The sequence below is a fragment of the Motacilla alba genome, chromosome 4A (assembly GCF_015832195.1).
Source record: "Motacilla alba alba isolate MOTALB_02 chromosome 4A, Motacilla_alba_V1.0_pri, whole genome shotgun sequence".
In the NCBI taxonomy this organism is placed as follows: Eukaryota; Metazoa; Chordata; class Aves; order Passeriformes; family Motacillidae; genus Motacilla; species Motacilla alba.
Window position 1 is genome coordinate 17682899 of NC_052045.1, and position 117445 is coordinate 17800343.

The following is a 117445-nucleotide window of genomic DNA, read 5'->3' on the forward strand; positions in this document are numbered from 1 at the left end:
AAGGTGACAATGTTTGCACACCATATATAATGTCTAAAGGTAATTAACAAGCGAGCTAATGAAGCACTGCAGGAGGGTTTCATGATGTTTAGCGATCCGATGACAACATGGCAAGCGGCATCCAAAGAGAAGTGCCACAGGCAGAGGGGCTCGCAGGGCAGGCCGGTGGCGGCCCGAAACTGGCGGCTGCCCGGGGAAGGAGCCCCTGCCGCGGCCGGGCAGGCTGGGGAAGGCGCCCGTCCGCCGGGAAGGGGCGCGGGAGGTGCGGAGGTTTGCGGTGCCTGCCCGCCGGGCCGGCTCCAGCTGCGCGGGGCCGGAGCGGGGAGACACCGGAGAGACGCTGCGGCTGGGGCTGGGGCCGGGGCGCGACCGCGCGGGGCGTGCGGAGGTGGGCGAGGGGCTCCTGCGGCGACCGCCGCCGGCGTCCCGGCCCCCCGGTACCCACCGAGAGTGCCCGTCCGCGCGCAGCCGCCGGGGACCCGGGGGCGATGCCCGCGGAGGGGACCCGGGGGCGATGCCCGCCGCTCCTGGGCGGGGGCGGGAGGGCTCCGCAGCCCCCGGCCAGGGGGGGTCCGCCCGCCTCCGCCCGCCCCGCGCCCCGCCCCGCCGAGCCGCCGCCCGCCCTCGCCCCGCAGAGCCGCGCACCGCGCTCGCCGCCGCCGCGGGCTCGGGAGCAGCGGGCCGGGCCGGGCCGGGCCGGCATGGCGGGGGCGGGCGCTGCGGGGCGGCGGCAGCGGCGGCGGCGGGCCCCGTCCGAGCGCTGAGCGCGGCGGGCCATGGGGGCGGCGGCGGCGGGGGGCTGCGGGAGCCCTGCCCTGCCCGCCCGCCGCGCCGCCCGCCTCACCCGCGGCGCTTCCTGAGGGAGCGGCGGCGGCGGAGCCCAGGTGAGCCCTTGCCGGGGGCCAGCGGTGCCCGCGGACGCCCGTCGGTCCCGCGCGCCGCTCGGGGAGTTCGCCGGCTGCCCCGGGATGCTCCGGCGGCGCCGAGGGGACTGGCTGCGAGAGGCGGGAGCTGCCGCCCCCTGCCCGGCGCCTCCCGGCGTCCCGGTGCCCGGCCGCTCCGCTGCTCCCGCGGCGTGTCGCGAGGGATGCCCGCTCCCCGGGCGCGGAGTGCCGGCGTGCAGGAGCCGGAGCGGAGCTCTGCCTCGTCCTCCGCCGGGAGCTCAGCCCGCAGGGTCTGAGATGTGCTGGAGATGTGCCTGTGGCCTTCTGCTGGTGCCGGCTGGTGATGATGGGGTACCCCCGTCTTGCCCCGTGTCCCTGTCGCCGCCTCGGTGGCCCTCGCACGGTGCACCCGCGGAAGGTACGCGCCGTGATGCGCGGGAGGAGGAATCTGGCCGGAGGGGCTGGCGTGATGTGGATCGGATCGGTGCGGCTGGGCACCGCACGTACCTGAGATGGCTTTCCCCCGTGGCGGGGCCCTGGCTAGGGAAGGCTGAGCAGAGGAAGTGGGGCTCGGGGCAGGGAGCTCCACCACTTCCCCCTCGGGTCACCTTGGCGTGCTCCCGGGTGACAATGTTCTTGCTGTTAGTCTGGTATCATGGCAGTTGCCATCATGAAGTGTGGCTGATTGAGCTGAAGGAACAGAGACAAACGCACTTGGCTTCTGCCTTGAGGCTTGTTTGGGTTTGGTTGTTTTTCCTCATTTTCCTATTTTAGAGCAATTTGGACGGGATGAGTTTTCCTCCTTGTCAGCAGCAGAACTGGTAGAGAGACGTGGCTTGCTTTTGAGGAAGTGCAGTTTGAAAACATTCTCACCTATCCCTTCTCTGATGACAGCCAGAGAGGGCTGTGTGCCACCTTCAGCCTTCCAGTGCCTCAGTTTCCCCGCGTCCACAAGGGAAAGGTGGAGGAGAGAAAAGCTGGGGTGGGCTGGGATGTGTGTTCTTTTGTGTGAGAACCTCTGTTGGCATGAGACTGCCTCGAGGGTAGAGTGGCTCTGGGTCAAGCCCAAGGGAAGCTGAGCCTGCGGCCCACCTTTGGGAGGAGGCAGGTGCTGAGTGCAGGGGAGGGCTGGCTGTTGTGGGTGCACACCCTGGCAGCATGCTCCCCGGGTTTAGCAGCCCTCCACACCCATCCACGAGCTGCTGGCATCCATGTTGTCCTGCAGTGAGGAGTTTCTGCTGCACCTGAGCAGCAAACAAAACAGCATCCCGGTTTTCTTCATAACAAATTGGGGTTTTTTTGGCTCCGACATCCCCTGTGGTCATTTCCTGCCCAGGCAGTGCCCTGTCCCTGTGCCTTGGAGCACCAGCCTGTGCTGAGCCTGCAGCCTCCCACTCTGGCAGCTGGCTGAGGACCCCCATGATGCTGAACTTCCTCTTGCCTTTGCTGCCATGCTGCTGCCTCCTTGCACTGTGGCTGTCCCCTCGCGGCCACCAGGACGGCGGGGACCAGCCTTGGCTCATGTGTGTCAACAGCTCGTGGCTGGAGCTGGGCCGTGCCGGTGCAGGGCTGTGGAGTGCTGGGGACCGGCTCTGGGTGCTCTGCCTGCATGGAGGAGTGAGTGCCTGGTGCTGAGAGCAGCTGAGCTCCTCAGGCTCTGTGGTGCTGCTGCAGGAGCCTCTGGGGGAAATCAGCCCCCTGGGACACCCTGGCATGGGTTGGTAGCGTGGCTGCTCTCCTGGACTGACAGATCAGCGTGCCAGCTGCCCACTTGATTGGCATGGCAGCAGCCACTCTGCTGCAGCTCTGCTTGGAAGCCACAACTTCAGCCTTGCTGCAGGACCAGCCCATGAGGGAGGCACAGAGTGCTGCTGGTTGGGTGCTCCACCATGGATAGCACTGAGCCAGCAGTATCCCACAGCTGCAGCTGTCTGCCCCTTCCCAGGGCTTCGGCACTGCTGACACCAAGCACTGTCCCTGCAGCAGCCCCAGCTGATGTGGCTTGTCCTGGTGTGAGCTCCCAGTGCAGTCCCCGGGGCCCAGGGCTGCTGCCAGCAGCTCACTCAGCTGCCCAGGGAGCTTTAGCAGCTCAAGGGAATTGGGATGACTTGTTCAGGATGGACCCGTGGAGCAGATGCAAACCCACGTCCTCTTTGCACAGTGGCAGGTGTGGGGAGCACAGTGGGCATGCAACTGAAGTGGGCTCAGCCCTGGTGCCTCTCTGCAAACCAAGGGGTGCAGTGCTGGAGATGAGGCTGGGCAAGGGAAGAGGTGCCACATGTATTAGGGTGGACAGGGACCTCAATCTTCCTAAGGCAGGAGGGCAGCCACAGGCTTGCAGTTACCAACGGTGAGGTTGCAGTGAGCCTTGCAGCTCATTTCTGCCTCAGACCAAGGCAGTCTGAGCTTTGAACTGGAACTGAAGCCCTGTCTAGCACAGAAAAGGTCCCTGAGAGAGAGAAGATGCTGTTTGCACCAGCCACCTTCATGTTCACCACCTGAGCTCCTGGGAGCTGACCTGCAATGCTGGGGCTGAGCAGAGCTCTGGGACTTGCCCATGGTTCTGTAGAGCTGGGATTTTACCTCCAATGCCAGCCCCAGGATAGCAGGAAGATGCTTTTATCATTTGCTTGGTGGCTGCACCCTGACACTGAAGGACAAAGCCTCCAGTCCTCAGCTTTTCCTGGTCCTTCCTCCCTCCCACTGAAGTCAGCAGCAAGCCTCTCTCCTGATTCACGCCCATGAGTTCTGTGCCCTTTGCCAGGGCAGCTCCAGCACTCAGGCTCCATGATTTTGTTGTGAAAAAATGTTTAGATAAAGGTCAGGTTGGGTGCTGCCTTGAGGAGTCTCTAGCCTGGCTGGAGCAAGGCTCAGATCATCTGAGAGTCTTCTGCAGAATGGGTCCCCCCATCATCACAGGGGCAGCAAGGCTGCTCCCATCTCTCCTACCGTGGGGCAGAAAACAGCCCAAACCTCCCAGGGCTGAGATGCTTTTTGATGTCACCTTCCTCTGCCGGGACATCCCTGGGTGATGTCTCAGAGGCTGCAATGGCAGGAGGGAGAGGAGCTGCTATAAGGGGGCCTTTTGCTCCCTGACAGAGCAGGGCTCGTTCGGGTGTGCTCCTCCCCATCCACAGCACCCATGCTGTTGGGCTGCTCCAGCTTTGAAAGCAGGGACAGAGACATGGATCCACATGAGCCAGGGAGAAGCACTTAGGAGTGTGGAAGGAAAAATGGCCCCATCGAGTCGTGCAGCTCATCTAAGCGGTGGCCGTGGGCACTGTGAGCTGGAAGCTGCCTTTGGCTTGTTGAAGGACACACCTTTTTCCACTTGATCCACCTAAAACAGAGTGTTTCTTCTTCTGTGGCTCCTTCTGGATGTGTTTTCAGCTCCCTGCTTCTTGGAGGGCTGGAAATCTCTGATCTGCTGGATATTAATCCTTCTGGCTGGCTGTCCTCCACAGAGAACAGAGGGATACCTGCTTCACAGCCTTCAGTGAGGCTGAGTGAGCTCTGCTCATCCTCTGCTCCCACCTCTTACGACGGGAGTTGTCTTCCCTGAAAATGGAGAGCCAGGAGAGGGCTGGGGGAGGCCCTACATGTACCGGAGCAGAGACTTCTACAGCCCGGACAGACATCATGGCCAGGAGCCACCTTTGAGGACCTGACAGCAAGAAGCTCTTTCATGCCACTTGAAGAGATGATCAGAACACCGTGTCTGGGTGTGAGGTGGTAGAGGAGCCTCAAATCGGGTGCAGCCACAGCTGAGGGAACAGCATGCCCAGATTTAATTTTTGCTCGGTACTGTGAGTGCTCACATGCATTCACAGATGGGCCTTTTCTCCCTAAAAGTGCACAGATCCTCCACTGTGGAAAAACCACTGTGCTTCTGCCTTGCCATTCCTTCATCCCTGACCCCTCCATCCCTGCCTGCACAGCCTGAGCGTGCCTGGTGACATTGGGAACACTTCAGAGCTCCCTCGTCATTCTCCCTCTCTTTCAAATTAAGCAAGAGCTGGGCTCAACAGCCAGTCAATAGCAAGACTTATCTCTTAAATAGCATTATTGATTGCCCAGGAAGCCTGGGTTTGTATCAATAGATGCGTGCACATGCAGGCGAGTCCTGTGCCAGCTGGTGGTGAATGGCACAGAGGAACGTGCAGAGATGGTTTGCTGCAGGTAGGGACACACGTGGGAGTCCATGTGAGGAAGATGCAGCTCTCCATTGGAGAGCAAGGCGAGGCACCCCAGGGTTTTTGGTTATGGGCCTTTCACATTTGACCAGCATTATGGTGCTGCCTTGACCACTCTTGAACGTGTGTCCCTTTCTTCCTGACACGTGACATTGTGATGCAGGACCTCTGCCAGCTTGCTTTGCCTCTGCGGTTACAGGGAGGCTTCTGGACTCTGCCTTTGGAGAAGATGTGCAGGTGTCTGCCCACAAATTGTGTGGTCTCCTCAAAGGTCACTGACCCTGCAGGGATTCTTCACGTGGGAGACTTGGGATAGGTGTGCAAAATTCACTCTGCTGTAGCATCTCCCAGAAGGACTGGTTGGAGAAGAGGATGGATGAGACAGGCTGGATCCATCCTGCCAGAGAAGGCATTGCCTTGTGTCCATCTCTGGGCTGACAGTGCAGGTTGTGAGCCTGGGGAGTGTGGTGGCACCTGGCTGAGCTCCAAGCAGGTGGAGCCATGGGAGTGGGGCAGGGAAGGCAGCTCGCTGCCATGCCTGCTCGGGAAAGGCAAAGTGTGCTGCTGCTCTCGAGCTGTCTCCCTCCAGGTAACAAGCAGTGTGTGGAGGAGGGTTCCCATGGGCTGTGGGGCTTTGTCCCCTCAGGGCTCAGAGTGGCCCTTGTCCCTCGGAGGTGGCAGAGTGCTTGCAGCAGCCAGGTGGTGCGCGGCTCGCTGCTCAAGGCCCTGTTTGCCAAGGCTCCTGCACCGCACATGCCTTCATAGCATGGAGCCAGCCCCTCGAGTGGGGGCAGACAGGAGAGGGCCAGGGACTGGAGCTGGGTGTGATCAGAGCTGTGTGCAGCACCACTGCTCTCCCTGGAGCAGCTCAGGGCGCTGGAGCCCTGGTTGCTCTGTCCTCCAGGGTGGTGGAGCACAGCCAAGCTACAGTGACGCTCGTGAGAAGAATTGCAAAACCTCCTGCCGGCTTTGCTGTAGCAAAGTTCGGGCTGGGGCAGTTTTGCCCTGGTGCTGCAGAGCCCTGCCTTGCTCGGGGCTGGGAGCCCTGTGGCTGCCACAGAGGCAGCCTTGCTCTCCTCACCACGTCTGCTAACTCACACTCACTCTGTGACAGAGCACAGCCCCATGTCCCTTACCTGGCACCCAGCCTTGCTTTGGACCGTGCTGCCTGATGCTCTGCTCCCTCCTGGGATTAGCTAAGGCTGAGGGAAGTGTCAGCAGCGTTATCACAGGCAGCTGAAACAGCACGGATCATCTGTAGGGTCGGCTCGCCAAAGCCTGGCGGGTAGGGGCTTGTAAGACCTCTGGGTGTGTCACTTTAGCTGTTCAGTGAGCACGGGAAGTTCTTGCCTGTCATGCCTGTGTTTCCATGTGTATAAATGTGTGTGGATATGTAGCACTGTAAGATCTTGCTCCTGTTTGGACCCTCTCAGCATTTTTCTAGACGGTGCCTGCCCGCGGCGAGCGCCGGTTGCTTGATCTTAGCCTGCCAATCTATGCAGGGATCTCGGGAAAGAACAGTTGGGGTTTTATGAAGCTGGCATAATTTACAGCTAAAATAGCACACCAGATATATGTCCAATCCAATCTCCTTTGTAATCTTGTTTTCATTAATGCCTCCAGGGTGGTGATGGGGGGAGTAAGGAAAGCAAACTGCAAAGGGAGTTTATTACCCGTGCCAGGGAGATTTGCATGATGCTCTGCACCAAGTGACCTCAATTTGCAGAGGTTAGAGCTGGCTGTGGTGGTCCCTGGCTTGGAGGGGTGTCTCCTGCCTGTGCTGGGGACACTGAACACAAATCCTTCTGCAGATGGCTGTGGGTGTGTTCAGGACCATGCACACTGGAGCCATCCCGGAGCCTGCTCCAGTGAGCAGGAGGAAGAGCGATGGATGCATCCGTGTCACCCTGGCCAGCTCCACGGGAAAAGGAAGGAAATGATCTCGCAGCCGCTGCCTTTGCGGGTTGCATTTCTCTTTAGTGTTCAAACCACATATTGTCCCAGATCTCCTGCCAATAGCAGGGAGCAAACTGATAATGCAGCTGCTATTAATAAAGCAGCGTTGTTACATATTCATATCAATCAGACTTGTAATTCCACAGCATTTTTTCAAGAAGAAAAGGCAGTGCTTCGCTGGGGCGATGGAGGAAGCTGTCAGGTGGGATGGTGTTGGAGATGCCTTCCACCAGCACTGGCAGAATCTGCTCCCCTCACGTTTCTTCCTATGGGGATTCCTGCCCTGGGGTCCTCATCCACCTCCCCTTCAGCTTTCCTTCTCCCTGCGAGTGCTGAGCTGAAAGGTGGGATCCCCAAGGCAGCTCCAGGATCCTCAGGGTAATGTCACTGTGGGGAAACACGAGCAGCGTGAGACGGAGAAGTGCTGAATTCCAGCGGCTGCTTTGGCAGGAGCTGCTCCATGCTCTTCTCCATTTTACATAGAAATCTTCGCATATTATGCAAATTTCAAAGCAAAGTATGGAAAATCTGGGTATAAATCTGGGATGTATGCATGTTTGTGCAGCCATTAGATAGGGAAGTATACCACAGAATTCTGGCCAATGGATAAATATACTTACACTGCCATTCCTGCAGTAAAATATGCTTTTTGTCATTGCTATAGTATAAAAAAATACTATCACCAAAACTGTAGCAGCACTTTATGGTACACTATAAATTGGAAGAGATACCTGATTATTCATAGAGTATTATGGAGGTCTCAGTGACTTCACCATTAAGCCCACACCAATACTTTGTCCAAAAGCAAAACCCTCTCTCTGACTTCTTTATGATTGAATTCAATGTCCACATTTGGCCAAATAAATCTTGTGAGGCTGAGCACGTTTTTCCATGAATGTTTTTCTGGAAGCTCTCCCTTACCCTCGGGCTGGGAACATTTTGAAGCCTTAGCTGTGGGATCTCCAAGTCCTAAACCAAGCCTCGCAGCCCTCGAGCCGTTCCGGGCTCTCTCATCCCTGGCACGTGTCAGAGCTGCTCCCTGCTCATCCCTGCTTCCTCTGGCTCCTGGCACACGCCAGGCAATGGAGCATGGTTGTCCACCAGGTTCTGTGGTGGCAGCCCTGGGGAGTGGGCTGGCATTGAGCCCTCCTGGCAGCAGCTGTCAGTCGCTGCAGCAAACAGTTTCCAAGCAACTCGGAGGCTGGAAAGACTCCTGATAGAGGTTTGTGATATTAATTGGAGTTATGGAAAGGAGCAGTGCTGAAGGGCAGCTGGTGTGGTGTCACCAATATCCTCCTGCCTTCAGTCATGCCACAAGTGCTGGAGAGGCTGGCACAGCCACAGCTCTGGTTCCCCTCTGCTGCCATGGCACGCAGGGCATTGCTGTCCAGCCAGATCTTCAGCTGGGGCAGATGGAGAGGAGGCAAAAGGTGTAGTCCCTGCCTCAAAGAGCGTGTGTCTAGGGCCTCCATCCAGCTTTGGCACCTTCTCTGAGCATTGCTCACCTGTGTCAGAGCCTGTGGTGAGTGCTCTGCTCACCTGGGGACAGGAGGGAGAAGGGCACTGGGTGGATCAGGTGGGTCTGGTTGCCTGTGCAGATAACCAGCCTCAATCTATGCCATGCCATGTATTTTCTCTCTGAAGGTTTAACTGCTTCTTTCAGGTCCCATTTCCTTGCTCTGCCTCTCTTTATTTCCAATATTTCAACGCTCCCTTGAATCCTGTGCCCACTTCCACCATGGTCAGCAGCCACCTTTGAGCATCCATCCCCTTCTCTTCGCCTTTGCTGTTGCTTCCCCCACTGGGCTGTAATGGGGGCATTCCCACGTGGACTGGTCAGTGCTGGGAGTTACCAGCCAGTGCTGCCTTCAGCTGGAGAGAGCAGTGGGAAGGCAGCATCCACAGGCACCTGGAGCAATCTGTGCCTACCCACGGAGCGCTTTGGAGGCTGTTCCCTCCGTTCCTTGACAAGTACAAGCTGGAAATGCTCCTCCTGCTGCACAGAGCCCTGGGAGGCTGATGTGGTGCTGGTGGGGCGTGGACCAGGACACCATCAGTGTCACATCTGCCTTGGCTGTCACATCCCTCCCACCAGCTGCTGGGGTTGGACCCAGGTCTCTCTGGTGGAGGCTTGGAGTGGTGTCTGGGTGGTTCCTACCATGGTTGGTTGCTCTCCAGCCCCATGCAAGCATCTTCCATCTCAGGAGCAAACACAGATACCAGCACTACACTCTGGTTGGGCTCTGGGAGGAATCTAGTGGCTTCTTGTCATTTAGGTGGTGAGTGTCCCTAAGTGGACTGGCCGCAAAAATCCCTAAACATCTCCAGAGGACCATGATGGTGCCTGGAAAAGTTCCAGTACAACAGAGGGGGATTTTACTGCCTGGATGCCTGAGCTGTTTGTCCTGAGGGTAGTGAAAACACGGGCTGGGACTTGTTGGCCTGGGGAGATGGATGGTGTGTGGGCAGCTCAGGGGTTCAGGTGCAGAAAACTCTGTGGTCACTGGAGGAGGCAAGCAGGATCTCTGCCTTCATCTCCATCCGCAAAAGCATGGCAAGGAGTGCTGGGACACTGCCCTGTGGCCAGTGATATGGGTGGGAGAGGCCAGCAGTGCTCCTGCCAGGGTTTCTGAACTCTCAGAAACCTGAGCCCAAGGGAGGAGAGATGCCACGGCAGTGCTCACCAGGATTTGAGCTCTGATGCCCAAAGCTAAGCCCTTCCTTTGGCAGTGAGTGTGGCTGGGGTGTGACAGACAGCAGGGAACAAGTCCACTTTGTCCACAGTGGAGGCTGGACCTCCAGTGCCACCTGACAGATGTGCACGGTCTCCATAAGCAGTCTCTGGTGTGAAGCCGTGCAGTGGCAGCGTGCAGGAGCTGTCTGCCACCCTCCCTGCCTGTGTTGAGGTGCCATGTTAAGGTTCCACATCAGCTCCTTGGGCAGATGCAGGGTTGTCACAGCAGCAGGGCTGGAATTTTGGGGAGAAGGAGGGTGGAGGAGCAGCCTGTGGGGTGTTGGATGAGAGGGAGGAGAGAGCAGCACTGCCAGCTGGTCCCTTGGTCCCCAGCGTGGTGCAGCACTGGAGGCCAGGCTTGTTCCATGTGAAGTGGGTAGAAACTGAGGTTAGTCCTGCTGGGTGAACTGGCACCTCGAGCAAGCCCCTTGCCCCCAGCAGAGCTCAGGATGCTTGATTTTGAGAAGCAGTAAGATTGTTAGAGCTAACTGAGAGAAGCCAGGGGCTGTGCTGGCAGCAGGTGGATTACTGGTGTCACGGGGAGCTGCGAGGTGCCTGTGCTGTTTGCTGTGGCTCTGCAAGCAGGAGGCATCTGGCTTTTCTTACCTTGTCTGTGAATTTAACTTTCTGTCCCTTTCAGGTAGTGTCAGCTCAGGATGGCAAGGGACACAAGGAGGAATTGGGTTTTTTGCTGATCAAAAACAAATCCGACAGACACATCGTTGTGGGCAATTACTGACCTTGCAGGAGTGCAGAGGCCACAAAGAGCTTTCTGTGGAAGAGAAGACCAGCCAGGCAGGGGCTTGGGGATACTGGGGGGGAGATCCATCTCTCCCTGGGCATGGGAATAAACTGCTGGATGTGTCATTGGGACACACAAATCCAGAGATGGATTTCAATTTGCAACAGCTGTTGTAGACCAAATGGGCAAAAGTTTTTGGGCCAGCATTTCACCCTGGAAATGGAAAATGGGTGACTTGGCAGCTCCTCTGTGTTCTGGTGTGGGCTGAGCTCCTACCTGCTGCCAGGGCCCCCAGGGTGGCCACCTACCCCAGGGCAGCAGCCAGGGGAGCCATGTAACTCCTGGGTAAGGGATGCCCAGAGTATCTGTGGTGCTCCCAATGTGTGCCAGAGCTGCACAAGGCTGTTTGCAAACAGGCTGAGCTGGAAGGTGTCCAAAGAGGGGCTGTGACAGGAGGAGGGAGGACAGGGAGGACTGGGGCAGCCTTGCAGCGCAGGATCCCACGTGCAGGGACAGCCAGTCTGCCAGGAGCAGATGGGCTGTCTGTCTGTTCAGTCCAGCATCCCCTCTAGTGCTCCAGCAGGACAGAATAGGGGTCCCCACCCGCCCTGGAACACTGGAAAAGGTGCTGGGTGTCACCTGCCAGTGCTGGGTGAGCAGTGGCAGGGTGCTGCCCATGGAGACACTGGCACTGGACTGCTCCTGGCACAGGCTGTGGGAGGGGATGCTGGGAGCAGCACCGCGGTGCCTGTGCTGTCATAAATCTGCCTGGCATCAGTGCAAAGAGCATTCCTGCTGACTTATGGCTTCTGTGCTCCACCAGGATAGGAAACAGCATCTCATGGCTGGCTCTGCTGGCATCTACTGCGTCACGAGCTGTCCTTCCTCCCCGTGTGACATCACTGAGACACACAGAGAGTGGCTGCTGCTGAGGGCAAGGGTGCTGTGCTGGCAGCTCAGACCCACATCAGGGTCCCGTGGCTCCAGCAGCACGGTGAGGAGCAGCTGTTCCCACACAGGGAAGCTGTATGGTTTGATGGCAGAGCAGTGTCATATCAGCTGTCACTTTTAGTCCAACCATGCACTGAGGACAAGGTGGTGGCCAGGTGTGAAATGGTGCCACCCCTGCTGTGCTACCTGATGGCCCTTGTCTCTGTGTTACCCTCCATCCTTGCAAGTCAGTGCTTGATCCTCCCAAAGCTGCCTTGCTTGCAGAGCTGAAATGGCTGTCAGGGTCCTCTGCCACCACCAAGGATGGCACCACACCTGTGGCACTGCTCTCAGCAGTGGGGCAGCCACGCTCACCCTGTGACTCTGGCACCAGAAAGGACCTATGGTGGCAGTGGATAAGGCTGGGAGAAGCCCAGGGCAGCAGAGCACAGCCAGGCTGGGCAGGGTGGCACACTGAGCCCTGCTGCTCTCGAGCCAGTGGTGTCAGGCCTGGGAACGCCACTGTCCCCATCCCAAGGAGTATGTGCTGTGGCAGGACAGTCCTTGCTTGGTGAATTGAGACTCACAGGTTCCCCTTGAGCCTACTCGAACCAGCCTTGTGGCTGCTGCTGTCCCAACCCATTCTGGGTGTTCTACAAAGGCGTTTTTCCTCCAGTGTCATTCTCTGTTGTTGCCTCTCTCCACACTTCTGCTACAGCTCTGGGAGGTCTGACCTGTCCCACCCCAGGGCAGTAAGTGTGGGGCACTGGGCAGCAGTGGGGTACCCTGCTCTGTTCCTGGCAGCACCTCAGCCTCTTCTCTGCACTCTGGGTCCCATTGGCCAAGTGCCTTCTTCTTCTGTGCCTCAGTTTCCTCATCCTTGCAAGGGCAGTGATGGTAATGTTTCTGAAGGGTTTTGGGAAGGAAGGGAAATGCCACGCACCATTTGTGTCCCTGATGTGATGGTCACCAGGCTGTGGTCACCTCCTAAAGCCTCTTTGCCCAGGGAGGTCCCTCTCCACCTCTCGGCACTATAAATAGATGTGATGCAGCTCTTGGCTAAACAAATTTTCTCCACGGCTCTTTTCTTTCCTACTCAGAATTCAGGGAACATCGTTTTGGTAACCAAGGTATTTGCATAATCAGTATTTTGTGGTAATTGCTCCCTTTCAGAAGAGGTGCTTATCATCCCATCGGGTTTTGAGGAGCTTGTGCTATCTTTGAGGCCAGGCAGGGAGGTGGTTTCCAAAGGGGAGTGCCTGGGCTGCTGCCCTGTGGTTTGGGGGATGCCTCCCCAGGGATGAGCAGGATCAGAAGAGCCTTTTGCCTCTGGGCTTCAGTGATCTGCTGCAAGTCCTTTCCTCCCCTCGTGCCTCAGTTTCCCCTTAGTCCCAAAGTCTCTGAGCTGGAGGGAGGAGATGCCCCAGTGCACTGGGACACAGGGTGTCCCTCTCTGCAGGAGCTGCCTTCCCAGGGCCATTCCTTCTCTCCCAGATGTGGTGGCATGGAAAAGCAGCCTTTGGGAATGGCTTTGCAGTGCTTTCATAGCTACCAGCCCGGTGGAGCAGGGTGGGAGAGTGGGGCTGTCACCCAGCTGCAGGAGACGCCACTCCACGGGGAGAGCCTGGCTCTGTGCCCCGTGTCACTGTCACTGCAGCTCTGGGCGGGCGAGTGGTAGCCAGAGCCTGGTGCCAGCGAGCCACCCTCGCCCGCCTGGCAGCGTGACTCACTCCCTGAGTGGCAGCTCCCACTCGGCAGCGTTTCCAAGGAGCCCGGGAGACGTCTCCCAGTGGCAGCGGCTGGAATGGGGAGCCCGGCACCCCGACCTCGGGGCTGGGCAGGCCGGGAGCTCTCCTGTGCCAAGGAGAGCGGGCAAGCAGCCGGGGGCAGGTGGCAAAGCGGGCAGCCCGCTCCGGAACAAGAAGCAGCAAAGCCTGGTGTTTGCCAGCACTGGCAAAGGCTGGAAGAGCTGTGAGGAAGGGGCTGCTGGCTGGGATGTGCAGCGAGCGAGGGAAATGCCCAGCTCTGATGCGGTATTTTTGGAGTCCCCCGACGAAGGGAGGAATTGATGAATCTGACTCCATGTTCTTAGAGGGCTGATTTATTATTATATTATATTATAGAATGCTATATTAAACTATACTAAAGAATAGAGAAAGGATACAGACTGAAGGCTAAAAGATAATAATGAAAATCTCGTGACTCTTTCTTCAGAGTCCGACACAGCCTGGCCGTCATTGGTCATTAAGTCAAAAACAATTCACATGTTGGATAAACAATCTCTAACCACATTCCAAAGCAGCAAAACACAGGAGAAGCAAATGAGATAATATTGTTTTGCTTTTTCTCTGAGGCTTCTCAGCTTCCCAGGAGAAGAATCCTGGGCAAAGAGGATTTTTCAGAAAATAAGATGGTGACATTCTGAGGGCTCAGGCACCCCCAGTCCTGGAGGAGAGGCAGGCAGCCAGCTCTCTGCAGGCTGCTCTCAGGTTTGCTGCCATTCAGCCTCTTCTGGTCTTCACCCCTTCTGCCTTGCTCTTGCAAAGCCCAGGTGTGCTGTGCACAGCTCCTGGCATGCCTGTGGGCCTGGGACAGGCAGTGATTCAGGAGCCAGCCCGGCAGTGGTGCAGAGGTTAAAGCATCCCTGTGCTCCCTGGCTGCAGGATGGAAAACAGCGTGTCCTGTTCCTGCGCCCGGGCAGCGTCCGTGCTGCCTGACCTGACTGCTAAGCAGGGGCTGGGGCTCCTTGCAGCACTGATCTCAGTGCTCACCGAGCCATCCCTGCTTCCTTCTCTGCGGCTGTGCCCGGTCCCTGCACCGCTGTCATCCCCGGGGTGGCTCTGCCGTGCAAGGCCAGCTCCCCTCCTGCCTGCTCCATCCTCCGTGCCCTGCTTCTGTGCTGCCATCAGCCCGAGAGCAGAGGCTGCTCCTGCCCCAGCACCGACTGTTCCCCCAGCTGTATCAAGTCTCTATTTATCTATATAAAATTTCATGTCATTCACTGTCCTAAAAGGCTGGCAGGTAATTCTGTAATTACCATCCCTCCGACTGTGCTGGCCTCTCCTCTCTCCCTGCTAGTTGGATATCCTCTTCAAGTTTAATCCCCTGGGAATTCACATTGTCTTTGCCATCCCCAAGGGAATGGTGCTGCTAAATCCAGGTGCCAGTGCTGGCCTCTGGGAAGCCCTTAGTTCCCTTTCCCATCAGCAGAATGTCCAATTAACAACCCCTCGTGACTCCTCTGCTGGTCCCTCTCCCCACAGAAGTGGTCTGGGGCTGGCTGTGTAGGCTTGGATATGGTGGAGTCCATGCCCTCTTCCCAGACAATCCAGCCTGGGATGCTGGGATGTGCCAGCACTGTTTGTCCCACACCCTGCAGACCCCCTTTGATTCCTTCCAGGGGCAGGGAAGGTTTCAAACTGCTTTGCACCCACCACTTTGCCTCAGAGAGGCCACAGACCCCCCCAAACCCCATGGAGGTTTCTCATTCCAGCCCTCAAGACTATCTCATGAGCAGGGTGGGGGGTGGGAAGGGGGGAGGCTGCACTGGAGCATCTCCCAGGCTTGGGGTCTCAGTGGCAGAGAGCATTTGCAAGGGTCCTTTCTTCTGGTGAGGCAGAGGATGCTGTGAAGCACTTCAGTGCTCTGTTGGTTTTTGTGCTTTGCTTTTTTGTTCCCTTTAATGGGAATTGTATTCTGTGCATGGAGCAGCTGGTGATGCTTCTGGCTGCTGCTGCATCACCTTGGAGCAACGCTCATGAGACTCCTCTTTTCACTGCCTGTACAGAGAACTGGAGCTGAGGAGCCCTGGGTCTGTTCCTGCTGTAACCTTACTGATGAGAGAGACATTTCTGAGAAGACAGGAGACACCTGGTCCTGCCTGGGGTGGGGACACAGGGAAGAGACCTTGGGAGCTGTGGGGGTTCACACAGGGTCTCTATAATCACAGCCAGCAAAGCACTGTGTGTGCCCTGCTGATGGATAACAGCAGTAAAGGGCTGGGTTTTGGTTGTTATTTCTTCTTTAAAAAGGTGCTTTCCTCAGTCAGAATCCTCAAGTGGTAGAGAGGAACCAGGCCTGAGCTAGGGGAGGGAAGAGAGCATTCCCAGGGTGTGGGGGCCTTTGCAGAACTGTGGGTTCCTCCTGGAAGGAAGAAAGGCTGTGGGAGAGAAGCAGGATGCTCCAGTCTCAGCTCCCATCCCTTGGCTCTGTAAGAGGGAGATGCTGGGGTTTGCTTTGTACCAGCTCTTCAGAGGAGATCCCTTAAAAAGGGAACATCTTCCTTGCTGCCTGTTCCGGCAGGGTAAGAGCCCGGTGAGACACTCTCTGCTGATGTGACACTGACGACTCGCCTGTGTTTACCTGCCCCTGGCGGGACTGCTGCAGGTCAGGAGCCAGCAGGGATGCTGGCAGTGTGGGTTTTGCAGCACACTGGAGCAGGGCTCGGGCTGTGGTCAGGAACGGTGCTGGCACCCAGCCAGCGGCACGTGGGGAGCTTTGAGCTGACAGCAGCTCATCACTTGCTCATCCACCTGGCACCCCTCCAATACAGGGACCTTGAGGGAATGGCTGGAGCACCAGGTGTGCTAGGCACAGCTCCTGCAGGCCCCTCTGCTGAGGAGGTGGCATTTGTTACCCCAGCCCCAGCACAGGCTGCTTCCCCAGGAATCACCTGCTTGTCATCAAGAGCAAAGGCCACGTGGAACACCTGTGGGTCTCTCAGTCCTGTGTGATTTGGCTGCTCCTGCCTGCCCATGAAGGAGCAGAGGAGTCTCTGCTCTCCCTGTCCTGCACAGGGTGTCAGTGGTGCCCCCAGGCACAGCTCTGAGGGGAGTGGGGAGCACATCTCCATCACCAACACCGTGTCTCTGTTTCAGATTGATTTGCTTCAGTGTCTCTTGGTGAAGGCAAAGCCGTGGTGCTGTAGGCACGTCTGGTTGCTTCACTCTCCAGCAGCTCAAGGGCACAGGCCAGGCCTGGTAGCACAGGTCCAGGGGGAGGATGCAGGGCTGTGTCCCACAGGACTCAGCCAGCCCCACCAGGACTGACATGAGGAGATGTTTTGCCCCATGCCAAGCTCTCCATGCCACCACCAGGCATTATTTGGAAACCACCCCTAGACCCTGAGCTTCTTATTGCCTGTAGCCTCCAACATATCCTGACCACTCTGTCTGCAGCAGCAGGACTGATGGGGCTGTAAAAAGGTGACCAGAGACCTGGGAGCATCTCATCTCTGTCCTGCAGATTTGTGGCACCAAAATGCTGCTGGGTAATCCATCCCCAGTGTGTGCCCAGGCTGGCACAGAGCCATGGCTCCAGGAGATCTGCTCCTCCTTCCTCCACCACTGGCACTGGCGTCAGGATTTGCAGATGCTCTTGGCCGGAGGGCTTTGTCTCTCCTCCCTTTTAATTGCCACAAGGATAATTGGTTTTGTGGTTGAGCAGAGGGTGTCCGTGAGCTCTCGTTCCTCTGCAGCGCCCATGCAGCTCCCTGCCAGCAAGCTGAGTGCTGAGAGACTGCCAGAGCATCCCAAGGTGGGAGCTGGAATCCTTTCTGCTCCTTGCCTCAGCCCCGGCTCTCCCAGATGGATGTCCATCCTGGCCCCAGGATGGAGCTTGCAGCTCCTGTCTGCCCATGACAACGAGCTGCTGGCGGCCAGGAGGAGTGAAGGACCAACTGGCTCATCTGCCGAGAGCATTTGATTGTTGTTGTTATCGTTTTGGTTACCTCTTTTATAGGCTAACAGAAGGATTTTAATCTGAACAGTGAAGCAGGAAATGGGAGAAGCTGTGCCTGGAAGTTGACAAGGAGGCAGCGAGGGCTGGTGGCTCCTTGTCCACACCCCTGAGAGGTGATTTTGGTGCTGTTGGCCAAACTGAGAGTGTCAGGTAGAGGCATTCCTGATCTTACAGGAACTGCAGCTGCCTCTCGTGTTATTGACAGCGCAGCTGGTGCCCAGGCAGCTTAACCCCAGCCTCACAGCTGCCCAGAGCCTGGTACTGCCTCAAAGCATCGATCTGAGCCAGCAGAGGAAGGGACAGCGAGCTCTGAGGCCACGTTCAGCTCTCTCTGCCACTTCTTGTGACTCAGGACAAAGCCATCTGATGTCATGCCACCAGTGGCTAGGAACTGTCATTCTCCAGAAGTGCCAAGGTGACATCTGTGGGGACCACAGGCGGTGTTGGTCCTGGCTCTGCGGTGTCTCCGGAGGTGAATGCGGTGTGTGAACAGGCAGGCTGGATGAGAGAGCTGCTGCTGCTCTGCTAACTGGGCCACCTCTCCTCTGAGGCTTCTCTGAGGCTCTACCAGTGCCCTGCAGAGGGTTCAACCTGCCCCAAAATTGATTTGCTTCAGTGTCTCTTGGTGAAGGCAAAGCAGTGGTGCTGTAGGCATGTCTGGTTGCTTCACTCTCCAGCAGCTCGAGGGCACAGGCCAGGCCTGGTAGCACAGGGCCGGGGAGAGGATGCAGGGCTGTGTCCCACAGGACTCAGCCAGCCCCACCAGGACCGACATGAGGAGATGTTTTGCCCCATGCCAAGCTCTCCATGCCACCACCAGATGGTTCCTGGAGGGCTGCTGCAGTGTGGGTGTGAGGTGGGCTGGGCTGCAGCACGGCACCTCCATCTCCATCCTTCTCCCCTGTCACCGAAGGGGTGTCGGGGACAGACAAAGGTGATACAGAGGCTCCATCATCAGAAGGCATGAAAAGGCACTTTATTGTTAGAAATTCACAGTTCCTTTAAAAACAATGGTGGGCCTAAGATCTGATTGGCCTTTAGGAATCTTCTCTCACCTATTGGTCAAGAAAGGACAATTCCTTCTTGTGAACATCTTTGACAAACAGAGATTGAGATAATAATTGTTTTAATTCTTTCTCTGAGCTTTCTCACAGTTTCTCCCGGCTTCCCAGGAAAACCCTGGGAGAGCTGTGTCTCTCTGTTCAGAGGATCCGTGATTGCCACATCCCCGTGCCTGCCCCAGCTCCTGGTGCTTCAGTGGCAGCCAGGTGGTGATTTCAGCCTGATCCCATCAGCCTGCCGTGGTCTGCAAAGCCCGTGGCAGCAGGCCATGAGTGTCCTGCTGCAGGAGAAGATATGCAAGGAGCCAGGTGACAAAAGCACTGGCCGGCACCCCTTGGCCAGGGCACTGCCCAGAGAGGTGATGGGGTGGAGGCAGCACTCCCACACGCCAGGCTCTGAGTGCTGGGGGGCCACAGCCCCGTGGCAGCGTTGCTGCGGGGTGTTGTGCAGGAATGTGTTGCAGCTAATGCAGTGTGACAGTTTGACACGTCCTCCTGGGACAGGCAGAGCTGCCATGTCATCTCCAGAGCTGTCACTGGCTGCCACAGCACGGCGTTGGCTGTACACAGGCGGCCAGGGGAACGCTCTCCCCGTGTGTGAGAAGGGCTCTGGGCTTATTTGCATGTCCTCAGATGATCAGGAACATGTCACTTGGCACTGGGGTGTATCCTTCAGAGAGATGGAGCCAGCTGGGGCGAAGGCGGGGGGGGGTCTAACATCCCCCTAATCCAAGGAGGTGACGCTGAGCATCTCCCTTAGAAGATTCTGGCATGAGCAGAGCATTGCCTGCCAGCCCCAGCAAGGGGTTTCACAGCCACCCAGGCAAGCTGGGGCTGCCACAGTGCCTTGGCTGGGGAGCCAAGGGCATGGCACAGGCTCTTTGGGACTGGGGTAGCCATTGACCCCTGGGGGATGCTCACGTGGGGCCCAGAGAAGGCTCTTGAGGCAGCTCCTGCCCAGCCCCACAGTTAAACCTGGAGCTGGATGTGGCATTTCACAAAGACACAATGCTGCCTTTCCCAGCCCGCTGAACTTCACCCAGGATGTGCACAGTCTCCTGTATGGACCACTGTTCCCTGGCAGGAATTCTGGGCCACAAGGTGCCCCCGTGGACCAGCCCTGGGGGATGCTTGTGATCCTGTACCTCCCATTTCGCTGCTCTGCCTGCTGCTTTTGAGGCTCTTCAAGAGCACTGAGGCTCACAGTGCTGAAGCCCCTTCTCTCTGAGAGAGAAACAAACGTGGCACACGCTCAGGGGAGTAGAATTGCCCGTGTCTGGGGAGGCAGGGACTGGAACCAGACAGGCTCTGACAGCTGCTTCCAGGAGGTCTGCAGGGACCCGTGAGCGTGTCAGCCACGCACAGCTTGTCCTGCACGGCATCAGCCCCCATTTTGCCTGGCTGCTTTTGCCATGATCAGCCTGTCCAGCTCCCAGGAGCTGCCTGGTTTTACCTGTCCTGGCTGTGAAATGCACTTGGGGCGAGAGCTGGGGTGGCAGCCATGGGCTGCTTCCTTGTGGGATGAGCAGTGGGGCCGTGCCAATCCCGGCAGTGGCACTGGGAAGCAGCGTGTGTTTCCAGGCTGAGTCATGCTGAGGAGTGTGTCTTGTGCCTTGTTACTGGTCCAGTTGCAATATTCACTTGGCAGAATCAGCCCAGCCCATCCTCCCTCTCCCCAGCTGTGTGTCTGTCTGTCTGTCCCTCCCACCTCCTTCACACAGCAGCAGAGTAACACTTGTAGGGAGAAAAAAAAAAAAAAAAAATCTCTACCTGGAAGCTCTGCAGGGCTGTAAGGTCAGGACAGCAAACACTGGTGCATGCTATGCAGGGCACAGAACTGGTGTGCTGGGCAAGCAGGTACTCACCCAGCTGCAGCTGCAGGGCTGGCTTTGGGGTGGGGACTTGCATCCATGGGAGGGGGGAAATGATGCCACGAGGGCCAGAAAGGGGTGGCAGGGAGATTGAGACACACAGCTCTGAGAGGGACTTGCTGTCCTCTCTGCCAGCCAGGCAGTGGGAGCTGCAGACAGGGACAGGGCACCTGCACTGCTCTGTCCCCCCCCACTGAGCTGTCTCTGCTCAGCTGCTCTGTGTCTAGGTTATTTTAGCTTTGATTCAGCTCTGAAATTGCCTTGGCTGAAACTCTGTCTCTATTGTTTTCAGTCTGCAGAAGCATCATTGAACGTGTCAAAAAGATAAATTGGAGAAAAAGAGAGGAAGGGAAAAAAAAAAGAGGAGTGCAGTGCAGTTGGTGAGGAGGGCCGTGCTGGTTGTGGTTTCCCAGAGCAGCTGGCTGCTCCAAGCCCACGCTCCCTTTCCAGGGGCAGCTCCTTGCAGCCCTGTCCCCTTCTCTGCAGGACTGAGACACCCCTCCAGACATCCTCCTTTACCTTCTGCCAGAGGGCTTTTCCCCCTTGGCAAAGCTCATTTAGGCTCATTTAGGCTGAGCATCTGTCCTGCCTGAGCCCTGTCTGGGAGCATGGTGAGCAGTCTCTGAGACCTGCTCTCTGTCTCTGCCCTGCCTGGGGCTGAGACACTGAGCCCAGCCTGGTGGATCAGCCAGAGCACCATGGCAGGGCTCTGGAGATCAGAAAAGGAGTAGGATGGGCAGCAAGAGGGGTCCTGGGTGGGACAGGGGCTCTGAGCAGACCTCTGTGTGTCCTCTGGGGTTTCACTCGCTGGTGGCCTTGTGCACACCTCGGGGTCCAGCACCAAAGCACCTGGTCCAGGGTGCACGGAGCTGGGGAAGGTCTGTGCGGGTCTGGTGGGTCAGTTTGGGCTCCAGCCCAGGAGTTCAGGGGGCCACTGTCCCAGAGGTTTGAAGAGGGCTCAGGCGTCTGCATCCCTGGAAGGATCAAGCCTGAGGGATGAGGTTTGGGGCCTGTTTGGGGACCATTTGGTTCTGGAGGACATGGTGCTGCCCATGAGCCAGCACTGGGGCTGTGGCATTGAACAGCATGGGGTGGGTTGCTGTGTAACACCTTCTTAATTGCCAATTACCTCTGGGAGGAGGGGGAGGCACCTGGGAAAGGAGCTGGCAGTGAGTTAGGGGAGGTTGCAGAAGTGGTTGTTGCTGCTGCTGAGGACGCTGGGGCAAATGAATAACCTGTTAAATAAAATGTCAGCCAGGAGTGGATGGGAACTGGCATTGCTTTTTCCACTTGCACTTTACAAAATGAATCTCCCTGTGCGTGGTTGATTTGCTTATTCAAAATAGGCTGTGGTGGAGGGGCTCTCCTGCTGAACCTGCTGGCACCGAGGGCTAAATTGTGTAAATTCCGTTATCCAAATGCTCCTCTGAATGGCTGCAGTAATCTAAGGACATAATCCATTGCCAGAGGAGAGAGGTTTTCAGAGCCTAATTCCCTTTGTTTCTGGAAACAATGAGAATGTGAGAAATGAAGCTGAGAAATTGCCATTGAGCTCCAAGCTGCAGTCCAGTGCTGGGAAAGGTGAAACCATTCCCTGCCCCAGTTGCCTTTCACACCTGAAACGGGGAAGATCGATCTGTGTGAAAACTCCAGGAGGCAAATACTGAGTGGGTTCCATTAGATAAGGCTGGTTTCAAATGGAAACTGATTTGCATGGGCTGATTAAGCTCATTACTACAGCAGGAACTCAGAAAATCATCAGATCCTATGCAGCAGGAGTGCTGAGGTCTGCTGCCATGACGCTCGGTGTGCAGCCCTGCTGTGCCTTCAGCAGCATCTCCTGGGACTGCACACAGCACGTGGCCAGTGGTCACCCTGCTACCAGCATCAGCCAGAGCTGGCCAGCTTGTGACACCAATATTTATAAATTGTTTGAGCTTGTTTAGAAACTTGTTGGGGCGTTTCTCTCATTGCAGGTGCTTTCAAAGCACCCTGGTAAGCGCAGGGCTGCAGCCCCACAGAGCAGGGGTGTGGGCAAAGCAACTGTGGGCACCCACAGCACGTGGGGAATGAGCTCCCGGCTCTTGCTGGTGCTCTGGTCCCATCTGGCACCGCAGGGACCAGAGGGCTGTGCTGGCAGCCACAGCCAGGTGAGTGTGACCCTGGGAGCTCTGGCAGTGGGGGGCTGTGTGCCAGTGGGGGACCAGCACGGAGCTGTCCCTCGGGCTTTCCCCTGGGGACAGTGAGAGCATGCAGCCCACAGGGAGCCAGGTGCTTGTGTCCCGTGGGGCCCATGTGTGCATGGTCCCATGGGGCCCGTGGAGCATTCAAGTCAGATCGTGCTGTGCCAGGAGCAGCTCTGTGTCCCCAGTCTCTTTCAAACTGAGAGCATTGGGACAGTGGGAAGGTCGTGGTACGGGCTGCCCAGAGAAGCTGTGGCTGTCCCATCCATGGAGGTGTTCAAGGCCAGGTTGGATGGAGCTCTGAGCAGCCTGGTCTGGTGGAAGGTGCTGCTGCCCATGGCAAGGGGCTGGAACTGGATGAGCTTTGTGGTACCTTCCAACCCAGGCCATTCTGTGGTGCTATTCCTGCAGCATTCCCCCAGGTGAGTGCCTTGTGGTGGCCTGAGGGTGAGGAGTCACAGGGCTGTACACAAACAGGTGCTGCTGCTTCTTTGGTGCAGCATTTGTACACCCACGTGTTGAAAACAGAGTCCACGTGGGCAGGTGTGCCTCTAAATATATATATATATAAATATATACACACACCTGGCAAAAGCGCTGCACTCCAGCATGCACAGACTCTGCAGTTTGCAGAGTCCCCTCCTCGCCCTGCTACCCCAGGGCCACCCTGGCACAGGCAGCAGAGCTGGGAGCTGATTAGGAAGAGATTATAAAGAGGTAGAAACTAAGCCTCTCTGCTAGAAAGGCCAGGAGCCCCAGGCTGGAAGCATCACACACAAAGGCTCCTCTGCTCCAGTGCATTTTGTCTTTTTAATGTTTTCGCCTTTATCTTGCATCAGCTCAAGAGCTTTACTGAGCCCCGGAGCACGGAGAGGGATCCTAGAAGAGGCAGGGGTGGAGGGGGACTCTGTGGGGCTGTGTTTGTCACCTCCATGTGCTGGTTCCTGTGTAGCGCTTGCCAAGGCTGGTGACAATACTGGGGGCTTGTTGGGACAGTCCCTGCTGCCGTGCAGGCGAGCTTGTGGGCCAGTTGTGTCACAGCCTGGGCGACCATCTCACCAATGCTGCAGTGCCAGAAATGCTCCAGTGTTTGCCACCTCTGTGTCAAGGTCAGCCCTCACCCTGGCTGGGCTGGCGGGGCAGGGCTGTGGGTTGCTGGAGCTGCTGGGTGGGCTTTGAGTCCAGCCCAGGCTCCCTCTGCAGCCAGGGGCTGTCACGCAGCTGTCTGAGCTGGGGATGGTGTTATCTGTCCTGCTGTCCTGCCTCCTCTAGCACTCCTGCCCCCAGGTCCCTTCCTGCTCTGCACTGTGCTAGGTAGAGATAGGAGTCCAAGTCATCCGCTGAGGAAATTGCTCACTGTAAATCCACAGTGAAAGTCCTGGGATTCCTGAAGGCCCAGAGGAAAGTGCTTGATTGGATTTTCAAGCCTCTCTGCCAGCTGTGGGAGAGGAGGGCTGACAGCCTCCCTGAATCTTCCTCAGCGGTGCCTGGGAGGGGATGCAGGCTGTGCCTGCTCGCTAATGGAATGTAAAGGATGTGTAAATCTCCCGCCTTATTTAACTCCCCCCTGAACTTTATATGCAGCGATAAATTTCTCCTCCTGCAAATCTGCTGGAACAAGGTGGGCCTCGGGTGCCTGGTGCCCACGCAGGTGTGGGGGGAGCCATTCTCCTGGCTGTGCCATGCAGCAGCAGACCCTGTCCCTGAGGAGCACAAGCCTCTGGGGACACCCGGGTGTGCTTGGGGGCTCCTGCAGGAAAGGCTCAGTTTGGGTTCAAGCTGCCTGTGCCAGCAGGAGAGGTGCAGGAGCACCTGGGGCTGGTGTCATCCCCCTCCTTCCCACGGGGCCGAGGTACCACCAGAAAGCCTCCAGTGCTTGCCTCCAGTCCCATCAGAAAGCAAAGTGAATAAAGCACAGAGATCTCCTGAGTTACAGCTGCAGCAGTGACGGACAGGCAGAGTGGCCAGGCTGTGGTGGGGAACTGGTAGCACTCCAAGCCCCCATCATGCAGCTGAGCATCACACAAAGAATGGAGAAAAATGCTGCAAATTTTATTCTATTGCTCCTTATCTCTGATTAATCCTCTTATGTGTTCATCTCATTTTATCCCAGTGTTGACTGTCTGTTTATTGTATTTCTGTAGTCCTCACAAAGACAAAAATCCCTCTGAGTCTTGCCTGGCTGGGCAAGGGAGGGCTCCTGCGGGCTGGCACCAGTGGAGCACCACAGAGGGGAGGACCAAGGGGACATGCCCATGGTCACCACAGCATATGGTGACAGAGGAGGGGCTGGAAACCCGTTTCTCCCAGGCCCTAGATTAGTGCCCAGCTGCTTAGGCATCCCCAAATGTAAAGTAAGATACCCTAGAAAACAATTGTCCCATGGGGTGGCTTTGCAGCCCATGCTCAGGGCATGTTCTCAGTGCACTAGAGAGGAGACAGGCTTTCCTCTTCACACCCCTCTCTCACTGCAGGCAGATTGGTTAGAGCCCTGCAAGGGAAGCCCTGCCTGTCTCAAGTCCCTCTTCTCCAGCCCAGGCTCTCCAGCTCTGCTCAGCTTTGCCAGCAGCCCCCTGGTCCTCTACCTGCTGCTGCCTGAGTCAGGAGCACGAGCCTTCTGGGCCTGACCCTATTGCTAAAGCATTTTGCTTTGATCCTCTTCTCCAGCTGGGGAGAACAAAAATCCCTTAAACAGCCAAAAATCATAGGCAAGATTGGAGGAGAAATTTTTTACCTGAGTGGGAGCCTCTGGTTGGAACAATTTGGTGGGGGAGGATGGTGATTGTAATAGCATTAAACAATTTGGAGGAGAATGGTGTTTGTAATGTGGTGGAAACTTGCACAGATGAGGGAACCCACTGTCTTTGGGGGGCATTTAGACAGGTTCCACAGCACCCCAGCCTGTCCCAGATTTGTGCAGGCATGGCCAGGCTGTGTGAGTGAGCAATCTGGAGGTTCTCATTATCTCACACTCAGCATCCTTCACTCCTGCAGGTGCTGAGTGCTTGCCTTGGGACCCGAGGGCATCCAGTGGCACACTCAGCTGCAGTCCCATCTCTGCCACACCCACGTGCACCTCTGGCAGCCCATGCACTGTGCCAGTGAGGTGGGCTCAGGTCCTCTCTCCTGCTGCACATTGATCAGACAACTCTTGGTGTAAATTCTCCCAGGATCTGGCAAGCTACAGCAAGGAAAATGTGGAAGTCTCTGGCTTTACTAGCTGGAAATTGCTTTTCAAACCCAGTAGAATTTCCAGCCTCCCCAGCATGCTGTGGCAGGGAGCTCCTGGGATTGATTTGTTTCTGTGTGGCAAAGTGCTGCCTTTTCCATTGTGTCAAACCTCCTTCCACAGGTGCCTCCCAGTTCTCATGCAGTGCCAGCTCCCTGCCCTGTGTCACACTGCTTTCAGGGACCATCATGGTCCCTCTGCTCCTTTCTAGCCTGGAATCCCAAGTCTCAGCTGGGGAAGGCAATGTCTGTGTGTGTTTGCCTGTGGAAAGTGCAATACAGGCTGTGCTGCAGATTCTTAGTGCTGCATCTGGCCATGTCTCCCAGGGCTTGTTTCAGCACAGCCTCTCCCTCTGCAGGAGCTGTTTTTTCTGGTGACCTGAGGATGGCTGGAGGTTGTGGTGACACACAGGGTCTTCGCTAGCCGTGTTTATACTCTATTTTTTGGAATTGGCATCATTACTTTGAGAATTTTTGAGCCCTTCTTGCCCCCAGCACCTTGTTGAGCTGGCTGCACTCCTTGCCAGGGGGCAATAAGTCCACTCTGCCTCCCCCAGGATATAAGAGGTCCTAGGATTTCCAACTAGCTCCCACCTCACCTGGCCCCTTTGCTTGTGTTTATCTCTAGGTGAGATGCCAGGACCATTTAAAAAGCTGCAGGCTGAGCAGCAGAAGGCTGCAGCTGCTGCCCAGAGCCAGGCTGCGGCTGCTGCTTTGTTATTTACAGCTGCCTTTGGCTGCTCATCAGCTTTTCCAGCAGCTCTGCTGGACACTGCTCCCTGTCTGCTTGTCCCTGCACTGAAAGCCAGGGGTATTTGTGCCCTCAAATGGGTGCCATCTGGCACCCCACCTTCGTACCAGCAGCGTACCCAGCTCGCCTGCCAGCTCAGGACAGCCAGCTCCCTCTGAGGAGCTCAGCTGATTTTAAACTGCTTCCCAATATTGACAGCAAATCCAAGCTGGGGCACAGGGGGTAGAGTCGTGGGCCATATGGCAGAGCTGTGTGCAGGCTGCATTCTCCTGGCTGGGTCCATGAAGGACTTCACCCATGAGGGCCAGGGTTATTCTGCTGCCCTTAGGGTTGGTCTCAGCCAGGCTGGCACCCCTCACCCAGCTCTCCTCGCTTCAGCCCGCTGTTGAACACTGCCAGAGCAGGGGCAGCGTTACCAGCCTGCCTGGGTCCGTGTGACTGAGCAGCTCCTCAGGAAGGACAGCATCTGTTTGCCCATGCTGGGGGTGTCTGACACCTCAACGTGGGCCAAATGGCATCTGCCGAGGTGCCCAGATGCCTGCCGGGTGCAGATGCAGGGCTGATGGAGCAGACACGCGTCGTGGTGCATCCCGTGCCAGCCAGCTCTGCCTGCTCTGCTTGTGTCCCCGCTGTTGGTCCCCACGTGCCCTGGCAGCCCCACGGCTCCATCTGAGATGGAGACCGGGGTGTGAGGCTGGAGCTGCCATATGTTCCCCATAAAAACCCTTCTTGGCCCGCTCCCCGGCGTTTCCCGCCGCTGCCACACGTGCTCAGGATCCCACATGCCTCACAAGCCGCTCACCAGCCGCAGCCTGGCAGATGGAGGAGCCAGGCACGGGCTTGCAGTAGGAGAGGCAGGACTCTGTTTGTTCTTGGGTTGTCCACAGCAGCGGAGGAAGGGGGAGGAGAGCTGGCACCCGTCCCTGCAAACTGCCCCTCTGCAGAAGGGACAAGACCTTCCCATCCCCACTCCCCATCCTGGAGCTGAGCTGTGAGCCCTTCCTCAGCTGCACGAAGTGTTTTCACCTGGTGCACTTGTTCAAAGGCAGTTGGAAATGGTGTGAGTGTCCTGGGTAGATGGAGACCATCGTTTCTCCCAGGCAGGTGGTACTGGTTTGTTCTGGTGGCAGATGGCCAGTCAGCATTAACAGCAAAGGCAGAAAATCAGTCCTCAGAGGGAGCAGAAATTTATTGCAGTAGGAAATTAAAAACGGATGCGTCAGCTTTTGGAGTAACTCCTGTTCTGCCTTTATCTGTTTGGGGGGGATGAGGGCTCTGTGTTCATCCCTGTTAGTGGCAGGGAGGTCTGAAGGTGCTCAGGAAGCTGAAGGCACATCCCTTGGTGGTGGGTGTATCATGATGGACAGTGACTGCACCGAGCTGATGTCTCTCTTACCTTGGGTGGCAGAGTGTGACCAGATCAGTGTCAGCTCTGAGCACAGCAGATGAGTGTCCCAGCCTCAGGAATGGGATATCTTCGTGCCATGTCAGCCGAGACACCGTGAAGAGCCAGGTGCTCCCACAGGGGTACATCCATGGTGGGGCTCCTGCTGCTGCTGGGCAGAGAGGTTTCTTCTGTAAGTCCTCTCACTTTGTGCTGAGCTGTTTTCCAGTGACTGTGCCTCGGTGGCATTGTGCCATGGTGGTGACTGAGGACACAAGGGGATGCAGAGCAGGCTCTTGGGCTAAGGGTGGGCGGCAGGCAGGTAGGGACACAGGCAGGGTAGGGACATGGGCACGAACAGCCATTGGCTCCCTGCAGTGGGATGGGGTCAGTGCTGGCCCGTGCCCACCACGGTGGTGGCAGTGTGGCCCCAGGGTGAGGCTGGGCTTGGGTGCTGCTGATGGCACCAGAGCTGCTGAGCTCCAGGGATTGTTTCATATCCTCAGCTCCCTGCTGTGAGATCAAGCCCGTGAGCTTTGCAGCCCAGCACAGCTCTCTGCCCAGAAATTAAAAGAAGAAACACAAAAACACCTAAAAACATCAGGCTCCAGGGAAGTGATAGCTCCTGGGGTGCAGCCAATTACCAGTGTTAGGGAGAGAGCTACCTTACCCACTGCTGCTGCTGGTTTCTCTGACCCCTCACTCTGGCCCAGGGTGAGCACACGTCAATCCCCGAGCCCGGCATGGGAGAGCTGCTGCAGGAAGGACAGAGCCACAGCCTGGAGAAGGCATGTTGTACCTGCTGCTGAGCATATTACTGCTTCTCCAGGAGTGGATAAGTCCTGCTTAGGAGGACGCTCGTCCTCTTTTATTTAATTTCCTGGTAATGCTTCTGCAGCGTCCAAGTCTTATCAGGAGAGGAGCAGCTTAAGAGGCCGGTGAAGGAGTTTTTATTGTCAGTATCCATCTCTTTATTCCCCTCTTCCCTTTGACGCTGGATGGCAGGTTCGTTGTGGCTGAAGTGAGGTGTGCTTTCTTTTCCTTTTGTCTGTTAAAGCTGCAAAGATTTCCCGGCTAACCAATTCTGATGGTAATTTCGGCTGCGGGAGCCGCTGCTGTCCCTGGTGCTGGGCGGTCACCGGCTGCGGCTCAGCCGCGGGTGCCGTGGGGGGCAGTGAGGGTGACACCGACGCCCCGATTGCACACAGAAGGACACATCTGGGGACACAGCTGGGCAGCTCTGGTCTGGGACTCGCCACCCACTTTGCTGTGACTCGGTGAGCAAACCCGTGCCTCTGTTTGCCCGGAGCCATCGCACTGAGCTCAGCCACATCTCCGAGGCATCCCCGGGCTCCGAGCCCTGCTGCTCATCCTCTGTTCATCTGCTGCGGGGGCTCCTGGCCGGGGGGCTGCAGTGGCTGTGGGCAGCATGGGTGGGACGAGAGCAGTGTCCCCTGGGGAGCCAGCAGCTCGGTGACCGCTGTCTTGTGGCAGCCAGCTCTGGCAATGTCCCTGGCCGTGCCAGGCGTGTGGAGACGCAGTGCTGCATTCAGCCTTTTCAGCTGCACACAATGGCCTTGGATAACGTTTGTTTGAGAAAATTGGCTGAATCGCGTGATTCTTTTTGTTGTGGTTGTTACTGTTGTTCTTTTAAATGCTCATGGGAGTAGCAGAGCAGCTAATGAGGCGGTGCAGAGACAGTCGCTGGGGAGATGGTCTCGCCGGTGCTTCCCTGCAGCTGCACTCTCCTGGCGCCGGGGCTGGCTCTGCTCCTGCTGGGAGCGCTGCTGGGTGCGGCACTGCCCGTGCTCGGGGGTGCCCAGACCCTGCTGCTCCTCACCACTCCCTTCCCCAGGCTCACTGTTTTCTTCTCCAGCCACGTGCCGCTGCAGGCGGGAGGGGAAAGCCACGAGCACCCATCCGGCTGGGTGCTGGGAATGGGTCACCGGGATGTGGTGACATCCCATCGTCACAGAGCGCAGCTGACCCATGGCCAGCGCTGGATCCCTCGCCCTGGGCAGACTCACCTGAGCTCTCCTGGCTCCCACGGCAGGCCCTTGGAGGGTTTTGGGTGGTTACCTGGGGATCAGGCTCGGCACAGGGCTGTCTTTGCTGACCGTGATGTCCTCAAGCCCCAAGCTGTGTGTGCTGGTGTGGAGTGCCAGGAGCTCCTGTCCCCTCCAGCCCCACGTGCTGTCCCTCTTGGCTCTGCAGCAGGTGCCAAACGCAGTGCTGGGAGCGGGTGGGGGTGTCAGAAATGCAGACAGCATTAGATGGATGATGCATCAAATCCTAAACTGATAAGAGATGGAACAATTGGTGTGTTGTCAAAAGGCCGGGAAGGATCTCTTTTAAATAGACTAAATAGTCTGGACAGGAACAAGCAATGAGCAGCACAGAAACAACAGCACGTTCACCACTTTGTTTTTCTGGCTGGGCTGTGCGTGTTGCCATCTGTGCTGTGCTCTGTGGCCATCCCATGGTGCTGGGATTGCTCCCCCATGGCAGGCTCACAGCCTGGAGCCATGGCTGGCATTGCTCTGGGATGCTTGGGCAGCTTGGACATGGCCTTGTCCTGGGCTGGATCTTCCCATCTTCTGGTTGTCTCCACTCCAAGGAGTCCCTGGGCTGATGGTGGGGATTTGGTTGTAGTAGCACAGCTGAGCCTGCCTTAATCCCAGTTTTTCGACTGGCTAAACTTGTTTTCACTTATCTCTGATATTGTTGAGCTGTGTTACACAGCATGAATAAGCCAACCCTGGGGTTTGCTCTCTCTCAAAGCTCTGCAGAATGGCAGAGAGAGCTCTCAGTGCCGGGGCCGCTGTCTCCGGTGGCCCCCAGGGGATGGCCAGAGCCACAGCGCCAGTAGTTTACCCCACAGAGATCTCCCATCTAATGGGTGCACTCTGGGGCAGGGGTGGGACGGTGAGGTGCTGGGAGAGGATGGTGTGACTCGCCCTTGTGTGGCATCTCCACCGGCGTCCCCTGCCCGAGCTGCCGGCGCTGTGGCAGGGACAGGCAGCGAGCAGCGCGGCTCTGCGCGGCAGGACGGGGCTGCGGCCGTCCCAGGAGGGCCCGGGAGCGCTGCGAGCGCCGCAGGTGGAGCGGGGTGCCCCGGAGGGCTCGGTGCGGCGCCTTACAGCCTGTCCCTGTGCTCGCAGCGCAGCCATGTGATGCCGGAGGAGCGCGGTGGCGATGATATGGAATGTGGGCAGCTGCCTCCGGCCACGCTCCGACAGGTGACGGTCCAGCGCCACCCCCTCTACGGATTCGGCTTTGTGGCTGGCAGCGAGCGGCCCGTGGTGGTGCGGTCGGTGGCAGCAGGTAGGGTGTGGGGCGGCGGTGCGGGACACAGTGCAGCGTGCCAGGAAACACAGCGGTGCTTCCCCTCCCTGGGCTCTCCTGTCCGCTCTGGTGGGCCTGCAGGGCGTCCTCCGCAGCCACATACGTGGGCAAATGCTTTGGGGATGCTTGGGACCCTCCTGCTTCCCCTCCGCCCCGCAGCTCCGGGATGCCTGGGTTGGCCCTGACCCTCTCTCCTGGCAGGCGGCCCCTCTGAGGATAAACTCCTGCCAGGAGACCAGATCTTGGCCATCAACGATGAGGATGTGAGTGAAGCCCCCAGAGAGAGATTCATCGAGCTTGTCAGGTGAGGACAACGCCTCTGGGGAGGGGCTCATGCCAGGCTGCTGCGCCCGTACCAAAGCCTTGCAGTGCCAGTGCACACCCACATCACCAGTGGTCACTGCTGGGGTGGGGAAAGCCCAGCCCGAGCAGGGGGAGAGCCTTGGAGCAAGTGCCATAGCCGTTCCCAGCTGGCCAAGAAGTGGGAGAGAATCCACAGCCATGTTGTCAAGCACGCCAAGGAGCCCACAAAGGTCCCAACCACCCCTGAGCTGGGAAGGGTGGGATGTGCTCTCAGTAGCCAGTTGCACATGTTGAGGTCCATCACCGTAAGGTCTCATCCATCTTCATTTCTCCTTTCTGTCGCAGGAAGGCCAAGGACTTCATCATCCTCACGGTCCTGCACACCCACCAGGTGAGACTGGCAGGGCCGTGGCCAGCTCCAGGGGAGCCAGGACAGGGGTGAAAAGCCCTTTTGGAGACCAAGGCGGGGTCCCTGGAGACCCTGGGAGACCTGGAGACCACTCAGGCAGCTCAACTGATTTTTTGGAGCCATGTCCCACCACCCCGAGGCTCTTCCAAGCTGTGGGGTCTGAGAGCTGCCACGGCCCCTTGGGGTCAGTGGGCGTGCAGCCATCTCCCTGTCCTTTTCACCTGCAGGGAGGGAGGGGAAATATCCCCAAACCCATAGGGTTTGCTGAGGACATCCCGAGTGTCTGATGGAGGAACCCACCGTGCCAGAGGTGGCAGGGAGGGGTCGCTGCTGGCCTGGGGTCCCCGGGGAGCTGGGAGGGCCGGGCTGCAGGAGGGCTGGAGATGCTGGGGGCACCGGCAGCGGTGGTGCCCTGGGGCAGACCGAACTGTCACGCCAGAGGCACCGTCTGTGCTTCACCGAGTCTTTGATGTTGGGAACGGAGAGAGGTGTGAGAGCTCCCCTGTGCTCCCCTCCTCTCCGGGAAGGAGATGCCCCACCCAGCGCTGCTCTGTCAGGAGCGGGGGCGTGTGCCACACTCCAAAAAAGCTTTTTTCCTCCTGTCCCGGGATGGCTGCCAGCCAGGACAGACAGCTCAGCTGTGCTGGCACCATCAGACACACACAGCTCCGTGGCACGCCTATCTCTGTGCTGGAGTATGTGCAGGCACTGCCACCAGAACATCCTGCAGGGATGCCCAGGGTGCTGCCATCTCCCTGGGGCTGCAAACCACATCCAGGGGGTTCATCTCTCCCAGTGCCTCCAGGCAAGACCTGGCTGACATCTGCTGGAGCTCAGCCTGCACAAGGGGTGCCAGGCACAGGTGCTGACTGGGGTGCAGCCTCCCTGCCACGCTGATGCTGCTGGTGTGACTTTAGGGGCTGCTGCTCATCGTTCTGGCCCTGCCTGCAGCACCGTGTAACCACAGCCAAGGGGGTTTGCTTTCCACCCTCCCCACTTCATGGTTTGCTGTCCACTCCCCAACATCACTCTGGCTCCAGAGGGCAGGCAGGTGATTTACCCAGTGCTCTCTTTCCAGTCTCCCAAATCTGCTTTCATCAGCGCAGCCAAGAAGGCGAAGCTAAGGTCCAACCCGGCCAAAGTCCGATTTTCTGAGCAGGTGACAGTCGGCGAGACAGACCCAGTAAGTCCTGCCCTGCCTTCCCCTGTGGTTCACCCCCTGAGGTGTTCCCAGGGCCACGGGCTGTGGGGTGGTTGGGGGCCACAGGGCTCCTCTTCCCTGCTTTGGGCTCTGCAGGTGAGAGCAGCTGTCTGGCCTGGGGAGCCCCACAGGACTGATGCCCTTGGGCACAGTCAGTGTGTTGGGTCACTGCTGGGGGGACTTTCTGTGGTTGTCCCCTGTCCCTCTGAAGGAGCCCCAAAAGTGGCTCAGAAACCTGGTCTCAACTGAGTCCCCCTGAGCACCCAGGGGAGGCATCCAGGCAATGCCAGTGCCTGCTCTGAGGAAAATCTGTGGCTTCCAGCCTGATCCCAAAAGCTTTGCCGGGCCTCTGTGTGGGGCAGGGTGACCAGGGCTGCTGAATGTGACTGCTGAATGGCTGGGGAAGCTGAAGAGTTCCAGCCCAGTGCTTTTAGCTCTTAATTGCAGAAAGGTTTTAATAACAACAAAACAAAACTGAAAAAACCCTGTAAAGCGCTTCTAGCACGTTCTATTTTTAAGCAAAATCAATTAGGTAATTATCTGATTGAAAAGCTTCTCACCAAATAAAATCAGCCTTCTCCCAGCTTCCTGCAGAGGGGATGGGCAGGGCTGAGGGGGGATAGGCTTGGGGTGAGGGTCAGGAAAGGGGGATCAGCTCTGAGCCACCCCAGCCATACCTCCTGTCTGGGACAGCAGCTGGGGAGCGGGACGGGCTGCCAAGCATGGGCACTGGGATGTGCTGGGCAGAGCAAGGTGCTCTGTTCCCACTGCAGCTGCTGGAGGCTGAGGAGGTGAATCTGTCAGGCGGCTCTGAATTGCCTCAGCTCTGCGCTTCTTGATGGCTCAACAGAATGCTGGCTTTTCAGGGGAAATGTGCCTCTTAGCACAAAGCCCAGAGCAGCAGAGGATGCCACCAGTGCTCCATCACTGACACTCTCTCTGTCCCCGCCCTCCCTCCGTCTCTCCGTGCCCCCACCCTCCTCGCCTCCCCTTTGCTGGCCCCACATGCCAGGACATGTTGAAGAAAGAAGCTCTCCTCCTCATTCCCAACGTGCTGAAGGTTTTCCTGGAGAACGGGCAGATCAAATCCTTCACGTTCGATGGCCGAACCACTGTGAAGGTGAGCCCCTCCTCTCCCCCACGGCTCCGTGACACTCCTCTCCTCCCACCTGCCCGATCCATTTTTCCTCTCCTGCTTCCCGAGCACGATCAGCAGCGCCGGGCTGGCTGTGAGCCGCTCTGGCATGATGGATGGCCTGTCTGCCTCCCCAGGCAGCACGCTTTGCAGCTGCCAGGCATGGGGCTTTGCTGGCTCTGCCTCTCCTGCCTTCTCTCCTGGCTGTGAGCCTGCCCTCCAGCCAGGCTGGATCTCCTGCGAGTCCCCCTGCCAGGGCCAGCTCCCTCAGCACCAGCCCGGCTTAGCCCAGCTGCTGGGGCTCTGGTGCTGGTCACCTCCCGCTGCAGGGTCACTGCTACCGTCCTGTGCACCCTCTCAGCCTCATCCTGGCACTGCCCCGCTTCCCAGGGACGAGGGGGCTCTCAGTGAGGTCCCAGCTCCCCCTTGGGAAGTAGCCGGTGCCTGGCACCCAAGCCTGTCCGTGGCGTTTGCAGGACGTGATGGTGACGTTGCAGGACCGCCTGTCGCTGAGACACATCGAGCACTTTGCCCTGGTCCTGGAGTATTCCAGCCCGGAGCAGAGCCACCGCTTCCTGCTGCTCCAGGACAAGCAGCCGCTGGCCCACGTAAGCTGCTGGGGGCGGGAGGGTGTTGGCATGGCCAAGGTGAGGGGCTGGGCAGAGAGCCTCCCCTTCCCCCAGTGTGGGCTTGGCTGCTGTAGGCACACGGTTTGGGGTCGCTGGGATGGGGCTGGCCCAGCCTCATCCCCCGTGGGCACAGCTGTGAAAAGCAGGTGAGCAGCACTGACAGCAGCGAGCCATGGAGTGCCCAGGGGTGCTGAGAACCAGCAGAGGGAACAGAGGGCACACAGGCGCAGTGCCTCAGCACCAGGGGTGTGGAAGGCTGGGCTACAGAACAAGAAAGAGGAGATGCTTACAGCCTTCTGAAGTGACCTGATGTTACTCTGTATGGGCAGATGCTTGAAGCCTTCTGAAATTGTAGGATGATACTCCCTGTATCGTGGCCATCTCGACTGTGATATGTGCTGTGACAGGCTGGGATTGTGCTGTGGGGTGGCACAGCCTCTCCTTGCCTCTGGCATCATCCTGCAGGCTCGGGGGTGAAAAGGGTGGTCAAAGAGGGAGACAGAGTCAGGGTTTTATCCACCCCACGCTGACAGCACCATGGAGCTGCTCTGTGCTCCAGCCTGGGCAGCTGCAGACAGCACTCATGAGCATCTTTGGCTAGGGGAGCCAATAAGCTGGCACTGCACAGAACCAGGGATAAAATGGGGTTCATGGAGCAAACATTAACCTGAGTGGCATAAACCCTACAGCACCAGGCAAAGCTGTCCCACCAAGGAAGGCTGGGATGTTGTTGGGACGAAAGGTGGTGCATGGAGGAGAGAAATCAAATATAACACCAGAAGAGAGGAAAGGGCATCTCGTGCCCTGCAGCCAATGGTTCCTGGGCTCACTGCTCCCCTCTGCTCCTGCCACAGGTTGTGCAAAGAACACACTACCATGGCATGAGATGCCTCTTCCGTGTGAGCTTCTTCCCCAAGGACCCAGTGGAGCTGCTGCGCCGGGACCCTGCAGCTTTCGAGTACCTGTACATCCAGGTAGGCACTGGGAGCTGCTGCTGCTCGAGGCCCACACGTCTGCCAAGGCTGGGCCCTGTGGTGGCATCCCTCAGGTGGCAGTGGCTGTCCCTGTGGCTGTCTGAGGACGCCTCTTCTCCCTCCCACAGAGCCGCAACGATGTGATCAGAGAGCGCTTCGGCACAGACCCCAAGCCAGAGATGCTGCTGGGGCTGGCTGCCCTCCACATCTACATCACTGTCTCAGCCACTCGCCCCAGCCAGAAGGTCTCCCTCAAGAATGTGGAGTGAGTCCTCCTCCCCGTCCCCAGGCTTCCACACAGCCCTCCTTTGTTGTCCCTTCCCTGTGTCCTGTGTCACAGCGATGTTTTGGGGGGTGGAGCATGAGATGCTCTGAGCTGGGCATGGTGGCTCAGGGGCTTAGCAGCAGTGACAGCCACCCCTGGCCCCTCCACGGAGCTGCGTAAGACCCCCTCACACTGACATGCAGCAGCCAGGGCTGGGCACAGTTGCTGTCAGGCCAGGATCATTTCCATGGGAACCCGGGCTGGTTTTCTGCCTGCTTCCAAGGCGAGGAGAAGGCTCCGTGGCTGTGTAATCTCAGCCTGTCACCGAGCACTGGCTCAGCCCTCCTGTGGCTCCTGGGGGACCTAAACCCATACCCAGCCCATCTGTGTAGGCTGGCCTTGCCCAGCTGGCACAGGGAGGAAGGAGGGAGGGGTCCCCCCAAAAGAGGTTTGGGAATTTGCCCTGCATCCCTAAGTTTACATGAGGGTGAGTGGGAGCTGGGGTCTGCTGCAGAGCGTGGCACTGCTGTTCCCCAGCCTGAAACTGGTAGCTGTGTCACCAGCCTGGGGTCCTATCCCCTCGGGGACCCGAGCTGGGGGCTGCTGCTGCTCCAGCTGTGGTGCCAAGGAAGTGCTGGTGTGGCTCCAGCTCCCTCTGACGGCAAGAGGATGCTCTGGGACAGTTTTCTGTCCCTCTCTGCTCGCTGGCAGTGCCTCCGACCTGGCAGCTCATGCAGGTTTCCCTCCCCACAGGAAGGAGTGGGGCCTGGAGCCCTTCCTGCCCCCCTCGCTCCTGCAGCTCATCAAAGAGAAGAGCCTCCGGAAATCCCTCTCACAGCAGCTCAAAGCCCACCAGCACCAGCCTGGTGGCACCAAGGTGAGCCCAGCCCAGAGTCCCTGTTCAGGGCTGGTGGGGTGACAGTGTGCCCTCCCCCCCAGCCTGTTGTCCCCACCCAGCTCCTCGGGGACTCATTAAATCCCCTGGGATGGGAGATAAATCCCACAGCCAGGTAGACTCTCTCCAGAATCCACTCTCAGGAGCTGATGTGGATTGCAGAGAGTGCAGCGAGGATCAGGGCAGCGATCAGCTGAAGCTGAAGTGACACACATCAGCTCATTGTTATTTCTGCTTCTGGGCTTGGGAAGCTCTGGAGGCAGCAGCTGAGCCATTGCCTTGGTCCCTGCAGCCTTCACAGCTCCCCGGGGAGGGCTGTGCATCTCAGGAGGGTTATACATCAAGCACTGGGGCTCCTTCCTGGCTGTGCCTCTGCTCTGAGTTACCTCCCAACAGCTGCCCAGGATGGCAGGGGAGTGGAAAACCCCCTCACCCACAACTCAAACCCGCTGCCATGCCCAGAGCTGCCTGACAGCTCGCTGTGCCTCCTAGTGAGAGCCCCCAGGTCTTCCCCAGCCTCCTGCATCTCTTTTGCTGTGCTCACAGTGATCACCTGTGTGGTGTTTTGTCAGGTCTCCACAGCTCAGGCAAAGCTGCAGTACCTGAGGATCCTGAACGAGCTGCCGACCTTCGCTGGGGTTCTCTTCAACACGGTGGGACTGGTACGGTAATCCAGGCTGGGCTGGGAGGTGCCTGCCCCGACTGTGCTGCGGTGAGCCAGGGGACACATGGCTCCCACAGAAATCACTCCCCTCAGTCTCTTGCTCTGCCCTGCTGAGCTCTAAGCCCACCCAGAAAAGCCCAGGAGGTTTTGCTGTCAGCAGGTTGGGTTTTTGGGTCTGCAAGGTCAGAAGCTGCTCTGTTCCTGGCAGCCTGTGGGACAGAGAGGTGACCTGCTCAGTGAAGTTGGAGGAGTTTCAGGCATGTGTTTGTAGCTCAGTGGTGCCCTGGCACATCCTGCCATCCATCCTGGAGGAGGGCAGCTCCTGGCAAAGGCCACTGTGGTCCCTGCTTGCCCACAGTTGGACTTGCTGTCCTGTCACAGGTGCTGCAGCCTGATCCCTGCCACAGTGATCCTTCATCTCCACTGCTCACCCAAACCACCTCAGCAGGAGGAGAGCCACCAGCACAAACAGGACCTGGCTCACCCTCCATCCCTCTCACTCCACCTCCCACCCAGGGGTCCCCATGTAGGTGTCTCCTCTCTGCCATCCTTCCCTTTACCCCACCCGTGGTCTCAGCACTTCCCTGGCTTCCCATGCTTTGCCCACTGGGTTCCGTCTCTGGCAGCCTTTGCTCTGCTCTGCCCCTCACCTCACAGCTCAAAGGGCTGCCTGCAGGAAATCAGTGCAGGCACAGCCTCTGGTGTCTGCTTGGTGCCATGGCAGAGCACTCAGAGCCTGCCCCTGACACTGCCTGAGTAGACAGCATTTTTTTCATCTCTGACACCAAAGCAATGCCTCTGAGCCAGCCTGTGAGTTTAACTGTGTTGAAGTGGTAAAACGTATTCCCTTATTATCTTCTGCAATGGTCTGCCCAGCTCCTCTTCCCCTCCTCACCTGGCTTGAAGTAGCCTTTTAGACCAGAGCAAGAAACATCCCTGTTTCCAGTCAAGGCTTTGGTCTTTCTTCTTTTCTGAAATCTGTTCACTCCCTCCTTTGCTTCCTTCTCTCAGAGGCAGTGTCAGATCAGACAGGTTTGTAACACACTTGCTTTAGTGTAGTGACACCAGTGAGCCTGAATATTTCATGTGGACAGTTCAGGGCTTTGCTTTTGAATAGCCTTGGCATCCTGCACACCACTCCCAGCTCTGCAGAGGGGCTCAGGGGGCAGGTTGGTGGCACCAGCCTTACCTACTGCTCTACCAAAGCCATCCTGGAGCTGACCAGGCTGCCAGCATTGAGGCTTGGCTCCATGGAGAGAGCCAGGTGCAGGCTGTGCCACGCTGGGGTGTGTCTGTTCACCCTGTCTCTCTCTCTCTCTCTCTCTCTCTCTCTCTCTCTCCGTGTGCCTGTGCCAGCAGGATGAGAAGCAGCCAGCCACCACCCTGCTGGTGGGACCCCGGCACGGCATCAGCCACGTCATTGACCTGAAGACCAACCTCACCACGGTGCTGTCAGAGTTCAGCAAGGTCAGCAAGATCCAGCTGTTCAGGGAGAACCAGGGCGTGGCCCGGGTGGAGACCAGCATCCTGGATGCCAAGGTAGGTATGGGTGCTGTGGAGATGAGGCTTTGGGGCTACCCTTTGAGGGGATTCAGATCACAGCTGTGTGCTGGAGAATCTGCTTGGGGATTCCTAGAGACTCCCAAACCCCTTCACACCAGGATCTGCGGCATCTCCCCTGCTGATCTGACTCCCTGTGCCACACAGGAATGGCTGCTGAGGGCCACAGGGCAGGCAAGGTGCCCTTCTGGCCATGACCCAGGCTCACAGGGCAGGCAGGGTGCCCTTCTGGCCATGACCCAGGCTCACAGGGCAGGCAGGGTGCCCTTCTGGCCATGACCCAAACACCTACCTAATGGTTCAAGCAGGGTCCTCGGGGCAGATGGGGTGACCCAGATCAGGCAGATAGCAGCACCCTTTGGAGGCAGGACAGCACCTCACCTCTGCTCAGGGCTGGAGAGGAGCAGTACATGGCCATAGCTGGGCTGGCTGCAGCTGCTGGAGGGGTCTGGGAGGTTTCATGCATTAGCAGCACTTGTGGAACTTGTCAAGCCAGGCAGGATTGTTGAATGAAGTGGAAATGATGGGAAGGAGGTGTCGGGCTCAGTGTGAGCACAGATGGCTGTGTCCCTGGCCCAGTAGCCACCCCCTGGGTACCTTGCCAGCTGCCCCTGTTATCCCCCCCTTCAGCCCCCAGAGCACTCCTTGGCACACCCTCCTGAGCCCTGTGTGTTGTCATCCCCCATCTCCTGCTGATTGTTGTGTAGGGCAGTGCTGGTTCTGATAGTCAATCCCTGTGGTCAGCCCCTGCCACGCCTCCTCACCCCTCAAGGGTCCCAAACCCTCCAAGAAAGTGGACTAAGATCTTCATTTCCTTCTTTGGTGCTCAGTGCAGCAGCCACAAGATCCTAAGGAGATTTTCCCTTGGCGTTTGCTCAGGTTTTTAACAAGCTGGGACTTGGCCCTGACAGACTCAAAGGCACATAGCTGTGTGTGTCCCCAGGGCATCCTCGGTGTCACTGCCTCCCTGCCCCCAGGGGAAGGACAGCTGAGAGGCAGAGATCTCACAGATAAATGCCAAGTCTTCTCCTCTCCTCTCACTTTGAATTCAACAGGACAGAGTTAGGATTGAGTTTGGAGCTAATTAGTCAGGAGCAGTACTTGGCAGAGAGTGTCTGGCACAGTGAGGCCAGGACTCTGTGGGGCAGGGAGGTGCTGCTGCACAAGCCCTCTGAGCATTTGGCTGTGGGTCCGCTTTCCTGCCCCTGCATTCATCCCTTTTCCCCCAAGACTGATGAAGATGAGCTGCTTTGCCATCTGTCTCTGTGTTCCATCTCCTGCAAGGTGTCCAAGCCTCAGCCCTCTCTGCAGCCCTCTCTTTGCACTGTTTCAGTCGTAGTCTCACCGCTGTAATCATGGTGGATTGGTTTAGGATTTTCCTGCTGCCTGCTGTCCTGGTGATTTTAGCACTTTCTCCCAGCCAGCTCATTAATTCCTCCAAGTCTGTTTTCCTGCTGCCACTGTGCCTGGTCCAGCAGCTCTGCTCACCTGCAGTAACACCCCAGGAGCCTCTGCCGGAGCTGTGCTAATCCTCCTCCCCTCTGCTTCAGCTCTCCCCTCCGCAGCCTCATCCACAAAGCCCTTTCTTTGAATTCCTAATCCAGTGGTTATTTGGTCAACTGTAACATTTTTAACATTCCCTCTTCTGCATCCCACCGAGGTCAGTTGGTGTGCAGTTCAAGCCTGGGTGTCCTGCTGTGCCTGTCCTAACCCTTCAAAGCCCTCACCCTCCCCTGCTCAAAGCCCTCCCTGCCCAGCCCCTCCAGTGCCTGGGCTGTGCAGGAATCCATCCATTTTCTCTTTACAGAGCAGGAATAACCAGGGGATATCGGCTGCACCACGAGTTGCCCTGCTGGTTCCTCCTGCTGCCCACGCCCCTTGGATTTGTGTGTGTAAAATCACCACATTAATGCATTCATAATAGGCTGCTCGTGAGCCTGTTCCTGCTCGTGGCCCACTGTGAGTGCTCTGAGCGTGGCTGTCCCCACTGTCACCCAGCTCCATGGCACTGGGATCTTGGGGTGCTGCTGTCCTCTCGCTGGTGTGGAAGGGAGCACTGTTCCCCCCAGCACAGACTGGCCACAGGAGGGACAGATGCTCTGGATCTTAGGTGATGCTGGCATCCATCTGCTCTAAATTAGGTGGCGATTCCCACGCAGCTTGTCCACAGATCCTGCGGCGCTGCTCCCCACAGCCATTCCCCGCTGCAGCAATCCACTCTGTGCCTCCACCAGCTCTTTCCTGCTGCAGGAGCAGACTTGCCCCCGTGACCCTGCAGTCCAGCCCCCCAGAGAAAAGCCAGCTCACTGGGGTAAGGCAGCTCACAGCCTTCCTGCGAGCACGCCCGCATGCACGATGCCTTGATCTCCAGGAGAAATTCCAGGCAGCTGCCTCTGGCCACCAAAAGCCCCTCTGCCTGCCCGGAGTGGAGCAAGCACCCCATTTATGGGTCTCAGCAGGCTCAACAGCACCGTGCCAGGGCAGAGGCTGCTGTTATCTGTCTTCATTTAGCCATTATCCCAAGGGCTGGGTTTTAAAGGCAGAATGTTTGCTCCGAAACGAGGCATATGCTAATCCTACGCAGGACAGCGATGGATGAGGCAGGCTAAGAAAAGCAGGCGAAAAAGATCATTACTTCACAGTGCTAATCTGCTCCCTGCAATTATTCTATTGCACTGAACGTGTCACTGGCTAAAGCCCTAGGTTGCAAATCAATCAGTTTCTGCTGTGAGTTGCAAACCATTAGAGGGCTCAGAGTAGCGTCCTGGCTGCTCTGGGGACCTGTCAAATCCATGTCACCCCTGGGAGCCTGTCAGAGCTCCAGTGTAGGAGGGGATGTCCCCCTGGGCTATTTCACCCTGATGCCTGGCACTGCTGCTGTCAGGGGATGCTGCTGCTGGGGCAGCTCCCAGCTGAATCTGAAGTGCTCACTGAGTTACTGTGGAAACACACATAGTCAAGGATGCTTTAGGGTTTTGTGCAGAAAGACCATCTTGAATTTCTAAGTGTAGTTAAAATGGGTTAAAAAAGGGGTCAGGTCATGAAGTAGCCTTCAGCTGGGAGGTCTGAACACCCTGACCAAACCAGCCAGCACAGTCCAGACATCCTTACCTGCTGCTGAGCTGCAACCACAGCCCGGGCTCACCTGCCAGGAAGGAGCTGGGGGAGATTTTCAGGTAACAAACAAGCTCGAGGAGATCATAAACCATTTGCATTCATTTTGGGTGGAAAAGAAATACTGTTTGTCTTATGAATTATTCACTAGGTAGTTAATTGGTTTGTTTTGGAGCTTTTCCATCCTGGGCTTCAATTTCTGTTTTAAACAGCCCAGGGATACAACCCCAGGGCTGGGACCTCTGCTTTGCCTTCTTTAGCTTTTTGCCACTGTGGCAAGAGGGGGGCAAATGCTGACAGAACTCAGAGAGGAGCCACACAACCTCGGGAGAGAAGAACAAAAACTCCAGGCTTCTGCTGCTGGTTCCAAGGATTTTTGTTCCCTGCAAGGTCTGTGAGAGCTGCAGGGAGGACTGGCGCAGGTTTTGTCTCAACAGTCATGGAAGGAGTGAGCAGTTCTGCTTGGGAATGCTGAGAAAGTTCCCAGCCTGCAGCTGGGGGCAGGACCACACGTCCCCAGCTGCACTGCAGTGGTGCAAGTGGTCATTTGGCAGGTTCCAGTGGTCGTTCTCACCTGACAAAGCCTCCTTTCTGCTGGGGCTGTTGCTTCTCTGGTCTTCCTCTCATGTTTGGGCACTGATCCTGGAGCTCATACATTTGCTGGGAGCAGGGAGGTGGTACAAGGTGTCTCCTGTGATCTTTGTGCATTAAGTGCATCTTGTCAGGTTAGTGGGCTCTGCATCTCCCAGGGACTTCCCCCTCCTGCTGGCACCAGCATTTGAGAGAGGCCAATGCTTCTGAGCCAGCTCAGAATCGAGTTTCAGGCATGCATCTCCCTTCCTCCCTGGTGCAGCACAGCAAACGCCTCCTGTACCTGCCAGGAAGGACGATGTCAGCATGTCCTGCCTGGCACCTGGACAAGCCTGGCAGCCTGGATGTGGCACAGGAGGTGACTGCTCCCCCAGGCTCCCCAGTGCAGGAGGTGTGGTGAGCTGCTCAGCTCCAGGCTCCCCTGGCTGTGCAGCTCCACAGCTCCCACAGGAACAGAGGGTTTGTTCTTTCTGAAAGGGCTTTTCCAATGGAGCATTTCTCCTTTCTGATTTACACAGCTGCACACCGCTGGGCTTTTTGTTATTAACAGTCTTGACATTGGGAAAAAGGCTGCTGGAGCACTCTGAATGTGAATGACAGAAGGTGCTTGGGGGACAGCCGGACCACCTGAGCCTGGGCAAGCTCTGCAGCTGAGCAGAGGAGCAGAGGAGCTGGCCCAGGCTGTGCCCTGTCCCTGTGCTGGGCTCTGGGGCAGGAGCCCGTGGCACTGGCTGCTCGCCAGGCACAATTCAATCAAAGGCATCGGGGTAATCGACTTTGGTCTCCCAGCAGGGCCTGCAGCCAGCCAGCACTTAAGCCAAGATCAAGACTTGAGAGAGGAAACCAAAAGAAAAATTAATTCAGAAAGGTCCCTGGCTGCTGCTGCTGCTGCTGTGCCTGGAATGTGGGTACTGGTGTTGGTGTCCCAGGGCGTGCTTCCAGCCTGCCATGGAAAACAGAGCACTGTGCACAGCTGGGGTTCAGCCCTCTCCTCTCTGCCAGGAAGGAGCCAAGGAGCCCCTTCCTCTCACAGGTGATGGATGATGACCCCTCTGAGCCTTCCCTGCTGGAGCCAGCCCCGAGCCTGGCTGTGCCCCTGGGCTGATCACGGCAGGGATGTGCTGTGGTGCTGAGGCCGGTGCCCCATGTGTATTTGCCAAAACCCCGTCTGAAAACAGTGGGAGCCACATCAAAGTGGCCAGGGCAGGCCAGGCTGACACTCCTCCTGCTCCTGCGAGCACTGACTGAAGCCCCTGGGATTTCTCCTACAGGAAGAGCCAGGCTTTAGAGTGACAATGGGCCCGCAGCTCTGATTCCTTACACCAAATTAATCTTTATTTGCATGAAACCGTTCTGAAACACCATCATCATCTCATGGGAGAGAGGGAGGGATTGAGATTTCCTTTGGCTTGGTACCTGGGTGGGAGGGGGAGACACAGATCCCTGCTTGCAGTGGGATGAAAAGCAGAGGGATGGGATGAAAACCAGAGGGATGGGATGAAAACCAGAGGGATGGGATGTAAAGCAAAGCACTGGGATGCAAAACTAAGCACTTCCCAGCTCCAGCACCACCCAGAGCATTGCCTGCAGGCAGCCAGGAGAGGAGCCAGCCAGAAACACGAGAGGCAGACAACATGTGGGGAGGATGAGTTTCCAAGCCTGCAAAGCCAAATTTGGTTTGTTCATAAAAAAAATTAAAAAAAATTAAAATAAAAATAAATAAATAAAGCCCCAAACCCAACCAAAAAATGCAGCCCTCTCAGGAAGGAGAGAGCTGCAGGTCTAACCAAGTGCCCTTATTGATCAACAAGTGGGAAATAGTGGTCCTAGTCACAAGCAGCCTGGTATTGATAGAGCTGAGTTAATAATGCTTCAGGGGAGAGAAGGAAAGGTCAAAGTAGAAGTGAAAAATTGACTGCTGCCTCGTTAGGCCCAGGTGCCTGTATTATTAAATAAAAACTTGGCAGTGCACCTCAAATAAACCAAAGAACATAAATTATGTAAATTCATCTCCCATCTTTCTGCTGCACTGCATTAAAGGAAGCAGGGTAGGACCCAAAGTACATGATAAAGGGGAGAGATTAAAAGGAAATGCATATAATCTTAGAGGTTATAGTATGAATAGATTGGGTCATAAATTAATTTCAGTATGAGGACTGTTAAAATCATCTAGCATAACCCTGGCCAGAAAATTTCCTACAGACCTTTGTTTGAGCAAGAAAATACCCTCCAGAAGGACACTGAGATCTTATTTAAAAACAGAGCATTATAGAAAAATCACTTTATCAATAATAAGCTAATGCAAAAGTAATTTCTTCTATCCGGTATAAATGTATTTTATTTTACTTCACAGAGAGACTGGTTGTCAAGCAGGAAACTTTGAATGAAAAGGTGTCCTTTCCTCGTGAGGCCTAGAAAATCTAGGAAACCATTATGCCTGAAAGATCAAACCATCAGTAATTTCAGGCTGGTGTTACACATTTAGATGTAGGAAGAGCATCCTTGTGAAAATTTGCTTCTTTACATGTTTGCACATTACAGGTCAGAGATGAACCTTTACCTGGGAATCTGATGTTTGGCCAATTTGAGCAGTAGGGTTGTCCCAGTAAGTTTGCTTCTGTGTAAAACTTAGAGTTTTCATCCTAAAGGTGCTGCTGTGCTGACAAAACACAGACAGGAATTCCTGCTTTGCCCTCCCAGGGAAGCAGAGCCCTGGGGGCCACTGAGCAGCTGGAGCAGCAAGAATGTGCCTGTGAGAATGAGGAAGAGGATGGGCTGGTGGGCATGAGACAGGCCAGAGGAGCCTGGTGGGAGGACAGCCAGGGGTTATCCAGGTTGATAACTTGTTCCCCATCAGTGATCAACATCATTGGGACCTGGGGGTGCTGGATGACAGTCGGCTGAACATGAGCCAGCAGTGTGCCCGGGTGGCCAAGAAGGCCAAGGGCATCCTGGCCAGTATCAGGAATGGTGTGGCCAGCATCAGGAATGGTGTGGCCAGCAGGAGCAGGGAGGTCATTCTTCCCCTGTACTCAGTGCCGGTGAGGCCACACCTTGAGTGCTGTGTCCAGCTCTGGCCCCTCAGTTTGGGAGGGACGTTGAGATGCTGGAGTGTGTCCAAAGGAGAGCAACGAGGCTGCTGAGGGGCTGGGAACACAAGCCGTGTGAAGAACGGCTGAGGGAGCTGGGGTTGTTTAGCCTGGAGAAAAGGAGACTCAGAGGTGACCTTATCACTCTCTTCAGCTTCCTGAAGGGTGGCTGTGCTGAGCTGGGGTCAGTCTCTTTCTCTGGGCAACAACAGACAGAACAAGAGGACACAGTCTCAGGCTGTGCCAAGGGAGATACAGGCTGGAATTAAGGAGGAAGTTTTTCACAGAAGGAGTGGGCAAATACTGGCATCATCTGCCCAGGGAGGTGGTGGAGTCACCATCCCTGGATGTGTTTAAAAAAGACTGGATGTGGCATTTGGTGCCATGATCTAGTTGAGGTGTTTGAACATGGGTTGGACTCGATGATCTTAAAGGTCTCTTCCAACCTAGAAATTCTGTGATTCTGTGATTCTGTGATCTCCTGATCAGCAGCTGAGACAGAGGGCTCTGCTCCTTGTGGCCACGGTGCTGCCAAGGCAGGGAGCAGGGCTCAGAGGAACTGCTGTTGCCCCTGCTGCATCCCTCCCTGCCTTCCAGCTGCTCACACAAGTTTCTGCCCTACTGCACCCCTGGGTTTAGAAAACTTAGAAAGATTCATGTTCTTCCAGAGTCCCGCCTTTTTGTTGGGTTTGGCTGAGATTGAGCAGCGAGTTGAAAACACTGCAGGGAGATACACAGGGATGTCACAATAAACCCCAGCCCTGTGGGCACCCTGACCTCAGGCACGAGCCCTCACTGCCTCTTGCAGGATGTTTCTAAAGGAAAGGAGGTGAATCCCATTTGCCAGAAGCCAAGGAAACCCAAAGCACAGGCTGCAGTTCCTCAGGGTTCTTCTCATTGAGAGCAGCTCCCCGCAAAGCTGCCCTGTATGGATGATATTTTCGCCCCTGACGAGGGGAAGAGAATGATGCATCTGGCTCCATCTTATCAGAAGGCTAATTAATTACTTTATTACACTGTATTATTCTATACTATATTACACTATGTTACATTACATCTAAACTGAATCTGCCCAGCACTCAGCTCTGCACACACTGCCCAGAATCTCGTGGCTGTGCCCCGACAGTCCCCACACACACACACACTTGGCCCTGACAGGCCAAGGGACCAAAACACCATCCCTGTGGGTGAACAATCTCCATATTGCATTCTGCTTTGGCACAAACACAGGCACAGCAAATGATAAGAATTGTTTTTCCATTCTCTGAGGTTCAGAGAATGTGAATCCCAGAAATATTCTTGGGAAGAATTGTGCCCTGCTTTTCTCTGTGAGGAGAAATGTGGCCACAGCCCTGAATTTGCCACCTAAAACCCTCAGCACCCTGAGCTGGAAATGCTTGCTGCACCTGCTCACAAAGTCAACATTTGCTCAGCTCACCCGTGCCTGGCTGTCTCCACAGGCTCTTGTTTGCCTTGCCCACATGGAACGGGGTGGCCAAGGGTGCCAGTGCCTAAAAATAACACCTCCATTAGCTGCCACCCTGGCACCTCCTCTTTGTGGAATCATGTCCCAAGGGAACAGGGCTGCTGCGATCGTGTTGTTTCTCTGCCTCTTGACCCCATAAATCACTTCCAGATCTGCTGGCCACTCTCAGGGGGATGTGGCAGCAGGGTGGACATCCCAAAGGCAGCTGAGCTGCTGCGATCTCAGAAAACTACCTAGTGGGGTGGAAGAGAGAGACTCAGTCTTGTAACCCTGTGTGGGAAAGGCTCAGATCCTGTGCCAGAGCTCTGTCAGTGAGCAGCAGAGGAGCCAGCAAGGCCAGGGGAGATGCACAGCCTGGCTGCAGCAGCTTTGCTCACCATCAGTGTCTTTGTAAACAGCTCATAGCCCATGAGCAGGACACAGAGCCAGGCACTGTGGGCTCCCAGGCCATGGGGAGATGACACATCCACAGCACAGGTGGATGGCTCCAAGCTGCACCTGAAGTGATTTAATCCCCAATAACAATATTTAAATGCTTGACAGTTGAAGAACTCTCACGCAGCTTCCCTGTCAGTACATCAGAGTAATCTTTTCTAAGCTGTAACGTTTACCAGGTTTAAGATTCCTCCTTTTCAGAGCAGAGTGCCACAGTTAACCCCTGCATGCCGTGCATTTATAGCTGGAAGCCAGTCTGGAGGCTGGACTTGCTTGGAGACCTGGTAAGGAGCTCGCAGCACCCTAGTGTTTCATTTGTAGTCAAGAAACATCAGTCAGGGTTGTTGTATCAGTCCTGTCACCCTTCAGGAGGACTGATCCAGGGGCTGTGTCCTGACAGCAAGAACCTACAGTCCCATCTCTGGATGGGTGGGAGCATCCTGAGGCAGAGGCAGCTGAGCAAAGATGGAAATGGGTCCTGGAGATGCTGGTCACCAGCTGGGGCACTGGGGCTGCCCTGCGGGCTGCGTGGTGAGCACTGACGGGGAGGCAGGGAAGGTCACAGCCCTGTGCCACTCTGCCCAGGTGGGATTCACACATGGTGGAAACTATGCCCTGGTTTTCCTTTTGGAAGGGGACTCTCAGCCCACCTTGGCCTCTTGGTTTAATCCCTCAGCAGTGGGTGTTCATCAGCCACTGCCTCCCTCCCACTGGGATTTGCTCCTTCCCTTGCTGCTGACAGTCCAAACCCCGCAGAGCAGAGCAGGGAAAATGCACAAACATGTCCTCATTCAACAGATGGCTTGAAAAATCCAGGGGGGCTTAGCCCTGTGTAGAAGCCACTTGTTTTAAGGATGCTTCATACACAGAGCACATGGTTTCCTTTCATCACTTATGTCAAGACTGGAGCTGGGCTAAGAGGTGTGACCCCCCACCACTGCATGCCTGCCTCCTCCGAGCTATGTTGAGAATCTCTTCACTCCTCACTCTCTGGTTTGATACTTCCCCTTTGATCTGTGTCATCTCAGGTTATTTTCCAAGATTCAGAAAGAGCCTTGTCAAGCAGGCAGGGGCAGAGCCTCTCAGCACAGCGCGTTCACTTGTCAGGCTACTCCTCTTCCACATCAAGTTATTTCTTTCCCGTTATCTTCCTGCACAGCAGCCAAAGAGGAAACTTCTTGACCCTGGCCCTGGGAGAAATCTGCCAGGGGATGGCATGGCTTGGGGATCTCATGCAGCTCGGCCCAGGACTGATGGCTTCACACCCCAGTTTGCTGCACTTTATGGTCCAGAGCATGACACTGGCCTAAGGCAGGTCTTGCTCTTGGGGCTTGGTGGCTTACAGCAGCAAATATTAAACAGAACTGGCCAGTGGGTACCAGGAACCTCTTGTGGTTATAAAACAAGAAAACCAAAATAGCGTTAATGCTTTTCACACTGTGTAGGCTTAAGTGTTTTGTAAAACAGCCTCGGTGTTCCCTGAATGTGGTAAATGAGTTCTTCTGAGTCCTGGAGGGCTCTCAGTGTGCAAGAGGCTGAGTGTGGCAGGACAGGCAGCCTGAGAGAGCAGTAGTTCAGCATCCCCAGTTGGCACAGATATCCCCTGTACCTGGGCACAGAGGTCCTTTGGGTGGAGGTGCTTTGTGCAAGAGGTAGATGAGGGCAGGAGCTGCATTTGCCATAAATGTTGAAGGCACTTGTCAGTTTATTCCATCTCATGGGTCTGTCCTGAGCAGTGCTGGGGGCTCAGATGGGGCATGGACCTCCCAAGTGAGGTGAGCTGACAGAGGCTGCTCTGCCCAGCCTGCTCCCAGCAGTGCACAGGACCTCACTGGGTGGGTAACAGTGAATCCCACCCCAACAGCTTCCCTGGGCTAGCTGATCTTCTCCTTGGGACAATCTGGGAACTGGGAGTCACACTGTCTGCTGCTAGATTGTGCTGTGAGGTTATATGTGTCACACAGATCATGTCTGAGTTTTATTTCTCCTTAAAGCAAAGATCTTTTTTAGCATGCAAATAAATGCTCTCCTAAAAGGGAAGGCACCATCTGCTCCTAAGCACAAATATAATTTTCCAAAGGGTTAGGTTTAAATAAGATCCACAGTCTCAGAGTGGTAGCGGGGGGAACCTGTAATGGGGTTTGGCCTTTTTGGCATCTTGCTGGAAGCAGATATTTTAATTTATGGCAGGGAGACACAGTGCCTGCAGTGAAAGAGGGGTTCTGGCAGCTGGAGACTCCCAAACTCCCTGTGCTTCTCCCAAGGCCCTGATGGTTGAACAGGTGCTTGCAGGTGGGCTCAGAGCACTGACATGGAGACAGAAGATCAGAAGGACATTGTTGTGAGTCCCTCATCCTTGGGGGAGCCAGCAAGCAGGAATCACAGCTGCAGCCAGACACTCTCCTGGGCACAGCCATTCGTTGGGTGAGCTGGAGCAAGGCTGTGCAGCTGGCTGGTTTTTCACCTGGGAGTGCTGGGAGCACCAGCAGCTCACCAGTTCCACCAGTGCAGGGCCCAGCACAGCCCCTGTGCAGCTCTGGTCCCCATCAGCTGAGCCAGTGGCCCTGATGCTCTTTGCCCCTCTTGCCTTGCAGCCGCTGGTGTTGCTGATGGAGTGGCCTGAGGCCACCAACTTCGCCTGCCTCATCGCAGGCTACTGCCGGCTCCTGGTGGACTCCAAGAAGATGATCCTGTCCAGGGCCCCCAGCCAGCCACCCCCACCTCAGATTATCAAGGCAGGTACGTTTCAGCCTCTGCTTTCTGTGCCAGCCCCTTCCCCAGCCTCCTCCCCTCGCTGTGCTCAGCACTCTGCAGCATCAGGAAGGGAAAGGCTTTCTGTGACACCTCCCCTCTGCCCCCATCCACCCTGAGAACCAGCAGACTCCCTCCTTAACCAGAAAGCAAGGAGCAGGGAGACGGGTCCTCATTTTGGGTCAGCCAGAATGACTTGTGGCGTCAGCTCAGGCCCTAAACACTCCCCAAGAGCTGTGCTGGCAGCTCCTGGAGCAGCTCCAGGAGGTGCTGTTTGAGGAGACCTGTAAGGCTGCCAGCCACAAGCTGGGCCCCCAGAGCAGCCTGTGCAGTGCTGCAGGGATGTAGCACACATTCCCTGGCTGCCATCCGGCTCCCACCTGAGTGTGTGAGCTCAGGGGCTGCATTGCTGCTGCCCCCAGCCTGGAGGTCTGAGCCTCACGGGCAGCCCTGTGAGCACGGCTGTTCTGCTGATTTGCTAAATCAGGAAGGCAACTTGGCTGTCCCAGCTTTTCAGGGAGCAGAAGGCTGCCCTGGACACAGCAGGAGCTTCTGTCCCAACAGGCACCAATGCTGTCCCTTAAGGATGGATTGCAGGTGTGAGTCACCCTCCAAAAAGAGCCATGATTCTCAAGACTGATTTCAAATAAGAGCCAACCATGAACCACATGCTGCTGTTCCATCCAGCTGTTCACATCCAATATATTTTGTGTAGGAAATATAAAATATGGGTTTAGTGACTGGAGATGGGCCAAATACCAACCCAGCTGCCTCTGGAAGCTCCCAGACCTCCCAAGTGACACTGCAGCTCCAGAGAGCTGTGACAAGTCCTCAGTTTAGCTGCCAGTGTCAAAACTCCCTTCCCAAGATGGGCCTGGCTTGGGGAGGTGGGAGGAGTGCAGAGGGTCCTTGGGAAAGCCCTTGGTGCCTTTGAGGAAGGCACCCAAGCATGGATTTGGCACCTGTGGGAGGACACACTTACAAGAGGGATCAGGAAAGCGTCTGCAGCAGCCTCAGTGAATCCAGAAAAGGCCTGGCAGGTGACTTTGGTGTAAGTATAAGCATTTTCCTCTCCTTTCTTCCTCTGTGCCCCTGACTGACAGCTGTCGCTGTGCTCTGCCCTGGTTGCCCTATGGAAATGTCTTTAATCACATTTTGCTGTGAGCAGAGGGTGTTTGCTACTGAACTGGTTTAGCTGTCATCAGAGTGGTCCTTCCCTGGCTTGTGCCACCCTGACGTGGGACACAGGGGGCACGTGGCTATGGGAGTCAGAGAAGGGGAGAGCATCCCATCCCCAAGGGCTTGGAAGGAGGCCGGCAGCACCCACAGTTCCTGGCCTCTCGGGGGATGTCTCAGCACGTGCAAGTGGTGTTTTTCCACATTCTAGCTACTGTGACAATAACCAGAATTTTTTCTTGAGATTTTGCTTCAGGGTCTTCATCCAAACCTCTACCAAAAAGAGTTGTAGGTCTTGCCTTGCTCTTGTCTTTCTTGTCTCAAGAAACCGGTGTAACCCTGCGGGGGTGGGAGTGAGTGTGAGAGGGAGTCACAGAGTGGGTAGGACAGCAGTGGATCTGTGCCAGCCCCTCTCTGGGTGGCCTGGTCCATCCTCCTGGGTGCACTGAAAACCTCTGTGACCAGCGGAGTGGAGCAGTTCCCTTGCAGCCCCCGTGCACTCAGCCCAGTCACTCAGGCACCCTTCAGAAGGAGTGGATTTAGGGTGGGTTGGGCAAGCAGTGTGCCCACAAGTTCTGCTCTCCACAGGGCTGCAGGCTGAGCTGTCAGAGCTGGGCGGATCACAGGGAGCCGGGATGCTGATCATTAGCACATCCTTGCAGGAGAGAGCCCCACTGGGATGAATTAAGTTAGCCCAGACTTCCCAGGCTGCAGGCAGACTGTGCCAGAATCTTAAATGTAAAATCAAGCCTTGGCCCATGCTTTTACCTAGAAAAGGAGCATATCCATCTTCCCTGAGGCCCATTAGAGCCTCCTGCTGAACAGCAGACATTTTTAGAAATGCACACGCTGTCTGAATGTTGTCAGTGAGATCCATCTCTGCATTTCCCTGCGGAGCCATATGCCAGAGCCTTGCCCTCCATTGTGCCATGCTGGAGCTACACAGGTGATTCACCTCCCTGTCCCTTCTTCTCCCCACTCTCACCATCAGCCATCGTCAGCCAAGCAGCTCTGTGCCCTTAATTGCTCTCTCGATTCCTTGTCAGGAAGTTTTCTCCTTCCTGAGCATGCAGCAGCTGGATTTTGGATTTTTGGGGTTTGGCCCCATTCAGCAGCAGGCCTTAGCTTGGCATGGGCAGCCAGGAAGCGTCTGCCTCAGCCTTTGCCACCCTTCTAGAGGCCACACATCCCCAGCTCTGGCAGCCTTGTGCTCCCTCACACAGCTGTCATTTCTGAGCACTGCCATGGCCAGGCATCAAAGAGATTTTGTTTTTATTGGGATTTTAGCATTGCAGGTGATGAACAGTATAATACAAACATGTGTTTGGGGAGACAAATTGTCCAATTTGTCGAGCTAATGAATTGAATTAGGATTTCTTTGATTTAATTTCTCCTTGGTCAGACAGAACCGGCAGCCGCTCTCAGCACAGCTGCACAATCCAACCTGCAATGCAGACAGATGCCCCTCCTGAGGGACGGACCTCTGGCCAGAAATTCAAGTAGCATTTCAGCCACTTTCCCTGCACAAGGGACCAAGGGGAGGCTGTCACTGGGAGATACTTAACAGCAAGAGCAGCAGGCTGTGTTATAGCTGTCAGCCAGACAGAAATAGCACATGGATCACAGGCAGCGAGGGACAAGGGGCTGGGGAGTGGCTGTCACTGGAACACAGCCAAACTGCAGTGGATGTCTCCCCAAAAGGCAATATTACTCCACTTTTAGTAGTCTTCTGACAAAAACTGCTTGGTGTGGCCAACATTACCCAAAAATGGCAACAATTCCTTCTTGCCATATTACATGTGAGCTGGCAGGGTGAGGCTGGAGGTCCTTGTTGGAGCAGCTAGGCTGCTCCTGCTGCCCTCTGGACACAGCTGGTGGATCAGTGATGGAGCATCCACATCCCTGTGTCCCAGTGTCAGCTGTGCTGGCCAGCCCTCCTCTGGCTCTGCCACCCTGCCCCCAGCAGAGGGATCGAGCTCAGGGACCTGTCCTGGGACCAGGACAGTTTCGTGTCTTCATCAAGGACACAGGGGATTGAGAGCACTGTCAGCAAGTTTGCAGATGACACCAAGCTGAGTCGTTCAGTTGAAATGCCTGAGGGACAGAGTGACACCAGAGGGACCTGGACAAGCTCCGGCAGCGGCCCATGGGAATCCCATGAGGTTCAACAAGGCCAAGTACAAGGTGCTGCACCTGGGGCAGGGCAAGGCCAGTATTGATCCGGGATGGGGGATGAACAGAGGGAGAGCAGCCCTGCTGAGGACTTGGAGGTGCTGGGGGAAGAGAGGCTGGATATGAGCTGGCAACACGAGCTCCCAGCCCAGAAAGCCAAGTGCGTCCTGGGCTGCCCAAAAAGCAGCATGAGCAGCAGGTCAAGGAAGGGGATTCTGCCCCTCTGCTCCACTCTGGTCTGACCCCACCTGCAGCGCTGCCTCCAGCTCTGGGGTCCTCAGCACAGGAAGGACATGGAGCTGTTGGAGCAAGGCCAGAGGAGGCCATAAAGATGACCGGAGGCCTGGAGCACCTCTCCTAGGTGAGAGAGTTGGAGGCTTTAGTCTTGAGAAGAGAAGGTTCCAGGAAGGCTTTTTAATAGGGCTTGTAGCTATAGGACAAGGGGCGGTGGTTTTAAATTGAAAGCGAGTAGATTCAGATTAGATGCAAGAAGGAAGGGTTTATGATGAGGATGGTGAGGTTTAGGCACAGGTTCCCATCCCTGGAAACATTCAAGGTTGGACATGGCTCTGAGCAACCTGATCGAGTTGGTGTCCCTGCTCACTGCAGGGGGATTGGACGAGATGGCCTTGAAATGTCCCTTCCAGCACCTTCTGTGGTGCAGGACATTTCTCCTACCCTCGTTCCTGGCAGACAGGCCCAGCCGGTTTTCCAAAGGACCAGCCAGGTGGCCTGACTGTGCTGCAGGGAGCATGGGTGTCCCACTGCAGTGCAGCATGCTGGAGGGCAGAGAGCACACGGGTGCTTCTCCAGGGTGAGCAGAACCCTCCCCACACTGTTTTCCCTTCACCCGGGTGCTGCTGCTAATGTGCCTGTTGTGGTTTTGGTTTAGATTACATCAACGCACACAACTTCCACCGGCCTGCCACGGCAGGGCACATGGGAAAGAAAGAGAATGGGCTGGTGGGTGGCTCTGCCACTGTCACCGGAGCAGCCGGGGCTTCTGCCACCAGGGCGTCAGACTCGGAGCTCATCCGCTTCTGCTACCTGCACATGCGAGAGCAGAGGAAGGAAAGAGAGAGCGGGACGGATATCAACGAAAACCTGATTTTTTTTGAGGAAACTCGTCCCAGGACCAAATCTGACCCCACTTCCAAAAGCTCTGGCCAAGGCTACAACGGGGCAGCTAAGGAGTACGACCCGGATGGCCTCGAGCAAGACAGGCACGCCAGCAGGGCCAGGGCACACACCATAGACACCCACCTGCGCAGCGACGCCTCCCACTTCTACTGCGAGTCCTGCCAAGCCAAGATCAAGAGCCGGCTGGCCTCGGGCACGGGGGGCAAGCCTGGCAGCACCCGCGACACCACGGTGGACTTGATGTCGCTTCCCCCTCCCGGGAATGACGAGGAAGAAGACGAGACAACATCCCTGCTCCCCGCCATCGCCGCTCCCCCTCCTGGCTTCCGAGACAACAGCTCCGACGAGGACGACCCGAAGCGCCGGGCAGCTGCCCAGAGCCAGGAGCAGGGCCGGCACCTCTGCGGCATCCTCTACGACGAGATCCCGGTCACTCTGATCGACAACGTGCAGCCACGGACCGTCCGAGACCACGCCCAAGAGCTGGATGATGCCCTGGTGTCCACCCTGCAGGCGCTGGAAGCCCTGGCTGCTTCAGAGGATTGTCCACATCCCCCACCACAGCAGACAGCAGGTATTTTAGTGGCTGTGACTCCCTTTTTTCCCTATAGCCTTTCTTTCCTACCGTACATCCTTCCCTTTAGTCTCCTCCCATTCCATAGGTGACTGTGAAGCAGCTTCTAGTAAAAACTAAGTTGTGGCAGCAGGCTGTAGCAGGAGCAGACAAGCTGCTGCTCAGAAGATTTCTAAGAAGCTGAGGTGGGACTCCTCTCCCTGACAGAGGCCGAAGGAGTCTCTTGGTTTATCCCAAATCTGCCATATGCCACGATGCTGGGGCGAGTCTCTAACCAACCAGTACTGTGAGCATGAGTTCCTCCCCACTGTGACCCCACTCAGCTGGGACCTTTGGCCATCAGTCTTTGCAAGTTCCTACCCAGGTGTTGCAGCGTGTGAGCCCTTCACAAGGCAAACCTGCTGCCAGATGGGTGACTCTGGGGCCAGCCTGCTGGCAGCACAGTCCTTTGTCCCTCTTCCCACCTTGGTTACCCTATTCACTATGGCAGAGTACCTGTTGCCCAGTTTTCCTTCTTGTGCCAGACACATCCCTGTAGCTCTGCTACCACCAACAATGGAAAGCTTCACAGGATCTTTTCCTGGGCCAGAAGCTCTTGCTGAATTGAGCTATCAAGCTAGCTCAATGCTGACAAAGTGATTTCCCTTACAAACCCTAACTCTTAATTGTGAGAAGTCACAGACGTTTCTCCAATGTGCCCTGCATTCCTGGGACCCTCTTGCCACAAGGAGTTCCCCTCTCCTCCACACAGCACTGTGGTGTGAGGGTTGTTGTGGGGTTTTCTTTGTGTCCCTCCTCAGGTCTTATTGTCCTGGCTGCCATCACTCCTGAGTCATCCTTGGACTCTGGCCACGAAACGAACTCCTCAGAGCTGACCGATGTCTCAGAGATGGTCTCTGCTATGAAGCAGCATCAGAACGCAGCCTACTTCCTCACCCAGCACATCAGCAAAGAAAACCTCCTGGCCAGGAAGGACTTGCCTTTCCGAATCCAGAGCTGTGCTGCCCAGGCTGTTCTCACCTCCCCCTACCCCCTGAGCCGCCAGGACCCGAGCCCCTCACTGAAGCCAGCCTTCTCCACCCAAAGTCCCAGCCTTACCAACTGCAAGAGCAAGCAGGAGCAGCAGCACGGGGAGCGGAGCTGCACCTCGGCTGCCCAGCCAGGGCTGACGCCCCAGCTCAGTGAGCAGAGCAAGGGGACTTCAGTGCCAAGCTCTGAGTGCAAAGCTGCGGGTCACACAAAAGCTGCCTTTGAGGTATCTCTGCATGCCACAGCAGCCCCAAGCAGGGAGCAGGCACAGGATCTACAAGAGAAGATGCCCAAAGAGATGCAGCCGAGCTCCAAGCTGCTCCTGGATCAGAAAAGCAGTGTAACTCCAGCCATCGTTTCAGCTGCTCTGCAGCAGGTGGCAAATGCAAAAGCCTCAGCTCCCCAAGTGGTATCATCCTTAAAAGAAGATCAGAACATGAACGGTACCAGCAGCTGTGCATCAGCCAGCAGCAAGCCTTTGGCACTTAAAGAAGGTCCACAAACTGCAGAGACATTGTGCAACTGTCAGCAGCAGCAGCAGCAGCAGCAAGTCTCTCTGCAGCAGCACTGTGAAGTTTCTCCAAGTCCTAAGAAAGCTCCTGGCAGTCAGGCTGAAGCTTTCCACCTCACCTCAGCAGGCGAGGAAATGATGTCCAGTAAGACTTTTGCCTCTAAAAGCTACCAGCAAAAAGGGAGTAGAGATGCTCCAGGAAAAGCTGCAAGTGGAGAGACAGGTCAGAAGGCAGGTGGGGAAGCCACAAGCCTCATCTTGCAGAAACACTCAGCTCCTTCAAACCAAGGACAGAAAATACAACAGGAAAGCTCGGCCAAAATCTTAAAAGCTGACAGCAGCAATGTGCACTCTCCATCACCTGGTAGCACTTTCAGGAGCCCCAGTGAGGAAGCCAAAGGGCCAATCCAGCTGATGCCCAGATCCGAGAGCCTGCAGATTAGCACTGTGCCTTCCAAAAAAGTAGAGAAAGTCCTGGAGGTAACCCAGCAAGATGCTGATGTCCCAGCTAAACCCAAAGCCCCAAAAGCTCCCTTCAGGCTTAGGAACCTGTTCTCTGCAACATTTCCCACCCGGCTGAAGAAGGAGACGGACGAGCGGCAGGCCCAGCTGCAGAAGGTGAAGCAGTATGAGCTGGAATTCCTTGAAGAGCTGCTCAAGCCAAAGAGCAAAAGTGACCTCCCACCACAGGAGTATCTGCACCCGCCTGCCCCTGGGCGCTGCAGCTGCCAGCTGAGGAGCAGTCCTGTGCAAAAGGTCCCAGGGATGTCCAGGGAGCAAAGGCGTAGCTGTGACTGCAAGCGGATTTGCAGGGGAATGAGGCCACCCCCCAACCAGCTGGTGATACCAGAACTGGAGAGGCGAGGCAGGGATAAAGTTGCAGATGACCAGAAGCAGGTGGAAGCCATTAGGCTGACCAGCATGAGCAGCCCTTCCAAAGGCAAACGGCTACGATCCACAAGTTTAGAGTCCAGAGACAACCGGTCAGATCCAGAGAACGGCATGTCCTGTTTGACAACGTGCACCTCCCGAGGGGAGTGCATGGGTGCACCCCACTACAGGAAGCTCTTGCGTCGCTACAGTGTCAGTGAAATAGATAAGACTGATAGGACATCCTTGTCCTCTGACGTCTACCAGAACCTCTACACAGCCAAGCAGAAAGGCCCCCAGAAAGAGCCCGAGCCCAGCATCCTCTGTCCTATTCTGAAGAGCAAAATCCAGGAAGCCTCTGGAGTGACTGACCCCTCCTACGTCCAGATAGCACAGGACAAAAAGAACCAGAAGGGTTCAGCAGTGTTCTCTGTCCAGGAGGAGATGTACCCAAGTCCTGCTGAGCTGCGGGATGAAGACATGGAGGATGAGAAGTGCTGCTCCATCCGGTACTGCTTCTACTACAGAAAATGTGATGTTGCAGATGATGGGAGCGAGAAGGATGAGCTGTCCTATTCCATCCCCATGCAGATACTCCCGGGAATGAAGCTGGACAATCAGATGGTCCCAGTCATGAGCAGGACTCTTCAGGTCCTAGATGCAACAGCCTGCAGCAGTCCCAATGAGAGCCAGACCCAGGAAATAGATTTAAGGACCTCCAGTTTTGAAGGAAGCTTGGCAAAGATCAACACCCTTCGAGGCCATGCCTACAGCTTTCCCAATGGGTTTCTGCAGGTGCAGCTGGACACCAACGAGCTCCTGACCATCCTGAGGCAGTGTGTGCTGAGCCCTGAGGTCCGGGACTGCAAACCCTACATCTCCCAGCTGGCTGAGTACAAGCAGGAGCTGGCCCTCAAGTTCAAGGAGTTCCGGGCGTCCTGCCGCCGCGTGGCTGCCGTGGACAAGAGTCCCACCCACATGCTCTCCGCCATCACGAGCAGCTTCCAGGTGCTAAGCAGCCTCATCGAGACCTTTGTGAGGCTGGTGTACGTCGTGCGCTCCGAGTCCCAGCGCCAAGAGCTGCTGACGAAGGTGGAGGAGGTGGTGAGAAACTACACCTTCCTCCTGAAGGCTGCTGAGGAGTCCACGGCCAGAACGCTGAGCCACCAGCAGACTGTGGAGCAGCTCGCCCGCCAGTCAGCCACGGTCGCCACTGTCATGAGCACCCTCACACGCTCCCTAAAGACGTTGATCAACAAGTAAAGCCAGCTGTGAAGACCAAAAAGGCAGTGTGTGCCAGGCCATGCTCTCAAATCTCACAGGTCTGGTGAGGATGCGATGCCTGCAGGCCCACGTTTACCGGGGTTTGCGATAGCCAAGACACTCTTTGATCTCTGCAGAATGGATGGTTGTGTTGGTGATGGGTTTGAAGAGTGAATTCGTGCCCTGTCACAAGCTGTGCAATCAGCTGGTCCAGGGACTCAAGCAGCTTCTCTGCTTGTTGTCCCACACTGGCTTGTTGGTGACAGTACTTGGGGGGTACAGGCACCCCATCTCCACTCCAGTTTGGTTCCATGGGGTTCTGGGCCTCGCTCATGCAGACCTTTGTCACAGTTTGTGGTGGGCCAGTGAGCTATCAGGAGCTGAGCCGAGGTCTCCTGGCTTCACTTGGGCAGTCTGGAGCCAAACCAGTGTCTTGCCACGTAAACAATTCTTCTGCTTCCAGGATCTTCCTGGCCCACAAACACAACGTAATTAGCAGCAGAAGCGATCTCTGGGGTGCAAGCCCCTGCTGCTGTGCTAGGGCTTGGGAAGTAGTCCTAGCAGGGGCAGGATGCCATAATAGTGGGACAGGGCTAGGGCACACTACTGGGCTCTGCTCTCACAGCTTAGGCCCCAGTGCTCTAGTCCTGAGCACAGGCACTGGCTGTGCCACAGGCAAGGGCTTAATGCCTAAAAGTGGGGACAGTCCAGAGAACTACAGGACTGTCAGTCCGACCTTGGTGCCGAGAAGGTCACGGAGCAGATGATCTTGAGTGCCATCCCATGGCACACACAGGACAAGGGGATCAGGCCCAGCCAGCACAGGGGAGAGGCAGGTGCTGCTGGACCAGCCTGGCCTCCTTCTATGACAGGGTGACTCTGTGGGTGAAGGAAAGGCTGTGGATGTTGTCTGCCTAGATTTTAGTCAAAAATCTAACACTGTGTTCTTCACTGTGTTCTTCAGCATTCTCCTTGAGAAACATTATGGATGGATGGATGGATGGATGGATGGATGGATGGATGGATGGATGGATGGATGGATGGATGGATGGATGGGCCCCAGAGAGTGGTGGAGAATAGAGTTAAATCCAGCTGGGGCCATCACCAGTGGTGTTCCCCAAGGCTCAGCACTGGGCCTGTCCTGCTTATTATCTTTTGAGAACACCCTCAGTCAGTCTGCAGATGACACCAGTTTGGGTGAGAGTGTTGTGCTGCAGGGCAGGAAGGCCCTGCAAGGGATCTGGCCAGGCTGGGTCCATGGGCTGAGGCCAATTGTGTGAGGGTCAGCCAGGTCCTGTCCTTGGCACAACCCCCTGCAGCTCCAGGCTGGGCAGAGGGGCTGGAAGGTGCCTGGTGGGAAAGGCCCTGGGGGTGCTGCCCAACAGCAGCTCAACAGGAGCCAGGTGTGCCCAGGTGGGCAAGAGGCCAGTGGCACCTGGCCTGTCCCAGCCGTGGTGTGGCCAGCAGGACCAGCACAGTGACTGTCCCCAGACTGGGCCCTGCTGAGGCCACTCCTCAAATCCTGTGTCCAGCTCTGGGCCCCTCACAACAGGAAAGACACTGAGGGGCTGGAGCATGTCCAGAGAAGGGAACGGAGCTGGGGAAGGGTCTGGAACACAGGTCTGATGGGGAGCAGCTGGGGGGCCTCAGCCTGGAGAAAAAAAGGCTCATGGGGGACCTTCTGGTTCTGCACAACTCCCTGACAGGAGGGGGCAGCCAGGTGGGGATCGGTCTCTTCCCCCAGGTAGCAAGAGACAGGATGAGAGAAAAGGGCTTCATGTTGTGCCAGGGGAGGTTTAGATTGGATGTAAGAAAAATTTCTTCACTGATGGTGGTCAGGTTTTGGAACAGGCTGACTAGGGAAGTTGTGGAGTCACCATGCCTGGAGGTGTTTAAAAGACCTTTAGTTGTGCCATTTGGGGACATGGTTTAGTGGTGCCCTTGGCAGTGCTGGGGAAATACTTGGACTCAATAATCTCAGAGGTCTTTTCCTACCAAAACAATTCTGCGTTCCTCTTCTGGATGGCTGAATCCATACTAGAGACCCTGCAAGGAACCCAGATTGATTGATCTTTGACCACTGCAAGCCAGAAGGTGGGCTAGCAGCTGAGGGGAGACCACTTTCACACCATTCTCCAGAGGTTAGGTTCATGCCCCCAAGGCTCAGCCCAAACCCTCTCCTATTTCTTTTCACTGTGACCATCAGAGAGGAGCCCCGGATCAGCTCTGACTGTGAGCCAGGCAGGGGCTGTCCTCCTTGCCAGGGTATTGGGGTTCTTTTTCTGTCTTCACCAGGCTGACTGCCATAAGAAGCATTATTTAGTTCTCTGAGGTGGTTATTTACTTGGAGTTGGGGTTTTTTTATTGTTTTGGGGTTTTTGTTTTCACTCCTGAATGGTAAAATGATTCCTAGTTGTGTTCCTTCTCACCCCAAGGTTCCCCTCCTCCTCCCAGTCTAGTAATAGACACAATCAATGAGACAGCCTTAACTGGTGTTTCCCTGCAGCCACCCACCCTCCAAAACAGAGCAAGGAGAGAAGTGCAAGGTCACACATTGCATTGCCCTCACCCTGCCACCCAGCGCAGTTCACGTCCCGCCGGGATCCCGGCGCCTGTCCCTGTCACAGCCCCTCTGGCTGGGCAGGAGGGCACAGCCTGGCCTCAGGGGAGTGAGGGCAGCTGTCCATGCCAGGCAGCTCGCCCCAGCCCTTGGGGATGATCAGGGATCTCCGTGCGAGCAGTCGCTTCCCATCTCCATTATTTTTGATAAATATGCACATTGGAAATGTCTCGTTCTTCCATAGGAGCTATGGAAATGCACAAATGTGCTTTTAACATGTGCATCCTCGGAGTGCAATAACCTCCCCCGGCCCATGGCTGTCAGCAAGGCACAGAGCATCCTGCTGTGGGGACAGCCTCCTGATTTCAAGAACCATGTAGCAAATATCCAGTGGAAGAGCCAATTGGGACTTCAGTCCATGGTGGGCAAGGCTTGTTACAGTGCTGAAGGCTGACAGGGAGACGTGTTTTCCTTTTCCCTGGGAATTATCTAGTATGAAACTGAGTTTTTTCAAAGCTCCCCGTTATGCCTATATCATTCCTCCATAAATCTCTCAGTCTAATACAGAGGAAAAATTTTTTATTGTCTGTATATATTATATATAAATAAAAATATATGTTATATCTATACACAAATTTATGTCTTGTTTTACAAACAAGAAAGATTAAATATATTAATCTTAATATCCAAACTAGCATTTGTGTCTTCTTTTAAGAACTTTGTGGAAATGTGGCTATTCTTAGATGTACAAGACACTGTTGGTAAGCAAAACCTCCTATTTTTGTTGCTATAGAAATGCAGGTATCACAGACAGGTTTGAAATGAACTGTTTGACTTGCCAAGGTCACTTTTGTTTTGCTAATGGCTGTTCTGGTTTAATTCTCCCCCAGAAGGGGAAGGCAGCAGCAGTCACCCTTTCAGCTGGCACTGGGCACTGTGGCTGTGCTGGGACACCCTCCTGCCCTAAAGCTGGCGAGAAAGGGGGGATTTAACAAAGCCCTGCCTGATCCCTTTCAGGTGAGCCAAGGAGAGCACCCACTGACCAGCTCCAGTCTGTGTTTTCACCCAAGCCTTTCCCAGCTCTTCTGCGTGGGAAGAAGTGACAGTGTGGCCCTGCCATCAGTGTCTGATGGCTCTGCTGCCCTCTGGGACTGCTCTGGTGTGTCTGCAGCGGAAAGCCCGCAAAGCAGAATGCCAGGTCTGGGGAGAAATCAGAGCCAGGCAAACAACTTCCTAGCTACAGACGATACCCAATGTACACGTTTTTGCCTGGCACCATGAACTGCTCTCCATTTATCAGGAAGGAAGGCGTTGATGTGTGTTCTCTCTATACACCCCAAAGCCTCCAGGAATTATAAAAGCCAAGTCTAATAAGGATCCAACACCAAAAAAAAAGCCCTATAGGAACTGGGTCATTCTCTATATGGGGGTTGAACGTGTTGTCTAAAGCAAAGGCGGCAGCACTTGAGACTCACACAGCACTTGAGTTCTCTGTGCCTCCAGGCTCGTTATTTTAATCTGCATCACACCATTTCCCATGCTGAACTAAAGTGGCACTGAATGGGACAAACCCCACCTATTTATAAAGCTGGATATGGATCAAAACCATGGAAAAGCCAAGAGGTTTTCTAACAACCCCCAGAGCCTGAAGATGTTATTGACAGCAGGCAGTTTAACCAGCGATTTCAGACTCGGTGCTTAGTACCATCTAGAGGGCAAGAAGCACACCATCAGAATGGTGTTCTTTGTACAGGCACGTTATCCAGGAGCAGCCAGATGTCCCCCTGTGAGCAGAGGAGCTGGACTGGTACATTCCCTGCAGGATGGCATTGCTGTACTCCTCTCTTATGTTCGGTCCCTGCTCTTGTTGGGGATTTGTAAATATTCTCAAAGGAAATGATCCAGGTAAAACGTTCTTGTTAATGGTTCTGAATCACAGCTATTTCCAAAAAATGCATCTCAGTAACACAGCACACAGAATTAACAGTGGTTTATTTCCCCCAAATCTAGTTCCAATTTCACTGCCCATCTAGTTTATCTCCCTGCAGACTGCCTGGTTCTCATTTAGCACCAACGTTCTTCACCTCAAAGCCACTGTGCCCCGGGAAGTCAAAGCAAGTTAAAATACTCTGTGATAAACCAATTTTTATGCATCCACTCCCACCAGGGCAATCTGCCTGAGAGTGGCAGATTGTGTTTGCTGCTCTTCAGCCCCTTCTCAGGGCAAACCAGCAGTACCTGCCCTTCTCACACTGCCTTCCCCCGAGTGTTCTGCTGTAGCCTCAGCTGGTGCAGATTTCCTCCAGGACCTTCCCAGCTCCTGGGCTCAGCCACAGCATACACTCCTGTCCATCTGATGTCCCTGCATCCCCACAGTCTGCTCCCTGCCTTAATCTCCTCTCATCTATGTCTGCTCTCAAGGAGTTCTCACCAAGGCTCTATCAGTGACTATGTGTCACTCCTGCACGGAGAATGACAGAACAGGCAGGAGGCAGTACTGTAGAAAGGAGCAAAGAAGGCTTTATTCAAGAGAACCACGCGGTTTTCATAGAGTGTTACGACAGATTCTATTCGACTGGCTAACTAACAGGAACATCTTCTTCACACACTGTCCTTGAGAAGAAGAGAAAGAAGAAGTAGAAAAACACTACTTGCAGATTGTTTATACTTAACAAATTATCACGTCCTTACAACTTAAAAATTCTCTCAAGCCACTGTGAGAAATGCTTGCCGTTTCTCTCTCTCTGTCCTATGGCATCCACAGCTATGGATAGAAAAGGAACAAAATTTGGGCCACTGCTGGTCCCTCTAATGCTCAGGAGACCAACAAAGGACCTGGTGTGCTGGTTTTGGTTGGGGTAGAGTGAATTTTCCTCACAGCAGCTGCTGTGGGGCTGGCTTTGGTTTTGTGCTGCAAACAGGGCTGATAACCCAGGGATGTTTGAGCTCTCCCTGAGCAGGGATTGCACACAGCCAGGGCCTGTCCTGCTCCTCACCCTCACCAGTGAGGAGCTGGGGGCACAGCCAGGACAGCTGATCCCAGCTGACCCCAGGGACATCCCAGACCTTCTGATCACCCTCAGCACACAAAGCTGGGGGAGAAGGAGGAAGGGGGGACATTCTGGGTTTGTCTTCCCAAGTCACTGTGACAGTGATGGAGCCCTGCCTTCCTGGGGCACCTGCCTGCCATGGGAGGCAGTGGATGAATTCCCTGTTTTGCTTGGCTTGCTTGTGCAGCTTTTGCCTTATCTGTTCAGCTGTGTGGTGCTGCTTTGCCAGCTGAGGTTAAACCTCCCCACCTGGCTGTCAGGGGTTAAAGTGTCAAAGGCAGAGGCTGGAAAACCAGCAGGCCTCAAGCAGCAGTCCCAAGACAGGTTTTGTGTCTCCATGAACTTTGCTGGTCATTGTCAGCCGGAGACAACAACTGGGCAGCATGGCTGAGAGCACTTTGAACTCTAATCCCCATGGCAGAGCAGTCACATTCTCCTGTCGGGATTTCCACCCTCTCCAAGGTCTTGGCAACACTACACAGGACTTGCAGGAGCCCCAGATACAACAGCAGAGCGAGCTGAATAGCTGGGACCCACTGCTGCTTTCATCATGCCCAGGGGGGCTGACAGTCAAATGGAAGTGAGTAATGTCTAAATTTTATCCTCATGTAAAGCACAGTGTCTGGATTCCTGTGGGAAATATCCTAAAAAATTCCTCACGTGGGAAGTCACAGTGGGGATGGGCAGGACACCTATGGCTTTCTGTGCACATGGGAGAAGTCTGCCAGGGAGCAAAGTCATCTCAGCCTATTTACAGCACCCAAAATGCCTCATACACACGAAAACAGTCTGTTTTCATGTACATTAGGAAATTTTTCCAGAGGTTTTGTGTCATGTTATGTAATTCCATGTCAGGACACGAGCAGACACCTCATCCCACTGCAGCTGCTGCACAACCTCCCGGGCCAGCTGAGATGGTGCCCCTGGCCGTCACCTGTCCCCCCAGGACAGAATGGATGGAGGGGGGTTCCTGCAGCTGGAATATTAAAGTTATTAAAAAGCAAACACACCATGCCCAAAGTGGCACAAATTCCAGTACTGCCCCTCTAAGGTTTGTTGCCCGTGCCAAGGGCTGGTGAGAAGATGAAAGGGCTGGGGACATGCTGTAGGTCAGGACACTTTAAAATGCTTTACGAAATCCTGCTTTCAAAAAGCAGCTTGGAAATACTCCTAAATCCAACGAATATTCGCCTCTTCCTAAGGCAAGACGGCTCATTCCTCATACTTTTACCTGGGCTCCTTAGAAAGGCACAGTAAAACGGCTGAGTGGAAAGAGCAGGAGCACAAAGGGAACCAGTCAGGATCCTTTAAAAACGATTTCTAAGTCTGTATTGGTTCCAGTGGAGACTTGGCAATACCATTTCTTTCCCAGAATTTTCGCTTTTTCCCGATAAACTGTGTGCTTTTCCCTGCTGGGTATGGTCCAGCGATGTCCTGTGTAACTCTGGGAATATTTACAAAGCACTATTCCTAAACTTTCTCCCTCTCCGCCTGCCCTCACGTCAGTCTCTCACCCCTTTTTGGCATCAACTTTCAACCTCCCTCCCCTTTTCAGCCTCTGCTTTTCAGCCTTCCAACCTTTTTGGCTTTTTTTTTTTTTCTTTTTTCTCAGCCTCTACTTTCCTATCCATCCTCCCACCTTTTCTCTACCTCTACGTTTCTTTACTTTTTTTTTTTTTTTTTTTTGACCTCCAATTTTTCCCGGCCCCTACTTTCAGCCACCAAGGCAAAAGGGCAGAGCCCGCTGTTATTTCCATCGAGTGCCATTCATTAACAGAGCCGGCTGTGAGGCAGCGAAGTCACAAGGCAACAGAAAGAAATAACAACCCTCGGCCACGGGCTTTTTGCATGAAAATGTGCTCTTGATTAGTGGCTGGTGGTAATTGAGTGGCAATTGTACGCAGGAAAGTGCCAAGAGGGGGACATGGGCTACTTGTCTTGTCGCCATGAAATTTGATGCTGTTAATGTGCTGCCTGAAACTTCCTGGGAATTTCACTCTCAGCTTGTCACACACAAAGGTATTTCTGATTAATTGCACCTCCTTCGAATCAGGTAGGTAAAAAAGATTCTTCGGCTGTTCGCGTGTTTTCAGGTTCTCCTTAGCTGGACGCTAATTTAATTCACAATTTTCAGACCTTGATGGAACACAGCACCTCAGGCTATGCGCTTGTCCTTTCTGCTTGTCCAGGCCAGCTTGTGCTTGTCTGTACTGTAAACCGCTGGAAAATCAAATAAAATCCTTTCGATTTAAAGGAAATAATTCAATTTCTTGTATTTTGCTTTCAGAATGAGGCTCGCCAGCTGCAAGGAGGTGCTTTAGGGTGAATAAGGGCACCCACACAAGAGCTGAGACGCTCCAATGCACTTTTTTCATGATCTGTGACCATTTCCCTAAGCATCCTTCGCCAGAAAACCTGACTCCCAAGCCAGTTTGGTTTGGCTTTCAAGGGATGCAAGCACAGTGTCTCCTTTCATCCCAAGAGCCAGATAAACCTCTCACCCTTCAAAGCTGCTCCTCCTCGTCCCTGCATGGCAAAGCACACTGCTCGTCGACCAGCTGTGCCTGAGGAACCTCCTGAGCGAGTTTTGGGCTCTGTTTAACTCAGACTCGGGTGCATTAAGAGCTTCTCCTTAAGCAAATCCCCGAGGTTATCCTGTTCCAAGAGCTCGGGAGTCGTTAGTGGAGGTGGACTTTTGTCCTCAGGAACAAAGCGCTGGCTAACCTACAAAGGCTCGGTGGAGGCTGAAACAGGAAGGAAGCAGGTGGGTGTGAAAACACACCTGGCCACCAGCTCAGAAAGGGGAAAAAAATATCTTTGATTTTACACATGACAGGTTGCCAGTTTCTGGTTTTAGGATTAAGGATTTAAATTTTTTTTTTTTTTTTTGTCAGATTTTTCACTCCCCCAAATCGCATCTCTGTGGTGCCAGGAGGATCCTGATAGGAAAGCTGCCTCCAAAGTCCTGTGGAGGGAAGCCCAGGCAGGGCTCAACAATGAGAGGCAGAATTTGCATGTTTAAATGTACCCTCTGCTGCCTTCACCCTCAGGACTCCACTGCCTGGCTCACAAATAAACTGAGATGTTTCTGTTTTCTGTGCCTGGGATGTTGGGGCACAGAAAGCTCTGGTTCTGTATTCAAGTAAATGGAATTTAAAGCAAGAGTGAAGCAAATACTTCAAAACCAAGGTGTGCCCCAGATCAAAGGCCTGCAGACAGCAGTGAATGGCTGCAGGGATGTGGATTTGGGGCAAAAATGTGTCTGCTGGAAATTTGGGAGGTATCCTCAGATCCCACCACTTGAACCATCAGGCAGCCACTCCCCAGGGAAGTTTTCTTCACTGCTAAGATTAATTTTGTTCGCTAAGATGATTGTTCCTTGCTAAAATGAGCAATGATTAGCAACAAATTAGAAGCAAAGGGCTGTGTTCTTCCTTCCCCATTTTTGGAAGGATTTGTTGTCTGTCACAGCATCTCAAAACTGCTAGAGCTACACCAGAAAATAATCAAAATTACCGATATTTACAGTCCAGTCCCATCATTGCAAAGCATGCAAATCGATATCTTTTTTTATGCAGATGAATTCCAAGTTTAATGACACTGTACCAAGTGTTCTGGAAAACTTCCTCCAAGTATGGTATTGTAGTCATTAATTTATGGGTCTTTGGGGATAGTGGCAGCAGCATTTGGGGCCAGGAGAGTTTAAGAAAATAAAGAAACCATGGCCAGCCCCACCCCTCCTTGACTGTGGATGATTTCTCCTAGCTGAATTCTCAAGGACTCAAAGCAAATCAATGTCAAATTCACTGCAGAAGTTTATTGCCTCTCAGAAATTCAGGGAACATGAGTAGGAATTACACAATTGCAGGAACATTCCGAAGAAGCTGTCTATGGCTTATTTTATCTATATTTTATCTATCTATATATATTTATATAAATGTGTCCATCTTCCTCCTTCACGGGGAAATAACAAGCACAGACAGGGAGCGCAGAGTCACTGGCTTGGTGTCATCATTACCCTGGACTTGCTGGTGTTGTGTGTCTGACCAAAATGTGAGCAGTTATCAATTCCTGCATTTTCTGTGATGAACCACAGGGCCTTTTTTCTTTTGAAGGGGTTTATAACAATATACACAAGCTAAAATTTGAGTATCATTTCCTTCAAAGTAGTGAAAGGCAATCTGAGATAATTAAGTCTTAGAAAAAGGACAGGACTATATCGGCCTATTGACAACTGGAGACCGGATCAGAAATTTAGAACAAGAATAAACCACTATAAAAATCACTTTGGTGGGATTCTTGGGGGTGTCCTGTGCAGGGCCAGGAGTCAGGACTTTGTGATTCCCTCACAACCCAGGATATTCTGTGATTAATTATATCCAGGTTTACAAGTTAACAATCCAGGTTTAAAAGTTAAAAACCCTTAAGCACAATGTTTAATTTTGCCAAAGATAAAATAATGTGCATAATGCAGTCACATACAGATAATTCACAGAAGACTGACTTGGTATTAGTCTATAGTTAGTTACATATATAATTATGTATAAGACTGATATATACATACACATATATGTATGTATGTATGTATCTAAATATATAATTTGATATGAAACTGGGTACAAAATCCCGACTATAAACATAAAAACCCCTCAGAATTAATCAGCCTGTTAAAACAGCCCCCGGGCGCGCTGCAGCCCCGACCCAAAATCATAACAACCCGTGAAGGGCACGGCCGGCACCCGGTCCCGGGGCTCGGAGGTGCCGCAGCGGGCCCGCTGCCACCCGGTGTCACCCGGTACCGCCTCACACGCGGCCCGCGGGGTGACGCCAGCTCCGCGCAGCGCCGCGCAGGGCGGCGGGGGACGGACGCGGCGGGCGCGGGCTCGCCGGCATGCTGAGGTAACGGCGGCGGCGGCGGCGCGGGGCCCCGCTGGCGGCGGGGGCGGCGGCGGGCGCGGGGCGGGGGGCGCGGCGCGGCGCGGCGAGGCGGCAGCGGGGCCGGGGCCGCCGCCTCAGCCCGGCGCGGGGGGCGCCATCATGGCCGCCGGGGGGGGGGCTGCGCCCGCGCGGCCACGTGGGGCAGGGCCGGCCGCGCGCTCTGCCCGCCGCCGCTCTGGCCAATCGCAGCCCAGGCTGCCACAGAGCGACCAATCGCAGGCCGCCTCCTGCCCTAGGCTCCGCCCCTAACGGCAGGCTGAGCTCGCCTCCCCTCGCCCTCAAGGGGAAGGAGACGCGCCAAGCCACGCCCACTACTGCTGCGCCGGTGAGCGGAACCCCGCCTCCTGTGGCGGCACAGCCAATGGAAAGCGTTTGGGGGCGTGTCCTCTGGGCGGAGAGGCTATAAAGGGTCGGCGCGGTAGGCGGGAAAGGGTAAGATGGCGGCGTAGAGGCGACTGGTGTGACCTGTACCCACCGTGCCGCGTCCTCGCAGGAGGCGGGCGGGTCCCCGCGCGGCAGCCGCGGGCGCTGCGTGGCGGAGCGACGAGGAGGGGGAGAAAAAGGGCGCCAGTGCCGCAGCCGCCGCCATGCCCAACATCAAGATCTTCAGCGGGAGCTCACACCAGGACCTGTCCCAGAAGATCGCCGACCGCTTGGGCCTGGAGCTGGGCAAGGTGGTCACCAAGAAGTTCAGCAACCAGGAGACATGGTGAGGCGGGGCGCGGCCGCACTACAGCTCCCGGCAGGCCGCGCGCCGCTGCGGCGCCGGGTACCGCGCGGCCTCCGCGCGGGGGTTGATGGGGGTTGTAGTTCGGGGGCCGTGCGCTCGGGCCCGGCTGCGGAGCAGCGGAGCTGCACTCGCAGACATCCCCGGAGCGCTCCCGCTGGGCCCTGCTGCCCCGGAGCCCTCGGGTGCATCGCGCACGTCCCCCCGGGCAGAGCCGGGTCTCGGTGCGGGACGAGGCCGGGCCGCGCCGGGCCCCGGGAGCCATGTGCGGCCCGGGCCGTGCCTCCCGCGGCCCCCGCGGCGCGGGCCCTACGCGGGCTTCCCCCGCCGCCTTCGGGGCTTCCTCAGCAGCCGGGGCCGCGCAGGGCTCCTGAGCTCGGAGGGTTTGTGCGACCTGGCCGCTGCGGCAAGTGCTGGAGCGGTGCAATTCGCCACCCGGACCTTGCCCCCTCCACCCCAAAGCCGCGAGCGGATGGGACGGCACATCTCGGAGTTACACCTACACTGATTAGGCTTCTTCATGCTTAAATCTAAACTCTGATGACTTGAAGCTTGTTAATTTTGTGTTTAGCATGTAGCTAGTGCCTTTAAACTTCGCTGAGGAGCTTCAGAATCTTAGAAAGTATTGCTAGAATTCTTAAGGAAAGAGAGGCGGCTCACACCTCCGTGCATCCCACGGTGCATTTGCAGTCACGCAGTCTGTTTCCCTCCAGCTTTGAAACCTAATGTTCGCCTTGTTTTAGGTATCTATGCTTTAAAAATCCTGCTGCCATCCTACGTAAAGATAAAAAGGAGATTTAAATGTGTTCAGAGCTCCTTAAGCTTGCTTTAGAGAATACACTGTGTATACACCACAGAGTATAATATAAAGAACATTGATTGCTCCAACCCACTCCTTCTGGAAACAGATTTTTTTTTTCCCATGAAAATCCAGGATGTACGTGTGACGTAGAGTATTATGTTTCTCTTGCCATGGGTATCGATTGTGAAACCTCAGAGGTAGTACAAAGAGTTGTAGAGGAGTTATAAAAAGTTCTGTTTGATTTACAGCCCTTGCAGTGTTCTCATTGTTCTTTATTAATTGCTCTTGCCCATTAGCTGGCTGGCCAGCAGGTTCCTATGTCAGCTGGTAATGTGACTTGAAGACTTAAAAAACATCTTATTTACCCCAGTAAATGGAGTGTTGACAGCAGGTGCTTCCCCAAAAGAGTAAGACTGTTTCAACAGAGTAACTCATAGCCTTTTGTGTACCATAAATACCTTAATTCACCCTAATATTGGAGATGACACTTGTGTGCTAAGTGCTGCTAATCAGAGAGCTCTCGTTGACAGAAACTCTCCATGAGAGATGGATGCATCCTGTAAGTCAGTGGGCAGTAAAGATGACAGCAGCTCGCTGATGGATATTGAGCAGTAAGATATAAATAGATAACAGTCATCAAAAAAAGTTTGAAGAAGAGATCAGGAAGGTCAGGGAAGGAAATATTAGAATTAGAACCCTACCCCGAGGGGCTCTATAATGAAGTGGTTTCTTTCCCACTCTTTCTGGCGCAGGTGTCTCCATACGTGCACTGCAGCTGGCATTTTGCTGCTGGCAAACAGGACCTTTGGCTTGTGTTCAGGCCCTTCATCAGCAGGGATTAGTGTGCACTGCATCCAGGGGAAAATTAACCCCAGAAGCCTTTCCAGAGTGAAAGGCTGGAGTGCTTCTCTGCTGGAGCCTCTGTGGCTGTTATGAGTCTCAGTCTGATAACTGGCTGCAGTGTTGCTTTGGTAGCAGTTTGACCCCACTCTGGCCGGTGGCTGGCCACGGTCCTTGCTCCTTTGTACTCTGCTGCTTTTAGAGGTGGCTGTGCTTGTGATTCCAGGGGAACAAGGCCTGCTCTGGGATGTTTACATGCTCAGCTTGTGTTGAGGTGAAGAGTACAGGCTGAGTGCTTTTAGCCTTACTGGCTAGACCATTAAATCTGATGAGCGAGCGCTGTAAAATAGCCGCTGAGCAAATAAACAGCAGTGTTCCTGCTCAGCAGCCTTGATTATGTGGGACTGTCACCCACAGACCCTCGGGGATGCAGTGCCTCGGTTGCTCTGCAGGCACAGGTAATGGCTGTGCTTTAATTTGTGTTTGGCTACAACAGTCTTCTCGTGTTTCCAGCGTGGAAATAGGCGAGAGTGTTCGTGGGGAGGATGTCTACATTGTGCAGAGCGGCTGTGGGGAAATCAACGACAATCTGATGGAGCTCCTCATCATGATAAATGCCTGCAAGATTGCCTCAGCCAGCAGAGTCACAGCTGTCATCCCCTGCTTCCCTTACGCCCGGCAGGACAAAAAGGACAAGGTAAGGGATGTGGTAAAGGTTTCTGCAGGGAAGTTGAATGCACACCTTGAAAGTCCTGGCTGCTGGAGAGGATTTAAATGAAGTTTTGTCGTCTCCTCTGAATAATCAGCCTCTCTTCAGTTCACTAAACTTTGGGACATTGGACTGCAAAATGATCCTTTAATAAAGATCTAGTTCTTCTTGAAAATATACTAAAGCCTAATCACTAGCTGCTGAGAAGATGCAATGTTAATGAGTGCTCCTTTTAGTAACTGCTTGTGAATCACTGCCTGGAAGCAGAAGGCTGACATCTTGATGAAGGAGTTGAACTTGTCTTATACTGTCTTTTTTCTCCTGTACCAGAGTCGAGCTCCAATCTCTGCCAAGTTGGTTGCAAACATGCTGTCTGTGGCAGGTGCAGATCACATCATCACCATGGACCTGCATGCATCTCAGATTCAGGTAGGAGCAAAAATCAGGAAGGGGCTTAACCAGTTCCAGTCTGGGCCTCTTGACTGCTTTGCAAGCTTTCCTGTCATCTGCTTTTTTGAGCTACTGCAGTGGTCAAGACTTGGGAATTTGGGACTGGATGGGGAGGTGGGTAACAGGTTAACCTGTAAATGAAAGTATAGTTGTTCTTGTTCATCAGACTGAGTGTATTGAGTCTTGTGTAAATGAGCTAGTAAGTGATCACTACAGCTTTGTTGCCACATAGTGACACTGTTCTTCACTAGACCTTGGAGGAATGTGAGATGGAGAGTGTCTTTAAACTCAGAGCAGAGCTTTCTGGTACTTAGTGTGCTGTCTTGGAGAAGTGAGCAGTTAGTTCTGCCCTCAGGTGTCCTGGCACAGCTGCATTTGTGGGCTTAGTTGACCAGGACAGTGATCTGATACCCTGCCTCTGGCAAGATGGGCAATCCCACTCGTATCCATTCAGTGCCACCCTCCCACACAGGCTGGCCTTGGTTCTCTCCCAGGCTGGAAATGAATTGAAAATCATTCCTAGGCTTTGTTGGCTTATGAACAAAATATCTCACAAAGCAACTAAAGTCTTGCCCTGGGCTGTGTAAGAAAGCTGGCAGGAATATTTGCCAGGGAGAAGAGAGGCTGCAAGCTCAATTTGATTTTGTTTTTGTCTACCTTGAGCAAGTGCTCAAGACCAAGAAACCAACTCAGTGCTGCAACTGAGAGGGGTGTGGCAGAGGGAAGGAGGTCTGTTGTATTGCTGCAAAGGGTAAGGTAGCTACTGCCTGCTGAAAAAAGTGGGCTGGCTGTTGTTTTAACACTTGGAAGTGCAGTCATTCACACTTCAGTATGATTTGCCCAGAAATACTGTCTCAGGTGAAAAAAATCTGTAGGGACACAGCTGAGAAGGCTCTCAGAGCGTGAAATAACTGAGCCCAAGGGGATCCCCTCATCCTGCAGGGCTTGGAATCGGTGGGACTGAAAGGGCTGACCTTGCACCAGCAGCAGTGATGGGATTTAATGGGATAATTTGTGCATATGTGCTTCCAGCATCTGGCTGGTTTCAGCCTGGTTCCTGTAGCTGCTGTGGTGCTGAGCACAGAAGGAATGATGGTGAGCAGGGTCTGTTACCCTGTACCTTGAAGCATTCCTCAGGAGCAGCTGCCCCTCACTCTCCTGCCTGTTTACTCCAGGGTTAACTTCTGGTGTTTAGTGACCTGTGAGATTTGGAGAAGTCTGCAGGGTCACTGTAAAGTTCTGGAACCAGCTGCATTAGTTTAAAGACAGATGTTACTCAAGCCTGTTTTGTAGATGTGAACATTTTGGGTAATGAGCTTTTAAAGACTAACTGTAAACAGGCAGCCAGCTGCTCTGGAAATGAGTGCATTTGCCGTAGGCTTTCTGCAGCCCCCAGGACAGAACTAGTTTCATTTTGTGGAGGTGTTAAATATAAAGTATTATTTATGCTGCAGAACTATTTCTGGCTCTGAAGACTTCTTACATTACTATCCTGTGTATCCCAAAGACTGCTGCCCTTACATCAAGGGAAGTAAAAAGGAAAGCTGAAAGCTGTGGAAAGGTGATGACTGCATGCCTGGTGATATAGAAGGCTTCCTACAACTGCTTCTGGAATGGGGTTTTCAGCTACATCTGTTCCTCTTGTCTTCCTTGCAGGGCTTTTTTGATATCCCTGTTGATAATTTGTATGCCGAGCCTGCTGTACTGAAATGGATCAAAGAGAATATTCCAGAGTGGAAGAACTGCACCATTGTTTCACCAGATGCTGGTGGAGCCAAGAGGTGAGCTGTCAGACAGGTAGCTTGAGATGCTGCTTCTGTGTCTACTGCAATTCCTAAGAATACTTGTGACTCTATTTTTAAAACGTGTTCCTTCTTTCAGTCTGCCTTCCTTCAGACAGTCAGGGACAGCTGGTGAAGAGTGGTCAGATATTCTTCCTAGGGAATGTTTAGAAGGTTTCTTGGGGGATTTAATAGCTTCTAGAATCACAGCTGTATAGGTGGGAATTGCACAACAGCTACCTCCCTTGGACTAAACCAATTTGTACAAGGGTGTTTATGCCAATTGAAGGAGGAAATAGTGTAGCTTACACCCCTATGCCAAGGCAAGCTTACTGCTGATGATTAATGATACAATTTTATCCAGGCTGCTTTCTTTGCAGAATTAAACTTAGTCTGTTGAGGTATTTTCTTACTTTATTACCCTGGATTTGAGTATCTAGCTGTGATGTAAGCCTGCTGCCTCTTCATCTTCCCTGAGAACGAGGGAGATAGATGGTTCCTTTCCAAAAAGCAGCAGCATATGCTATAGCACATTTCTATTTTGATAGCCTTACAATCTCCCATCTCCCTGCAGACAAACGTGCCAGAATGTTCTCAGAGGCTTTTTAGGAGAAACTAGGCTGTTCTTGATGCTTCTGTCTGAGGGCTACATGTGAACAGCAGAGGGACACAGATGTATTCTTTAATCCAGGGCTGTCACACCAAAATGTTGGTGGGTGCTGATCTGATTCACGTGCCTCAGAGTGTTTGAGGTGATGTGTTGCAGACAGCCACGAGACACAGCGGAGGTCACTCACTGTATGTCTTCTGTAGCTTTGCTGTGGTCCATGGATTGGGCAAGACCTCCTGTACATTCAGCTATTTCTGTAGCTGGTTGCATAACGCAGTATACGAAGTGCCAAACCAGCCAGATATAATCTGACTCTTGAAAAAATCTGTTCAAAAGCCTCTTATTCTGAAATGTGTCGATCTTGGCTGGTGCAGTATTTCATGGAGATATGCAAAGCCAGATACTTCAGTTTAGTTTAACAGTCTGTGTAGGACCACCAGGATGTAAAGTCTGATCTAGTGGGGCTAAGAGTCTGCTTACCTCAAGTGAAGAGTTTCTTGAGAGCACGTGTGTTTTACTCCTTCCACTCTTAATGCTTCTAAACTCTTTACTGTTCATCAGTATCAATATATAAGGTTAAGATCCCTCTAGTAAGGTTGCTCTGCAGTCACTTTATTTCCATTAAATGTGAGGTGGTATATTTGAATTTCCTGGATGTGTAATCCTGCCACAATCTGTGCCAGTGCTTGTGTGTGTGATGCCCGAGTGCTTACAGGAGTGACAGTAAAGCCCTGTCATAGCACAACTTAAGCCTTTCCAGTGTAGTGTTACAAAGATGACAACTTTCCAAGTGTGTGGATCACTTCAACTTTGCTGACCTTGCTGGTTAAGATTTGTTTTCAGCTTGAATGCAAATTAGCTTACAGTGGTCATGATGAAAGATGAGATCTCTTTGCTGTCACTGAGAGAGATTAGATCAGAGGTTGCAGTTTAGCTGCTTGAAGGGAAACTAAGGTGGCAGAGTGCCTTCTATTAATTACTTGGGAGCAGTAGCAGATGTGGTGACAGCTCCTCTTAGTGCAGCGTGTTTGATACTGAAAGAGCTTTGCCTGAAGCTGCTGTGTGGAGCTAAGTGTTGTTTGGGAACTGTTCTCTCTTCAGAGTGACCTCCATTGCAGATCGGTTGAACGTAGACTTTGCCCTCATCCACAAGGAGCGCAAGAAGGCCAACGAGGTCGATCGCATGGTGCTCGTGGGGGACGTCAAGGACAGAGTGGCCATCCTGGTGGATGACATGGCAGACACGTGTGGCACCATCTGCCACGCTGCAGACAAGTGAGTGGGGCTGGCTGCTGCCCTCCTAACCCAGGAACCTGCTCTTAGTGAGCACTGTGTAATGGGTTAAGCAGATTATTGGCATGACAAGTTTCACAAGGCTCACGCAGTTTATTGATTATTCATGTCATACAAAATAAGGAAAAAAAATCCAGTAAAAGTTCTTGCAGTGGGAATAGGTAGAAGACCATAGTGTCTCTTTTTTCCCCTGTGTTGAAAATGGACCATCCCTGACCGTGCCAGGTAGAACTATGGACTATGTTGTGTTGTCTGGTCCATCAGCTGGTTTTGTATTAGAAATAGGCTCTTCAAACTTTGATATCATTCATGCCTTTTACAGTAGAAGCAGCAACATATGCAAGATGGTTAACTGTTTAGTACAGTATTAAAAATTAGCACAATATTTCATACTGTATTAAATACAGTATTAAAGTATTAACACAGTATTAAATATCTGCCACCTTGTGTAAGCAAAAATTACAGAAGGTGATTTGTATGATCTGTTCCAAATATTCCAGAGCTAAGAACAATGGGGTTTTTTCAGTGTGTGCTTTGCCTGTAGTGGATTTCATGGTACTTGTAGAACTTTTTCCCCCCCCAGGTCAGTAGAGTGGGGGAATCAAAGGTAGGCTGTTCCCTGGCACATGGTGGGTCTCCAGTCATGCTTACCATGTGCCCTGCTCTTATGTCAGCTTAATATTTGCTGAGAATTACTCATCCTTCTCCTTTACTCCCCCCTTGCAGGCTTGTGTCAGCTGGAGCCACCAAAGTTTATGCCATCTTAACTCATGGGATCTTTTCTGGGCCAGCAATTTCCCGGATCAACAATGCCTGTTTTGAGGCAGTTGTAGTCACAAACACAATACCCCAGGAGGACAAGATGAAGCAGTGTCCTAAAATCCAGGTGAGCATCTATTTTCTGTCGCTCCTGGGGGGTGGTAGCCTTGTCTGTTCACCTGTTGGGGGTGAAAATCCCACAATACTGTGTAGTGCTGACAGCGGTTCTGTTGCTACTGCCCTCTGTGTTGCCTGGTTCTCTTGGCCCTGTTGCTGTGGGGTAGCAGACATACTACACTGATATAAAGCAGCTTCTGTTGCAGCTCATCTCAAGCAGTTCATAAAGGATCTTTTTTTTCAGGGCTTGTTTTACCTAGATCAGGTGTCTGATTTAATGGGGCCACGATGTAGGCAAGTAGTTGGATGTGTGCCCTTTGGAGGAGTGATGTGCTGATGTGCAATGCTGAAACAGAGTAGACAGGAGCTTCTGATGTTGGTGCTGGCAGCTTTGTTGTGTATCTGTCACTTTTTGCCCAGCCTTTGCCATCCATATGAAAACTAAAAGCTGATAATGAGCCCCAGAATCTGCTGTTCAGCCAGTTCTCAAGCCACTCATCCAGTGTACGCTTCTTGCGTTTTGCCAGTGAGAATTTCATGACAGACGGTGTCAGAAGCCCTGCTGAAGTTGACAATATCTACTGCTCTCCCCTCACCTCACAGGTGATCAGGCTGGTGAAGCATGATTTGCCTTTGGTGAATCCGTGCTGGCTATTCCTGATCGTGTTCTTGTCATCCATGGGCATAGAGATGGCCCCCAGAATGACGTGCTCTGTCACTTGTCCAGGGATTGATGTGAGGCTGACTGGCCAGTAATTCTGGGTTGTATTTGCTTTCTTCTAGTCCTCAGCACCTCTGCTGATCTGCAGGACCTTTCAAAGCTGATCATGAGTGCCTGACTGTGATGTCTCCCAGCTCTCCCAGTAGTCATGACTGTATCCCATCAGGGCCCATAGACTTGTGGATATCAAGTCTGGCCAAGTGTCCTCTAACCCAGTCCTCCCTAAGGAAGAGTTTTCCTTCCAGCATTCCCTTACCCAGGTCTGCTGCTTGTCAGTGCAGACTGATGCAAAGATGGTGCTCACTAATTGCCTTCTCTGCATCCTCTGTCACCAGGGTCCCCCTTCCCTTTAGGAATAGGCCCACTTTAGTCTTAAGTTTTTCCAAATACATCAATAACAAAAGGAAAACATTATTGTTGTCCCTGATGTCCTTTGCCAGATTTAATTCCACATGGGCCTTGGCTTCACAGCACCAATGTCTAGGACACAAGCATTTGGAGAAGTTCTGGCACTACTCACACTCCTCCAGTACTGTGATGTGAGTGTAGAGGCTTCACCACTATGGGCTGCTGGTGAGAGGGAAGCTGAACTGGTTGGAGCTGCAATAATTTTTAAGCTGCTTTTGGAAATATGTTATAAGCTGATTGCAAGCTGCTATTGGGTTGCGTTTCTTTCAGCAACTGACTTCTGAATGATATTCCTGCAGCCTCTAAAACATTTCTGGTGCTTCACCTTGTGTCCAGGCTCCACACAGCAGGTGGTGTAGGCAAAGTGTTAAACTGGCAACCTCTGTGTAAGTAGCTGTAGCCAAAGATTGCAGTGGAGCAGTTTTCCAGGCTCTCCTTTAATACCTTGCATTTACACACTGGTGTCTGATGTTGAGGAACACAGAGCTGAAGTACTTGTCACAAGTCTCAGGCTTTACTCTGCAGCTTGTTGATTTTTTGTTCCCTTCAGAGACAAACTATCTAGAAGATAAAAAATATTAAATACAATTTTCACTTGGTTTTCTTAATGCACCATGAATATAGTGATTCTTACTGGACTACATGTATTGAAAGGCTTTAGCTGTGGGGATTCAGAGCTGGGATTTGGCGAGACTCAGCTTCCCTCCTGGTGCCTTTCTGACCCCACCAGATGGAGCCAGCACAGCGCCTGGGAGCTGAGCTGCAGCACAGCAGCTTCATCTCTCAGACTGCAGGCAGCAGTGGTAAAACCTCTTGGCTCAAGGGAAGTGATTTCATCTTGATTTAGACTGCCCTAACTTCTCTGCACAAAGTGAATAAGCGAGTCCTGTGGTAAACAGATTGAGCCTAGGGAGTCTGAGCAAAGCAAGGTGACAGTAGACTGTAACTCTGGCAGACCAGCTAGAATATTTGTAGGGTATCTTCAGGCTTAGATGTAATTAAATCCTAATCCTGTGTAGAAGTAATTTATCTGCATCTGGCATGTTAAAATGTGGGTGATGAGTTTATTCTTTAGGTTGTCCCTGACTTCCCAGCAGTTCTTTCAGGCTTGATGCCTTTTCTCAGTGGCACTGATGCATCTTTCTTCCCTTCCAGGTGATTGACATCTCAATGATCCTTGCGGAGGCCATCAGGAGGACTCATAATGGGGAATCTGTTTCCTACCTATTCAGCCATGTCCCTTTATAACAACAGATGTCAGCTGCTGCTTGTATGGCTTTTTTTTTTTTAAACCAAAAGTTGTTCAGCTTGTTGTAAAGTTCTGTAGAAGACTCTGCTTGTTCCAGTGCAGTTCTCCACATCTCCTGCTTAAGTCAGGCTTACTGGCTCTGTTCCCAGCACTGGGAGGCTGGAGGGGAAAGCTCATCTTTGTAACAGCCAACTCCACCAGCACCCCTGTGCCTGGAGCTGATCAGTAGCGCTGACTCAATTCCGCAGGTCTGTGGAGAGCAGGACTGACACATGGCTAATTGCCACAATTATTTTTGGGGGGGGGGGGGGGAGGGAGAGGGTTTGTCTGTGGGCAGGGTTAGATGATCTGGCGTGTGCATCCTAAATTGTTTGGGAAGTAGAGCTCCCTAGGACATGTTGATCTGGATCTACAGCAAGAGCCCAAGAGACTGCTGGCTGTCTTACCACTCTGTACCTGACAGAGCCCTTGGAGACCGGTGGGGAAGGCTTGTGTCTGGGCCAAGCTTGACCCTTGGTGAAGCCCTGGGAGACACCATGGGAGTGGTTCTGCTACAGCTTCCTCCCATAAAAGGAGATCAGTGTAGCTTGCAAACTTGAATTCCTCTTAATTTTTGATGAAATTAAATGCCCTTTAGTGCACTACACAGCAAAGTGGGGGTGAGAGCAGAGTCTGTGCAGTGCTGTGCTAGCTTAGTGGGGAAGGTGCATCCTGGACAAGTGTTCTTTTCCAAAAGCTCTGACATAGAGAACTTGTGGTGGTTGTGTGCTTTGGTTTCTAGTGCAGGCTAAAACCAGCTTCTCAGTTTCACAGCTTCCTGTTAGCCTTGCTAGCTAACTAGAGCACTGCTGTCATGTGCTGCAGCTGCACCTTGACCTGCTGTGCAACCACCGACCCTTTTTTTACCAGTACAGTAGTGAACAGAGCCTCTTCATCCAACAGCAGCAAGGTTGTTGCAAGTGCCTGCTCAGATGCTGGGGTGACCTGAAACTCGACTGCTTTGTGTCCAGCTGGCTCATCCTCTCACTCAATGCCTGTTGCAGTCCTGTTATCCTGGAAGTTACTGACACATTGTCCTGCTCACTGTCTGCCTTTCCTTGAAAGCCTTGCTTCTTGCAAAATACCTTAAGCCAAGGAGCACTGCAGGTTGCAGGACAACAAAACCTGAAGGAGCCCTTGGAGTAGGTCTGATGCTTCCCAGGAGTGTTTATGGCAATGGGTTGAAGAGGCTGGTGATACATAATACTGAGAGAACTGCAGATTTAACACCAACCTGACAGGCCACAAAGTGCCTGAAAGAAAAATACCAAAACTAGAGCTGGCTGAGGCTCTTGGATGTAATAAGTATCATCTGAAACTTGAATACTTTAAAAATGTACCAGACAATCATAAGGTAAACTGCTAAGTCTCTCTTGAACTCTTACGGTTTATAGACCAAACTGTTTTATTCTGGTTTTCTTTTGTTTTGGATTTTTTTGTTTGGCTTGTTTTTGTTTTTTTGTTTTGTTTTTGTTTTTTTTTTTTAATAAATACTCCTTTTTTATTTGTTTTTGAGCTGGAGGAAGGGAAAAAGGGAAAAGAAGGAACTTGAAATTACTTTCTAGAGTAACCAGCATAGCTTTGAGAGGCTGGGGGCTGGGGTGTGAGTGGAACTAACTGAAAGATGTGGTCAAAATCTAGGGAAGTACTTCTTTAGTTGTGCCTTTTACTGAAGACTTCTCTCCCTTCCTAAACTCCTGTCCTGTGGCAACATTAACACTTCTATTAGTGTAGAGCTTTTCTTTTTGTATAAGAATTGGTGTTTGTCTGGAAACTGTGCATCTCTTGCTTCTTTGCTTTGCATCCTGCACTGAGCTCTCCCGAGAGTCTGTGATCCCACCTCCTGTACGGGAGCCCCTGCTGCCATCCTGCTGCTGCTCTGAGAGCCAAAAGCCAGGGCATCAGAGCAGCGCTGGGAGGATTTTCAGCAGCATTTGTGTTTAAAGTTAAGACCTGATGAAGGAATTAAACTGTTATTTAAAAATCACGGCCTCTGCCTGTAAATACTTCTAAATATCTTAAGTGACATGAATCTTCTGAGTTGGGTCATTTTAAGGGTAGCTCATCGAGTACTTTTATTTAGAAGGGACCTTGGAAGCCGATCTGGTTTAACCCTTGTGCATGTGGCCAGCTGTGAGCTTCAGCTTGGCTCTGCTGATATTTCATGGAAGGAAAAGCATGGGACCAAGCACTGAGTAATTCCTTTTGTCCATGTTTGACTTCCTGGACTTCATTGTTTAGAGGTGGCAGTGCAGCTTCTCTAGTACTGTTCAATTATGTATCTGAGCAGATTTGTTCGCATAATGTTCAGGTAGGGGAAGCTTGAATATTTTAACAAGTACAAATGAAGAATTTGTAAGTGTCTTGCACAAAGCTGATGATCAGAGACAGCAGGATTATGTCCTGAGGAGCGCTTGTTCTGACTAAACCCCAGTCCTTGCTCATTGTGTGTTGCAGATGGGAAAGTATGAAGTCAAAAGGATGAGATGGCAGGTCTAGGGAAAGGTCCTTGGCATTATAAACAGATCTCCAGACCAAGAGTCAACATGACCATGGCCCCAGGCAAACATTTGCTGAGGATCACAACTGTCATCCATCTGTTAAAATGTCTTGCAGTACTGGCCAGTGAATAAATGAAAAAATGGGTTTTTTTCCCCAAATAGCAGGGTGGATGCTGTGGGTCTTGTCAGGATTATGTAGCAGATTTCACCTTCCTTTGATAAAAAAACAGAACAGAGCTTTACTGCCATTTGTACACAGGAGGCCATTGCTATTAGTGAGTATATAATGTTTTCTTAGTTACTTTAATAAAACCAGGCGTTTGAGCTGGGAGAGGGCACAGACTTAATATGCTTTATGACATTGTAGCACTTAGATACAAAGGATGGGAGATACCTCCTTGGGAGAGTTCTGTGTAAAGAACCTGTGTAAAGTTCTGCTGCTCTGAAACCTTCAGACCAGAAGGGATGGAGACTTCACCAAAGTTTGAAGGTGAGCTGTGGGGTGTCTTAGGCTTTTCTCACAGCGGAGTTAATACTGTACAAAACAAGTTATTTCCCAGGAGAAAATCTCAACTGAGTCATTTGCTGTGCTCCTGAATTTGGAGGTCTGGAGGAGCAGGGTAGGGCTCCAGTAGCTCCCTCTGCCACAGGCACAGCCAGAGTGTGGCTGCAGGTGTGAGGATGCTGGTACTGGTGCTGGTAGCCATCTCATGCCTGCCTGCTTTTAATTCACCAGAACAAGGAATACATCAATCACTTGTCCTGTATCAGCCTTGCCCACCTGCCTGGGTACCTGAAAATAATGCACAGGGGGGAAACTGAGCTTGCCAGGTGTGCCTTGCAGGTAACAGGATGTGTCCACTGTTAAAAGCACAATGAGACACCTCAAAATAATTTGCTGGTACCTCCCTCTTGCCTTACTGATGTAAGGAGGTGTGCTGGTTCAGGGCAGATTTGGGAGAGAACCCCCAAAGGGGCTCCTCTGGAAAAGCAGATTCAATTGGCCCCTCCCCCCGACCGGTTCGGGAGAAAATACCTCCTTAGAGAAAAGTGGAAAACCCCTGGTTATTAAACAATAAAACCTAAACAATATTGAACAGTAAAACCTCTTGCTGCTCCAAAACAGCTGTCAAACTCAGAAAAGCCCCCTCCCCGGGCTGCAGCTCGGCTCACTCAGTCTCTTGGCAGTGCCTCCGGCGCTGGAAATGCCGCGGCCCAGGCCCGGCCCGGCGGCGCAGGTGCGAGCTGCCGCTGCTCTGCTGGGTGTTCGGGCCAGAGCAGGGTTAACCAGCTCCAAAGAAAAGGGAAAGAACCACACTCCGGGGAACTTCTTTGCCTCAGCTAGCTAAAAACTAAACGAAACAAAGGAGAGCTCTGTCCCGCTGTCTGTCCGTCCGCAGACAGCGCAGTGCAGGAGCAGGAATGTGGAGGAGTGAGAGCAGTGTCTGGAAACAAACTGCGCGCTTCTTCCTCCCCCTTCACTCTCTGGAGCAAGCCTGAAAGGTGCAAAACCTATTATTCACCATAAACAGAACAGGACGATTGGGGATAAAAGCATCATACAGTCACCCTAGGATAGGAGGTCTCCTGGAGTCAGTGTTTCTGAAGAAAGCAGCACCTTGTCTTGCTGCTGTTGGGCAAGGGGAAATGGTGTTAGCAAGCCCTTTTGTGAACTGCAGCAATATCCACAGGAGGAACGAGCCCTCCTCTAAGACACAATAGCCCCAGTATGCTGCTCCTGCCCTGATGGATGCCAAGGGTTGTGGCAGGCGGCTGGGGTGAAAATGGGAGAAAGTGCTGTCGCCCTGTGGAGTGGCTCAGCCTGGCAGCTGTCATGGTGGCGCCCTGCAGGCAGATGGGTCAGGAGGCTGAGAGAAACCTCTGATCAGAGAAAACTTCCTGCCTCCTTCCTGTAGAGGAGAATAAGGCATTCCTGGAAATGGCTATTGGGGAGGCTGTTTCAGCCCTGGCAGCCTTGATCTGTGTGAGATTTAAAACCCATCTAAAATGGCTGGCAGTCAGTCTGTGCTATTTCAGGTCAGGGCTGTTTTTGCTTTCTCCCTATCTGTTGATGTCTCGGTTTTGTTATAAATTATTGAAAGCAGAAATGCCTAAAGACGTAAGAAAGAAGCCGGTTGTGCAGTTACGGGAGGCTTTGCTAATTTGTCGGGGAAAAGCTCTTGCTGGGATATAAGCTCCTTTCTTGTTCTTTGTGCAAGATGGGTTTTAGCAGCTCCCCAGCAGCAGCTCCACTTCTCCCCTGCTGGCAGTGCTCAGGGTTGGCTTTAAAGCTGCTCTGGCCGTGGTTTGTACGAGTGTGGTGGTGCTTGTGTGGCTTGAGGAAGGGGGAGCTCCCCTTCCCCTGCCTGCGTGGTCACCGTGGTGGCTTTGTGCCCAGTCAAAGACCCGGGGGTTCCGAAGTGCTGCAGCATCTGGAGATGCAACACATTGCCCGGGGCTTGCCAGTGGCGGGTGCAGCTGATCTGCTGAGGGGGTGGGGGGATGGTGAGCAGGTTTTTGGGTGCAGCTGGTGCTGGCGAGGGGCTGTGCACAGGCAGGGTGGGGATCAGGTTCTTTTGCACTCGCTGCCTGCCAGGGACAAAAGCTACGTCAGACTGCAGCATCCACAAAGGAGAAGCATGTGGAGAACAGGCAAGCAAAGGGGGAAGCTGAGGGGAAGGTGAGCACAGCCAGAGAGTAAACACATGGTAAAACACTTGTCTGACTATTTGCATGAAAGCAAAAAGGATTTCCTGCGTTCATTTTGAAACTGAATGGATGTTTTGGTTCTTGCTGGCTCTGCAGGAAAGATGAGCCTTTTCTCACTGGGGCTGGGCTTTGTGAGGCGGGCTCTGCAGGGTGGGTTTGAAGGATGCTCATAAAGGCAGCCCTGCCTGGGATTGCAGCTCCAAACCTGGCCCTGCCTGGGGCCGCACCACCAAATGAGAGCTGCTCTGGGAGCAGCCAGGCCTGGAGCTGTGCATGCAGCCTCTCCCTCCCTCCCCCAGGCACAGGAACGGGAGGCTGCCTCTCATCCAGCCTCCTCTTGGAGGAGCAACCTGGCCTTAGATCTTGGCCTTTGCCTTTTCAGCATTTGCCAGCTCTTGGCACTTCTTGAATTCAGAGCCCATATTCTGGCAGGAGTGAGAAGGTGCCTCAGGGTTTGCGGCAAAGGGCCACCTCCGGCCGTGACCTGCTGTCGCTGGATAGCGCCAGTCCCTCCTGCCAAGACGGCAGTCGTCTTGCTAAAGAACACAAAGCAAGTGTTCCCTCCGGATTGCTGGGGATTTTCTCCGCAAAATCTCCAATAAGCCCTGAGCAAAACCCAGAGGTTGGCAGGCCAGGAGGAGGTGGAGGTGAGAGCTGCTGCAGCACAGCTGCTACCCCTTGGTGCTCAGTAACAGGTTCCTGTTCACCCTGGCACCAAGATCTCTGCAGAAAGGTTTTGGCAAGCCTCATCTGCAGTCAGGATACTTTTTCTTTTGCCTCCTCCCCTTCCCCTCATTCCCTTCAGCAGCTACAGGACCCTTCTGGCCCTCTACCCCTCTCTATCCTGGTGGCCAGCATGCAAGTGCCCCCCAGACTGCCGCTGTTCTTCCTGCTGGGATCAGATAGGCTGCTTGCACTGCCCCTTGGCTTTTTACCACCCACGGTGTTTCTTCCACTTGCACACCAGCCCACCTGCCCAGTTTGGGCTGCTCCCCAGGCTTGCTGCCGCCACGCAAGAGCCTGTGAGTCTGGTCAGCTTCTTGTCCACCCGTGCTGCTTCTTTAGTGACCAGACCTCCCCAGGAAGTGCTGCGGCTGGAGGCAGTGTAGATGTGAGCTGGGCAGTGGCCAAGCATCTCTCACAGATGTGAGAATAGGGTGCTGGCTTTAGCCCAAGGCTTGCTTTATTCAAGTTCTGCTTCAGCAGTGGGAGCATCCCTGGACACACACACAGGCCACAGCTGCCTCCGTTGCTGTGGGGCACCTGCTTCTGGTGAGAGGGGTTGAGGCCGGGACAGTGGCTTTGGAGGGGCCTGCTGCCCCTCACACCTGGCACCCCGGGGCGTGTGCGCACAGGAGGGGTGGTGGGAACCATGCCCGTGTGTGGGGGCAGCAGGCAGGAGCTGTGTCCGCGCGTGTGTGGGGCTGCGTGGCGCCCGTCCGTGTGTGTTGTGAGGGCGGTGTGACCCGTGTCCCCGGTGTCTCCCTCAGGCCCCTCGCGCTCGGTCCCGCTCGCGCCCCCGTCGCGCGGCACGGCGGGAACGGCCGCCCCCTGGCGGGCCGCGCGCTTCGCGGCGGGCGGGCAGCCAATGGGCGCGCGGGCTGGGCGGCGGCCGGGGTATAAAAGGCTCCGCCCCGCGCGGCGCGCGCTCCAGCCTCACCTGGCCGCGCAGGGAGCGGGATCGGGCTCCGCACCGGCACCAACCGCGCACCGCAGCCGCCGCGCACCGCGCCGCACAGCGCCGCAGGTACGGGCTGGGCCGCCCAGGGGGCTCCGCAGCGCTGCTGCGGGGAGGGACTCGCTGAGGCGCCCCGGGGCGGGGGCTGCGGGCGCGGCGGGCGCCGGGGGGCCGTGGCTGCCTGCTGCGGGGAGGGCTCCCAGGCGTGTGCGGGCACCGGGGGCCGCCCCGCACGGCTGCCCGGGCCCGGCGAGCGGCGCGGTGCCCGGGGCGGCGACGCGCCCCGCCCTGCGCTATTGTCCGCGGCGGGGGCCGAGGGGGGCCGGGGCTGCCTTTGTCTTCCCGTCCCCATCCTCGGCTGACTGCGGCGGGGGTCTCGCAGGCAAAATGTGCGACAAACCAGATCTCTCGGAGGTGGAGAAATTCGACAAGAAGAAGCTGAAGAAAACCAACACGGAGGAGAAGAACACGCTGCCCTCCAAGGAGAGTGAGTGCGGGGCCGGGGGCTGGTGGGGCGGGAGGCGCGACCGGCGGGGCAGTGCCCCGGGGGCCGGTCTCACCGCCGAGGCATCCGGGGGAGAGGGGTGGTTTGGGGCGGCAGGGTTCTGGCCCGGGAAAAGCCACGGGCAGAGGTGTGTGCAGCCCGGGGCAGCGGGCACGGACACTCGGAGAGGGCTGTTGCGCCAAACTGATCCCTCAGGGCATCACTTTGCTGCGGATAGACGCAGACAAGTGCCCGACTTGCTGCCACGCACACGTGTGGCTTGTCGTCTTCCAGCTTGACTGTTAAACCACCCCTCTTGGGATCAAACCGCAATACTGGCCACCAGGGCCTGAGTGAATCCTCTGAAACCTTCTCTAGTTCTTGCTTCCACAAAAAAAAAAGGCACGAGAGACTAATGGGCCTCTATTCTCTTGCAGCTATTGAACAGGAGAAGGAATGTGTGAAGTCTTCCTAGAGAGAGATTGCCTGGCAGGAAGAGCGACTACTCAATTATTTTGCTTTGAAATGAATCATGTGGGTTTTTTTAAATTTACATCACATGCATGTATAGAAAACAGCTGTATCACCTAACACACTGTCCCACTTTGCTGGCAGCTTTGGCAGGTGGGGGGACAAAGTGTGGTCCTCTCAGTCCATCAGCAGCCTGACCTGATGCCATCTCTGCTGCTTCAGCTGCCTCCTGTGACAGCACTGATCTTGCCCTGATGCAGCAGGGAGATGAGCAAGGGCTGTGGAGGCTTCTGGGCATGGACCCCTTGTGCCTGGGAGAATGGGGAACCTTTCTGGCCTCACCTCCTGCCTGGGTCTGTCTTGCATATTCTTCACTGACAGTGTTCTGTAGTCTCACTCACAGTTTTTTGTCTTCCTTGGGGGGAAAATGATAAGTTTATTATAAAATAAAAAATTGTAATGATCTACCAATGGCTTGTAGCTTCTTCCTTGACAAAGGTTGTGGCTGTAGCTTGGCTTGCCCTGTGGAGGGTGGGGAGGTGTGCCTGGTGCTGCAGCCGTGCTGCTTTTTCGGTGTTGTACAGAGGGCGATGTGAGATGGTTCCCTGCAGGGTGAATCCAGCTTGGTGTTTGCTTGGGGATCCGTTCCTGGGGAACTGGGAGCGTTGCTGGCATGATCATGGCCACTGTACTCCACCACCATTGTGGTTTCTTGGTGTATCTAAAAGCGGAGGCTAACCTGGGTCTTGCTGCCCATGTGAGGGTTGAGCCTTCTGCCTTGGAAAACTTGGTGTCCCCTGCTTAAAACCTTGTGGAGCTGGGCTGGTGCCTTGTCAGCATGGCTGGAGATGCTGGTGTGGTGGCCAGGCCAGCTCTACCCGCCCAATTCTTGGAGCACAGTTCTCCCATCACTGCATGGCACGGCCCTTCTGTTCCCCTTGAGCCAACCTCCACCCCTACCCTTGACTGAAGGTGGTTTTTGCAGCTCTGTAAGGGTGGGTTTGAATGCAGTAAATCCCTTGGGTACTCTGGCCTGATCCCAGCCCTGCCTGGCAGGAGTGGAGATCCCTGGGTCCTGCAGTTGGCTGCCAGCATAGTGTGGGTGAGCTCTGACAGTGCCTCCAGGTTTATGCTGAAGTGTCCTGGCTACTGCCAGGACCTCCTCACCTCCACCTGGCCTGCAGGGTCACTGAACACACCAGCCCACTTATAGAGGAGGTGGAGGCAGACTAGCCAAAACTTGCCAGCTGACAGTTTTGGTCAGTGTTCCTAACGAGCCTGGTCAGCTGGGGACAAACACGGGGCTGTTGCGCCTGTCTGGACACGGTGCCTATCTGTATGCCTGGTGCCTCCACCCACACTGCCTGCCAAGGACTGCAAATAATGCTGCCTGTGTGGTTGCCACTGCCTCCACCCCTTAAAAAGCAGAATTGAAAGAGCTGCAGGTAAGAGTTTGGTGTTTGTGCGCTGTCGGGGCAGCGTGTGGGGTTTTCCGTGGGGTGAGGGCAGAGGCCAGCGATGCAGAGGCCCAGCTGGGGCTGCTGCTCTGTTGGGCTGAGCAGTGGGAAGGGTGGCTGTGCCCCTTCAGCACCCTGATGTCCCCAGGACAGAACCCTATCCTGGACATGGGAGTCTTTTCCCAGTGCCAGCAGCCAGGGTGGTTTGTCAAGGTGACAATGTGTCCCTGCTCAGGGGTGGTTTTTCTTATGGAGCAGAGGCAGGCAGGTAAAGCCAGCCTGAACCCTTTCCCCATCTCTGAGCCAGAGGCTGAGTTGAACCAAGCGAAGCTTTTGGGATGGAAACACAAAGTGACAGGGCTGATCTCCCCTCCTCCGTTCTGTTTTTGGGGATAGGGAGGTCTCAGTGGCTGCCCAGAGCACCTTGGCTGCTCCTGACACCACCCGGTGCCTCTCCCTGTGACATGCTGCAACTGGCCCCTCTGCGGGCATGGAAAAGCACCAGGTACTTATCTCTCCCTGAGTCACATGGAGTCTGCAAGGCCACAGCAGGAGTGTCCCCTCCCTGGCACTGCTGCGCTTGCAATAACTTCCCTCTCACCCTGTGCTGTGCACACAGGCAGCGGAGCCTGCCAGGGGCTCTGGGTACCCCAGTCCTACAGAACCAGCTGGTTTGCCGGCCAGGGCCAGGGCTGTGGGTTGCTGCACGTGGCAGGGTGGCTGGTGCCAGAAGCTGGCAGTGCTCCAGCATTGACCCTGAGTCTGTGGAAGCGGCCCGTGGTGCCCCCATGCATCCTGGGGAGCTGTAGAGGTGTTGATGCATCTGGGTTTGGGTTGCTTTTTCACTGCAGCCAACCCCATCATATAGCAATATCAATTTAGACATGGGGTTAAGTGCTGGCACAGCCAGGTCTGTGCCCCAAGGAAGTCACCCCAGGGGCTGGGACCCAGGGACATCTGCTGGAGCTGGGAGCAGCTCCCCAGCAAACACAGCTCTGTGTGTCTTATGGCCAATGTCCTGTGTTCACCTAAAGTGAGGGCAGTCCAGGCACTTTTCCCAACCACATCCCCACCAGAATGGTGCTCAGGAAGTACCAGAACACATCGCCTAAACGCCCTGTCCTCAAGACTGAGGGTAAAGAGTAACCTATTTTGCTAACCGGTGTCCAAAATGTGCCTGTTGCCAACAGAGCGTGAGCCAGGAAGGGGAGAACCATTACAGAAAAGCCTTTTACATCAGCACTTTCCTTCCCTATCCCAGACCTTCACCTTTTCACCCTGCCACACATGGGCCCACAGCTGCCAATGCTAAGGGAGGCCAGGACACCTGCCAGACTCATGTCCCCTAGAAATGTGGTGGCTTAAGCAGCACGGACTGCCCCAGCAGGCACCCCCACATAGAGGGTGACATTCCAGGAGCTCGGCCATCCTGGCAGGGCTCTGTGACCCTTCCCTTGCTGGGCACCAGGTGAGTTCCTCATGTCAGCCCCTCTTGGCAATGCTAGGAGAATATAATCCATGCCTCTCCTGTTACTTTTGCACTGAGAATAACACAGGAACAGGTAGGGGGTAGTATTGTAGACAAGATCAAATAAGGCTTTATTTAGGAGAATTGCCTGGTTTTCATAGAGTGTTACGATAGATTCTATTTGATTGACTAACAAAAACATCTTCTTCACACACTGTCCTTGAGAAGAGAAAGAAGGAAAGAAGTAGAAAAACACTACTTGCAGATTGTTTATACTTAACAAGTTATCACGTCTTTACAACTTAAAAATTCTCACAAGCCACTGTGAGAAATGCTTGCCGTTTCTCTCTCTCTGTCCTATGGCATCCACGCCTCTCCGATCCGGGGCCCATCCTGCTGCTTTGGGGTGGTTTCCTCCTGTGCTCAATGAGATGGTGAGCTGTGGCCTCAATGCTGAGGAGGGAGGAGAAGGCTGAGTCACCATCAGGAGGAATTTGGGCAAATACCTGGTGACCAGCAGCATGAGGTGAATTCAGATCAGGGCTTGTGGCTGGGATGGGTGTCTGTCCCTGCCACTGCTCCATCCTCTCTGACTCAGACAGGAGAGGATTTGGCCCAACACACACATGTGGGGGATCATAACCCCATCTCTGGCAGGGGGTGCCTGAGTCAGCTTGTGCATTGCCCTGTACTGGGCTCCCCTGCAGCCCACGGCTCCCTGCCAGTCTGTGGCACCTTCCTGATGTCCCACAGCACCACACTGGTTTGTAGCACAACTCACCCGGGGCAAGGGAGGCTTTTGCACTCTGGTAGCCAGGGTTTTCCCTTTGTCACTCGCCATCTGGCTGCTCCCAGAACTGCAGCAGAAAGTGGTGAGAGCCAAGATCAGTCAGTGATCAAAGCCTAAGGCAGCTCCTGGATGGCAGGAAATTGCCAACCTCAAGCTGAACTGCGGATGGTCCAAGCAAACCTCCTTTAAGGTGTGTGTTTGGCACCAGAGCAAACAGGATAAGGTGAAGCCAGGCTGCACAGACAGGTGAATGCTGCAGCTCCCCAATGGGTGGATCCTGCCCACCCTCACCTCCCTGTTCCCTGCATCCCTGGGGAAAACATGTCAGCACCCCTGTGTCACTTGGGTTGGCCTTTTCCTGCCAGGTCTCTGCTACCTGCACAGACACATTGCCAAACACAGAGCTCAAACCACCCCATAGTGCCTGAGGCTGAGAGGGGAACAAGGGGCAGCAAGCATGAGCTGCCAGGGGGAAACGTCTGCTGGGACTGCTTGGGGAGGATCTGTACCTGGGGATGGTTAAAGAGGAAAGCACATGGCTGTAAAAGAGGAAGGCAGAAGAGAAGGAGCAATAGTAGGGAAATGAAAGTGTTGTGTGGGCTAGTGACCACAGTCCTTTGGCAAAGGAGTTGATAGTAGGCTACCATGGTGTGCAAGGGCTGTGTGTGATGGGGCCACTTGATGACACGGGAAGGATGGACAGACAAGCTGTTCCCATCCTGTGGTGGGGAGGAGCACTGTGCTGAAGAACTCCCATAGCCATGGGGAGGGAAAGTCACTGTCCCTTTGCACCCACAGGCACCCGCACAGCAAGCCAGAAACCCTTGGACACCTGTGCTGGGAAACTGGCCTGTGGGCTGCACACACTCAGCACAACCCAACACCTTTCCCAGCAGGGCAAAAGTTACTGCTGTTCTTGAAATAATGCCCCGGAGGTGAGGTTTACCAGCAGGAGCTTACTCATCCCCTGCCAAGGAGGGCTCAGCATGAGTAGTGATGAACCGGGAGCACGCAGAGCTTCCTGCTCGGGACCAGGCTCTAGACAGAGCCGGGAGGTCGGGCACGGAGCGCCCCTGCAGCCCCGCGCTGCCGAGGCGCGGCGGGAGCAGCCGGGCTGCGTGCCTCGGCCGGGCGACACGCGCTGCTGGCGCCGGGGATGCCGAGCCCTCCGGGGCTGCCAGCCCGCTCCTGACAGCGGCCGCAGCTCACTGCTCGCTTCTGGGCCCCCCCGGCTGCATTCTGCAGATTCCCGCGGGCCGGAGGGGCCGCGCCCGGGGCTGCGGCAGCATCTGCTCCTGCGGGAACGCGGCTCCGGTGTCGGCGGCAGCGCCCGCACTTGCGCCCGAGCCGGGGCAGCTGACAGAGCAGAGGAGCGCTTTATTTTAGGAAGCAGCTGGCTCACACGGGAGACATTGTTTATCATCTTTCTTGCCTCTGGTGTTTTATTACAAAGGATTATGGCATGAAAAGCCATTTTGTTCCCCTGTTCCATAGCCCCCCCTCCATGATTTATTCCTCTCCACAGGCAACAGCTGGGATATGACATCCCAGGAAGTGGAGGGGGAAACAAGATGGGGGTTCAAACCCATGGCAGGGATGGCAGCAGGGATGCACCCAACACCCAAGTCATGGCACAGCTGGCAGGAGTTTGCCAGGGGTGCCCAAGACCGCAGATGCACCTTCATGATATGAGGGGTGGAAAACCAAAATCAAAGCCTTTCCACGGTGGGCAAGGACATGTCGCCTCACTCTGTCTGGCCATGGCAGAGATCAGTGTCCTCTGCTGGGACACTGCTGTCCCCAAGCCTGTGTGCCCCACAGGCACACAGTTCTTGTGACATCCTGCGGCATCACAACCCCAAACCTGCCTGGATGAACCTGCATGGGAATATCCGGCTGCCCACGGGGAACCCGGGGCCAGGCTGGGCACAGCATGGTGCAGGGTACGAGCTCAGCATAGTGGGTAGGGTGCAGGGTACAAACCGAGGGGCAGCTTGGGAATAGGATCCTTTGCCACTCCCCCCAGAATCACCTCCAGGCAGGTCAGAGGCTCCTCCAGAGCCACAGCAGGAGCATCTTCTCTCCGTCCCTCTGTCCAGGCACTTTACTTGCCAAGCAAGCAACAGTCGGGATACCATGTGCCCCCTGTCCCCCTCCTCTGCCCCTGCTGCTGTGTGCCTTTCCTGTGGGTCCCAGAGCAGAGTCCGTGGCAGCACAAGCTGAACTCCCCCCTGCCCAGCCTGGCAGACTCCTCTGTGGTTTTCCAGGAACCGTCTCTGGAGCCAAGGGAAGTAGATATGCGTGTTACAACAGATGCCTTGTGCTGTTTGCCAAAGGCCCATCCTGTCTGTGCACCTACATCAGGGTAGAATTATGTCTGGTGCTGCCTCCTATGGTGATACCTGCTCTGCCACCTTGTCATCTAACATGCCTCTAAAAACCTGCCGAGGGGCTCTTGGGAAGAGCAGGAGATGGGCGGGGAGGTGAGGGCAGTGGTGCGTGGCTCAGCCACTGCCAAGCCTGCAGTTGCACTGAAGCTGGGACAAGCCCCTGCCTGCAGTGTTGTGTCTGAGAGGCAGCTCTGCAGCCCAGGCATGTCCCCCTCCCTGCTGCCTCGGATCAGCTCATGAAAACAGGACAGGTCACTTTTTTAGGGCAGGTTGAGCTGTGTAGGGTAAAGGGGGATGAATGATGCACCTTCCCCAGCTTTGCTCCACCTATGGAGCTCCTTGCTGGGGAGATAAATGGATGATGAGGTACCTGGCAACTTGCTCAGAGCTGTAGGCTCAGGGCAAATGGGGGTGGCCAAGGCTAAGGGTGGCAGGACTGCTCAGGGGGTTCCAGTGCTGGAAATTGTTTCAGAGCAGATGCCACAGGCTGGAGCTGCTGCCGGGTACACGCCTTGGAGAAGCAGCTGCAGAGCCGTGCACTGGGGCTGGAACAAAAGCAGAGGCCCAAGCCCAGCTGCAGCACTGAACATGTGATGAATTGATCGAGGCATGAGCTGGCAGCGTTGTGTGACCACAGGCTGGCAGGGAGTTGAAGCTGGATCAGGGCTCCTCACCTTGGCACCAGCTTCCCGTTGTTCACCCTAACTCCCAGAACTGGCAGTGGGAGCCAAGCAGCCGCACAATTGCTGCAGCCTCTCTGGGCAGGGATGCAGCTGAGCCAGGGGAGAAAACCTCTCACGCTGCACCCTGCAGAGTCCCTGCCCCAGTGCAACCCCCTGGTACTGCTTGCCCAGCACATGGTTCCTGGGCCACATCCTCATCCCCAGACAAATCCCCCTGGTGCCCAGGACCCACAGGCGAGGTCCCATCCTGGCCATGGGGCCAGGGCAGTGCTGCTCTCAGCGGGTTCCCACCAGCACAAGGTCATGCCCAGATAAGCCCATTCCTTAACTTGTGCTAAGTGTGCTTTAGCCATAGTAGTTACTAAGTAGGCAGCTCCTGTTGGGTCACAGAGTTTGTTGGCTGCATTTCTTATCTCTTTACTTTGCTAGGCTTTGGGAACATGTTAGCACAAACCATGGCTCTGTGCTTTGCCCTGGCACTGATGGCCTTGCTCTGCTGGGGGAGCTGCCTTGTGGAGAGGATCAGGGAAAAAACATCTCCCTTTCCTTACCCAGGACTGATTAACAACTGGGGGTTTGTGGCAGCAATTTACAGTCCCTGCAGGTAGTTCCTCTCAAGTGTGAGGGCAAGATATCTATCCAGGGAAAACCTTGTGAACTACTCAGGAAAGTGGACCAGCACAGGTGAAGGCATCCAGCACCTGAGAGAATTAAGTGATGCTGGAGGTCATCTACAGTGATCTAGGCAATGATGATATCTCCAGAGATGCAGACGGTGTTCGGTGCGCACAGGCTGTGTGGAGGAAGGTGATTCAGAGTGCGCCAGTGTCATTCTGGCAGCTTGGCAGCAATGTATTATCCAGGTATGAAAACACCAGCTTTGAAGAAAACACCTTCTTGGCTCCAGAATTTTGATGAAGTATCTGTCCCTCCTCGTGCCTATCAGCCAGTGTGTTGGCTGTGAGGGAGACCCCAAGAAGTCAGTCCACTCCTGCCCTGCTCAGAGGGAGAGTAAGCCCCAAATGCATGTGCTGTACTCTGTTTTTCTTGCCTGAGCAGGGGAGGACAACAAGCAGTGGGATGGGGAACCTAGCTTTAAGCAGAAAGCCCATGTATGAGACATGAGAGGCAAGAGAGTCGTTAAGAGGAGGAAATCCCAATAAGGCTGCCAATATAATTGCTGTACAGATACAAGAAGGCAACAGTCTTTCAGAGCAACCACTATGAGTGCTCCTACTTCCCTGAAAGCAGCTGGACATCACTTGCTGATGGGAAATAGAGAACAAATCTTTTGCTTTCCTTAGCTTCTGCATTCAGCTTTTGCTTTATTAATCTGCCTTTATCTTGACCCACAAGTTCTTTTCCATCTTACTTTCCCCCTGCCCTATCCTGCTGAGGAAGGGAGTGCTAGAGCAGCTTGGTGGGTAACTGGTCCACCATAGGTCCACCACAGATGCCAAACAGGTTGTTACCCAGCTCAGCAAGACTGCACAGCCACTGGGAGCCAAATCAAACCAGGCACATCCCTGCTCAGGTAGGCAAGTGACTCCACCAGCTGCCAGCACCCACAGATTACCCTGGAGGTACACGGGGGCCCCTCGAGCATGAGCATGGTCAACTGGGATCACTGGCCATGTGGCATCTTTGGCTGAGCTGCAGGGATGTGCTGCCCTCCCTAAACCCTGCAGGCAGCATCCCCTGAGGATCAGGTGTCTGCCAGGCCTGACAGGGTGGTGCAGGAAGGCACAGCATGGCACAGTGCTGCGGCAGAGCACCATGCTTCCGCTGCCTTGGCAGGATCTGCTGTGGTGGCTCTTTCTTGTTCAGGATCAGGGCTCACCCCTTACATGCTTAAACAGATCTCTAATCAATAAATACTGGCAAATAACAGGATTGAATGGCTGCCAGGCAAAGGGAACTCGGCAGGGGCAAGTGTGCCATGCTCAGAGGCTCACTCCAGCAATGCATGGTCCTGACAGAGCTAGCATGGGGATCTGGACTGGTTTGGAGGGATCTCCCAGTGCGTGGTGCAGGCTGTGTTTACTACTTGTACTAGCAGCATCCTGCACTTCTGCCCTGGTGCTGCTGTGTACAGCGGTGCCCCAGATGCACACTCCTGGAGCTCCCACATTTTCCTCAGGCTGCCCTGGTCCCCTAGAGCCAACAGCCTCGACCTTGGGCCCTTGTGCTGCCCTCCCTCTCTTCATCCCGCTAGGCTTTCCTTGTTCCCCATCTCTTCTGACAGATCACTGAGGCCAGTATTAATATAATCCCTGGCTTAATTTAAATCCTCCTCCCATCCCATGCTTTCCCGGGGGGAGAAGGGAATTGATGCACTTTTGTGGCACCCACTCAGCCCTGGAGCTGATGCAGGATCCAGATGGCCAAAAGCCTTGGATGTCCATACCAGAGGTCCCTGCTCTTCCCCCTTGGAGAAGGTGTCCAAGGCATGTTGCAGCCCCAGTGAGGTGTGTCCCTAAGTTTCAAAGGTGTATCTCGGTGAGCACCAGACACTATTAGGAAGAAGAGTTGATGATGCCAACCACAGGGGAACACACAAGTGGCTGCTGCTCCCCAAAACCCCTCTGCAGCCACCTGGGGGTCCGGTTTCCCTCCCCCTCTGCTCTCACTGTATGGGTGAGGCTGGCCACAATTTTTCCCTTCAATGTAATGTTTGCATTAGCTGTTCTTCCCCGGAAACCTCCTTAAAGACATTCCTGCTCCTAGTCCTGTAGGCGATCGTGAGGGTGGGGGAGTCTTGCTCTTTCGGGCAGCTGTCGCTGAAGTGACAGAGTGGGGACGGGACTCTGAGAGGAGTGACAGGGGCAGGCAGTGCGAGGGCACAGGTGGGACTGTGAGGGGAATGACAAGGAAGGGCGGTGAGGGGCTGCGGTGCGACATGTGGAGCTGTGAGGAGACAGGTCGGGGAGTGACAGGACTGGCATTAAGGGGGCTGCGGGGGCAGGGGACATGCGGGGACTGTGAGGAGAGTGACAGAAGGGACTGTGAGGGGAATGCCGGGGGCGAGCAGCGCGGGGCTGCAGGCCACAGTGGGGACACGCAGGGACTGCGGAGGGGAGTGACGGGCGGTGCTGAGTGGCTTCGGGGCACAGGGGGACACTGAGGGCACGGGAGCTCGAGGAGTGACAGGGGAGGCAGCGAGGGGGCTCAGGTGGGACTGTGAAGGGGGACCGTGAGGGGGCTGAGAAGGCACAGGGGGGACATGCGGGATTGTGAGAAGAGTGACGAGGGGACCGTGAGGAAGCACGGGGAGGACATGTGGGACCGTGAGGGTGCTGAAGAGGCATGCGGGACCGTGAGGGGGCTGAGGAGGCACAGTGGGAAGCGGCGGGGCCGCGAGCGGAATCACCGCGGCTCCGTGAGGGGCTGCGGGGCGGGCCCTGCCGGCCGAGGGCGGGCCCTGCCGGCCGGCGGGAGGCGCGTGCGCGGCGCAGGCGCGGGGCTGAGCGGCACCTGCGCCCCGCGGGCCGGGCGGCGGCGGCGGCCGGAGGGCGGTGAGGGTGAGGTAAGGGCGGGCCCGGCGCCGCCGCCCCCGGCCTGGGCACCTGCGGAGGGGGGGCTGGAGAGCCGCCCCTTTACCCCGGCCCGTGCCGAGGGGGCCCTTCGCGGGTGCCGCTCCTCGGCTGCGGGCTCCTCCCTGGCCGGTCCCGTGGGGCGGGATGGGACCCGCCGGAGGGTCTCGCCTCCGCCGAGCCGGGGCCTGGGGAGCAGGGGGGAGTCGGACCCGGCGTGCCCACCCCGGTGTTGGAACCTGCACAGAGGTGCTGGCGCCCTGCGAGAGCGGGTCGGCCGAGCTGCAGTGGGGTTCAGCCTCCGGAATAGCTCGCAACGGGACCAGCGATGTCAAGGCTGTGTCACGGCTGCCGGCAGCGGGCTGACCTGAGCCCTGCTTCTGAGTCCTGCAGGCTCTGGAGCAGCCCGACATAACCTATTAGTCATTTTAAAAAAGAGTCATTTGCTAACAGAGCATTTCTGAACAGAAATTCTGCTCGGGGCTGATGGCCTGTGCCAGGAGGGGCAGTGACTGTCTTAAACATCCCTCAGGAAGGTTTGGAAAGGAACAAGGGTATTGAACAGCTCATCTGCTCATGGGGCAGGATTTCCCCTAAGCTATGGGCCATGGGGACCTGTGCTGCAGTTCCTGTTTGTCTCTTCTGACATTTGCATTTTGGTCTTTGCTTTAGAAATATTGGGTCACACACTCCTCCTCAAATAGCCCATCAGGTTAGCTCAGCTGGGCTTGGTTTGAGGTGTTTCTGTGCAGGGAAGTGAAATTTGTGAGCCTTTTGTGCAGAAAGTGAAGAAACTCACTTAAAGCAGAAGTTTCTGCTTTTGGCTTTGTAGTAAGCACTGTTTGAAAGGGCTGCAAAAAGAGCAGAATCAAGGTCGAACAGGGCCCCACGAGGTTAAGGCAGAAAGCAGGGTTTGGTCTGGAAGGAGTGCTGATCTGAGCAGCACCACACACTCCTGCTTCAGTGGGTTGGAGATGTCATCACTAAGCAGTACTACTCATCCACACCCTTCCCAGGAATGCTGGTAGCAGGTGTAAGCAAGCTCCTTGTCTTTTCATCCCAGGCTGTTCCCAGCTGGCTCACTTTCCTGGTTAGTAGATTGAGTTGCATGTTCAATCCTCAAATCAGATTCCAGGGTGTGTGAGTAGGCAGGACAAGCAGATCACAGTTATTATAATCCCCTGGATCAGGGGAGACACAGGTTGCTCAGCCTGTGCTCTCATGTCAGTGCTCCTTCAGTTTGTTCTCTTGTTACCTGGGGTTTAGCATGCACCTTGTACTGGCTCTGCCCTGGCCAGAAATGGGCTCTGTTCCATTTCACTCAGGGCAAGGGAAACTCCTCAGTGCTTTGTTCTTGCTGTTTTACTCCAGCCATCAGTACTGCACGTGCAGGTTCCTAGAGCCCTGCTGTTGTCCTTCCATCCTCAATCAGCATCACAAGCTGAAAGACAACAGGGGCAGCTCTCCGCTGGAGGAAGGTGTTCCCTGGACAGTCCTGGAGACAGACCAGGTACAGTACGACAGCCCAACAAACCTCTTATTCCATGTCAGGCCTTTACCCTAGCCTGCAGACTGTCCCTGGGAGGGGGAGGATGCACTGGCACTTGGCCTTGAGGGTGCTGACTAAGGAACCTGTGGTGTCTGGGTTGTTGCAATGTGAACCTGCAGCTGAGCCCGAGCAAACTGGGCTGTGACGGGCGCTGCCAGCAAAGAGCAGCTGTTCCCTGTGCCTTGGAAACCCCTTCCGAGCCACGGAGATCACGCGCAGCTGCGCTGGCAAGGTGAGTCAGCATCCTCAGGGTGATTAGGAACTGGCTTGACAAATTACTTGTATTGATATTAGACCTGCACATCTATTACAGTAGAGCAAGTCAGAGAGGAGAAATTGTTTAGCTGGTGATGGTACAGTGGGAAGGAAGGCCTGGTGATGGCCACCCCTGGTGATTTTGCTGTTTCTGTGATAGCCTCGCAGGATGCAGGCCCAGAGAGATGTTTCAAGTAGTGATGATGCGTTTGGAAAAACTGGACAAGCTTTCTGATACAGAGTTTTCACCAAAAGTGGTGTAATTGATGCTAAACTCTCAACAGTTGTTTTTACCTTGCACTTAAAGGGGTAATGTGCTGCATCCATTTTAGGCCTGATGGAGGACTTGAGTGCCTGAAAGTTTGTCCAGTTCCTAGCTTTAAACTCTCTAATAAGAGAGATTAGGATCATAAGATCTCTCTAAAAGCAGACATCACCTTCTATATGCAAAACTGCAGAAATGGGGATTGAAATACCATGTTCTGTTCTTCTGCAGAACCCACGAGTGAAATGGCTGTTTTGTACTATTTCTAAACCCTGCAGATTGCCCTGGTCCCCTCCCCCTCCGTCCAGCTGCAATGAGTGGCAAGTCCTTGCTCCTAAAGGTCATTCTCCTGGGAGATGGTGGAGTTGGGAAGAGCTCCCTCATGAATCGGTACGTCACCAACAAGTTTGACTCGCAGGCGTTCCACACCATTGGGGTGGAGTTCTTGAACCGGGACCTGGAGGTGGACGGGCGATTTGTGACCCTCCAGATTTGGGACACTGCGGGACAGGAGAGGTTCAAGAGCCTGCGGACGCCCTTTTACCGGGGAGCAGACTGCTGCCTGCTGACCTTCAGCGTGGATGACCGGCAGAGCTTTGAGAACCTCACTAACTGGCAGAAGGAGTTTATCTATTATGCTGATGTGAAGGACCCTGAACACTTCCCATTTGTAGTCTTGGGCAACAAGATAGACAAACTGGAGAGACAGGTGAGCACAGAGGAGGCACGGGCCTGGTGCATGGAAAACGGTAACTATCCGTACCTGGAGACTAGTGCCAAGGATGACACCAATGTAACAGTGGCCTTTGAGGAAGCTGTGCGACAGGTGCTGGCAGTGGAGGAGCAGCTGGAGCACTGCATGCTGGGCCACACCATTGACCTGAACTCCAGCTCCAAATCGGGCTCATCCTGTTGCTGAGAGTGGCTGCTGCTTTGGGAGCGGCGCTCGAGCCAGCAGCTGGATCAAACACACCTGGGCAGCCCTGGGCCACTCTGAGGAGGGTGGCCACAAGGACAAGAGGTGGTTTGCTCACTAGGGAGCTGCAGCCTCGCCATCTGAATCCTGCCTGGAGTTTTCAGGCACAGAGCATGTATCTGCAGGAGGGAGCTGTTAACAGAGCATGGGAGCATAGTCTTGCTTCCATCTCTGCCTGTTTTAGCAGGTTTAAAGGGCTGAGTTAAAGCCCTTTAAATTCCCTAAAGACAATAGGGATTTGTTCTCTACCAAGAACTGCCTGCAGAGCAAAGCTGAGAGCATCCTAGACACTGAAGTATTTTAGTCCTGAAATTAAAAAAAAAAAAATTAGACCCACTCATGACCATACTGCCAAAGGAAATCCCACTCAACATACTGAACAAAACCTGTCATAAAGACTCTGGCCCACGTGACTGTGAGAAAGCCAAATACTGGAGTGGCTGGGATGTGTGTCTGTTGTTTGGGATAAGTGCATTGTGTCCTGAGGCTGAATTGTGATGAGAATTGTTAGAGCTCTGACCTGAAGCAACATGTGAAGGAGAGATGGGCCTGTGTTTGAATGTGACAGTATTGTTTCTTCATAGCCGCCTATTTCTGGTCTGTTTTTCCTCACCTCTAACTTTGTCTTGTGTGAGTGTTATTTTTTGGAGAGACTGTCTGCTTGTTGTTTAATACATGTTTCCTTGTCTCTTGTGGAAGCTCAGCCTTGAAGCCCTGGGTGAAAAACACCGATGTGGACGCTCACTGGGTCATGTCAAAGGGTTACTCAGGAGATCTGGAGTGTGACACTGGAGTGTGACACTTCAGCTGGTTTCTGTCACAAGTAATCACTGTGTTCAGGTGAAGTGCTCTAGCAGAGCAGATGGCGGGTGGGTGGGCTGTCTCCTAGGTGTGCAGCTGGCTGGGGCCTCATGCGTGGTCAGCTGTTAAACCCGCTCGCTGTCTGGCACCAGTGACCGCTGTGCCTCATTAGCCGGCACAGCCATGCCTTCGGTTGCTCCAGTGTGGATGTTCCCGTGTGAATGCTGCAGCATGGAACCATTCACCTGGTGGGTCAGGCACAGTGCTGCAGGCACAGTTAGCCCCTGCCATCGGCCTGGCCCTTGATCCCTCACAGGAAACCCAGGATGTTTTATCTGTAATTCCTGTGACAGACTGGTCAAGTGTCTGCTGGGTAACTGACTGCTGTGTTCAGTCCAGTGGGGAGAAAGCTGTACTGCTTTTTCTGTTCAAGGTGGCTGAAAAACGGGCATGGGGGACCCAAGGAGCCTTCTGGAAGGGATGCCAGGCTTTGCTCCCATCTCCTGCCTTCTGCTAGGTGTTAGTCCCAGGCTGGCTGTGTAGCAGAGATGAGCTTGCTGACTGCTGTCTTTGCCATTCAAACCTCGTGTCCTGCAACCTCCCATGCGAGCATTTGGCCAAAGCTGTGGCTGCCCACAGGCACGTAGGAGCCTGCCTCGAGCACGTATCCACTGGCTGCCGAGTGATTCCCACTGTGATCAGCTGCTGGATGGTAAATTTTATAGCTCAAATCAAGCAACCCTCCCTTAAGCTGTGCTTTAGAGCAGGGCAGTCTCTGCCCTGTGCTGGCAGCTCGTCCCCATCAAGGCACAGTCTCTGAGCATGCAGAGCATGAGCATTTTCCCCAGTTTCTTCTGAGGTGACCCCGGGAGATACTGCCCTTGTCTGCAGAGCAGCTGTGTGTGGAAGGGACTGGAGTATTAATGCTTTAGGGGGATCTAATTTCTAAACAGGCCTGAACAGGGCCTGTATTCATGGGGAGCGAATGCTATGTAGGCAGCTCCCTGAAGGAGAAGGTTCTGCCTCTGTAGGTGAAAGAGATTTTTACAGGATGTTATTGTTACTGTTTGTTTAACTGTGTCTGACCTCCTGAGGCCTCTGAATTTTTCTTCATTAGCACTGCTTGATATTTCCTTCAAGGTCCCATGCTCTGTGACCTGTGGTTCCAGTTTCCATCCCTGGACAGGCTCATTCCTTGGAGCTGGTTTGTGCAGGGGTTCAGGATAAGAACAGACTCAAGTCCCTGTGTGTTGTCCCCCTGGCAGAGAGCCTGCTGAGGGAGCTCCCTGCAGGTGAAACTGCCACTTTCCCATGGATTTCCTGGGACCTGTGTGAGGACTGGCACCTCCTATGGCAGAGGGCAGAGATTCAGCGTGCCACAGTGCAGGAGGCACATGTGCAGCTGTTTGCAGCACCCCGTGTGTGTCAATGCTGGTAGCTAAAGCTCAAGAGCCTCGTTGTGCACATGTTACACAGCACCTTTTATTTCTAACAGACATTGGATCACTGATTTTTTTTTATATTAAAACCCCCCTATTATATTAGGCTTACGTGTTTTATTTGGTTTTTTTAAAAGGTAGAGTATAATATATTTCAGTTGTTTAATTTATTTTAAATGAAACGCACAATTCCCAAAGGAGCCAGGATTTTGAACTCTGTTGCAAATTCAGTGCCAACAGCCATCCCTTCCCGTGTCCCCTCGTGCTGCTGCGGTTGTTGCTATTGCTACAGAACTGGAATTGTAAAACCAAGATTTTACCTTTATTTAAGCAAATAAAACATGGATGTATTCAAGTGAGTTTGGGAAGTGGCTGCCTTCTTGGTTTATCCGTGTTCAAGTCAGTTTTTGTTCTGAGGACTGGTTAGTTACAGCATCTGTCAGAACAGTCACTAAGGGATTGGAGGGATATTCCTTCGTGTACATACCTGGACCAGGAGCTGAAGGATCAGAACTCAACAGCTGAATCCAGTGACCAGTTTTGTCTTTTCAAGAGAATCAGAAAACAGTTTCAGAACAGAAATATTCCACATGGCTTCCTTCTGTCACTACATCTTAAATTCTCAGCCTGGGCTCTCAGCAGCAAGTCTGGTACTTTCCTGTGAATGCTTGCAGTGATCTTGGAACTGACTCCTCAGGCTCCAGGGGGTTTTCACCAGGCACGATTTCCATAGGATGCAGAGAAGGAAATCAGCATATGGGGACTGTTCTCTTTCGCTGTCCTGCCAGGATGGCTGCTTATTTTGGGAGACTTTCTCTGTGTTTGCAGAGCCTATGCCTGCTGTTTCTTTTGGCAGAACGTTTCAGTTTATTTTCCTCCCAGGTCTGCTTGTGCTATCCATGACTCCAGGAGGCAGCACAGGGTTCAAAGTCCGTGGAAACTGTGCATTTAAATGTGGGCTGGAGTATCTGGGGTCTTCCAACAGCTTACTTCAGCTGAAATCACAGTCAAAGCCGGTGGGGAGATGGCTCTGGCCTGGGGGCGTTGTGGGGTTTGGGTGAAGCTGCCTAACATCAGGAAGGGTCTGTCTGAAAGCACCAGAAGCTGCTGACTCCCCTGGTGTGAGGTGTTTGTAAGGAAGTGCAGGCAGAGGCAGGAGCCATAGAGGCCATCCCTCATTCCCCACTTTCTCACTGTAAGTTGTGCAGAGGGCTCAGTAGGTTTTGTCATGGCATGGGGAGAGGATGGATCCCTGGAGGGCAAAGGAGTGTTTCCAAAGGAAAGCAGTGTGCTTTTGTGTGGGACAGATGCCGTGGCATATCCCAGTGTGTTTGGAGAAGAGGAGGGGTGAGGAATGTCCTGATCCCATTCATCTTTCTCTCCCACGGCCCTCTTGAGGATTCTGCTGCTCTGGGCTGGGTAGTGCCCCTGAAAGGCCATGCAACTGCTTGGTGGTGGGCTAAGGAAACTGGATTGTCCTCTAGAGCCACTCTATGAGGAGCACCGGTGGCTGCAGATGCCCTGGGGCTGCTCTCTGATGACCAGGGGTGTTCCCTGAGTGCAGCTCCTCCTCAGCTCTGGGGCTGTTCCTCAAGGCAATAAACTCTGAGGAGATTCATGGGATCTCTGGATACAGCATATTCTTGTGTGAAGTTGATGTTGAGCTGAATGAACAGAGTTAAAAATGCCCCTTTAGGAGTGTCTGAACCCCATTCCAAGCTCCAGCTCCATACAGGGGCTTGAGGACAGCTCTGACACTGGAGCACTGGTGTGTTCTCCTCTGGACTGAGAGGCGCTCCCACCCCGGTGGGAGGTGATGGCAGCTCCGTCAGTGGTTATCTGAAGGCCACAGGTGAGTCAGAGTCCCTTGACAGGGAGATTGGGCTGATCTGTGAAATGGTGGATTGCCTGCTGAGGTGATCGCTCATGTAAAAGCAATCAGTGATGGACAGAGATAGTCCCTGGCCCCAGTGCTTGCATGGCTGGTGCAGGAGCTCTTTCCTTGTGACTTCCTGCGGTCCTTTGGGGGCTGATGCACATGGCCACGTGCAGGTACAGGACTCCTGGAGCAGGTTGCTTAGAGAAGCTGTGGCTGCCCCATCTCTGGAAGTGTTGAAGTCCAGGGAGAATGGAGCTCTGAACAACCTGCTCTAGTGGAAGTTGTCCCTGCCTGTGGCAGGCAGTCAGAGCGGGATGACTGTTAAGGTCCCCTTGAACCCAGGCCATTCTGTAATTCTGTGACGTTCCACTTACTCTTCATCTTTAGACAGAAGCTCCTGGCAGAGCTGGACTATGCAGAGATGGAGAGAAAGCAGCTGGGTGCTTGATCGGGTGCAGGTGAGGACTTCAGCCAGGGCAGGTGGGTGTCAGTACCGTGCCACAGGCATGGCTTATCCGAAACACCTTATCCAAAACAGCTCTGTACTAGCCACTGTGAAGAAAACTGCCCTAGCTGAAACCGGCACATCATCCTACACCGCCTTTCCAGGGCTGAGTCCGAATCCGTGCTGAGGGAAGTGAGCCTTTGGTGGTGTTTATGGTGTGTCCTGGGGGGCACTCTGTGTCCCAGAGGCTCAGGGGAGGGGTCCCCAGGAAGCACCATCTGCCGGGGCCGGGCAGCGCAGGGACGAGACCGGGGCTGGGGGGAATCGGGGCTCGCCGCCGCTTGCCTCGCTGCCCGAGGAGCCGCTGCATCCTCCGGCCGCGGGGAGGAGCCGCAGGACCGGGGATGCGCGCCCCGAGGCTCGGGGATGCGGAGGAGGCCCTCAGCCCGCCCTTGGGGGCTGCCCGAGCGCAGGGCTGGGGGCCCATGGTCATCACCGACACCACCTGGGTGCCGCCATCGCCTCCCCTCTCTTCTCCTCTCCCCAAGGCACAAGGGCCGTCTCCCGGGGCGCAGAGCACAGGATGGAGGGACGGGAGCTGCCTCGCCTTTTTGCCAGCAAGCCAGCCCATGGGACTTGCTCCAGGGTCCCTTTCTCTGGTCCCGCCTTTGTGGGAGTAAAGTACAGCCGCATTTTAGCCGCACGTGATTGCACTGGGTCCCCTGCTCGGAGCTTTCCTGATGGGCCAAGATGTGGTTTGCTTTGTTTCTTTGCAGAGATGGGGCTTGGTGTGAGGCAGAGCTTATTCCCTGTTTTTTCTCAGCCAGTTCCTGGAGGGCACTGGGTGCCCAGGAAAGGAGCTCTGAGGGCACGTCCCATGTCCCCAAGGAGGAGGGGTGGCAGTGGGGCACGGCCAAGGGCACACCTGATGTGGCTACATGTGTCCTTTGGCCCTGGGCCTTGCCCAGCAGCCTGGCCTTGCCGGCTGCTCTCACACGCCACCTCGCACTTGCTGTCCCCAGCCCGCACCCCGGCCGGGGGGGCACCAGTCTCTGCCAGGGGAAAGAGATGGTGTTTTGTTCCCCAGCTCACTCCTGCCCAGTGGCTGATTGTGCACACACAGGACCCTTTCAGCATGGGGAGAGGAGGGTGATGGCATCTGGGAACGCAGGGAACAAAGGGCCCCGTTGATGCTGGCTGCAGCCCCATGGGTTTCTGTCAGCCAGGGCAAGGCGAGCTGTGCCACTGAGCTGGGGCAGCAGCAGTGCGTGAGCTAAACCTCCCCTGGCCAGGCTGCCTCGGGCAGCTTTGCTGCCTGTTCGGAGGGGGCTGAAGCCAGGGAAGAGCAGGGGGAGTGGGATTTGGGCTAGAGTCCTATTTAGGAAGAGTAGTGAAGGTCCCACCCTGCCACTCCTGGGCATGTGGCTGTGCCTGAAATCTGCATTTTTGGACAGATGCGTGGGGCTGGGAGCATCCCTCTGTGGCCTCACTCCCTGGAGGCCCCTGGGCACAGCTTCTGGGGAGATTTCCAAGAGAAACAACATTTGAATCAATGATTTTTGAGCAGCTGCTATGGAAAGATGCATCTAAGGGTTTCTGGGGCAGAAAGGCAGCAGCCAACGCCCTCCCACACATCAGCACCATGGACATGGTTAACAATCCTGCAGCAAATGGCACCACAGAGCCACAGACAGGACATGTAGGGCTCTGTGACAGGCTCAGTGTGCCCCTGTGCCTAAACAAGGCCATCCTGTTCCACACAGGGCTCTCTGCAAGTGAGACAATCGCCCACCCTGCATGGTTCTGGCCATGTTCATCCCACACATGCTGCCTTAGTGCCAGCCAGCTTGGCTTGAGATGTCCTGTTAGTTTTGTTGTGGTTTTGTTGTGCTACATGAGGAGACATAGCAGAGGCTGTCAGCACGTGGGCCAAGTGTTAAAGGGCAGCAGCACCACCAAACACAAGCAAGCAGCTGCTACAAGACCCCAGCTTTCCTCAGGGCGGCCGGAGGAGAAATAAGAGGTTTTATGGGCCCCCCCACCAGCTGGGAACAATGATTTTGAAGTCAGAGTTATGAACCTCGTGGCTGGAGTGGGCAGAGCCCTGCAGGGGCTGTTGGCCCACACATGGGTCAGCAAGTACTGCTCCTCTGAGACCTTCTCTTCTGCAGCCTCCCTTTCCCTGGAGAGCCCCCCCCCTCCTTTTTTTTTTCTTTTTTTTTTCTTTTCTTTTTTTTTTTTTTTTTTTTTTTGTTGGGGGGGGCAGAAGGTGGGAAAGCCAGCACAACAAATGGACAGCAGACATACATCATGTTCAGAATGTTCTTAATTTTAATGTATTTTCTTTAATTTTTATAAAATACATCCTGTAAGATAAGTCTTTAAAAACTTGCTCCTTTTTATTGCTGGTTAACAAGTTGAAATTCTAGATCAGAAATGAAGGAAACACTTTCAGTTGATTAACTCTTTTTGCGTGTGTATGTGTGTGTGTATGTGTGTGTGCGTGTGTGGGGTCTGGGGACAAGGGTGGGAAGGAGGACCTGGTTATTTTTTGTTAAATGGATATGAAAAAAAACCCCAGCAAACCCCCAAGAGAGATAGCACTGATGTGAATTTCCGGATCTTGACTGGTTTCTTCCCACCCTGCCACCCCTGCTGGCATCTCCCCCCTCCCCATCCCATGTGCGTTGGTAGCCTGGCCAACCTATTTCAGCATTCCCGGCAGCAAGGATCCTTCAAATGCACTGCTCAGCAGATCTGCCTCCTTATCCTTGCCCCTGCTGAAACCAGCACTTAAAAATATATATAACAACAATACAGACATGAAAAAAATAATCCATGCAAGATGGAGCTTCAGTCTGCCACTGAAATTAGTTTCTCCAATAAATAAACACAAAGATTAGCACTAAGGAAAGAGGCAGGGAGAGCAAAACAAATCACCAGTTGTCAGGGAGGACTGGAAACAGCACTCCTGCAGGTCTGGCTGGACCCACGCTACCCAGCCAGAGGGCTTTCCTCCAGATGGAGAACAGTCGTGGAGGAGAGTTCCCCACCCAACCCCTTGCCCCCCTACCCCTCTCCGTGGGAAAAGACTGGCACCAGTAAGGATCTGGATTGCAGAGACGGGCTGTGTTTGCACCCTGTGACCCCCAAACCTCCACCTTTTCTTCCCTCCTCAATTCCTTCATGGGTTTCACCTGGAAGCGAGATGCTGCCAGTCCCTCCCACCCTGGCAGGCACAGGGCAGCTGTCCTGACTTGCAGGAGAAAAAGTGAGGGGACGAGGGGGACAGAAGGAGGGGCGGTTACATTTGACAAGGGGGAGAAGCGAGCCGAGCTCTCTGGCACAGTGGAGGTTAGAGAAGCAGACATCACCCCAGAGAAGAGCACCATTGTGAAGAGCACTGGCAGGGCAGGCAAGGCACGCGGTCCCGAGGGTTATCCCCTGCCTACGGAGGGATGGCTCTGGCTTTACGCTCCCAGGGCTTGCTGCAGAGGTGTCCCCTCCTCAGTCAAACCTATTTGCTGCCTCTCTGCTGCCTGGAGGGTAAAGCCAAGAGTCCCCCTTGTCTACAGAGACACCAAACTCCTTTAGGCTTTAATAGGAGCAGCTGGGTTAGGGCTTTATCAGCATTGGGATCAGCACTCTCTTCTCCACACTGGGAAGATCCTTGCCCTGAACTCCCTTTGCCGAGGCTGCAGCAGGCGATTTAGGTTAAATTCATCTTTCTCTGCTAAGGGAAAAAAAATCCTTCTCTTATTCTCCATCCATGGGTGGTGACAGCAGACAGCTCCAGGAGAGTCTTTAGCAATGGTACCAGGACTTGGCCAACTTCCTTTTCTCTCTACGTAGCCTCTTGCTACTCATGGAGCAACCTGCATGGATTTCTTCCTCCCAGGAGCTTGAAGGCCTTTGCTCATCCCTAGGCAACATTGGGACACTGGAGGAAGTCCCTCCTCTTCTCTGGCTGGTTTGGATGGGCTTGGCTCTAGAGCGAGCCGGTTACGGATGAGCGACGAGAGAAAAGTGCATGAAGAGGCGTCCATTGGTGGGAAGCTCTCCTTCCTGGTCACGCTCAGCACAATGGATGCGAGGGAGGAAGAGGAGGGGAGTCATCAGCGAAGGCAGAGTTAACGCAGGAGACCTGGTGTCAGGCGGCTGCAGTGTTAAAGCCTCGGGGTTAGACAAAAGGAGGGCGTTTGTCTGGCTGGGCTCCGCCTCGTGGGCTAGAACTTGGTGCCTCGGCCCATCAGCCTGAGGACTGCGAAGTTGTAGGTGGCAGCGATGATGAAGGTGACCTGCGGGTGGGAGGAGAGTGAGCGAGGGGGCAGCCCCAGCCCCACACCCCCAGAGAGCAGAGCCCCGCAGCCCCGCTGCACCGTCGGGACACCGCAGTGTTGTGTCACTGGTGTAAGGCACGAGGAGAGCCGGGGAAAGGCAGGGCACTCAGGGCATGGGGACCTCTCCCTGGCGGTCTGCTAAAGCCTCTCCAGATCCCCTCCTGCAGCCACCTCTACCTTATGGCCTGGACTCACCATCTGCACTTACGTGCCAGAAAACGACACGAGCACAGGCTCTGTCCCATCCATGCCCACCACCTTCGCTGTCCTTTTCCCCCACATCTTTGCCAGGCGGAGAAGAACGGCTGGGCAGGGGGAGCACTGACTCACCAGTGAGACCAACGTGGCAGCTGCCCCCACGAAGGCTGCGATGAAGAGGTGGAAAGTCATCTGGAACTGCAAGGGAACAGGAGGGTCAGCTCACGGGGTCCAATGTGCTGCCTGGGGAGGCCAGAGCCAAGGTGTCCCATCGAGGGGAGCACACATGAGGTGACAGGAGTTACTCACCTCGCTGGTCTTGCAGATGGAGAGCAGGTTGGAGCCACACACCTTGCCAGGGAAAGCATTCCAGGGCAGGACACCTGTGGAGATGTGGGAGCCAGGTGAGCGGGGCGTGGCTGACAGCTGAATTCCTTGCTCAGCTTCCTGCAGCCACCTGTCACACATCCCCCAGAATTTCGGGGCTCTTCAGCACCTACCCTGCTTTATGCCACCCAACGTGCCTGGGCCCTGCCCTCCATCCCCTCTCCCCTGCCCTGAGCCCTGGCTCCCGGGCGGTGAACCCGGCACTCACCGTACATCCTGGCATCCGCACACAGGGTGCCAATGCTGGCCGAGGTCTTGGTGGGGTTGCCAATGGACTGGCAGGTGGTCCAAGTGTTAAAATAGATGTAGACAGGCACCGCGGAGCAGGCGAACACCAGGAGCCAGATGATGGTCAGGACGTAGGTAATGCCCACAAACTGCAAGGGGCAGGACAAAGCCGGGCACAGCCGTGGTTACCAAGTGGCCCAGGCCATGGACAGGGGAGCGCGAGGTTCCCCAGGCAGGGGAGGGCATGGGGCAGGTGGGGGAGCGTGGTGCTGCCCGCACCCAGCCCTGCACCACCTGCCAGACCCAGCGTGTCCCCAGGCAGGCAGCACAGGACAGCAGCCCAAGCTGGGGGCTCCTGCAGCTCACAGGACCAGGGCCAGTCCCAGATTCACACCCGGCTGTGTGGGCATGGGGGTGACCGGCAGCAGCAGAATGGCTGCCACGTTTGGGGAGGGGGAGGTAACCGTGGCCACAGCCGAGCAGGGTTTGATCTGTGCGGGAGGGCAGCTGCAAAAGCTGCCTTAGCGTGTCAGCGTGGCTCTCCTGCCCTCCCTCCATGGTGCCACCCCAACCAGACCCTGAGGGAACCACAGCTGTGCCCCTCTGCTCCCCCAGGCCACAGGATCCCTTTGGCAGGACTCTGTCTAGGTTCCCAAGCACAGTGGAGTGGACGACCCCAGGAGTACCGGGTGCCACAGAGCTTTGAGCTGCCAGCACTGCAGGGATGGTCAGATTCTCCCTGCCTATGTTTAAACATTAAGCACTTTTATTAAACGTATTAAACGCATTTGGGCTGCTTTTGTCCCCAGGAAACACGGCAGGCCTGGGGGAGGACAGCAGGGCTGTGCTTCCCTTCGGGATATCCCAAAACCCAGACGGGCGCGGTGTCCTGCCCTTTGGCCACACGGAGCGTGGTGAACCCGCCGGGGCGCGCGAAGGGGTGCCAAACCCCGGTTAAGATCACCTTGTCAGGATGTCCTAGCCACTTTCCCAAACAATGACACACCCGCTGCCACGAGTGAGCTCGCTGGGGGCCTCGCGCTCCCCTCCCTTTCGGGCCCCCAGTTACCGTTGCGCTGAGGCCCTTGCCGCAGATGGTGGTCCTGTAGTCCCCAAAGATTTGCCGGACGGCACCCGTGGTGTAGAAGCCTTCGGCCAACAGCAGGGCTCCATAGAGGAAGAAGAAGGCAGCTGTGCCGTAGATGAAGTACTGAAAGCCGTGGATGCTGTGGTGGAGAGGAGCGGGCAGGGCTGCTCAGGTGCCGGGGCAGTGCCAGAGAGCTCAGCCCTGTGTGTGGCAGCCTGGCCACTGCCACCTCCCCTCCCCACGCTGCCCCAAGGGGACCAAAACAGAGGGGGAAGTCACAGGAGGAGCAAGCTGGGGCAAAGCTGTGGTGAGCAAGGCCGCCACCGACACCCCCGCATCCTCCATACCTACCCCGTGCAGAGGTCCAGCTCTACCCGGGACACCTAGCAAGGGTCAGATAAAAACTGGTGTGAAATGGAACAAGTGGCCACTTGAACCCTGCCGTGGAGCCATGGGAAAAGGCAGCTTGGGGTCTCCCTGGTGCCCGGGTGAGAGCCTGGCCCGGCCAGCCCAGCCGGACACCTGAGCCTGGCAAAGAGCAGGACAAGGCTGTGAGGGGCCCAGTGTGAGGCGGGTGCTCTGCAGCAGGGTACTTACACATCGAGGAGAAACTCATAGTCCTGGTAGTTTTTGGAGAAGTAGGTCTCGATGAGCTGCTCCGTGCCTGTGAGGGCTTCGTGCCCACAGCCACAAAACAGCGCTACCCCAAAGAAGCACAGGCCAGTGGCAACCAAGGAAGCAAAGGGTGCCCCAATGAGACATCTGGCACAGCACTCGAGTAAACCTATGGAGAGAAGAGGAGAGGTGGGACAGGACTGCTGGGACAAGGATTGCTCGGAGCCTGCAGCTCAGGAGCATGAGCACAGTGGGAGAAAGGTGTCTGGCAGGAGGAGGAAAACAGATTGAAGGAAAACCCCAGAAATGACCCATTGCAGTGCTGTAGAGCCAAACCCAGCAGCTCCCCTGAGAGCTCTCCCAGCAGCTCAGGAGCCCACCCAAGGGTGCCCAGAGATGGTGGCAGTGTGGGGCACAGGGGCTGCGAGGAGCCGGCCACGCTGACCCGTGACAAACAGATGGAAATAGAGCGTGACGTAGCGTAATGCCAGTGGGACCTGGCAAACAAGCTGCTAATGGGCTCCCCACTGCCACCACAGCAGCCACCACAGCTGCCTGCAGTCCCAGTTTGCCATCGAAGATGGAGGGGAACCCAGCACCTCCACAGAATCAAACCCCAGGGAAGATCCAGCAAGGTGTCCCCGCTTGGGGCAGCACAGCAGGAGCCAGCACACATCCTGAGCACTCTGGACTTCCCAGTGGCACCGTGGGCACTCGTCCCTTGCCTGGTACCCCGCAGGCAGCTCGGGCTGCAGCCTCCCCTTTATGTAGGCAGATGGGCTTGTAGGAAGGAGCCGTGCTAGTTCCACAAATGACAACACTTGTGTAATAGGTTTAGTCCTCCAGGAGCTGCGTGAGGGCAGGGAAAGCAAGGACACACAGCAGTCTGCTGCTTGGAGTGCCTAAATGCTGAATTTTTTTGGCAGCGAGGCCATGGGCACCTGCTCCTTCTGCACGTCAGGGCTCTACCATGCAGGAGTGTTGGCTCAGTTTCCCAGTGGGCTGGGTTTGGAGGTGCCCAGCCAGCTGCTGTCCTGCCTGCTTTGGGGGTGGACAGCCAGGTGGGTTTGCACCCACCAGCATTTGGCTCCAGCTAAGCTGGGACAAGCTGCTGTCCTGGCTGTGTGACACCTGCACACAGGGAAGCTGCTCCCCTTCCCCAGGATGAGGGCTCTGGCACCCCACTGCCCAGGGCACAGTGGCTCCCTGGGCACATCCCATCTGGGCATAGAATTTCTGACTTGAATGCCAAAAAGGCACCCACACCAAACCCACACCCCCTCCACAAATCCCACAGTGCTTATCTCCTCCCCAAGAGGACAAGAAAGCCGTGGGGTCCTGGCCAGCTCTCCCCTCCCCACTGGGAGCAAGGTTGCGCAGTGGCACCGAGGACAATGGGGGATTGTCCTGGCACTGCCACCCCAGTGGCTGCCCCACGCCAAGAGCAAACAGGGAACAAAGGCAGCGCTATAGGGGAGTGCTGGGACCCCTCCCTCTTGTTTGCCTTGGACACAGCAGATCCACAGGGGGCCTCGTTCGTCCTGGCCAGCGCTGCTCCCAACCTCGCTGGGACCCACAGGGTCTGGCCCCTCGCTGGGCCAAACTTGCCTTTTCTGGTTTGATTTTTGGCCACCTGGGAGATGGCACGGAGGTGCCCGCTCTGGGGCAGTGAACAGCTCCATTCCCTGGGAACTGCGAGTCCCGGGGTGCAACAGGGCCCGGCAGGCTCCCTGCCACAGCCCCTCTGCTTTGGGAAGCTGCAGGGGGAAGCCTGTGGAGGGGACAGGAGGGGAGAAAGAGCCCTTGTGCCACACAATCCTGAGCCTTGTACCCAGGCTCCGCTGCTGCCAGCGCCAAACAACATGCTGCAGACAGGGAGGAGGCAGGGAGCCAGCAGAACAAGGCACCCCTGGGAACAGAGCGGCCCTAAAACCCCAGGGGTGCCCTGGTGAGTATTAGCTCTGCTGTATCAGTAGGGAAACTGAGGCACCAGGTGTGCCTTTGTGTTCCCAAGGCTGCTGGCATACAGGTGGCACAAGCTGTGACGGGCTCAGTGCCCTGCCCGGACCTCGCAGCTCCTGCCAGCCCCAGGCTGGAGCTCTCATCTCTCCAGCCCATGTGGTGAGGGCTGGGGAGGGACAGGCTGTGGGGATGGCATTTGCCCCCACAGACAGCACACGAGCACGTGGGGACAGAAAACTGCCTTGGGAAAGAAAACATCATCCCTGCCGTGCCAAGGCATCCTCCCTCGGCAGCTCCCATGGCTGGCACGGGCACACCAGGGTCATCAGCACCTCACCGGTGCCAGAGGAAACTTTCAGTGGGCTCTGCTCTGGGATAAGGTCCCCAGAGACACCAGCAACAGCTCTCCAGGTGGCCCCCACCCTCCCCTCATACTCACCCATGGTGCTGGACTTGGTCAGCTCCCCCGAGCGCCGCTCTGCTGCTTCGCTGCTGCGTGCGGAGCCCTCCCTGCCAGGCGGTCCCACGCCCTGGATTTCCCCCTCTGGGTGCCTGTCCCGCTCTCCAGCAAAGAAAAGGGCTCTCTGAGTGACAGCCACCCCCCTTAAAGGGAGCGGGCCCGCCCTGCCCGGCCCCCCCAGCACCCCTTGGCTGCCAGCTCCTGGGTGCCCGGCGATGCCCGGGCAGCGCTGCCAGCGGCCCCGCTCAGCGCTCCTGGGGGAAAAGGCTTCTGCAAAAGGGAGAGAGCAGTCTGGGGGCAGGGGAGGGGGTGGTCCCCCCTCATTGGTGGCTCTGGGGACATCCCCCAGGCCCACCAGGCTGTGTTTGTCCAAGCTGCCCATTGAGGCAGTGCGGGAGTCTGGCCCTGTGGGTCAGCAGTGGCGTACCCTTGTCACCTCCCTGGTTCCCAGCATCTGGCAGCAGGGAAGAGGGGTTCCCAACCCCAAACCTTGGAGCTTTGGGGGCTCCAAACTGGAAGTTTTCCCCCTTTTGCTGGGAATCTTGCAGCTACTTTCCCCAGCCCCGTGACCCCCATGGGGCAGTGGCATTCTGGTGGTGACACTCGTGGGTCCCCATGGCCTCAGGGCTGTGGCAGGTGCAGCCCGGTCCCCTGGGTGCCCCACGTCCCGTGGGTGCCACGGCTCCCATGGGTGCCCCTGGTCCCCTGCAGCTGTGGAGGCAGCACAGGGCCAAGGGAGCCTGCAGAGGGCAACCGGCCCCTTCCCGGCAGGCACAGGGGGACAAAGCCCTGCTGTGTCCCTCAATGCCCCTCTGTGTGCCAGGCAGCGAGGTGGCAGGGCCTGGCTGTCCCTGGGCTCGGGGACACTGCTGGGCTGTGGCAGGCTAGGACCAGGGTGGGCCACCCTCTGGGGACCCTGCCCCTTCCCCACCAAGCCAAAAAGCCACCCCTTGGCTTGCCCTCAGGTGCTGGGGGGAAACACCACTCGGGCATCTGTGCCAGGGCGTGGTGGTGGCCAACTGCAGCCCACAGCAGCGGGGCACAGCTCCTGGCCCCACAGCACCCCTCCCTGCCTCAGTTTCCCACTGCAAGGCAGGATGGCAGAGGGGCTGCCTGGTGTCCTCAGCCAGATGCGGAATGGCAGCATCCCCTCAGCAGAGCAGGGGGAGCCTCTGCCACCACTGTGGCAACTCCCTTAGCTCCCAAGGTGGCACCCAGGTGGCCTGGCAGTGATGTCACCTGGCCATGATGGCCTTGAAATGGCTATGGGAAAGTGACAGACTTGCAACACCCCTTTGGAAATAGCCAGAACCCCTCCAGCCCCTGGAAACCAGCAGAGCCCTGCCTGCATCCCAGGGAAGCCCAGAGGGACCCCCAGCCACCAGGAGGAGAAAGTATTACATAAAAAGTCCCCCATAAATAAAACATATAAAATGCAACATAACAGGAAAAGAATAAAATATGACATGGGGCAAAAACATACCAGCCTCTCTTTTTGTTTCCACAGAAATTCCAGGCTTGCTGGCTCTGCCATTTCTGAACACTCTGGAGGGAAGTGGGACTTGCACCTCACTGGGCACAAGGTGAGCAGCTAAGAGGGGCTGTGATTACTGCAGAAAATGGCTTTAAATTCTTGGCTGTTGGGCACTTCTTGTCAGCAGGTGGATGACAAAAAGTGTGATGGAAACCCCTTGGCCCTGTCATTAGTGGCAGTGGGGACCAGCCCACCACCTCCTGGCAGTGCTCCATGGATGCTCCAGAGCAGGACTGCAGGACAGGAAAAAGGGAGAAATTCCCCCCTTGGATTTCTAAGGCTTGAGGGAGAAGAAAATGTGCAGGAAAGTGTTTGGAGTTGCCTTTCCCGTGGCAGCATGGAGGGTACCCTGCCCCAAGCAGCTGGGGAGGCACCCACAGCTCACCCCAACCACTGCCCCGTGCCTGCACTGGGGGGGCAGAGCTGCGGGGGCACCTGTGGCCACGGGGATGTTGGAAAGCCCTCACTGCATCCCTCTCCCTTCGAACTGCAGCTGGAGAGTTTGGGAGAGCCTCTGCTGCAAACCCAACCGTGCACTTCTGCACGCTCAGAGCAATCCTGCAGCTCAGCC

At 54.9% G+C, this 117445-nt stretch overlaps 5 protein-coding genes across 12 annotated transcripts; 4 read left to right on the forward strand and 1 right to left on the reverse strand.

Annotated features, from left to right (window-relative positions):
* The first annotated feature begins 780 nt into the window (after positions 1–780).
* On the forward strand, positions 781–62484 carry FRMPD3 (FERM and PDZ domain containing 3). Of its 6 annotated transcripts, none has more exons than XM_038122903.1 (15): positions 781–884; positions 30818–30980; positions 31203–31305; positions 31650–31695; positions 32792–32896; positions 33927–34034; positions 34526–34657; positions 35533–35652; positions 35781–35917; positions 36671–36794; positions 37385–37474; positions 38833–39015; positions 50346–50490; positions 54743–55564; positions 56365–62484. In XM_038122903.1, exons 2-15 carry the CDS (start codon positions 30830–30832, stop codon positions 59235–59237), a joined length of 5139 nt encoding a protein of 1712 aa, XP_037978831.1. In that variant the 5' UTR covers positions 781–884; positions 30818–30829; the 3' UTR covers positions 59238–62484. The 6 variants fall into 6 exon arrangements, with proteins under 6 accessions (XP_037978831.1, XP_037978834.1, XP_037978833.1 ...); XM_038122905.1 differs by having other exon boundaries at positions 821–884; positions 30823–30980; XM_038122906.1 differs by lacking the exon at positions 31203–31305.
* Positions 62485–70202: 7718 nt separating this feature from the next.
* Positions 70203–82277, forward strand: PRPS1 (phosphoribosyl pyrophosphate synthetase 1). The gene is made up of 7 exons (XM_038122925.1): positions 70203–70494; positions 72668–72851; positions 73194–73292; positions 74970–75094; positions 76806–76979; positions 77724–77883; positions 80158–82277. The coding sequence occupies exons 1-7, from the start codon at positions 70373–70375 to the stop codon at positions 80248–80250; spliced, it is 957 nt and encodes a 318-aa protein (XP_037978853.1). The 5' UTR covers positions 70203–70372; the 3' UTR covers positions 80251–82277.
* A 4812-nt stretch (positions 82278–87089) lies between these two features.
* Positions 87090–88604, forward strand: TMSB15B (thymosin beta 15B). Its single transcript, XM_038122940.1, has 3 exons — positions 87090–87247; positions 87561–87665; positions 88100–88604. Exons 2-3 carry the CDS (start codon positions 87566–87568, stop codon positions 88135–88137), a joined length of 138 nt encoding a protein of 45 aa, XP_037978868.1. The 5' UTR covers positions 87090–87247; positions 87561–87565; the 3' UTR covers positions 88138–88604.
* Positions 88605–99924: 11320 nt separating this feature from the next.
* Positions 99925–104098, forward strand: RAB9B (RAB9B, member RAS oncogene family). Of its 2 annotated transcripts, none has more exons than XM_038122938.1 (2): positions 99925–100235; positions 100755–104098. In XM_038122938.1, exon 2 carries the CDS (start codon positions 100837–100839, stop codon positions 101440–101442), a length of 606 nt encoding a protein of 201 aa, XP_037978866.1. In that variant the 5' UTR covers positions 99925–100235; positions 100755–100836; the 3' UTR covers positions 101443–104098. The 2 variants fall into 2 exon arrangements, with proteins under 2 accessions (XP_037978866.1, XP_037978865.1); XM_038122937.1 differs by having other exon boundaries at positions 100802–104098.
* Positions 104099–108371: 4273 nt separating this feature from the next.
* On the reverse strand, positions 108372–115737 carry PLP1 (proteolipid protein 1). 2 transcript variants are annotated; one of them, XM_038122924.1, is made up of 7 exons: positions 115320–115737; positions 112901–113087; positions 112286–112442; positions 111197–111365; positions 110911–110984; positions 110734–110799; positions 108372–110361 (listed from the first exon to the last, which is right to left on the reverse strand). In XM_038122924.1, exons 1-7 carry the CDS (start codon positions 115720–115722, stop codon positions 110290–110292), a joined length of 1128 nt encoding a protein of 375 aa, XP_037978852.1. In that variant the 5' UTR covers positions 115723–115737; the 3' UTR covers positions 108372–110289. The 2 variants fall into 2 exon arrangements, with proteins under 2 accessions (XP_037978852.1, XP_037978851.1); XM_038122923.1 differs by having other exon boundaries at positions 112181–112442.
* Between the last annotated feature and the right edge of the window lie 1708 nt (positions 115738–117445).

What these genes read in the sequence shown, in the direction of transcription:
- RAB9B (XM_038122938.1), top strand. Translation starts at nt 100,837, where the DNA reads ATGAGTGGCAAGTCCTTGCTCCTAAAGGTCATTCTCCTGGGAGATGGT.
- TMSB15B (XM_038122940.1), top strand. Translation starts at nt 87,566, where the DNA reads ATGTGCGACAAACCAGATCTCTCGGAGGTGGAGAAATTCGACAAGAAG. An exon ending in CACGCTGCCCTCCAAGGAGA is followed by an intron (nt 87,666 to 88,099) that starts GTGAGTGCGGGG and finishes ATTCTCTTGCAG; the next exon opens with CTATTGAACAGGAGAAGGAA.
- FRMPD3 (XM_038122903.1), top strand. Translation starts at nt 30,830, where the DNA reads ATGCCGGAGGAGCGCGGTGGCGATGATATGGAATGTGGGCAGCTGCCT. An exon ending in ATGGCCGAACCACTGTGAAG is followed by an intron (nt 34,035 to 34,525) that starts GTGAGCCCCTCC and finishes TGGCGTTTGCAG; the next exon opens with GACGTGATGGTGACGTTGCA. An exon ending in TCGAGTACCTGTACATCCAG is followed by an intron (nt 35,653 to 35,780) that starts GTAGGCACTGGG and finishes TCCCTCCCACAG; the next exon opens with AGCCGCAACGATGTGATCAG.
- PLP1 (XM_038122923.1), bottom strand. Translation starts at nt 115,722, where the DNA reads ATGGGCAGCTTGGACAAACACAGCCTGGTGGGCCTGGGGGATGTCCCC. An exon ending in TGCGGATGCCAGGATGTACG is followed by an intron (nt 110,985 to 111,196) that starts GTGAGTGCCGGG and finishes ACATCTCCACAG; the next exon opens with GTGTCCTGCCCTGGAATGCT. An exon ending in CTGCCACGTTGGTCTCACTG is followed by an intron (nt 110,362 to 110,733) that starts GTGAGTCAGTGC and finishes TCCCACCCGCAG; the next exon opens with GTCACCTTCATCATCGCTGC.
- PRPS1 (XM_038122925.1), top strand. Translation starts at nt 70,373, where the DNA reads ATGCCCAACATCAAGATCTTCAGCGGGAGCTCACACCAGGACCTGTCC. An exon ending in TGCATGCATCTCAGATTCAG is followed by an intron (nt 73,293 to 74,969) that starts GTAGGAGCAAAA and finishes TCTTCCTTGCAG; the next exon opens with GGCTTTTTTGATATCCCTGT. An exon ending in ATCTGCCACGCTGCAGACAA is followed by an intron (nt 76,980 to 77,723) that starts GTGAGTGGGGCT and finishes CCCCCCTTGCAG; the next exon opens with GCTTGTGTCAGCTGGAGCCA.